The sequence below is a fragment of the Carettochelys insculpta genome, chromosome 7, assembly GCF_033958435.1.
Source record: "Carettochelys insculpta isolate YL-2023 chromosome 7, ASM3395843v1, whole genome shotgun sequence".
NCBI lineage: Eukaryota > Metazoa > Chordata > Testudines > Carettochelyidae > Carettochelys > Carettochelys insculpta.
In genome coordinates, this window is record NC_134143.1 from 33,454,254 (window position 1) to 33,568,826 (window position 114,573).

A 114,573-nucleotide genomic window follows, 5' to 3' on the forward strand; every position below is an offset into this window, starting at 1 on the left:
TGCGAGAATTCCATTTGTCTTTTCAACAGCATGGAAACAAGTCCAGTATTTCCGAATTGTCTAAGTATTGTAACCTGAATGAAAATGCTCAAAGAACTAAAAATTTGGGATTTTTCCAATTCACAGACAAACAGGGGAGGGGGAAAGGAAAGGTACATGATTCACGCCACCTGGCGCACATTCGGTTGGTGGTCGAAATGAGATTATGTTTCGTGTCCGACAGGCACGACGGAGACGCTGAAGGCGCAGTGCAAGAAAGTGTTGTGCAAGCTTCCCCCCCATCTGCTAATATACCTGATTTATAATGAATGTGTAAATCAACAGCACTTCCAGCTACCACCCGCACCGTCAACAGCGCGTGCTGCCAGTCAGAGAGAGCAGTGCAGAAACTGGAGACTGCCACGGAACATGGCGATTCAGACCAACTGTTCATTTCAGGTGAAAATTAAGTCACATCGGACTCCTAATATCTACAGATGAAAGGAGAATGGCTCCTTGCAAAAGACACCCCCATGGGCAGGATGTAACTTAAACCTATTTTACCTTTCCCTTCTCTCCCCAAAATCAGTGTCAGAGAACTGGCACATGAGTTCAGAGGAAAAATAGTTTACACACAGGCTGAATATGTTACACAATTAAACACAGTTAATTCAAAATGGAAGCATGCATTAGTACGGTCACAGACATGGTTGGTGACCAATACCGAAGCTGATAAAGGAAACCACCAGTTTCTTAAACCTTTGGAAACCCTGAACACTTGTGGCAAAGACTTAAAATGGCTTATTGGTCATTGTCTTGTAGCTCTTGGCATTGGAGAGGCTGACAAGTATTATCAGATGTGGACCTCCCATTCAGGCACAAAGAGGAGATGCTGCTTTCAGCATAGGCGATACAGAACATGAACCGGCATCATCAATAGCTGATGTGAGGCTATTTGTGAGCTTAACAGATGCTTTGGGTTCAATGTCACTCTCTAACCTAATTCTTGGAAACAACACCCCTTGCAGAAACCGTTTCCCATCCCATAATGCAAAACACCTCTTCTGCAATCAGTTCTGTTAACAGGGACTCTAGCACCTAAACAGAGCCCCAGTGAATTCAATAGGGTTTCACCCTCTGCTCTGTCACCTGTGCTGTGCAAATGGAGCCTGAGTTTCCACTAAAGGTGTAAAGGTCAAAATCAGGGAAAACTGTCACTCTCAGAGGCATAGGGTTCTTTTTACAGAAGAAGTCAGTACTCCACACCGAGCAATGTCTTCTTATGTAAGCTGTGACTCATCTTTCGAAATTCTGCATGCCTTCCTCAAACCAAAGATACAGGAGGGAGAAGAGAGGAAGGGGCAAGAAACTAATTTAAATCCAATCGAGTTCCAAGCAACACCGCATCTTTTGAGTTCTTGGTGTTGTTGCTCTGTTTTAAAAGAAATCACAGCATTTAAGTGCCCCCCCCCCCCCCAACTAAAAAAAAAAACAGCATTGAGAAGGACCAAACCACAGCTAAGAATGGGAAAACTGGTCATGCCAGCTGGGACAGTAGTTCATTGTATTAGGTTTATCAACCGGAAATGACGTGTCAGAATACTGTTTTAACTTGATGGTGTCATTTTAAATATCCAACAAATGAATTCAGATTTTGATTGTTCAACAAGGATGACACCAGGGTGGAAGTTAGGTTAGGCTCTATTCCACACTGCTGATATCAAAAATGCTAAGGGGCTAGGAGGACAGAAACGCAGATTTTAATCAAAATCTAAATTCAAAGCAAAACTGAAAGGGAGGCTGTGGGAGTATGATTATATGGACTAGCTTCTTACATTAAGGTTACGGAACATTGCACTGAGCAAAATAGGGCAGAACTCTTTGTCCAAACTGACCAACAAAGTGAAGTAGTATATGTTGAGTGCACTATTTTAAATGTGTTCACCATTTTTCATATCCAGAGGGGACAGGGAAAGACAAAGTAGAAGACAGCAGAGACTTGTCACTGCACAAAATGCTGGTGCTTTTAATCTCCGCTTTCATTACATCCTTCTGTCCCTCATATGCTAATGAATTTATCCTAACACCACCTGTATTGTGGGAAAGTGCTATAATCTATACTTTATTGATGGGAAACTAAAGCCCAGAGACTATATCAACTCCCAGCACTGCCCTGCCTCTCCCAAAAGAGATCCCAGGAATATTCTGGCAGTGCGAGAAACAAACCCCAGATTTTCCTCCCATGCCTCATCCAACAGACCATCTTTTTCTCTTTGGATACTTGTTTCTTCATGTAGGCATTTCAAACAAACAGAAACTTCCCACACACTCCAAGTTCATGAAAGTGAGAAGGGTTTCTCCAGCCAGCAGCAAAGAGTACTGTTGCATAATGGAAGCCCTTGCTGCACTGTACATTTAGGGATACATTTTCAGTGTTGTGACAGGGTTTTAGCTGCACAAATCTTTTGACATGTCACATAGCTGACCCCTGTGCAGTGCTTTGAATAGGTGTGAAGTTATCAACAGAACAAAATGTATCACTGTGATGAGAAAAGTGATTAATAAGGTTTTGTCATTGCTTATTTTTTCTGCTTCTCCCAAATCAACCCTGCTTAGTTCACTGATAAACCCAAGTTTTTACTATCAGAGCAAATCAGGATTCTGTTGTATTGCAACAACAAAACTGCCTGCTGAAATCCAGAAAATACTGAGAGTGGTGATGCATGCAGCAGAATGACGGAGAAAAAAAGTCAGTGTTTCCTACGTGAAGTGGGACTTGTAGTGCACTTTGGAAATATCTGAACTGAACAAACTGGATCTGGGAAACAGAAGTACAAATGGGCTTTCATACCAAACACAGGCAGAATACTGCCAGAGGACAAAAAGAAGACAGAGTTGTAGTTTTAGTCATTTTTCTGACCATCCAGTTTGAGGAGCTCCTGTATTTCCCACCTGCACTACAGACAAGAGTCTATTCCTGAGAGATCAAACATTACAAAGGGATTTGTTCCTGCATTACTCACATTTCAAAGGGAAGAGGGGAAAAAACCCAAGAGTTTTTCAGGAAACGTTCCTTCCCCAAAGAAGTAAAGTGCCCCTTTTGTATACCAAAAGAAAAAACAAGGATCTTTTCCAATTTATAACTGAGCTGTGTAAATATCCGACTCACATACAGATACAGTCTCACAGCTCACGTGGCAATTGGAAACAAGTCTGGCTGCAGTTTGAGCAATGCCCTCAGCAACTCAATTAAACTCATCAAGAACTTCAAGTATCAGAGGGGTAGCTGTGTTAGTCTGTATCCGCAAAAACAACTCACAATGAGAACAACAATGAGAAGTCCTGTAGCACCTTACAGACTAACAGAGTTATTGGAGCATAAGCTTTCATGGCGAAGACCCACTTCCATCAGATACATCTGATGAAGTGGGTCTTCATCCACAAAACCTTATGTTCCAATAATTCTGTTAGTGTGCAACGTGCTACAGGACTTCTCATTGTTTTTTCAAGAACTTCAAGAGGCAAGGCCAGATGCACCACAGTTTTGCCAATATGCACACTAATCCAGCTAATCCCTTTGGCAACACAGGAGCAGCATGGGACAGCATGAAACAAAAATGTCCTATACAGGCAGGTGATCAATTTTACAAGTCAACAGTGAGCATAAAAGCAGTGAACATAAAAGCTGCCAACAAGGGGTCTTGGAAGAAAAGTAATGGAGCCAATGAATGAAAGGAGCACAATGGCCTCTCAATGGAAGGATGGTGCAAACTGAGAAAGAGGCTCACTGTTCCTCAGAGTGCTTGCTGACATTTGCTTTTTCTCTTCTGATGGGAGGTATTATTAAATGTTTAAAGTTTGAATTTTAAGCATATTCATTAAAATTGTTAGTGAGACAAACCACTGCTCCTAATCTGAGAGGTGAGGGATGTTCAAAATTAATCACTGCTGCAGTACCTTCGATATAGAACAGTCTACAGAGCAGACTAGAAAAGAAGTCAAGAGAAAAATAATGGCTGTGTCTACACTAGCCAAAAACTTCGAAATGGCCATGCAAATGGCCATTTTGAAGTTTACTAATGAAGCGCTGAAATACATATTCAGCGCCTCATTAGCATGCAGACAGCCGCGGCACTTCGAAATTGACATGGCTCGCCACTGTGCGGCTCATCCAGACGTGGCTCCTTTTTGAAAGGACCCCAGCTACTTCGAAGTCCCCTTATTCCTATGAGCAGATGGGAATTTATGACTCAGAGTACTCAGGAAATAAAGGGTTATGTTTCTGAGAGATGATTTGGGTGACATTCCTTTGGGATGGAAAAAGAGGAGGAATCTGAAGTATAACGAACAGACAGTTTCCTCTAAATACATATACCGTTAACAAGTGTATCCAACAAAAGTCTGGGGGTACAGGGGGGAAAACCAAGGAGGTGCAGGAGCAAAATGAATTAAGGTTATGCTTCTCTATAAGAGAAAACATGTTACTGTTGCAGGGCACACAGAGTCTTGGAGAGAAGTCACAACTGGGACTACAACCCAGTCTGCACCAGAGTTACTCAAGTGAGTGCTCTGCCCACTGAGGAAAAGGAACTCATACTGAGCAGAGACTCTTACCTTTCTCTCGCTATTTCTTGCAGCTTCTAAACATGTGAGTGATTGAATGTGTTTGAGACACCATATTATAACAAGTTATTTGCTATGCACACACAAGCCCTTTGTGAGCTGGGATCAAGGTGAAGGGAGGAGAGCAGGGAAAATGCCATCTCCACTGAGCATAAATCCACCAGTCCCTGGCCCCTTTGCAATAAATATCCAATTGGTGGAGGTACGTTTTGGCTATGTGTATGGTTTGACAGGTTGTCTCTAAAGTGCGAGATGCCAAGGTTCCACTTGGAGTGTTCCTCAGCTCTGTATAGTTTGACAAGGGCATCCACTCAACCACAGAGCAGGGAGATGGGGGTTAAAAGCACAGGGGGAGGGGTAAGGGTTGGGAAAGGTAGTCTTCTTATCCTTTGGCACTTGAAAGATGGGGAGTCTAATGGAGACTGTTGATAATGATGCCTCTTCCACTTTCAGTTACTGATCCTATTAGCAGAATCGGGTATGCACAGGTATCAGGAATTTCTGCCTCTCCATGGTTATGTACTGGGGTGATCAGATGTCCATCTCAAACTGAGCATCATCCCCTGGCAAAAGAAAAGAAGGAGAGTACTATTAGAGGGAGATCTCAGAAAGCCCTCAAGAACAAAGACAATCCCTTCATACCTGTAACCTCACTTCCTAATATATTTTCTGGTAAATATCATCATGGTAGATTTCAGACCCATAATTAACCTTGCAGAGCAGTAGGGGGCAAATCAGATAATCCATTTTGGAAGAACACACTCTTCTTGGGAGATGCTGCAATCACTGAGGGTGTGTATTAAGGAAAAGAATGGACAGCCCTGAACCAGTGATTGCTGAGACAAGTTGGCAGCCTTAAAAATCACCAAAATATCATCTTTTTTGGTCATTTTCATTTATTTGCAACAGGGTCCAATGACAAGCAGTAACAGCCTAGACCAGCATTTGGCAACCTGTGGCTCTGGAGCCGCATATGGCGGAGTCAGTTGCAGCTCCGGGCGCTGCTGTGGCTGAAATAACAGAACAAAATTTAATTGGTTTAAAAGCTGGGAGGGATCCAGCCACTAAACCAATTAAATTATATCCCATTATTTCAGATGCGGCACGGCAGGGAGCCTCCCACGCAGCAGGTGGGGGAAGTGCTCAGTCTGCAGGAGAGCTGGGGGGAGGGGTGGCTGAGTCTCCCCTGCTGGAGCTGCGCAGCCCAGCTGAGGAGGTGGTGGTGGCCCCAAAGAGGCAGTGCATGCAGCCAGAAGAGCTTGTTGGCTGAGACGGGTTAATCCTGGTGATGGGGGGAGCTGTGTTTGAGGGATGCAGGGTAGGTGGATTTGGGGGCTGGGGTGGGTAAAGCTTGGAAATGGAGGAAAAGTTTGTGGACCAACGGGGGTCATGCCTGGGAATTGTGGGTGGGGGGGAAGGGCATGGAGGGTTGATGCAAACATTGCTCTTTCCTGCTTAAGACCCTGTCCTCAGGGGCAGTATTTTCCTTGTTCTCATTTGCTCTCCAATCCAGGGGTGAAAGTAACAAACATTCTAAGTATCAGAAGGGTAGCTGAGTTAGTCTGTATCTTCAAAAACAAGAAGTCATGTGGCACCTTATAGACTGACAGATATTTTGGAGTATAAGCTTTCTGATGAAGTGGGTCTTTGCCCACAAAAGCTTATGCTCCAAAACACCTGTTGGTCTATAAGGCACCACAGGACTTCTTGTTGTTTTTAAACTTTCCAACTGGTACAAAACATTGTGTGGGCACTGTTCTTAAATAAGGGGTTACAAAAAGTGCAGTTTGACCTTATTTATTAAGGACTGTCTGATACTCACATGTATTGCAGCTCTTGAAGTATTGATTTTGTAACTGAATTTGAAAAAATGGCTCTTCTTGCTATTTTGGTTGCAGACCCTTAGCCTAGACTTTGATGCAAATGTCCTAGTTACTGCTAAGTAAGACATGTGAAGGGCTATATTAAATGGAAAAGACACTTTGTCTCCTTGAAATTACAAGCACTGAATCTTGCTACCCACATTGCATTAAAGAAGAAGGAAAAAAGACAAGGGGCCATTGGGTGGCTTTCATCCTATTGGGAGATACAATACTGCAGGAACTAACTACCTCTTTTATCACAGACCGGTACACGTAGGAATTCTGAATCCTGAAATGTGCTTTCTGCATTTTTAAAGCTTTCCTACCCTGGGAAGAATGACATGCCCACTGACACTGCCATCTACCCAAATGAGCTCTTCTCCCCCTCCTACCCCCAAATATTTTGAACCAAAAAACAAATCCTCAGGACCCCACCTGCCTCCCTCACATATTTATCCCAAAGAGGAAGAGTAACACAAACTTCACAAAGTTCACTAAAGACTTCACTACAGCTAACTTTTCCATGGAAGTTGCTTGCAAGTAATGGATGGCAATATAAAACCATGACAAGGCTCCCTCTAATCTTTTCCATACAAGTGTGGAAAAAATATTTTGGTGTGTGAATGTGCGTCATAAGTAGAAACAAAAAACCCAGCTGTGGGTATTCTGCTAATCATCTGGACAGCATGTGAAACTCTGAGTGGCCGCACAAGTCCACTGCTTACAGGGAACACTTTTTATAAATACATAAACACCTTCTAATCATCTTATTTCATATTACAGATTCAGGGTGCAAAAGTTCATGGGAGGAGGGGAGCAGAAAAATGAAGCAATGTATTAAGTTAAATATTTCTGAAACTAGTCTCTTTTGCTCTCCTCCGTACTTAAAATAAGAATTAAAGAACTATTATGGAAAAAATAAAATCACTCTGAGAAAGGAAACCAATATATTAAATTTCAGGTTGCACATCTCTATAATGAGCCCATCATGGTGGTATCTGAGCACAAGACCTGCTAATGCAACAAATGAGGGAGCTATAAATAAGTAAACCATAGTACCGAATGTTATGGTCACCCACTCTCTCTTACCCATTGCAGGCTTCCTGTCATTATTGTTCAGATTGTTTACTTCCACTTTGGAATCCTCAACCCCGGTACATGGACTGGTGACTCCTGGAATATTTGGCAGATGGCATGGTGGGGTCTGAGCCATGGGGGAATTACGGCGATCTAACAAAAATTTACGGTCGTATATGATTCGGGTACCTAGCATGTAGTCAGACAAAAGGAGAAAAATCAACATGTAAGAATACATACAGAACATGTTGATAATGTCATATCAATGTGAGCAAGTTTCAGAGGAAAAAGGCACCAGGAGTCTCATCCCTAAGCTGGTAAAAGAAAAGAAGCATTTGGGCTTGAAAGATATGTTGACTCCAATTACAGCAAGCAAACAACTGCCTTTTACCTCAGTTCAAAAAGGCCTGTTTTCCCCGCTCCTCCAGTCCTAAGAAACAAAGAGGCACAGATTAAATGTACATCACTGGACAATATAGGAAAGAAGACCTCAAACACCCTACATGCCAAGGCTCTCAAACCCAAGCTATGTCCAGCACTGGAAAATGAACATTTGAACCAACTCATGGTGCCCTCAAACTGAGACTTCACTTGAAATCAATCCTATTTCAAGAGGACTCTCCCCATCTACACATTTCCATCTCTCCCTGTTACCTAAGAGAGTAACAAAAGGAAGGGATCAGTGGGCAGCTTCAATTCAAAACTGTTCAATATTCTCTCAAATTGTACAACAAAACATCAACATTTCCTATGTCCCAAAGCATCTTATAAATACCAAATAGGCTTAAACAGACTTGTTCCAGTTTAGCATTATAGATACTACAAAGTCCAAATCCAGATTCATTGATCATCTTTGACTTTTACAAATTTTTGTTGTTTTAATACAGCATTTGCAAAAGGTGCCTATCGACAGCTCTGAACACTGGACACATAGTATAGGATGATATGGGTAGGATAGCGCAAGCTTATTCTCCCAAGTACTTCCAAGTCAACCTGGTGGGACTTCTTGGTGGTGAGGGAAAAGGATGGTTGTATCAAGTCTACACTGAGATACTAGTTGTCACCCTGACTGGCCTCTATATACGTGTACGCCGGTCATGGTGGAAGTTTTTGTGATCTTGTCTTTTGCCCACTGTTACTATTGCCTGTGCTAACCCCATTTAGAAAGGACTGAGTGAGCAAAATGGAATGGGGAGTGGTGCTGTCTGTCAAAAATTACATTATGCGCTTTCAAGTCACTGATAATTATCTTGGGGGCTCAATGGATCAATGCTCTAAAATGGAAAGCATAAAATAGGTTACTGGCTGGTGTTTGCTACAGACCAACAATTCACACTAAGGAACAGGAGGACCACTTCCTTACTCACCTTAGTACAATGGGCAGGAACAGAACCTGTGATCACAGAGTACTTCAATATGAGGGACATGCTGGAAGTACTAGAACATTCTTGGAATTTCTAAATATTACAGATGGCAAACTCCTAATTCAAAAAATGTTGCAGCTAAGTGTGTGAATTCTGTATTAGACCTCGTCCTAACAGACTAAGAGGTAAAGGCAGAAACCACAAAACAAAAAAGTTCCGAAGTATCTAAACTAGCTTAGGTACACATAATCGTGACTTGATCACATTTATAATGGGCAAGCAGAATAAGGTCCAAAGTAGTAATATGGTATATAATCTATATAAATATTTTGCAATAAAACTGGCACACACAAACCTTAAAGTGTTTTACTATGGCTAAATGAATGCCTCTACATCTGGGGAAAAAGGAAGAAGGCCATACTTACAGAACAGAACTCTGTCCTGGGAAGAAGTGACTGAAAAAGATTTGGGAGTCGTGGGAGGTAGCTCCCAGAGTGATACTGTGGCCAAAAGAATTAATGCAGTCCCTGAGATACATAAACACAGGAATCTCAAGTAGGAATAGAGAAGTTACTTTACCTCTGTATTTGGACATAGTGCAGCCAATGCTGGCACAGTACGTCCAGTTCTGGGGCTCATAATTCAAGAATGATGTTTATAAAATGGAGAGGGTTCAGAGAAGAACCGTGAGAAAACAGGCTTTATAGTGACAGGTTCAAGGAGCTCGATCAATTTAGCTTTACAAAGAGAAGGTTCAGGGACCACTTGGTAACAGTTTACATGTATCTTGATGGGGCACAAATACTTAATAATGGGCTCTTCAATCCAGCAGAGGATGGTGTGACACTATCCAAAGGCTGGAAGCTGAAGCTAGATAAATTCTGAAGTTAAATAACCACTGGAACAGTGTATCAAATCTCATGGTTGATTCCCTGACAATTTTTAAACTGAAGATTGGATATTCCTCTAAAAGATCTTCTCAAAGAATAATTTTGATGCAGATCTAATGGCCTATGCTACACAGTAAGTCAGACCAGGTGATCAAATTGTCCCTACTAGCCTTATGATCTATTCAGAGGATTACCAAGGTATAGTATTATAGGTAAAGAAAGAAAGCAATAGGTTTTGGAGATGGTGCGTCCTTGTGCATTAGGGTAAATGGGTGTGTGTGTCAAGGGGGGTAAGGCTGGAAGCTAGGAAAGCAGCTACAGTAGGGAAAGCTTGCTTTTTGTAAGAGTGTTGTACATAAAGGTAGATGAAAAGGAGAATGATGGCAGATCTATACTAATGCAGAGATCAATGTGCCACAGTCGATCTTTTGGAATTCGTTTGCTGTGTGCGCTAAGACGCAGCAAAATCAACCTCTTTGGGCTCGGCCATCAACCCCCGTATGCATAGAGTAAGGGATGTCAGCACAAGCCTGAAGACCCTTGGACTACCCTAGGGCAGAAAGTCGATTCTGACATGTTGATTCTAGCTATACTAATGGCTTTGGCTAATCAACTTTGTTCCCTAGTGTAGATCTAGCCTTGAGGGACTGAATAAGATTAACAAGAAATGAGGGGGATAAACCCAAGGGTTTGGAAGTGAAGAGTATGAAGGACACCTCATTACTATTAGTAGTATATATAGTACCTAGGAGCCCAAGTCATGGGCAGTTGCAGGTGCTGTACAAATACAGAAAAAGTATCGGGGTAGCTGTGTTAGCCTGTGTCTGCAAAAACAACGAGAAGTCCTTTGGCGCCTTATAGACTAACAGATTATTTGGACCATAAGCTTTCATGGGCAAAGACCCGCTTCATAAAATGCATGTAAAATACACAACAAAAAATTATTCCTTTCCTCATAGTTCAGCACTGGATCCCAGGATTGAGGGTAGGAGCAGAGAGGATGAAAGAAGAGTTTGTAATAAACGTTGTCAATTTTTTCTTTGGAAAAAATTAAAATCTCAGGCTGAAAAAGGAGGTATAGTAGGTGGAGTGAATTTGAAGAGAATCAGGAGCAAAGAGGTCACAAGGGCCGTGGGTAGGGGAGCATATCAGGAAAGAAGAAAAGCTGACAATAAGGGAAAACTGACGCCAGGGGTTTCTCCAGAGGCATCACGCAGAATGGTGACAGGAAAAAAAGTAGGGGAGGTCAATGCTGGAGACTGACAAATTGGACTGAGCACCAAGGAAAGGGAACAAAGACTCTGGTACAAAGGAAGAGGCTTTGAAAATGTAGAGCATGGAGTTAAAGTAAAGTAGCATCTGTGAGGGAGAGGGAACAGCAGAGGAAAGAGAGGAGGTGGGAACAACTGCAATGAACGTTGATGACAGAAGTTAAAGGAAAAGAGGGAGTGGTCACATATAGAACAGACATCTTTGGCTGCTCTAGTATAAGGCATAAGCATAAGCAAACACATACTGAACAGCTGATTTGTACAGGGCATACAGCAGCACTGCCCAAAATTTCAATAATTAACTGGGACCTTAATTAACTGGGAATAGTTAACTGGGAATTTAATATTAATTCAACAATTAACTGCCCAAAATTTCAATAATTACAGGGGCATCAGCACTGGGGAAATCTGTACAAACATCTCACATGAGGATGAACAACCACTTCTGGGAGCCCAGACAGGAAGCCAACCCCCCGCCCCCCATCACATTGGGTAGATACTTCTTGCCCTTCTACCCCTAAGTATCAAACACTATTCAAGCACTTCAGGATTCGGTTATTTAAGCAGGCTTCATGAGTTTTATTGACCTAACCAAAGCATTCAGTCAATCAATCATAGCACCCTGTGGACCATCCTCTCAAAGATCAGTGCCCCAAAAAATTCCTTAGCATCTTGAGGCTGCTTTATGACAACATGACTACTATAGTATTGATTAACCCTGGATCCCAAAGTAACCCCTCTAAGGTCAAAACGGGAGTCAAACAAGGTTGTGTCACTGTCCCATCACTGTTCTGCATCTTCATTGCCATGACCCTTCACCTCATTGATGGCAAGCTGCCAGATGGTGTGAAGACTGTCTACAGCAGGGATGAGCAGACTTTTTTATGTGGGGCCCCTCTTTTTGTCCCGGCAATTGGCAGGGGCCCCCCAATCTGTCTTATGTAATCCAAACTGATGGAAATTTTGGTGATGTTCATATTTAAAAAAAAAAAAAAACCCTTTCAGTATGTGTAAGAATATATGTAGAATGTAAACACTTTATCAATCCATATATAAATGTGCATATGCATAAACACAGTAACATAACTCAACATGTTTGTGGATGAGCCTGAGACCCAGCAGCCATCATGCTCTGTGGCCCCCTTTATGAAATTTCATACACCCCCACTGCATGGACCCACTCCCCACTTTGTGCACCCCTTGTCTATGAATGAACAGGAAGCTCTTCAATCTCAGCAGACTGAAGGCTAAAACCAAGACCTCAAGCTCCTCGATCCTAGAGCAACACATGGATGACAACGTGGTTGCTGCTCTTTCTCCCAAAACACTTCAGACCATCTTAAGTGCCTTCATCAAAGCATAGCAGAATCTCAGACTCACACTAAAAGTCAAAAAGACCAAGGTGCTCCGCTCCACAACCCCTCACTGACAGGACAATCTCAAGTCAATGGAGAAGTGCTAAAAAATGTGGAGCATTTCCCGTAAGTCATCTTTCTGCCAAAGTCAGCATTGACATAGAAATACAGCATAGTCTGAGCTGTGCAAGTTCTGCTTCTGCCTGTCTGAGACAAAGGGTCTTTGAAAACAGGGGCATCTCTACCAAGACAAAGCTCCTTGTATACCACCTCACAGTGGTATTCCAATGCTACTGTACGCATGTGAAACCTGGACAACATACAAGTGTCAACTGAACAATATATTTCATGCTGCCTCAAGAGAATCCTAAATATCTCTTGGTGCAGGGACACTAGCATCCTGGAAGAGTCCAACAGGACCAGCATTGAAGCCATTGTCATTCACCAACAACTTCATTGGACTGGTAATGTGGTCCAAATGTCTGATCAGCAATTTACAAAACAGATTCTGTTTTCCAAGTTGAAGGAAGAACAGTGGAGCCTCGAGGGGAGAGGGGCGGGGACAGAAAGCAATATAAGGATGTGGTGAAGGCACATATTAAAAAGTGCAGCAATGGGATTGACACTTGGGAGAACCTTGCCCAGGACCATCCTCTGTGGAGAACAGTGATCTGTGAGGGGGTGGTACAACCTGAGAGATCCTGCTGCAGTGCAGAGGACAGGTGGAGAAGAAAAGAGTGGCGAAAACTGCCCCACGCCCCTCCAACAGCTACCAATACCTGCTCCGTCTGTGATAAGAGCAGTGGCTCAAGAATCAGGCTGGTCAACCATCAGTGGACACTAGAGTGACCATCCACCCCGTATTGGCCAGGATAGTCCCATATTTGGGACACCAAAAAGGCATCCTGACTTATTTTTTATAAGGGCCTAATTGTCCCATATTTGGGCCATCACCCCACCCACCTTATCCACCAGCAGCTGCATAGACGCAGCTGCTGGTGGGAGTCACTTCCTGGAGCCTCAGGGAAGTGTGGGCAGCTGCTGCTTCCCTGGGGCTCGGGGAGCACCGGCAGCTGCTGTCTCCTTCCCGGCTCCCCAGGGCTTGGATGAGCTGTCCCTGCCTCCCATATCTTCCTGTCCTCTAATTGAAACAGGGAGATATAGGAGGGTGACATGAAGACGTCCTACTTGTTATCAAGTGACCGCCAAGAGACGGATCAAAGTAGGCTTCCTGTGCTGGAAAGATCCTAGATCCAATAGAAGGGCTTCACTGTAGCACAAGAGTGGGCAAAGTATGGTACACTGGCCGGATTTGGCACATGAAGCCACCGGATCTAGCCTTCAGGAGCACTGGGAGCCTGCCTGTTACGCCCACGGCTCAGGGAAGCCAGCTGTGATGGCTATGTTCTTCTGCGAGAGCTGCGAGCCTGGGGAGACAGGCTTTGCACATTGCCCCCTGCTCCAACAGAATCTAGGAGCTTCCATTGGCTGATCTCTGGCCAATGGGAGCTGCCTGTTTGCGTGGCAGGCAACACACAAAGTATGCCTCTCCTAGGCTCATAGTGTTCAGACGCACATGGTGCCTTGCAGCTGATGCTCTGAGCAGCATGGAGAAAACAGGGAGCCTTGTTAGGGAACCAGGTGGGCTGCTGGCTGGGAGTCACCCACATACCTCACAGTCAGAGCCTGCCTCTGGGACCCTAACCCGCCCCCCCACACACACACCATATCCCACATAACCCAAACACTCTTCCCTCCCAAAACACATACCCTATGTAACCCACACCTTCTGCCACCCTCCTGTACCCCTAACTCCTCCCACATCCCTCCTCCAGGTCACAGCCCCCTCCCAAATCTTGCACCCCAATTCTCTACCGCTTGTCACAATTCGAATCCCTGGACCCCCTCCTGCACTTCTGCTCCAGGTCACAATCCCCTCCTAGTTTGTACACCCTATTCTCCTGCACCCACGCCCCACTCCTAGACCTTGCAGCCAGTCCTGCATGGCAGTTCTCCTCTATTAACATCAATGAAAAGTGCGGCCCTTGACCACTTCCCAAATTCTTGGAGGGCCCCTCCCCTTAAAAATTATTGTCCACCCCGGTTGTAGAAGTAAGAGTTTCAGATGTTTACAGATTGTATGCTGTGAATGCCTATTTAAGGGGGCAGAACACTCATTTCAGAACAGAAATTACATTACCAGGATTCAAGATTTAAAATGCAAGGATTTTATTTCAAGATCAGAACTGCAGAAAGCTAGAGAAAATTATTAACGTGAAGCAAAGGTCCCAACTGAAAAGTCTCATGTCCCACTTTTAGTCTATCCATTGTGTCTATAATCAAATCTTCTCCATTTTCAAGATTTTTTTTCCTACTGCCAGTCGTGGAAGAGCACCGTGGCATACAAAAAAGCCAACCCTGTTTCTACAACATCCTTCCAAACATAGGTTGGAGAGTCAGAGCAGAGCTAGACAGCCTGCTGGGGGAGGGAAAGGCGAAAAAGAAGGCACTTCCGCAGCTTTATTCCAGTGCTGACAGGAATAAACTTGACTTTGACAATACACTGAGCTGATGACTCAAAAGACACATGAGAAGCATGAACACAGAACCATTTTGTAGTCACTTTTCTGACGGATAAACAGTACAGAACACACATAAAAGCAAACGAAGAAAGGGCATTCAATATTACATGCACCACGTGGTGATTCGGAGCAGCACCTTGCAGCTTTGAGTGAATCAAGTCTGTTCCTTGGAAAAGTAAATGTTTACATGGATCAACTACCAAACACCATTGCTAGTTTAAAGCTCACTGGAGCTGTATTATTGTGAATTACTCTTGGAGATCTTCCAAGCAATGGTCCTCACAGCCACTCCACAACTCAGACATTTCACTCCAGGTCAGTTGTTTTGCAATAAGGTATTTTGTATGCCATACAAAGCTGTTACATTTGTATTGCAGAGCAATACCCAAACCCTACAGATTCCCCCTTTTCTTTTAAATACTCTCTGAACAAGTATGCTTTGTGCGTAGATGTCTGTGCAGAATCTAGGAGAACCGATGGCTAGAGGTCCTGAGGAGGGCTTCTGGAAGATTTTTAACACTTCATGCAGCACTGATAGATTACCAGCCAAAATATTTTTCAGGAATTTTGCTACTCGAATTCAGGGGGCATTGAGAGTCTATGAAATATATTCCTGCCTCAGTTAAAGAAGAAAACGAAAAGCCCCAGTGCATTAGCAGTTGTTATACTCTGGGTGTTGAGAGATTACTCCAGCAATAACCAGAAATAAAAAGCACACTTAGCAGCAAAGGAGCCTCATGAAGTCATGGCTCCAGGCAAGGGAGAAACATGAAACAACTGCCACTGTTTAACAGAATGATTAAAAGATAGTCAAGGGCACTCTTCCTGAAACAAACAGGGAAGTTTGTGGGAACCTCCACATCTGTTTTCTGTCCTGGTAATTTTTAAGAGGACCCTTCCCATGAGGACCGCTAGGGTGACCATACCTCCCTGTCCCAAATACAGGACACGGAGATATGGGGAGAAGGGGCAGCTCCTCCAAGCCCCAGGGAGCTGGGAAGGAAGCTGCAGCCCCCAGCCCTCCCCTGCAGCCCTGGGGAAGCTGCAGCTGCCAGCCTCCCTGGGAGCCCCAGGGAAGTTGCAGCCCCCGTGCTCCCTGAGGCCTGGGGAAGCGGCAGCTGTCCACACTCCCCCTGCTTCCCAGAGGCTCAGGTAAGTGACTTCCACCAGCGGAAAAGGTTGGGGGGGGAGGCATAGACGGGACAAGTCCCTTTTAAAAAAATAAGTCAGGACACCTCTTTGATGTCCCAAATATGGAACCATCCCACCCAATACAGGACAGATGGTCACCGCGAAGACTGCACATGTAAAGGCACCTCAGAAGGCAGAAGAATTAAGGACTGGATCAACTCAGTGTTTCCAGAAGCCATTTGCAGAAGAAGGGTTATTAAAGACGGGATCCCTCTTTCATATAACAATTTCTGTCCAAGTGGGAAAACATCCAATGTCCATGACAGACGATGAGGTACAGCTGGAGCTTTCAAACTAAGTATTAACACGAAATCAAAAGGTCCTGCAGCTTTCTTCAGAAAACAGAAGGGACTCTGTGTAAATGGGACCATCTATTCTAGCTCTAGCCTCTGCATCCTCATTCAGAATTCTGTGCTGTCTGCCTCTAGCTTCTACTGGCTGTTGTTGCTCCCCAAGTGGCCAATAAATCAATTTTATAAAGTTCTTGTCTTCACTACAGGGCTTATTAGTTTAATTTTAAGGGCCCCTAATGCCGACTTTTGTAAACCTCCCTTTCACAAGGGGTAATACCAAAATCAAATTTGCAAGGGTGACCTTGGGCCAGTGAAGATGCAGCATTATTCAAAGTGATTTTATTGGCCTCCAGAAGTATCCCATAATGCCCCCAATGCGTTCATTCTGGTCATCACTTTCACCTCCACTGCTCTCCAGGAGAGCAGGAAGCAGGTAACAGGAATCAGCCTGAGAATTTTGAATTCATTTCCTTTCTGGCTAGCAGACCTCAGGAGCACACCTGGCCATGAGTTCACAGGGTCACAAAAGAGCCCCAGCATGAAACAGTACAGGACCTCATTGCTGAGTGCTGTGGGGAGATAATCTGTCCTGATGCAGCTAAGAACCAGCAAAAGAAATGCAAACATTAATGCCCAGATTTCACAGGGCATGCTGCAGATAGAGTACACCAGGGACGCTCGGCAGTTCTGTGTTAAAATCAAGGAGCTCAAGCAGGCATACCAAAGGATAAAAGAAGCCAATGGAAAGTCTAGGTCATCTCCTCAAATGTGCCGCTTTTATGAGCAGCTGCATGGGGAATGACCCAACCACTTCACCCAAAGACTGGATTCCTCCATAAACATTGCTATGCAGTCCTCTGGCAGCAGCAAGGAGGAGGAAACGGCAGATGAGGAGGTGGTGGTTTGCAGGCCACTGGAGAAGTAGATCTTGGAAACAGCCTGGAGTTTTTTTTTTTAAAACTGTGGAGCTACACCCATCGTCCCAGGAGGTTTTGGGTGCAAACCATGATGCTAGAGAGGGCACTTCCAGGGAGTGTGCTTTTTTATACTGCTACAAGTATAGGGCAATCAGGGTGGGGTGGATCTGTGCCCAGTTCCCCAAGAATAGTTTGTTAATGTTTCTGGAGGTGGAGTGCTGATCCTGTTTGGACATCTCAATAAATGTCTCAGACAGGTTCTCTGATTTTTCTTTCAAGATTTTTGGGAGTCCTGACTTATTCCTATTCCCACTATAAGACACCTTGCCACGCCAAACCACCACGAAGTAATCTGGAATCATGGCACCACACAGCATTCTTGCAAATTTCCCAGCCTTGTGCCCACAGAGGATGAGCATATGTTCCTTATCACTTTTTCTTCTGAGGAGGCGGCTGATGTCTCTTTTTGCAACCTGGAACAAGCATGGGAAGTATCTTAAGTCACTGCATGTTAGCATAAGCTACTCTGCTATACATGGCTGGGGAATGGGGTAGGGGGGAAGCAAAGCAGGGGTTTGGGTCTTATTTACAAAAGTTTTTCCTTTGTGCATGTCCCTTTAAAATTATCACACTGATCCTGAGTGTGTTTAAAATCCCTGTGACATCATGGCTAACGCTGAGAAATATTCTTCCTGTATGTCTGCACCTTTTAAATCACTGTGAATATTACAGGCTCCCATCCAGTATCCCTGCTCCAAGGAGGGTGGGCAATCTGGACCTTGCCCAATACTCAGGGGCATGCCCCACACAGAGCTGGAGTGCTTTTACACAATTTTTTCTCTGATACACAGCATTCAAAGTTTTATCCTCCAGCCCTGTGCCTTTTAAATCATGGCCAGGCTTTTGTGCTCACACTCCACCACCCCCTACCCCACGAGCCTGAAGAGTACTGCAGAGCAGTTAATGGATCGCAGGCAATACCTGCTACTTCCTTTACCAACCAGCATCTTACCACATCTGCAAGGTAAAAGTCAGCTGTAGAAGACATTAAATCCTTCTAGGGCATTTTAAGGCTGAGAATGAATCAGAGTCCAAAAGTGCCCTTGGAGAGGACAAATGTTCTTACAGTGAAACAGGCATCCATTTATCGTGTGCCTCTGTGCATTGCTGCAACTAAAGATAAAAATGTTGCTAATAAAAATGCACCTAATATTTGTACTTGAATGTCTTTTAGGTACTGTCAGTGGGAGCAGGAGTGTCAGGAAGGCTGAAGTGAGAATTTGGCAGATGTGGCTGAGAAAAGAGACAAGACAAGACCTCATAGCTGAACACCTAGACAAGACACATACATATCCCTCTCTCATGAAATTGGTGTTTCCAAAATAAAAGCTATTTAAGTCAGAAAAACACAATATTGTTTAACAGTTAACATGGTTTGGAGTTAGGTGGGGTGGGATGCAGTTGGAGGTGGTTTCATAAAGGGCAAACACACATTACGGGGGTGGGAGGAAACACTACTTAACAGAAGTTTCATATAGTTGTCTGCTCATTCATAAAGATGTTTCTCAAAGCATCCCAAATTTGCATTGCACCTATCTGTGCTTTCCTGATTGTTCTTGTTTGTGGCAACTCATAATTACTGGCCAGGAGAGCTGCCTCTGCCCTCCACGCTGGAATGAAATTTTCCCCCTTTGCCTCACAAAAGTTACGAAACACACAACAAGCCCCCACAACCACAGCAATGTTGCCTTCACTGAGATCTAAATGGGTCAGAAGGCACCTGAACTATGGTTTTAAAATGGCACATACAATCATTATTCTGGACTTGCTCAGCCTACAGTTGAAAAGCTCCTTACTGCAGTCAAGGGTACCTATGTATGGCTTCATGAGTCAAGGGAGAAAGAGGTAAGCAGGGTTACCAAGAATCTCTATGGGCATTTCCACATCCCCAATGGTAATTTGCTAGTCTGGGAAGAAAGTCCCATTCTGGAGCTTTCTAAACAGACCAGAATTTCTAAAGATGCACACACCATGCATCTTTCCTGATCATCCCCCACTGATGTTGGTGAAACGACCTTTGTGGTCCAGCAATACCTGCAACACCATGGACAAGTACCCTTTGCAGCTTATGTACTCTGAGGCCAGGTGGTAGTACTCAGATGGGGATGTGTGTTCCATCTATCACCCCACTACAGTTAGGGAACTCCATGGCAGCAAAACCATCCCTTATGTCCTGCACATTCCCCAGAGTCACTGTCTTTCACAGTAGAAGCCTATTGATTGCCTTGGCTACCTGGATCAAAACAGCCCCCACTGTAGATTTGCTCTCTCCAGACTGATTTCCCACTGATCTGCAGCTGTCTGGTGTTGCAAACTTCCACAGAGTAATTGGGACACACTTCTGAACTGTCAATGGAGGTCTCATTCTAATGTCACATTCCTCCAAGGTGTGGGACAGCAATTTACAAAATTCCACGAAATTGGCCTTACACATGCAGAAGTTTTGCAGCCACTGCTGATCATCCTGTGCCTGCAAAACAACGTGGTCCCTCCAGTATGAGCTGGTTTCACAGCTTCAGAACCTGCGCTCCACTGTGTACAATGCCTCCAGTGCTGCCACCAGCTCTGCATTCCTCCTCTCCCGCGCTTGATATGTGGAAGTGTCCCTCTCCTCAAGGTCATCATCCTCCAGGCTGTTTAGGCTCATGAGATACTGCAGCACAGTGCATGATCACAAAACACTCTGCAACAGCTTGAAGCATCTCCAGATCCATGCTAGCCTTGTAACGCCACATGGCAGGGTGTGTAAAAGTGGCATGAAAATTCCTTTGGCAGTTTGTTTTCAGTGGGAGAGGGGAGTGAGGGCAATGCACTCTGGGATGATGACATCAGACATCCACAACCACTTGCATCAGTTTTTCCCCATAAAACTCTGGCACAGAAACCCAGAATGTAATGGGGCAGGAGGAACTGTGAGATGGGTACCCACAATGCACTGCTCATGCAGTCAAACTTAGCAAATTTAATGGGGACACACTACGTTGACTTTGTGAACAAGTGTGGACATTCCCTGTCGACTTTATAAAATCTAGTGTTGTAAAGTCAACTTTAAAAAAACTGACTTTATTTCCTATTGTACACATAACCTAGGCTTCTTTTGTTGTACTTTCCCATCCCCTACAGTTATCCTCAATCACCCTCACAAATACTATCCTCCAGTACTGGTTGCACCTCCTAAAACTGGCACTCTGTGGTCTCCCAACATCCCTGGTCCAGAAGGGCCAGGGATGTTCCTGGACCAGAGAGCCTGAACAGAACGACAAGTTGGATCCCACATCCTCTGGCAGCACTGGGAAGCCAGAGTCCCCACAGCAGCATGGGCTGGAGTCTGGCCAGTCCAGCAGCAGATAGGTGAGCAGCCCAGTGTGTGGGTGTGGGGGAGGGAGGTGTGGCAGCTTGGGAGCCCATGTAGGGAACCTCCACTGCTCTGGCAAATTCTCTTGTTCAGGACCTGTCAGGTCCCGACCACACCAGTGCAACCTGTGCTTTGCTCCGGAGGGCCCTGCAATAGCTCTTAATTTCCTAGGATCTGCAACAAAATCATGCCCATGTTGCTTAAGAAAAAGATACCGTTAATACAAAAAGTTTTCAGTTTAAAGAATAAAAATTTAACAGCAGCCCTACAGCCCTAAGAGTCTCCCCATTTGAGTTTTAAAATCATGCTTTTGTTTTAATAATAAAGAAAGAAAGAAAGAAAGAAAGAAAGAAAGGTTTGCACAATGAGGACAGCGCAAGGGGAAAACAAATAGACTAGACAGAAAGTGCTGTCAGAATGGAAAACTAAAAATTTACATTTTCTTCAGTCCCTAATTTCAGATCTAGTGATGTTAGGCATTTCTAGCAACAATAATAAAAACAATTCAGATAAAAATGGATATACATAGACAGTGACTATTTTGGGAGCACTTTTCTGCACGTCAACAATTCTAAAAAGCGGGGAACTGAGAGTTGTTCGGGTCTATGCCTGATTCTGCCACTTCTCTCTTACAAATCTGGGTAAGTCACTTAGCCTCAAAAATAAAACAAAGGCCCAATCTGTAAAACTAGAGATAAATAATTGAATAGTGCACCCCATCTTTGTAATGTACTTTCACATCCTTGGATGAAAGGTGTCTTAAGCCCAGCGTGATGGCACTGTCCTCAGCATATTTCTGACATCACAAAAACCAAGCACATAATTTGTGCTTGAGCAGACACTGTCAATGGTAACATCAGAAGAGTGATATCAGATACAAAATAGATCTGGATAACTGGCAGAGCCATTTGTGGAGTTACATATGTGCAGAGCACAATGGTGTTATAGCAGAGAGAATATTAAGGTATCTTTGCAGAGTGAGCTGGAAGAAGTTTGCAGAGTGTCCGCTTGTAGAATAATGGCCACAACCTAATATCACTCGGGAAATGAATGGAACATTTAAGAGCACTCAGATGCAGCTACAAGTGATCATAAAACACTCCACTGAAAACAAAGGGCCAAAGGAATTTTCGTGCCACTTTTACACAGCCTGCCACACGGCATTATACGGCTGGCATAGATCCAGAGACACTTAAGCTGGTGCGGAGTATTTTATGATCATAACCTTTATATTCAAATATAGTAAAACCCCAATTATCCAACAAAATTGAGACTGACTGATGGCCAGGTAATTGAAAATGTTAGATAATGGGAGGGAGGGGAGCACTTGGCTGCCCTGGCCTCTTCTGTAGGGTGGGCTCCCCACTCCCTGGGGCAGGCTGCTGACTGACGTGGAGCCAGCTCTCTGGGTGGGCTGCCGGCCCAGGGCATCAATCAAAATAAAGACAAAGAGTACACTCAATGGAAGGAGGAAAGGAGGCAAGGAATATCTGAACTACGTGAAAAGTAACTTATTTGTACTGTTCTGCACCCATAGATTTGACCCTGTAGTTTTAATGAAACACAAAATATTAACTAATACTATAAAAATGATATTCGGCACATAACTCAAACTTAGTATTATTTCCTCTTTTTGTTTCTCACTGTGCACTAACAACTCTGAACTGCCACACCTACCACAGAATCAAAGTCATCATTCTATGTGGCTTCCTGCAAGAACCATATGAGGGAGAAGAAATTTTCTACCTGTTTTTTTAATTCAAATATTTTATGATAAAGGAGTTCATTTCTGAGATCCAGCTCTTTCCCTCTTACCAAGGTTCCCTCTGATTTTTTCCACCCCTGGACAGAATAAATTTTGTTACGTGCAGCGACACATTAATGGATGAATACTGCTAATAGAAACACATGTCCACTGTAGATGGCTGTGGGCACTCTTCTTATCAGCTGCATGGCACTTGCATCTCTAAGTGCTCAGCTTACAGGAAACACTGTGCCTCACCGTGATTTAATTAAATATTCCTCTCCTCCTACTCTCTATTTTAAATCTTCTTCCCATTTCTTCTGTGCGTGTCTTCTCATATTTATCTAACTATGCCTCTTTCTTTTTGTGTGATTCTGGGATCCCCCCCATGAACACATTCTAAAAGTTACTTCTTCCCTGTATTTGGCAGGCAAAATCTATGTCTACAGACTAGACACAGAAGTCGACAGCGGATTCGCAATTTTAGCTATGCCAATTGTGTGGCTAAAATTGACTTATCAGCGGTCGACTTCCATGTCTGTTTACAAGGCTGAAGGTCAATGGGAGCATTTCTCCTCTTGACCTTCCTTACTCCTCACCTCACAAGGAGTTCTGGGGTTGACCTTCTGCAACACTGTGGATGTAGGCTAAAAAGGAAAAACTTATCTCCCTGTATAAGCCCATCAAGGCAAAGCACAAACAAAAACAAAGTGAAATTAACAATTCTAGTCAACTATACTCTACTGTCCTGCTAGGGCAGAAGTAGGCAACCAAAATAGCAAGAACCACCTCTTTTTTATTCCCCCAATTCAGTTAAAAAAAAACACATCGGTTATTCAAGAGCCTTAATACATGTGAATACAAGACGGTCCTTAATAAATAAGGTCAAACTGTACTTTTTTTAACCCCTATTTTAAGAACAGTGCACACATAATGATTTTTAATGTGATACATGTTTAATGCAGGACACTCACAAACTTTTTACATAATTCTATTTCCTCACACTTTACATGTGTGTTTGTACCACTGTCTTCCTGACGTTCACCCCCTGAACCTTCTCTCGCTCTGGAGGGTGCTCAGGGGAGTTATCCAATGTTTTGAGATCACATATAGTTTGTTATTTAGAAATGAGTTGTTCATTTTTGGGTTTTAGACGTTCACTGTTTATTGAAAATAGTCCGGGGGGGGGGGGGGGGTTGTTTTTTTATTTATTTTTATTTTGCTGCAATAGGTTGGGAGCCACAAAGAAGTCCTTAAAGAGCCACACGTTGCAGACCACTGTGCTAGGGAAGTGCAGTGCAGGATAAGGAGTGTTATGTGGAGGGCAACAAAGACTTGCTAAGCTCTCCTCTCCATCCCAAATTCTACAACATCCAAACACTTTTTGTGCCTCTTATTCTTGTTTATAATATTCTGCAGCAGGAACAGCTAACAGATTCCATTTGGTTATATTCTGGTGTTTCTGCGCAGCAAAGGTAGAGCTGTGAAGCTCCCATGGAGTATTCTCAGCCCAGAATAACCCATAATCTTTAAAGGATTGTATCATGCAGATGGTGTCATTCTACAATTTCAAATCAGCTAGGTATTTCACAATCCACACTAAATTTTGAATATTTATGTTACACTCATTTACTAATATTTTGTTCCTCTTATCCATCTCCTTTATCATATTCTGCACACGCTTCTGACATAGTTCATTTACAGAAAATCTTCAATAGCAAGCTACCTCCTGCCTTCATAAAAATATCACAACAGAAGCAAGACCCCACTTGATAGCTAAATAGCAAGAAAGATTTTAAAAATACCTAATATGGAGTATCTATAATGAAGTAACTGGCTCTGTGGACATGGGGAAGGCGGTAGATGTGATATATCCTGAACTTTAGCAAAGCTTTTGATAGTCTCTCACAGTATTCTTGCAAGCAAGTTACAAAACTACGCATTGCATAAATGGACTGTAAGGTGGACAGAAAGCTGATTATATCGTCGGGCTCAATGTCTGCTTGGCGGTCAATATCAAGCAGAGTCCCCCAAGAGTTGGTTCTGGGGCTGGTTTTGATCAACATCTTCTTCATTGAGGACCTGGACAAGGGGATGGATTGTACTCTCAGCAAGTTCATGGATGCCACTAAGCTGGGGGAGAGGTAGATAGGCTGGAGGGTAGGAATAGGGTCCAGAGTAACTTTGACAAATTGGAGGATTGGGCCAAAAGAAATCTGATGAAGTTTAACAAGGACAAGTGTAGAATCCTGCACTTATGACATATGAATCCCAAACACCTCAACAGGCCGGGGACAGACTGGCTAAGCAGCAGTTCTGCAGAAAAGGACCTGGGCATTACAGTGGATGAGAAGCTGCACATGAGTCCATAATGTGCTCTTGAAGCCAAGAAGGCAAATGACATTCTGGGCTGCATTAGTAGGAGCACTTCCAACAGATCTAGGTAAGGGATTATTCCCCTTTATTCAACACTAGTAAGGACATACCCAGAATACTGCATCCAGTTCTAGGGCCCCCATAACAAAAAGGTTGTGGACACATTGGAAACTCCAGCTGAGGGCAACAAAAATTATTAGAGGGCTGGAGCACCTGACTTATGAGAAGCAGTTGAGGGATTTAGGCTTATTTAGTCTACAGAAGAGAAGAGTGAAGGAGGGATTTGATAGCAGCCTTCAACCACCTTACAAAAGGGATGGAGAGAGGCTCTTTTCAGTGGTGAGAGATGACAGAATGAGGAGCAATGGTTTCAAGCTGCAGTAGAAAAGGTCTAGGTTGGATATTAGGAAAAACTATTACACCAAGAGGGTGATGAAGCATTGGAATATGTTACCTAGAGAGGCAATGGAATCTCCATCCCTAGAGGTTTTTAAGAGCCAGTCTGACAAAGCCCTGACTGGGCTCATTTAGTTGGAACTGGTCCTGCTTTGAGCATGGGATTGGACTTGATGACCTTCTGAGGTGTCTTCCAACCCTATAATTCTATGGAGGAAGAAAAAGTGCAATGATGGAAGTCCATTACATAGGACGATGTAGCAATATTATGGTCTGTGAAAGGCACACACCACTAGAATTGTATTTGCTACTTTCTAGCAGCCACAAAAAATTCACCCTAGTGTTTACATTTTTACAGCCATCTGCAAAGTGAGCAAGTGATGAAGTCAAGACATAGCAGAAAATAGGCCTGCTTCTTCAGCAGATATCAATAACAGAGATACAAACCTGCCCACACCAAGCAGAGAAAAGTTATGGACACAAGACAAATAGTGTAGAGCAAGACTTAGATGATGGGGAATTCACATAAATGATCATTTATTAATTATGGGCCATATAAATTAATCATTTTATATGCATAATTTGTAACAGAAGGGCAAACAACATTCATCTTAACAGGAACAGAAGCAAGCTTGAACATAAAAAATAAGAGGTCTGGATTTTGGGGAAAACTGTATCCCAAAAAAAGCAGCAGTTTGCAACCCCAAATATTATTTTAATCCTTGTTTACCATAAGGAAAATTAGGATGGATTAAATTGGAACTAATAATTTCTTTCCCTATATTTTACTGCTGACCTACGCAAGGAATTGGGACACTATTTTTAAAGTGCCTCTGAAAACTACAGTGAAATGGCTGCTTGACTATTTAAAAGAACAAAACAGCTTTTGCCAGGGAAGTATCTGTGAGTGCATTCCCAAGAGCTCCCCCTTAGGGAATGGAGTCAATATTTAGATTGGGGATCCTGCCTGTATGCATGTCAGCCTCTATGATGCATGCAACATTCAAGATATGTAACATACTGAGACTTAGTTAATTGACTTTAATTTGGAGCAGTGTGAGGAATTATTTCAGGGGGCAGCCTTGTCTCTGGGGAGATGACAAGGCTAAGCTTTAACATTTCAACACAAAATAGGACCTCTGGGGCTCCCGCTTAGCCCTCTTATTTAATAAAATCAACAAGAGCAGCAGACAGATTATCATTAGGGTCACACAGATCTTGTTTTCCAAGAACAGGCCTCAACCGAGGTTGCTGCACAGCCTACATCCGTGTCCGCCTGCAAAGTTAGCGCTTCCTGAAACGGAGCCCTCCCTCCTCCTCGCTTGCCGACGCATTTCTTTCCCCGGAGCTGAACGCACCCCAAGCCCTCCGATAACTGCCGGAAGCGGCTTTCGCCCTGGGGGCGGCCGAGTTCACGTTTCTCTCCCCGCTGCAAAGGGGGGGGTCGCCCTCCCCTCCCCCCATTGTGCAACAGTCAGGGGCTCGCCCTCGACTTTCAGGCCTTGTTTACAAATAACCCGCTACCCGCCCCACACCCAAGAGAACGAAGGAGTTTGGGCTCCAGCGCACCCGGGTCCAGCGTCTTCCGCCCCGGCAGGGAACCCCAACATCCCCCCAACAAAACGGAGGGGAAAGGGGGCTGCTTCGTGCTGGAGGCTCCTCATCCCGCTCCCCAGTGCATTTATCTCTCTCTGTTCTTCCCCAATGGCCCGGCGCCTGCGCGGCCCCCGCCTGCACTCCTGCGCGTGGAGAGGGATCGCTCCACGCGCGGCCCTGCCCCTACCGCCCGGCGGGGGGGTCGCGAGCCCGTGTGCTCCAGGAACCTGGGGCGGGGGGGGGGAGCGCTCACACCTGCCATCACCAACCCTCGCGCTCGCCCACACGTTTCTCTCCCGCTGCTCCTAGGGCAGCACTCACTGCACACCCCCCACCACTTCCTGCGCTCCCCGCCCCGCTCCAACGGCCTGCTGGGGAACGCCACTTGCACGCCCCGTGCTGTCGCGGGGGGCCGGGCCGGGCCGGGCCGGGCCGGGCCTGTAGGCGGCGGGGTGCTCTTACCGCCAGGCGTAGTGGAAAAGAGGGTCCCGCCGGGCGTGGTGCAATAGTCATGAGGTAGCTGCGCGGCGTCGCTGATGGGCACCGTCCTGGTGGGGATAGCCCGGCTCTGGCTGTGCTGGTGACCGCTGGAGGAGGACATCGCCCCGCGCTTTTGTCCCGGCTGCTGGGGGAGGTAGGTGGCGGGGGAGGCACGGGGCAGAGCCGCTGAAGGAGGAGGTGATGGGGGCGGCGCTGGATTCGTGGCGGGGGGCAGCAGCCGTCTCTTCTCCGCCTCCACCACCACCACCTTCTCCCTCGGCCTCCGCCAGCAGCAGGAAACCCGGGGGCTGACGGCCGAGCAGGGAGAGGGAGGCGGGGACGGGCGGGGAGGAGCAAGCCGGAGGGCGGGAACGGCGGCCGCGGGGGAGCTGGTGCTACGCGAGCTGCTGAGGCGCGCCGCTCTTCGGGCCCCCTCCCCCCCGCGCTTCTCGGGCAGCCAGGCCGCGAACGAGGCCTAGGCCCCCGCTGGGCTCTCTAGGCCGAGCAAGTCCAAGGGCCGCCCACAGAGCTGCACACGTGTCTGTGGAGCGCGCCCACCCGCGTGGGGCGCACGTGTCGGGGAGCAGCCCTGGCTGGCGGAGCTGGCTTGGGTTGTGTTACCCGTAGGTTATAAAAGGTGGCGGAAAAGCCCTCTGCGGGCGGGCGGAGGTGCGCCCCATCTGCAGTTCCCACATGGGGAAGAAGAGTGAGCGACAAACGGTGCGGGGAGAACAAGGGGTGCAAAAACAAGACCAAGCCCATCTCATAGGTACCCTGTATAGCAACGCTCCTCTGCCCGCTTTGGTAACAGGGGACTAAATAATAAGGAAAAAGAAAAGGCAAGTAGCTCCTAAACGGTAGTTACTCAGGTGATCCAGGTAACAAGTGTCTGCTTATCGTGGTTACAGCAGATAATGGTTCCCAAATCCGTACAGTATATGATTGAAACCTAGCACTCTGAAGATACGGCATAAATGGCTATTTGGTGTTTTAGTTTTTACCAAAATCAGGAGTACTGTTTTGAAAGCTGACTTGGATTATTTTTTATCCGTGCGTTGTATTTTCTCTGTGCTCTTTCTTAGTTCTTTTTTCTTATTTTGATTTTAAGCATTTCCTCTTTCTAAATATTTGTCCACAAAACAGAATGGTTACAAAATAGTGCAAGCACAAACTGCCATTCTTGCAATATTATGTTGTTTATTATCAATTGTATCAGGGTAATTGGGGTAGTTTTATTATTACCATACTTGTATGCAGGTTTGTTTAGTAAAATGCCTAAGGACAAGTTTATTGAAAGACTTACTAAATATGCAGTGTAGTTTGATAGCAGTCTTTATTAGTTTTTAGTCGGAACAACTAAGCTCTGGTAATGGATGCCTCGGGAAATAAGAAATAAAGGTTTCATCTCTGGACCATGAGTTGAAGCATAGGCAGCATTTCTAATGATGATGCAAGTAATTAGTGATGGCAATTTGATGAGCTGTGTGAAATGATCATGTGGTCTCTATCTATTTCACAGTGGACTGGAGTCCACATCATAAACCTTTAAATGAATATATAGCTGCCACTTATTAGCACCTTTACTGATAGTGTTAGGAGAGGTGTTAATGATGATGTCAAGGCATGGAGACTGACCTGCTTTTACATTTAAAGCCCAGTTTACAATATGGACATTTTGCCACCTCTGAACACATTTGTCAACACTTACCGTAACTGAGTGGGAGATTAACACAATTCCAGGATTAGTTCACAGGTCACTGAATGCAACTTTTTCCTAAATTGTGTTCAGCTGGCATGGCTAGTGCCAGCAGTTTCATCATGTGAACCAATAGTTCTCAAACTTTTTGGCCTGAGATCCACTCAGTACAAGCCTTTCTGTGGACAACCAACCACCTGTGGTAACGCAATGCAGTCACGTATCCCTAAATACCTTAAACGCTAAATTATTCATATTAGGCTACTGACCACAAAAATGTAAATATGCAGCTATGCCATAAGGGTGTGTATATTTATGTTTTATAATGTAAGAGGGTGGGAGGTGCAGGAGCAAGTTAGGGGTATGGGAGTACAGGGTCTCTGCGGGAGGGGAGTGAGTGGGGGCAATGGGGGTCTGGGTATGAAGGGATGGGGGTCACTTACCTGGCTCTGTGGCCTAAGCTGCTCCCATTGGCCATGAAAGATTCAGTGAGCAGTTTCCTGCACTGCTGTTCCACCAGCCAGGGTTGCCACTTCATCTGCCTGCCAGCCAGATCTTGCTTGTGAGGTTCAGAGTTCCCTCTCGCCCTGCCCCTCCCCACCACAGTGGGAAGCCAACACTGGTGCTTCCCCCTCCTGAGGGTGAGGGGGGTCTGGAGGGCATGGGGCTAGAGTGTGAGTGTGGGCTCCCCACGGCAGCAAGGGCGGGGAGCCCTGAGTCCATGAGGCTGTAGAGGTGCAGATGATAGTTAAAACATTTTTGGAGGACGGTTTGGAAGCTTGCAACATCACTGCCTATGCAGAATTTTCCTGTGGAATATCAGTCTCTTTCCACAAGCAATAAATTCACTCTTCTAAAAAAGGAGGAAAAGAAGACACCATGGTTCATTAGGTTGAACATGTATGTTTACAGTTGTGTTTTCCAAGGTTTATTTTACTTAGGGGCTGGATATATCCTGCCTTTGGTGTATTCCTAGTTACTGCTAGCTAACGATTGGCAGGCACTGTCAAGATAAATGGGTTTCCTTCTTCACACTCTTGTCATGCGTCCCAGGGGTATTCAGTTGTAAGGCACCTTGCTATTACCTTCCCTTAGCGTAAAGAAGCTTTGTCTGTGCCTACTGTGGATTAGTTCCCTGACACCACCAGCCTCTGGAACCACAAGCACTGCTTTTCAGGCCTCCCTGGGCCCCCCCTTTCTCTTTATAGTGCTATAATGTGGGGCTTTGGGCTCTAGAGTAGGGCTGAGGATGAGCAGTTTGGGCTGCAGGAAGGAGTTCAGGGATGGAGGGGACGAAGGTGTGGCAGGGGTTTGGTGCTTGGGTTTGCCTGAGCAACTCCCTGCTGAGGCTAGTGGTGAGGGGCTCCCCTCCACTGGCCATGGCAGCTTTGGGGATTTGGAAGAGAGATCTCTCCCCACTACACCTGAGTCCATGTGCAGGGAGTAATGGGAGGCCACATAGCCATGCAGCTTAGTGGGGAGCTTAGCTTAGCTCATCAGCTAATATGTTCAAACAGTGAGATCCTACATTGTGAATTCTACAGTGATTTGTTATGCCCCATATAAAGGTCTGTTTCCCAAAACAGAGAGGCAATGAGAGGTAGAGATCTGTGAACCCAATAACGAGTCATTTTCATCAGCTACCCTCTCAGAGGTTACACGTAGCACTGCCAGATCTCAAGTCCAGAATCCTCCAAACCCCAGTTACAAGGGGGTGTCCCTAAGAGTGCAGGAAACAGATCTGTGAAGCCCAATTACTGTGTAAGTTTTCCACTTAACCTGCAAAAGAAATGAGATATTTGCAGAGGTAATTGTCAGGGGTCTCTCATCCTTACTTACAGGACAGTGTCCCTAAGGAAGCAGGCAATTAGACTTACAGGGCAGTCTCAAACCATACATTTCCAAAGGGTGAGAAGCCAGTCTGTTACCTCAGCAGGGACCTGTAAATCCCTCTTACAGAGTGGTCTCCCTAGCCAGGCAGGCAACTAGAAGCAGAGATCTATGTATCCCAATTAGAGGGCAGCTAATCTGTCCAGGAGTGAGATATAGGTCAAAATTCTCTTATCTGGCACTCTCAGACCTGACTAGGTGCCAAATGAGAGAATTTGCCAGACTACAGGAGCTCAATATTGTCTAGCAGCATTACCAACACTTCCACTGCTTACTGGGCTCTTAGAAGATATTTAGGGATATGTTACATCTAAACAACAACACAGAACACTGAGAGCCAGTCATGCAAGCAACTAGAGGTATAGGTCTGTGAACCCTAGATACAGGACAGTCTCACTAGCTAACCTGACCTAGGTTTGATATCCCCCAATGTCACCTCTCCAGAGACCACTATACCACAGTTTCTGGATCGTCTCCCTAACCAGTCATTTGTTCATAAAAGATTTGTGAAATCCCGGTTATGGGGCAATCTCAGGAGTTATTGCTGTGCAATCAATGAGATCCCCAAATACATATGAAGAAATGTCTGAAAGCCACATCTCCCCAGTACCCGAGTGCAGTCAGATCTGTGCGCCATCAATATATGTTTTCTCTCCATCTGCCTTTTCACTGGAGTGGCATACCTGACTTACTTCTTTTTACCCTTTACCTCCCAGTCAGGGATGCTTCCCCACTCTGACATGCCCAAGTGCAGAAAGTGGGGGGGCCCGCAAAAACCTTAAAAATGGCTTGGTAATCACTGCTACCACCAAGTGATACAGCCTGTCCTCCCTTAAAACCCAGGAAGACTCACTTGGATATCTCCATGTGAGGTACCCCACAAGCATCCCCTTTTTCCTTAGGAGATCGCTTGGAATCAAAGAGCTGCAATCCAATAGCTCACTTTACTTCAGGTGGGCATTCGCACAGAGTCTCTAGGACATAGACATCAAAATAATTGCATTAAAAAAGTAATTTATTCACAAAATGAGAGATGGAAAAATAACAAGAAAGTAAACACTCATACTTTAATTACATCTAGCAACTAAGTAACTAAAGATAATTAATATTAGAGCACAGAGAATTACTTTTCTGGGATTAAGTTTAGATGTTGCAGAATACAGGGGAAAGAATCGACCAGTAACCAGAGAAACTCCACTCCAAGTTCAAACTAAAAATAACCTGATGTCATCTAACTAAATATTTCCTTTCTACTTACATATCCATGTTCTGATTAGGATGTGGCCAGGAGATTTACTGGATTCATTCAAGCTGCTTAGAATCAATCATTTTTTGTCTGTCCTCTCTGCTTTAGCAGCATAGACAAAGACACCTCTGGCTGCAGTCGTTCTCAGTTCAGAAGAACTTCTCTTCCTCCCATTGGCTTTCGTGAGCATCCCCCCCAGAGAGAGCCCTCTTAGGGTTAACTCTTTCCCTGCATTTATTCATGACATTCCCATTTATAGGGCATTCTATAACCATGGTGATCCCTCTGCACTTCAGTTAGAGTAGGTCTACAGACTAATTGGGAAGTCAATACATTCCCACATATGCTATGTGTAGAGCAGGGCCATCCCTAGCAGGGGTCTGATGCAGCCTCCCCAGTATCCCAAGCATGGGGCACAGGGCGCCTCTCTGCCCCACTCCACACATGCCGTTTCCTCCTGCTCCCATTGTACCCGTTGCCCTGTCTTTGGGCAAGATAACATTGGGTATTACTTGGGAAGTGGACTTGGCACAGGGCAGCAGCAGGTGACCAACCATCAGACCCATTCTTTGCATTCCTTTGGGACTTTGGAAGCCCTCTTCCTGTTTGCCTGGGGACACATGGAGTGCTCTCAGCTCATCTCTCCAGGGGTCCAGGCCTGCTCCATGCACCAGGAGATCCTCTACTAGGAGCCATGCCCAGGCACTGGATTTCATCCAGCATTTGCAGAGAGGAGGCTGTCCGGTCCCAGCTGTGCACCAGCCATAGGAATGATATATAGGCAGACCTTGAGATGGATGACTGAAAGGGCCGTGACTGGGACGTGCTGCAGTGAAGGGTCAAAGAGTACGAGATGTGAAATACCTACAATATGTTGTGGAAGGCAAAATGTCTCTCTGGTGCTGCTGCACCCATGATCTGTTGACTCTATAAAGAGCTGGATGAAATACTTGAGAGGTGACAAGTATCTGCTCTGAAAACCCCCATGGATACTTCAGGAGCCATCCTAGAGTGGACTATGCTGGGCACAGGCAATCCTGGAATGAGGGTGCCAAGGGGAAGGGGAGACTCAGAGGGTGGCCCAGCATGCACAAATGCATTCAGTTAGGAACTGTTTTCTACCGTGGAGGAGGCCAGCCAGTCGCAGCAGTCGGAGGTTGGGGATATACAAAGAGCGGAGGATGTGCCTTACGTTAAGTGGCTTCGATTTCTGGAAGTGCTGAAGTGAGTCGTTGGGTGCGGGAGGGCTGCAGAAAGCAGGCTTGGGTCTGTGTGGTACTAATACTGACAGGACTAGTCAGATGCAGAACAGGGGGTTCGTGGACTCTCTCAGTTCATGGTAATCAGCTTCACACATCCCAGTGGACTTACTGTAGTCTGGGCAGGTGTATCTTGGGAGAGCCAGCGCTGTAGGAGAGCCCTGTAATGACTAATGTCCACACATTTTCCACAGGCTGTGGTAATCCTGAAAGATAATTTGCTGCCGGGGTGAGAAGGGAAGCAAGGGAGGGTCTTCTGCACAACTGCAGCTTCCATATTGGCCTTTACGTGGCTTGCCTGTGTGCAGCAATGATCCTGGCCCCTTATGGCGTGGTGGTGTAGGAATGTTACCCTTAACGGGACAGTGAACATCTGCCACAGAACCTGCAGGGATGAATAGCCCACTGTCTCAGTGACACTTTTGATGGGATCTGTGAGATTAGCAGCCTCCACCCTTCCCCAAGCTGTCTAAGGTAATCTAAACTGATGGCAATTTTGGTTATGTTCATTTAAAAAAAAACAAACAAAAAACTTTCCTCATGCGTAAGAGAATAAGTACGTAGAATTTAAAACCTTTATTAATCCATATGTAAAGATGAATACACGTACGTAAAGACAGTAACATTTCAACATTTTTAGTGAGGTGGATGAGCCCAAGGCCAGCAGCCGATCGTGCTGTGCGCCCCCTTATGAAATTTCATGCCCCCTACTTTACTCACCCCTGTGCTAGTTGTGTTATTTCCTTGTCCCTCAGGTGGTGGTGATGCCTTGGTAAAAGATAGGAGGAATGAATTGGGGCATTTCTAGGCTCTGACTTTTTTTTTCTTTCTCCCCATGGGTACTCTGGTTCTACTTTACCCAGAAGCCCCACCTTATCTCACTGCTTTCCCCAGGGCCCTACCCTCAGCAACATCTCTAGGGGGCGTGGGGCCCAAGACAACGCATGCTGCCAACCCAGGCCCCGCCCCACCTCTTCCTGCCTCAGTCCACCCTACCCAGGCCTGTCCCCACTCCTGTTCTCCACAAGCCCTGACCCTGCTCTTCCCTGTCTCTTTCCATCTGTGTTCTGCTTACTCCTACCTCCTTGCACCTCTTCCCCAAGTCCTGTCCTTATTCCACTGCACCCCTTTCCCCAAATCTCCTGTCCCGAGCAAGGCAGCCTAGGGGATTACTGTGGGGAGCAGGGAAGACAGGCACAGGCAGCAAGGGTTGGCCCCTTCCCCCACCCCAACACTTACTGAAGGTATGTCTACACAGCAAAGTTATTTTGAAATAACTTTCCTAGCGTCTATGCAATGCAGCGGCTATTTGGAAATAATTTTGATATAGCAGTTGTCTTATTTCGAAATAGGTAAACCTCATTGCATGAGGAATAGCTCCTATTTCGAAATCCCAAACACCTCCTTGGGATTTGTATTTATTCAGAGAAGTATACTGAAGATAAAATGAAGTCTCAAGCTGGAGTCTGACGACAAACATTATGTTTTCTCTTTTTCAACCTTCATAATTGGTGCCTTTCTGTCTTTGGCAGGCTATTGCCAAGCCCTGCATATCTAGAGGTTCAGTTCTCACTCCCAGCATTCTCTGCTGGAACCTGCTTACTCCTATCAGTTTCCCATCCCTAAAGATACTCCCCCATCCCCCACCCTTGCTATGACCACTGCTGCCCTTTAAAAAAATTTCCTGAGGGGTGGAGGGTGTATCCTGTAATCAGCACTGGCTTGGGCCCTAGGTCACGCGCGCAGGCGCAAGCCGTTTGTTACAAGAGCAGTAGTATTGTGATTAGTGGTGATTTCTTCAGAGCTTATCCAGCCACACACTGGAAAATCCAGTGTATTGTGAAGATGGGATTGCATCATCGTATTCTGGTTACTGCTACATGAAGAGAGATGCAGGGACTTACAGACCAGTCATCTTAATTTCTGTACCAGGAAGGATAATGGTGCAATAATTAAGGAATCCATTTGTGAACATCTAGAAGATGATAACGTTATAAGTAACAGTAACAAGCCTGGTGGATAAGAGGGAAATGGTATGTGTGGTAAATTTAGACTTTACGCATACGATACAGTCTCACATGGCCTTCTCAGCTAGGGAGATACAACCTATAAGATGGTTGCATAACTGGTTGGATGCCTGTTCCCATAGATCAGATATCAATCATGCCATCATGCTGGATGGGGCATAATGAGTGGGGTTCAGTTTTGGGACCAGTTCTGCTTAATATCTTCATCAGTCATTTAAATAATGGCATACAGAGTACACTTGTAAAGTCTGCAGATGACACCAAGTTGGGAGGGATTGCAAGTGATTTGGAGCACAGGGCTATAATTCCAAATGATCTGGACAAACTGGAGAAATGTTCGGAGGTAAATAGGATGACATTCAACAAGGACAAATATAAAATGTTTCACTTAGGAAGAAACAATTAGTTTTACACATACAAAATGGGAAATGACACTCTAGGAATGAGTTCTGCAGAAAGGGATCTACGGGGTCATAATGGATCAGAACCTAAATGTGAGTCAACAGTGTAACACTGTTGCAAAAAATGCAAACATCAGTCTGGGATGTGTTAGCAATTACAAACCAGTAAGTCTAATATCAGTGCCAGCAAATTAGTTGAAACTATAGTAAAGAATAACATTGTCAGATATGTAGATGAACATAATCTGTTGGAGAAAAGTCAGTGTGGTTTCTGTAAAGTGAAATCATGCCTTACTAATCTACTGGAGTCCTTTGAGGGGGTCAATAAGCTTGACAAAGTCCTGGCTGGGAGGATTTAGTTGGGGATGATCCTGCTTGAGGCAGGGGGCTGGGCTAGATGACCTCCTAAGGTCCCTTCCAGTCCTAGGATTCTATGATTCTATGTGGAATGGGGATCCAGTGGATGTGGTGTACTCTGATTTCCAGAAAGCCTTTGATAAGGTACCTCACCAAAGGTTCTTAAGTAAGTTGTCATGGTATAAAAGAGAGGGTCTTCTCATGGATTGAAAACTGGTTAAAAGGCAGGAAACAAAGGATGGGAAGAAGTTGTAAGTTTTCACAATGGAAAGAGGTAACTATTGGTGCCCCCCAAGGGACTGTACTGAGACCAATCCTGTTCAACCTGTTCATAAATGATCTGGAAAAAGGGGTAAACAGTGAGGTAGCAAAATTTGCTGATGATACTAAACTGCTCAAGATAATTAAGAACAAAGCAGATTGTGAAGAGCTTCAAAAAGATCTCATGAAACTGAGCAAATGGGCAACAAAATGGCAAATGAATTTTAATGTTGATAAATGTAAAGTAATGCACATTGGAAAAAATAATTCCATCTATACATACAAAATGATGGGGACTGATTGATCTGTAACCACTCAAAAGAGAGATCTTGGAGTCATTGTGAATAGTTCTCTGAAAACATCCACTCAACGTGCAGCATCAGTCAAAAATGCAAACAACGTTAGTAATCATTAAAAAGTGGATAGTGAATAAGACAGAGAATAAGACAGAGAATATCTTATTGCCTCTATAAAAATCTGTGCTACGCCCACATCTTGAATACTGCGTACAGATGTGGTCGCCTTATCTCAAAAAAGATATAGTGGCATTTTAAAAGCTTCAGAAAAGGGCCACAGAAAATGATTAGGGGTTTGGAAAGTGTGCCATATGAAGAAAGATTAAAAAGACTGGGATTTTTCATCTTAGAAAAAAGGAGACTAAGGGAAGATATGAAAGAGCTATATATGACTGGTGTAGAGAAAGTGAATAAGGAAAAGTTACTTAGAGAAGAACTGGGGGGGTCACCAAATGAAATGAATGGGCAGAAGGTTAAAAACTAACAAAAGGAAGTTTTGCACACAGCACATAGTAGACCTGTGAAACTCCTTGCCAGAAGAGGTTGTGCAGGCCAGGACTTTAACAGAGTTCAAAAAAGAACTAGATAAATTTATGAAGGTTAGGTCCATCGATGGGCATTAGCTGGGATTGGTAGGACTGGTGTCCCTACCCTCTATTTGTCAGAGGTTGGAAATGGATGTCAGTAGAGGGATCACTTTCACGATTACCTATTTTGTTTACTCCCTCTGGGTTGTCTGGCATTATCTTCTGCCAGAAGACAGGATCCTGGACTATAGATAGACCTTTGGTCTGACCCGGTGTGGCCGTTCTTATGTTCTGCAGCCTCACAGCACCTCCTTCCTCACTCCAGAGCCATCATTTCAGTATTTCCATCTCAGCCGAACTCACTCTGCTCTTCCACCTCAGTGCTTCACTCTCAGCCTGAGCTCTGTTCCACTTGTCCCACCACAAGACCTCCCTCTCACCAGGAGCCACCTGAATTCGGCTTTTGCTAATTTTAACAGGTATTTCTTTGACAGGTCCGTTCAAGTAGCAGGAACATGCTACTCTCTTATCTGATGCTTTATTTCTACAAAGCTTCCTGCCACATATCTCTATTGCAATCCACTTTCATTTTATAATGAAAATAAATACTCATATTCATTTGAATAAGGAGCTAGATTTGACTGCCTCTGAGGTCTTGTGTCACCCCCAGACTGACCCAATCATGCAAATGTTACATGTTCTAAAGTAGATGTGACATTCCTTTTTCTAACCCAAAAGTTTTATTTTTCCATAATGTGCTGCCACATGTGATACATCCCAACACGCCTATTTTACTAATAGCACCTGAGTGAGGAAATGGATTTTGAGTGGCAATACATGGCAAAATACCTCCTGGGACACCGCAAGTGGCACACCCTGACTTCTACACTTGGAGCTGAGGATGTCATTTCTGGACTAAGTAAACATAGATGCATCAGCTCACATTGAGCTAGCCCCCTAAGCAGTGTATTTCACCTCATGCAGCATGAATGGGAGCGAGCAGCAACAGCCTGGGCTAGCGTTGCCGAAATACAAGCCCACCTGAACCCCCGGCCATATAGTCATGTGCCCCCTGTGGCAGCCTAATGTGTAGAAACAAAGCTAGTTTCAGCTCAGGAAGTGGAATATTTTGTCTCAAAACAATCTAATGATTTCACAGGGATGTGTCACTGAGGGTGACCTGGGAGTTGTGTTTTTGATATATAACCGCATTCTTATTCCAACAATTAATAATAAATAATTCCTAATATAAACAGGTGCAACATTCAAACTTGTTTATTTTGCTGAAATTTCTTTTTTAAAAAAACTTACACAAATGAATTCCTTAAGACACAAGGAACTGGGGACCGTAACTAATGAACCAACTTCACCCTTGTATCTGACCTGCTGCAGAGCTCCGATGTTTATTGGCTCTGGATCTTTACTGGTGCTGCTCTCTGTCAGGTCCTTCTGGTCGGATTTCCACCTCCACCCCTTTTCCCTGCAGTTTGGCCAAAAGGGCAGCTGTTGCTGTTCTTCATAATGGTTGGAGGAAGGCAGACAGACAGAGCTGAGAGTTCAAACTGAGCAGCAGCAGTAGCTGTGTGGGGCTGACGCCAGCACTAGGTAAGAGATGGTTTTCCTCTTCTTTCACCTCCCACAGATGAAAAGATTAGAAAACCTTCCCACTCTTGCATCCCCACAGTGGGGCCTGGCTACTGCCGAACTCCCTGATTTAGTGGGTTGCAAAATGCACGTGCAGCCTGAGAAAGCTTGCACTTCTCATAGTGCAGACTGCTAACTTGCAATAGTCTCTCCTGACAGCTGGCTTAGTGGCTGCAGGGGCTGCATCCACCAGGTTCAGGAAGCAGTGAGACTTCTGCAGCTGAAAATGAATGGAAGCTACAGTAATCCATGAAGTCAACTTCCAGCTTTATGTAGTTGGAATGCTCTACTGAAATGCAAAGGCTCTGATGACAAGAGAAGAGATGGCCTTCTCTCTCTCCCAGCCCCAAAGTGGATGATGTCTGGAAATGACTTCTTATGCTGTACATTGTGGTGTTGAAAGTTGAATAGGCAAGTGTGTGGAGGGTGAAATGCCACCAATGTGTAGCTTTCGGGGTATCCCCTGCCTCATCATAGAAGGGTGGCATGGAAAGTAATTCTACAATGTATGCAGCAGGTGTGGTGTTAATCGTCCTTAGCTTACTTTTTCATTTCTGGGGAATACCTACGTGCTGAATCAGTGCAGACTGTGATAACGTGGTTGTAATATTACTTGCATTTGCTTAGGTAATATTGCAGCAAAACTTAGTATCAGATTTGCATGTAAAGATATCTCGGTTCAGCAGCCTTGGGTTTCTGCCACCAGTCCAGTATTTTTGTTTTACTACTCAGTCATCTAAATATAGGACCACTGCTGGGTTGCTGTGTTGGGAGGGCATAGGCATACTCATTAGTAAAGGTGCCAACAAAAACACCCAAGGGAGATACGAGATGGAGATGTGCTGCTTGAGCAGCTGCCAACTAAGGTTCTCGGCTACTGCTTTCTTGCATGAAATCTTGGTAGATGCATCCTCTAACCTGTTTGTGCTTTACTCCTTCAGTCTGGATGTTGTTCTTGCAGTTGTTTTTGGGACAAAATTCTTTGTAGTTTATCTCCCAGTTTTCTGTCTGTTAAATCATCCCAACAGGAGTGCCAGAGGTCCCATTTGAAAACAAAATAGATGAGTAGATTTTAAGGTTAGGAGGGACCATTATAATAATCTTGTCTGACATTGTAGCACAGGTTATAGAATTCCACCCAGTAATGTCTGACCAGGCCCCCGTGACTGCTGAGTATTATGGTCTCACAAAAAGGGCAGTCCATTTCATCACTGAGCATTACTGTTACTGTGGTAGTTATGGGCTCTGCATGGTGAGACATTCAACAAATAACCTCAGGAGTCATTATGATAGCTTCCCAGGGGGTCATTTTTGCACACTTCCAGGTGGCCTAAGTTTAGAGGTGGTTGGTCACAGGAGATCTAGTTAGAGGTGACTTGTCAGGTAGAAGGCAGACTTATCTTTCTGCTCAGTAAGCTAACTCTAGGAAAGAGGTGATGGAGATCAGTGTGTCCAACAACTGAAATTCCCCAGAGAAGGCCTGGTTTTAGAGGCCTGCTATCTTAACTGCTGGAAAGTCTAGGTTATGAAAAGCACAAGTCTTTGTAAGGGCTAGTGAACTATTCTTCTGGATGTACCTAGGTTTACATTGGCATGTGTTTCTTTGCTTCCTTTTTCCCGGGTTTATTTGCATATTTTTTCTGGCCCTCAGTTTATCTATGTAAATAATGAATGAGCCATTACCTGTTCAGTGTCTTCCTTGTAAGAATTTAAAATGAGATTGTATATTGTCATTTTGTCTATCTTTGAGCTGTGCTGTGTTGAAGAAATGCTATTGGGAATCAAGAAGAGACATTCCACTCTGGTAAGATAACAAAAGTGGATCTTGATGATAACAAATAATAAAGAAAATCCTCCAGAATTTAAGAAAAATATCACAGGGTTTTTCTCCATGTTCTTATTGTACACTTCTCTCATTTGCACATCAGGGATAATCTACTCTTGCAGTTAAATGTAAAGAAGATTTGTAGGGTCCTGGAATTCCTTCTGATTTAACATATAGTCAGGTATTTCAATATCCTGAATAATTCAGATCTTCGTATGGAGATGAATTTGTAAGGGATGGGTGTTTTGTGTTTTAGGGGTGTTTTTGAGGTGTGAATGTTTTTAATTTATGTATTTGCTTTTGGTGAAAAAGGTTTAACAAAAGCCAATCAGTAATATGAAGAATCAACAAATGTCTAATTTTTGATAGTCACAGCTGACAATTTTCATTTGAGAATATATTTCAAAAAGCAATAAGGAACATGTTCAATTTTGTACTCTTTTGGACAGTACAACAATTTTGAAAGTAGTAAGAGTAATTAAGGGAGATTTAAAATTGAAGTTCCTGGAGTCTGTTCATTAATTAAATCCAAAATACAGAGGCCTTACATAAAATTTAGAGGTTAAAACTCAGGTGACACATTTGACAAGTCTTTTTCACATTTAAAAAAACCACCTGAATCAGTGGAAGATAGATAAAAAGAAAAAAGGTGCTTATTTACATAAAATTCACAATTGTCTAAGTTAGAATCATAGCAATTTTAAATTGGTTCATACTGTTAAGATATGGAGATGGTATAGTTATGATTGGGGAAGCACTTTTGCTGTTTGTTTCTGCATTTAGGTTCTTATAACTTTTCATATCATTTGGGTAAAATTTCTAGGGCTTGTTCTTAACTCGAGTTTTGTGTTTTTGGGTGGGCTGGGGGATAAGTTTGGTAAAATTATTTTAGAAACCACAAAAATAATTAAATTAGTTAATGGTTACGTACTAAAAGGGATCTGTGTGCTTCTTTATGATGTACAAAACGGGCCTGAAAGCTTTTTAAAAAAAATCCCTTCTGTCTTAATATGTGGATGGCTATAAAACAGATCTCTGAGTTTACCTGAGAAGAGGGAAGGATGCTGAACAGAACAGATTAGACCAGCTTCTCCCTGTGTCTTTTGTAGTTACTTAACACTGGTGGAAAGTACATGAAAAGAATTGCGGTAGCATTTCACTCTTAGTTTGTTGTACCATAACCAACTACTGTATCTGAAATGCAGGGCAGTGGAGTGAGTATCTGGCTCACTGTAAAAACTATTTATTCATTGCAGAGTGGAGTATAAATGGAGGGAGAAAAGAAGGATGGACCATAATTTGAGTGCTATCCTAGAGCTTGGGAGACCTAGGTGTGAGGGAATTCCTTCCTCTGCAATATGTAATATGCAGTATGTCCTTCTGTGTAATAGAAACATTTCCACTGGGACCTTGGGAGAGTTGCTTAATTTGTCTGTGCCACAGTCCCCTGTAGGAAAAATGGGAATGAGTAGTTATGACATTAAATACAGCAGATTCGGCTTACCAGCAATTCTCATATTAACAATATCTAATCAATTACATTTTGCCAGGAATAAATCACGTTCTACTGACTGATATTTATAATTATCTCTTTTGATGATATGCTAGCAAACTGCACCTCACTGTTTTTATTTCCTTATTCACAGTTTTCCCCGCGGAAGTGCTCCCCTGTGGGACGGCGTGTGGCACGTGCATGGAGAAAAAAATGGGGGAAGCGGTAGCCAGAGTTGCCAGAAAGGTGAATGAAACAGTGGAGAATGGAGCAGACTCACTTGGTGAGTTAATCAGTCGGCTTTGTTCACGGTGTGAGTTGGTCCAATACAGAGTGGCCCTTGGACAGGACACGCTATCTGTGGCATTTGGACTCCGTCATTTAGAATGGTGCTACCAATAATGCTGGAGAATGGATTTATTTTCCTACCAATTTGTTCCTTTTATATTTTGGAAAATGTTAATTTCTCCACCTCCCCCATCCATATTTCTAAAGAAAGTAGAGGCCAACGTGGCTTCATAACTTTAGCTTGGTGTACACATGTTGACATGGTTAATGTCAGCAGGGGTATGCAAGGTTGAGAAAATAGTGTTAATAATTAACAGTTTGATGCTGACAGCCACTTAATTTTAATAATAAAAAAATTATATTTATTTTGATGGAATTGTGAATTTAAGTGTGCCAGCCACTGGTTAGCTTTCTGGCAGCTATGTGCCACCTATTTGGAGTAGAGACTGCAGCCCTCTGTGTCTCCAGCTTGGTGTGCTGACTACAAGGTCCTTTGTGGAGGATGGCAATAATGTTCTCTTGACAATGAAAGATCTATTTGTAAACAGAGAGCTACATTCTTCTTTATTCTCATTCATGTTTTACACTGCCTTGGTGGTATGACAGGCCTGCAAAGGAAGTGGAAGCAACCCCTACATATTCTGTCACAGGAGGGGTTTCCCCATCTAGCCTAGAGTCAGCACAATCTTCCTATGCTGGACCTCATTGCATCACAAGATCTGGTGCTGTGGTGAGGGAGAGGGGATGCATGGCTGGACCGCATTGCCCACTGGCTGTTCTGTGCTGGTGGATGGCTCCATAAGCAGTCATTGTAGAACAACATCAGTTAGGCCAATACCTGTGATTGCTCTAGTGTTTTCCAGGGACTGCTCTAGTCTCCAGTCATCTCCGCAGTCTATAAGGTTGAGAGGTAACACACAGCTGTCTTTGTTCCAACCCTTTTCTGTACCATGTTGAGCTCAGCTGTTTGCTGCTCAAAATAAGGATCACAGTGTTTTTACTGCACATGGTCCTTCACCTCTGTCCATAGGAAAAGTTACAGTCAATACAGAAACCAGTGCTGCTTCCAGTTTTGTTGACCGTATCATCTTCTAGTGTGTCACAGTTGCATTCTTTACTCAGATGATAGAACCCAACACTATGGATGATGAGACTTTTAGATCTGGGAAATTGTACGATCCCAAATCCATTAAAAAAGCAAATTTTACACAATATCCTCCTCATAGTTAACTGTCAGCACTCCTTAGTGAAATCAGTGAGGCTCATATAGTTGCCTTACCCAATTTATCAAGTAAATCATCTGTCATAGAATCATAGAATCCTAGGGCTGGAAGGGACCTCAGGAGGTCATCGAGTCCAGGCCCTGCCTAAAGCAGGATCAGCCCTAACTAAATCATCGCAGCCAGGACTTTGTCAAACCAGGACATAAAAACTTCTCGGGATGGAGAATCCACCACCTCTCTAGGTAACACATTCTAGTTCTTCACCACCTTCCTGGTTAAATAGTTTTTCCTAGTATCCAACCTACACCTCCCCCTCTGTAACTTGAGACCATTGCTCCTTGTTCTGCCATCCATCACTACTGAGAACAGCTTCTCTCCATCCTCTTTAGAGCCCCCCTTCAGGAAGCTGAAGGCTGCTATCAAATTGCCTCTCACTCTTCTCTTCTGCAAACTGAATAAAATCCCTCAGCCCAAATCCCTCAGCCTCTCCTCATGGGTCATGTGCTTCAGCCCCTTAATCATTTTTGTTGCCCTCCATTGGCCCCTCTCCAGTGCATCCACATCTTTTCTATACTGAGGGGCTCAGAACTGGATCAGTACTCCAGATGTGGCCTTACCAGTGCTGAATAGACCGCTGTCCTCCATATTCAATACATATCAGTCATTAGTTTATGGTTTTCCACCCAAAAAGCAGAAATGTCCTCAGAACTATTGCTTCACAGTATGCTATCCCATTCCATTCTACTCTGCCCACACACACCCCTCAGCTGTCCCTCTTCAGGAACCCTTCTCACAAGCAAGTCCTCCTCGCGGAAGTTCAGTTGCTCCTCAGCCTGGATTGGTGGAGGGGGTGCCCTCTCGGTGCAGGGTCAGGGGTTTCTACTCTTGTTACTTTCTGGTCACCAAGGCAAATGGAGAGCTGCAAGCCATCCTAGACCTCAGGGAGTTCAGCAAAGTTGTGGTATCTCACAAGTTCTGCGTGATATCTCTGGGCACCATTATTCCTTCTCAGGGTCTGGGGGATTGGCATACTGCTCTCGACCTACATGACACTTACTTCCACATTTCCATCCATCCATCCTCCTCAGGTTCACAATGTGTCAGCTGCACCTGCAATTCATGGCACTTCCCTTCAGGCTCTACATGGCTCCCCAGGGTGTTTACCAAATGTATGGTGGTGGTGGCTGCCTTTCTCCTCCATCATGGGTTCAGGTGTTCCTGTACCTGGACAACTGGCTCCTCCAGGGGCAATCCTTAGATCAGGTGCAGTCACAGGAGGCTTTCACCAGATGGTCTCTTGACAAGCTGGGCTTGGTGCTCAAACCATCCAAGTCCTCGGTGACATCCACTCAGCACATAGAGTTCATTGGGGCAGCACTCTCAATGCCTCACGGATTAGGGTGTTTCTCCCGGATCAGTGCTACCAAGCTTTTACTCAGCTCGTGTGCTCCCTCTCAAGTCCTTGAGTTGATAGGGGCCTGCATAGACACCACCACAAGCGGGGTCGCTGTAGTGGCCACACGCTCAAGACCCTTCACAACCTCATACGGGTATGTTTGTCCCCAGTCGTCATGGTTCATGAATGCCTAAATCTCTTGGCGCACATGGCAGCCACTACATTCATCATGAAACTAGCTAGGCTCCACATAAGTTGTCTGTAATCTTGGGTGGCCATGTATTACGCCCTGTCCAGGGACCCACTGTCCAAATTGGTGGCTGTTCCACCTCGCCTCCTAGCAATGGTGGGAAGATCCGAGCAACACCTTAACTGGGTACCATTTCACCAGCTGCCCCCATCCCTTACCCTTACCATGAACTTGTCCCATATGGAATGGGATGCCCACTTGGCATTCCTTACTGTCTAGGGCAAATGATCTTTCACCAAATAAGCATTTCACATAAATATACTGGAGCTCAGGGTGGTTCGGTACACTTGCCAGCATTTCCTCCTGTACGTAGCCTACAGGGTAATCAACACCTTGACAGAGAACACCACCTGCATGTATCACATCAACTGGTAGGGTGGTTTCAGGTCTCCATTCCTATGTGCTGAGACCCTAAAACTTTGGACTTGGTGTCTTCAATACCATGTCACATCGGTCACCACGTGCTTTCCTGGAGTACTGAATGTGACTGTGGACACCCTCAGCCTCACATTCAGTGACCACCACAAGTGGGAGATTGATACTATGGCCCTCAATCATGTTTCACCTCTGGGGCCAGCCTTGCATAGAGCTATTTGTGATCTGGGTCAAGAGGAAGTGTCACCAATACTGCTCCAGAGCAGGTCTGGGAAAGCACTCTTTCATGGACACTTCCTCTATCCAGTGGGATGCACCCCTTCTCTATGCATTTCCCCCCATTCCCTTAATCCATGATCTCCTCATCAAGGTCAGACTGGACCGAGTCCACCTGGTTCTCATAGCACCGGCATGGTCGAGACAAACATGGTATACTTATCTTTGCAGGCTCTCTCTTGCAGATCCATATCCCTTTCCTCCCTGTCGCAGAACTTTAGTCACATCATTCACCCCAATCCGCTTAGGCTACACCTCCACCCATGGCTCCTTCATGGCTCCATGATGACAAAAATACATTCTGTGAGTGGGTAAAGTAAGTTCTAGTTAACCGCAGATGCGAATCCACTCAGAGGTCTTAACTCTACAAATGGATGAGATTCTCCGGGTGAATTGGTGCAGCTTGCCCTATGTCTCCTCATATCGTGCCCCTCCTTTTCCTACTCGACTGTTTGCTGCACCTGCAGGAGTCAGGTCTGGCACTGAGTACTGTCAAGGTACATGCTGCAGCTCTGGTGGCCTTTCCCCATGCAGAGTATGGTACGTTTTTTCCTCACTAATCCCATCACCAAAAGGTTCCTTACAGACCTCCAGAACACCTCCCATCTGTCTGTCCTCCAGTCCCCATGAGGCACCTCAGCCATGTGGTAAACAGTCTCATGAGACTGCCCTTTGAAGCCTGGGTAACTTGTCCCTGGCTATATCTGTCTGTGAAGGTCTCATTCCTCGTCACCATCAAGTCAGCCAGGAGGGTTGTGGAGTTTGCCATGCTAATGGCTGAACTTCCCTATACAGTGTTTACCAAGCATGGGGTAGCGCTCTGACCCCATCCCAAGTTCCTCTCTAAGGTTCCCTCCCTGGTCCATTGAATGAACCCATTTACTTACCCGCATTCTTCCTGAAGCCGCGCTCCGATCCTGCGCGTGCAGGGTGGCATACCCTGGACATTCGTCAGGCACTAGCCTTTTCCATTGGTTGCACGAGGCCTTGGTGTAAATCTTCTCAGCTTTTTCTTCCCTTCACAGAACATTCCAGGGGCTGACCAGTTTCTTTTCAAACCGGTCTCCAAGTGGATCTCCACCTGCACACACACCTGTTACGTTCCCCACCATAGAGTTTCCTGCCGGGTGCCGTTACTGCCTAGTCCACCAGAGCCTTGTCCTCTACTATCACCTTCCTCAAAAATGTGCTCCTTACAAACATTTGCAGGGCGGCCATGTGGTCTTTGAGCAACACTTTTGCACAGTGTTATCATCTTTCTTCTTTGATCACTTCTTCCATGCAAGTGGCACAGGCAGGTCTGGCGACTGATCATCATTGGGCTCCAAACTCACCTCTACAGAGTGACTATAGTTACCCAGAGTGGAGCTCCCATGGAGACACTGCTCAAAGAAGAGGAGGAGGAAATTATTTACCTTGTGCAGTAATGATGGGTCTTCTTTGAGCGACTGTTCATTCATATGCATTCCATTGTAGCTGTGCACTCTCGTGCATGCCTGGGTGTTGGAAACCTTTTCCCCTAGCCAGTAGCTGTCGGGTAATAGTGGCGTCCCCTGTAAGCACCGCCCACCCCCCTCCACCCCACTCAGTTTCCTCTTGCCACAGAAAAAGGCATGACAGGTTAAAAGGTCTGGAAGCTCAAGCTTGATAAATTCAGAGTAGAAACAAGCAGTAAATTTTTATCATTGAGTAACTCATCATTGGAGTATTTTACCAAGGAACGTGGTTCATTCTCTGTCACTTGATAAGGAATTGGTCACTTTAAATCAAAATTGGACAGCCTTCTAATAATATACTGTAGTTTAGCCAAAAATTATGGTCTTAATGCAGGAATTGCAGGGTAAAATTCTATCACACTCGGATTGTTCCTTTCTAATCTTAAAATGTATGACTCTGTAGGAAGACTTTAAAATATTTGGGTATCAGCTGTATTAAATGTCAGAACCCTATTATCCTTGACAACCTTTTAACCAGTTATATAGCAAAACACCCTCAAGACCCGCCCTGCAAATATTTGCTGCAATGCCTGATTTTCTCCACCCACAGTGAGATCTTTTTCTCCAAAATTGTAGTTACTGCAATTAAATAGATTTTTAACAAGAAAACAAGAGTCAACCCTCTCCCTTCTCATATACTCAGCTTTCACTTTCTTCTTGTGATGTCACAATTTTACTACTGCTCCAATCATTAAAAACTGTTCCAGACAATACAAAATTTGACTTCCTGCTTTAGTGAACAATGCAAGGAAGAATCCCTTTTTCTACCGCTCTAAAACAACCGAGCAAAGAGTTCAAATCCTTTTTGTTTTGCTTTGCAGGTTACTGTTAATCCCAAATTTATCTTTACAAATGAATTCCCATGTAGAGAGATTGCAGGAAAAGAACCACGGTGTAGGCAGTGATATGGCATTTGTCAATGGATTTCTTTCTTTGAGGTCCTGTAACAGGCAGAAAGGTGAATAACTACTTCTTGTGAATACTTACCCGTTAGAATAATTTAAAACAAACGTAAAAACAAGTCAGAAATGCTGGTGTCTGTTAAACATGTAACTGACTGGATTTAGTTGAAGTAAAAATCCAGTAGGTGGTGCAGTTTCACTTCTGAACAAAGGCTAAAACTAGGTTATTTGTTAAATTCACCTCAGTCTCATGATTTTCCCCATATGCACGTGCAATGACAGTAGAAAAATGAATGAAGAGGTCTTCTGACTGGATTCCAATTCAGGGTTTTCACCTCTCATGCTCTCCCAGATCTTGCCTCTTAGAGTTGAAGACTTGCTGCTAGTTCTCCATTTTTTCTTTAGTTCTGTCATGTTTCCCTTATATTATTACTTCATATAGCTTAATGTTGTTCTAATACAGTAACAGAGAGGAAGCCGTGCTAGTCTATACACTATCAAAACAAAAAGCAGTCAAGTAGCACTTTAAAGACTAGCAAAATAGTTTATTAGGTGAGCTTTTGTGGGAAAGACCCACTTCTTCAGACCATAGCCAGACCACAACAGACTCACTATTTAAGGCACAGAGAACCAAAAACAGTAAGCAAGGGGGACAAATCAGAAAAAGATAATCAAGGTGAGCAAATCAGAGAGTGGAGCGGTGTGGGGGGAGGTCAAGAATTAGATTAAGCCAAGTATGCAGATGAGCCCCTATAGTGACTCAGAACGTTCCCATCCCGGTTTAAACCACATGTTAATGTGCTGAATTTGAATATAAAAGCCAGCTCAGCTGTTTCTCTTTGAAGAATGGCGCGAAAGTCCTTTTTCAGTAACACACATACCTTTAGGTCATTAACAGACTGCCCCATTCCATTAAAATGTTGACTAACTGGTTTGTGGATCTGGAGTGTTTTGATGTCTGTTTTGTGCCCATTAACCCTTTGTCTAAGGGAGTTAGAAGTCTGTCCAATATACAAAGCATCTGGGCATTGTTGGCACATGATGGCATATATGATGTTAGTAGAGGAGCATGAGAAAGTGCCCGTGATTCTGTGAGTAACCTGGTTAGGTCCAGTGGTGGTATTTCCAGAGAAGATATGTGGACAAAGCTGGCAGCAGGCTTTGTTGCAAGGAAGATGTGTTTGTTGCAAGGAAATGTGTGTTACTGAAAAAGAACTTTTGCACTGTTCTTCAAATAGAAACAGCCAAGCTGGCTTTTATATTCAAATTTGGCACACTAACGTGGTTTAAACCGGGACGGGAAATTTCTGAGTCACTATCGGGGCTTGTCTGCATACTTGGCTTAATCTTGACCTTCCCCCGCACCCGTCCACTCTCTGATTTGCTCACCTTGATTATCTTTTTCTGATTTGTCCTCTTTGCTTGCTGTTTTTGGTTCTCTGTGCCTTAAATAGTGAGTCTGTTGTGATCTGGCTATGGTCTGAAGAAGTGGGTCTGTCCCATGAAAGCTCACCTAAAAAACTATTTTGCTAGTCTTTAAAGTGCTACTTGACTGCTTTTTGTTTTGTTCTAATATAGTTTGCCTTAGAAGTAAGATTAATATCAATATTGATATTTCATCTTGAAAACAAAAAATAATTACAAGATAGGAACGGAGTGGCTAGTGAATACTTCTGACTGAAGGGAACCCAGTCTGGGCCAAATTCAGCACTATAGTGTTAAACAGTGCAGTGGTAAAATCTTCAGAATCCTGTCCAGACAGCTTCTTACACCTGGGAAACTGCTGCAATGATGAATGGCAGCTGCAGTGTGCACTGATATAGATATGAGCCTGATCCAAAGTAGCTGCTGAAGTCCAGGTAAAGACTTCCATTGCTTTCAGTGCCTTTGAATCAGGCCCTATAATTGAGCAGGTGTATGTTGACAAGTATCAGAGGGGTAGCTGTGTTAGCCTGTATCTGCAAAAACAAGTCCTGTGGCACCTTATAGATTAACAGATTTTTTGCTTTTGTGGGGCCACGAAAGCTTATGCTTCAGAAAAATCTGTTAGTCTATAAGGTGCACAGGACTTCTCATTGTTTTTGCAGATGCATGTTGTATTTTGTGACAGATCTTGTTTATAATGAGATTATTAGAGAATTTTAAACTTTGCTCTCCTGTGGAAAAAGCCTTACACGATTTTAATAGAGAGTCAACAGTAGGGTTTTGCAGGAAATTACTGTAGGCTATAATGTTCTATTAAATTCTGCAGAATCTGTCAAAAGGGAGCTTTCCCCATGCACCCTTACTGTCTGCCCAGAGCCTGTCAATGGCAGCATTTCCTGGTGGACAGTCTTTTGCCTGGTGGCTCTGACCAAGAGCTCCAGGTCAGTTACCACTTAAGCCCCACCGCCACCCTCTTTTTTTAATCTTACAGGGCAGAAGACTTTCCATGTCTCTGCAAATGATTTATACCCTGAATAGTCAGTGGACTTTTAAATAAATAAGGAAAAGTTAGAAAACTCAAGAGAAAACTAAATTTAAATTAAAATTAACCTGTAGAAAATACCTTTAGTCTGAACAATACAGCCAAATAAATTACACTCTCACAATTATAGATTTAAGATAAATTTAGAGTGTAAATGAGGACTCACATTTCTTCAAAACGTCCAATTATATCCCCACTTCCACTCCTATAATCCATTATTTGTCCTAGTGTTCTACATCAGTGGAACTCTGTTTTGACTCATTAAACAGTATGTGGTCCCATCCTTTGTCTCTTCATACATTCTTTACAAGCTCTTACAATATAGTTTATGAATTAGCTTTCCTCTGCATACATCATTATTAAATAGTCTATTTGCACGCTGTCCTGCTGTGTAGGAACATTGGGAGTGTGTGCATCACTACAGTACCTGAGCAGGTAACAAATATTAGGAAGTGTGTGCTCACTGCACTCCTGAGACACTGAGACAAAGAAATACTAAGATTTATGGAAGGTAAATTGTGACAGAGTTGGAAATTGAACCCCTGTCTCCTCAAGTTCCAGCACCCTGCTGTAATCACAAAGCTATTTTCCCTCCTTGGTATCTGTCTTCCCTCGGTTTTCAACTAGGAAGATATCCTCTTTTTAGTGCCAGTCATAGATAATTACATTTTTCTACAATTCCCTATTTCTAATTAATACTAACCTATATTGAGTTTAATTTCTTCATGAACTGTCCTTTTTTGTCACAGGTTGTTCAACAGAAGTGTCAGATGAAAGATACCCATATTATAAAAATATTCTGGACCTGTCATATACAATAATTTACTCAGATCACAATTTAATGCAGTATTGATCTTCTTGTCCTTAAGCACATTGAAGAGGATGATCGGTAGAGAAAATAGGTGCTTGAGAGCTTTTGGACACTCAGATTATTTGTGTGAAACTTTGTGCATTTTATAGCAAAATTACACTGAGATCATATGAAGTATGGTAACTCATCCAAATAATTGTAGACAAGAATATCTCACATTCTGGAGTCAAGATCCCAAAAGATACAAAGAATGTTTAGGAAGTAGGATGGTAAAACTATTTGACTCACTAAGAGTGGATAGGAATTAGAGTCAAAGGTTGGATCAGACTTCTGCTGATGTCAATCAATCAATCTCACTCCCTCTCTCTCTCTGTTGACTTTAATAGGAACTGGATCAGCACCAAAGCAAGTTTTCTATGATGTACTGATGCTTTTCTAGCTTCTAACAGCTCATCTTACGTGAGCCAGGAAGCAAAGTGAAATAAACAAGGATTATTCACACAGAATGGGTAACATTCATCCCTCTATAGCACAAACCGTGTGCATCACTGATGTCCCACTCTAATTCCACAGAAGAACTATTCTGAGGACATAAATGTGCACAGATCTTCTGCATAGGAATGAATTCCACCCAAGTTAAATTCGAGCGCATTGTTTACACTGCTGTTAGGCAAGAGAACCCCAGCTCAGTTGAGGTGGCTAACCAAACTAAGCACTTGAAAGGGAAATTGACATCCTTCTTGATTTCCATGTGCACGTTTGCCCACCAAGGAGTAAACTCCCCCAGCTCAGCCCTTTGGTGTTACAACCTCCTACATACTGGTGTACAGGCCTGAGGGATATATGTGCATGAAGATCTTATTGTAGAAGGTGGCACAATCTTCATCACATGGAACCTAACAAAACAGTGAAATGGCTCAAAATGGGTTAATGGTGAAGCCTGGAATTGCTTAAAATGGCATAAAATATGAGGAGAGGCAGAAAGAGGATCTGAGCACAAATAGGAGAAATACCAGAGAGAAAAGAGATTCCTTTTTAAAGGAGAAGAACAGGTTGTCATAGAAACAAGTACAGTAAACTCTTCCATATCCAACAGCCTTGGGACTGTGAGGTTGCCGGATATTCAAATATTACGGATAACCGAGAGGATCCCTTTGCCATCTCAGGTCTGCCCTGTAGCAGAGCTCCTCACCCCAAAGTCCTCAGCAGCCCAGACCCTGGAGCATCATCTCCACCATCACAGTCCACTCCATGCTCCCAGCAGCTCAGGCCCTGGTGTGTGCTGCCTCCCTGTGCTCTGGCCACCTGCACTGCAAAAAGGGGGCGGGGGCCGTGGTCCATGGGGCTGATTCCCAGTGCTCCAGCCACCCATCTCCGCTGGGGTTAAGCAGCTCCCATTGGCAGACCCCAGCCTGTGCTGCCACACGGTGGAGATGGGCTGGTTCTCTGGCTCCAGCCACCCATCTGGCCACCCTCTCACAGGGGTTCGGCAGCGCCCAGCACCTCAGGCCCCAGGCTGAGGAGAGATTAATGAGACTGGGACTTTTTAGTTTGGAAAAAGACAATTAAGGGGGGGTACAATAGAGGTATATAAAATCATGACTGGTGGGGAGAAAATAGAAGAGGAATTATCTACTCCTTCTCATAACACAAGAAATAGGGGTCACCAAATGAAATTAATAGGCAGCAGGTTTAAAACAAAGACTAGGAAATATTCTTTCACATAACACACAGTTAACCTGTGGAACTCCTTACTGGAGAATGTTGTGAAGGCCAAGACTATAGTAAAGTTTAAAAAAGAACTAGATAAATTCATGGGGACAGGTCCATCAGTGGCCATTAGCCAGGGTGGGCATGGAGAGTATCCCTAGCCTCTGTTTGCAAGAGGCTGGAAATGGGCAACAGGGAGTTGAACACTTGCTGATTACCTGTTCTGTTCATTCCCTCTGGGGCACCTGGCATTGGCCACTGTCGGAAGACAGGATACTGGGCTTGATGGGCCTATGATTTGACCCAATATGGCTGTTCTTATGCTGTGCTGCAACACAGGTGGGGCAGGGCTGGTGCGCGGTGGGCAGCTGCTCTCCCTTGTCCCCCTCCCCACCTACAGTGGGTGGGGTGGGGGCAGAGCAGGGGCAGGATTTGTGGGAGGGGTGGAGTGAGTGCTGGGCCTGCATCTTGGGCAATGCAGGGGTGACCCTGTGAACTGTCCAGTAGAGTTCACCGCTCATAGAAGAACAATCTTTCAGTACTCTCCGAAGAGGAGTGAACCCTCAGCCTGTGTGCTAGAGAGCTCAAAATCCATATGCTCCTGGGTGTTAATCACCCCAGTGTGACCCAGTCCTTTAGAGGACAGTTAAGGGGCACATGGGAGTAAATTTATGGAGCCAAACACATAGCTCGTAACCAACACACTTCATGGAGTGTGGGGAGGTAATACTGTTTTAAGTGGAGGAAGAAGAATATTGTGTAGAGTAGTCCAAGGGGAAATAGGGAGAAGAAATGGAATTAAATTAAAATAAGGATGTTTTAGTCTGAACATCAGGAACAACATTTTGATGATGATGCCATTTAGTCTGTGGAATGATCTCTGAAGGAAAATGGTGGAAGACTCACTACCTAAGCAACTTATCTGTAGCCTGGGCACAGTGCTAGAGAATTTCATAGAATTGTAGAAATTAAGGGCTGGAAGGAAGCTTGAGAAGTCATCAAGTATAGCACCTCTGCATTGAGACAGGACCAAGAAAACCTTCCTGACCATCTTTTGCAGATGTTTATCCAAACTGTACCTAGAAACCTGAAGTAATGACACATTTAATTATCCAGACATCTGCTTCAAAGGTAACATGGTGTAAGGAGTGTGGAAGCAGAAACTTCTTCTTCGAGTGTCCCCGTGGGTGCTCCACCATAGGTGACGGCTTGGCCGGCGCCGCAGATCGGATCTTCCAAGCAGTTTCTGCCGGACCGCGCATGCGCCGGTACGCGCCGCTCCCTGGCGCGCTCCTGGCCATGTGCGCGATCCGGTCCCCGCCAGTTCCTCTCAACCGCCGTCGGCTGCAGACGGAATCCGACTAGGCTAAAGCCACATAGCGTATTCAACGACTTTATTTGTTTTTCTCTTTAAAGTTTTTCAGTTCTTAGGATACCATAAGTAACCGGTTGTTATTTTGCAAAAAAAAAAAAAAAAAAAAAAAAAAAAAAAAACAAACAAGCTACGGAGGGACAGCTCAAGCCAGTCCCAGTAACCAGCGCCGGAGGCCGGGAGCTAGGGCCATCAGCCCTCCTGCGGAGGCAGGCCATCGGACGGGGAAACAGCACAAAGAAGTGCTAAGTACCCACAAGCAAACTCAAAGACTCACCAACAATGTCCGCCTCAGGCTTTAAAAAATGTGAGTCCTGCCGAGAGGCGATGCCAGTGTCCGATGGGCACAGTCTATGCATAAGGTGCCTGGGGGAGTCCCATGTGGCACAAAAATGCGCCTTCTGTGCAAAGTTAACGACCAGAGCACGGAGAGACAGGGAGATGAGAATTAAACTGCTGCTTCTTGACAAGGCCCTCCAGCCAGACGTGCCGGAGCGGCCGCAGCAGGAGGGACCCTCCGGGGCCCTTAGAAGGAAAGCTGCCTCCCTCACTCCATCTGCGCAAAAACGGAGGAAAGTTTCTCCAACCCGATCCCTGCCGGCAGTAACAGTGAGCGGGACGGGAGGAGCGAGCAGCCCCCAGCCGCAGCAACAGCTGATCGGCGGCGGCACGGAGAGCCACGTGGAAGCGGCTCAGCCTCCGATGATCAGCCAGCCGCCCCGCACCGCAGGCAGGGCGGCGGCTAAGCAAGCGCCGGTACCAGCGGCACCGCAGACAGCGGCACCGATCCCCGGGGAACCGGCGGTGCAGGGAGCGCAGGCACGTAGCCTGCAGGCGCACAAGGACTCCGCACGTGTGGCACCGCCCTCGAGCGTGCCTAGCACGGTGCCGACGGGGCCGGGATCCCCCGCCCATCAGGGGGCGGAGTTACCTCCTCAAGGGAGGGGGAAGGCTGCACACAAGAGGAGGCATTGCAGCCCCTCTCCAGACAGGGCTGTGGAGCTCTTCTCTCACAGCCCTCCGCTCATGTTGCAGACTCCAACCAGAAGGCAGGGGCCCCCCCTAGCCTACCCGGAGCCCCCTTCTCCTTTCCTGCAATCAGCCTCCCCATGGCTGGCACCCCCCTCGCCCTTCCTGGGATTTGAATCGCTGGACTATTATGCAAAATCGCTCTCTCCAGTGTCTCCACAATCCCCCTCTCCCAGACACACAGGGTACGTGCAAAGGGAATGGTCAAGGTCACCTTCCCAGGAACAGTGCCTATACTACCATGGTCGTCCCTTCCACGCGGGGCATGGACACCATCGGCAATCTACCAGGGGGAGATCCCCACATATTACCTCGTACCCCCGAGGGCAATCGCGATCGGGGACGGAGACTCAAGCATCCCAGGGGGGGCTGGCCGTGGACCCACGAGATTTTCCCTCGCAAACCTCCAGCGAGAGGGCGCACCATCACCATCAAGAACCGGAAGGGTCCAAAGAAATGTACCCCAGCGGTTCCTCGTTTTCCTCCCCGGATGAGGCCACGGCCTTAGGGGACGTCCATCCCAAGGACGATCTCAAACAGTTTCAGGAGCTGTTTAAGAGGGTAGCTTTCACGCAAGGCATCCAGACAGCACAAGTGCAAGAGAAACATCATAAGCTCCTTAAAAATTTGAGCTCCCCGGCCTCCTCCAGAGTAGCAATCCCGCTTGATGAAGCGATCTTGGAGTCCGCCACTACCATATGGCAGACCCCGGCAACTATTCCGCCTGTCCAAAAGAGAGCGGATAAGAAATACTTCGTGCCGGCGAAGGGCATGGAGTTCTTGTTTAGCCACCCCCAGCCAAACTCCTTGGTGGTGGAGTCCTCGCAGCAAAGATTAAAAACATCTCAATTTAAAACAGGGGGAATGGACAGAGATGCCAAGAAGCTAGAGCTGTTCGGCAGAAAGGTCTACTCCTCCTCCACTTTAACCTTGCGAATGGCAAATTATGCAGCGCACTTGGCGAACCATAATTTCGACAACTATGCCAGATTAACTTCCCTCATGGACTCGCTTCCAGAGGACAAAAAGCCGGTCCTCAAGGCCATAGTGCAAGAGGGCTACGCGGCTGCGAGGATGGAAGTTCAGATTGCTTTGGACGTTGCGGACACGGCAGCACGTTCCACAGCAACTGCAGTGGTGATGCGACGGGAGTCCTGGCTCCAGACCTCGGGCATACCGAGAGATCTGCAGGCGAAGATAATCGACCTTCCCTTCGACTTGCAGAAGCTGTTTGCTGAATCAACTGACTCGGTCCTTCATTCCAGTAAAGACTCAAGAGCCACACTCAGGACCCTGGGGATTTACACCCCTCCATACTCAAAGAAAAGGTACTACCCACAGCAAAGGCGGTACCAATACCAGCAACAGCGCCCCCAGTATCACAGGGGTTACGAGCAAGGGCGGCATCAGCAGCACCAGCAGTACAGAACCCCCAGGCGACGCTCACAACAGGGCCGTACGTCCTCGGGGCGGGGCCAAAGGCCACAAGTTTGACATACAAATCCAGGGCTGCGCCATCACCACCATTGCACAAGATCATCCGAAACGACTTTTTCACCATCGCCTCCGACCATTCTACGACCAGTGGCAAAGGATCACCACAGACAAATGGGTGCTGGAGATCATAGCCACGGGGTACGCCATCCCCTTCCAGTCGCTCCCGCCGCCGCGACCCCCGCCCAAGCCCCACCCCCAGGAGGCCTCCCATGTAGCCAGGCTCAGGCAGGAGGTGGCCCACCTAGAGTTCATAGGGGCGGTGGAAAAGGTGCCGGAGCAACTGCAAGGGAAAGGGTTCTACTCTCGGTATTTCCTGACGGAGAAAAAAACAGGAGGCTGGAGGCCCATCTTAGACCTTCGTGGCCTCAACAGGTATCTGCGCAAGCAACGTTTTCGGATGATCACTATTGCCTCCATCCTTACAGCACTGGACGATGGAGACTGGTTCGCAGCCCTCGATCTACAAGACGCGTACTTCCACATAACCATTCATCCGGCTCACCGACGTTTTCTCCGGTTCATGGTGGGCAACGAACACTTCCAATACAAGGTCCTGCCGTTTGGCCTTTCCTCGGCCCCCAGAGTCTTCACCAAGACCTTGGCAGTGGTGTCAGCCTACCTGCACAGACAGGGGGTGTTTATTTTCCCGTATCTGGACGACTGCCTGCTCAAAGGGACCTCGAAAAGGGAGGTTCTCCGCATGATACGCGTCACAGCAAACACGTTCTCCGCACTTGGCCTGGTTATCAATATGGCAAAATCAAAGATAGACCCCTCACAGGACATAGAGTTCATAGGGGCTCGCATAAACTCAGTCTCGGCGAGAGTATACCTTCCAGAGGCTCGCTTTCGAGCCATCGGTTCCCTCGTGCAGGTCATCACCTTCAGCCCTACGGTGCCGGTCTTGACGTGCTTGCAGCTGCTGGGCCACATGGCAGCGGCTACGTTTGTGGTACAGAACGCCAGGTTGCACATGCGCGGCATGCAACATTGGCTGGCAAGTGTATACAAGCCGGCAGTACACACCGTTCACAGGGTGGTGTCGCCCCCACCTGGGGTGCGCGAATCCCTGCAATGGTGGGTAAACCCCGGGAACTTGCTAACAGGGGTACCCTTCCATCAGCCGCAAATATCGGTTTTCCTCACTACGGATGCCTCCCTCATAGGGTGGGGAGCGCACATGGGCGAAGAGGTGGCTCAAGGACTGTGGTCGCCCACGGAACAGTCTCTGCATATCAATGTTTTAGAGCTCAGAGCAGTGTTCAACGCCTGCAAACACTTTCGAGACCGTATACAAGGCAAAGTCGTCGGGATCAGTACAGACAATACCTCCACCATGTTTTACATAAACAGGCAAGGAGGAGCTCGATCCCGTACCTTATGCGCGGAAGCAATCCGCCTATGGAACTGGTGCATCGCCCACGATATAATCCTGAGAGCCTCCTACTTGCCGGGCACGCACAACGTGAAGGCAGACCAGTTGAGCAGACGTTTTGCGCTCACCCACGAGTGGCAGATCCGTCCCGATCTACTACGGCCTATTTTCCACGCATGGGGGTTTCCCCAAATAGATCTGTTTGCCACTCAGCACAACAAACAGTGCCCACGATTCTCCTCCAGAGCAGGGCTGGGCCGGGGGTCCCTGGGGGACGCGTTCGCGATCCCGTGGGGAGGCCCCCTGCTTTACGCGTTTCCCCCCGCAGTGCTGATCCACAAGGTTCTGCAAAAAGCCAGGAGAGACAAGGCTCGGATGATCCTGATAGTCCCAACATGGGATCGCCAACCATGGTTCCCCCTACTCCTGCGCCTGTCGGACCGCCCACCGATGCCTCTTCCGGTGGCGCCGGACCTGCTCACGCAAGCCCAGGGGTCCATAGTGCATCCGCACCCCCAAAGCCTGCGACTGCAAGCGTGGCTAATCCATGGCTCAGCTCCCTAGAGAGCACATGCACAGTGGAAGTACAGCAAGTCCTAGAAAGTAGCAGGAGGACTTCCACTAGGAAAACCTACAAACAAAAATGGACTCGCTTCATGGCTTGGTGTTCTACCAAGCAGCTGGCCCCCCTTTCGGTGCCTATACCTACAATTCTAGAGTATTTACTGGACCTCAAGAGAGCAGGACTCTCGCTATCCTCGTTAAAGGTCCACCTGGCCGCCATCTCGGCGTTCAGACATGAGGAGGGAGGGCACACGGTGTTCGCCCACCCTATGGTTACCAGGTTCCTCAAAGGGTTGGTAAACCTATACCCCCCTCGGAAACCGATTCCACCTTCGTGGAGCTTGGACCTGGTGCTTACCACACTCATGGGACCACCGTTCGAGCCCTTGGCCACGGTTCCCCTTCGCCTCCTTACAGTAAAGACGACCTTTCTTCTTGCAATTACGTCAGCCCGTCGGGTGAGCGAGCTTGCGGCAGTCATGGCAACGCCACCCTGCACTGTCTTTTCCAAGGAGGCGGTAACCATACGGCTGCATCCAGCCTTTGTTCCCAAAGTTTCTTCCGAGTTTCACATCAATGAACCTATTGTTCTACCCTCGTTCTATCCAAAGCCTCATAACTCCAGCGAAGAGGCGCGCCTACACCTCCTGGATGTGAGGAGGGCGCTAGCCTTCTACGTAGACAGGACCAAGTCCTTCCGAAAATCGGATAGACTCCTGGTCTCCCTCGCTCCCAAATCTAAAGGAGAAGGTCTCTCATCGCAGAGAATCTCAAAGCACATTGTATCCTGCATAAAAATGTGCTACGAGCTCAGAAAGACTCCTTTGTCGGCCACTCCCAGGGCTCATTCCACCAGGGCGGTGGCAGCATCAACAGCCTTTTTCAAGGGCGTTGCATTGAAAGACATTTGCAGAGCGGCGACCTGGTCATCCTACGACACGTTCGCCAAACATTACGCCCTTCACAGGGTATTCCAAGAGGATACCCGTCTCTCTGCAGCGGTCCTCTCGGGGACCAGCTGCACATAATCCGATTACCCACCACCTATCTGGGTTACTGCTGGGTAGTCACCTATGGTGGAGCACCCACGGGGACACTCGAAGAAGAAAGAGAAGTTACTCACCGTAGTAACGGTGGTTCTTCGAGATGTGTCCCCGTGGGTGCTCCACTTCCCGCCCATCCTCCCCGCTTCGGATCTCTGTTAGTGTTTTGCAGGGGCAACCGAGGCGGTTGGTCGAGGAACTGGCGGGGACCGGATCGCGCACATGGCCAGGAGCGCGCCAGGGAGCGGCGCGTACCGGCGCATGCGCGGTCCGGCAGAAACTGCTTGGAAGATCCGATCTGCGGCGCCGGCCAAGCCGTCACCTATGGTGGAGCACCCACGGGGACACATCTCGAAGAACCACCGTTACTACGGTGAGTAACTTCTCTTTAAGGAATGTGGTCTTTACAGATCACTTATATAGAAGCGGGAGAGTTTCAGGGTGTGTCTATGTAAATAAATAGTTACTTTGTTTGCAAGACCTTTTGGATAGCAGATGAAAGCAGTGATGTTTTGCCTATTGTAAACAACTTGTTGTAAAGTCACAATTTATGTTATTGCCCAGTGTAGGAATTGTGGAATATCACCAATGCTTGAAATTATTGTGGGGATACAGGGCAGTCATCAGTGTTTACGATGTGGATCACACAGAACTCCCCTCAGCTGAGCACTGTGGAGGAAAAGAGGGGAGGGGAGTACTGGTTAAGTCAGGTGGGAGCCAGCTGGCCTTGCAGCCATAAGTCTGGTTTGACTAGTACCTCCCCCACTGTTCAAAGACAGAACAAAAGCCCAGACCAATGCTGGAGTCTGTAATTATTCCGTGAGGATCCACCCTGTTGGATACTGAAATTCTTGTGGCTAGGCCCAGAGTTGAAGCTGCCAAGAGCTGCAACCACTGAGAGCTAAAGCCACAGTGAGCTAATATCACAAGGTTTTGCCTCGAGCCAAACCCACAAAGCAGTGGGCAAGCAGCTGGCAGGGGCAGCCAGTGGAGAGCAGCTGGCAAGGAGCGGACAGTGGGAGAGGCAGGTGGCTGGCAGGGGATTCTGCCCCGGTGTGGCAAGAATCTCCATGATGAATAGTTGTGAACTCAGGGTTGGTATGGACCAGACTGCTCTGTGAGTGGAGAGTTGAGGCGGAGGTACACTCTGTAAGTGAGGGTGTGTGGATAAAGAGCTCTAAGCAAAGGGACTTGGCTCAGCAGACTTTGGGGAAGTGCCTTGCTTAATGGGGTTTTCCTTTCCTTTGTTTAGGAATACTGCATGTGTCGCTGTGTAAATTTATGTTCGGCTGTTACTGAACAAGCTTTTTCTGTCTTGGACTCCGTGCATGTGAGAGGGGAAGAACTGCCTTTACAGGCACCCAGCAGGTTGGGTGAGATTGACCCAGGTTACCGGTGGGAGCTCGAGCCGTTTGGTTGCATTATTGACAGAATCCCCTAGAAACTGAACCTGGTCCTTCAGGTGGTCACCTGCCATTAATAGAAGAGTTAACACAGTTACAGTGGCAAAACACAAAATTTCCAATAAGCTGTTGGAATGTATAGAGGAAAACTTTTTGCGACAGAAAACAGAGGGAGTAACCAGCAGTGCAGTCTTAGAGTTCATTCCGACCAACAGAATGGTATTGAATCTGAAGATTAAAGGCGATTTGGATTAAAGGGATTATAGATTTTGATTCTAAGAGAAGAAAAGTGATAGCAGCTAAACAGGTACAATGGACTTTAAAAAAGAAGACTTTAACAAACTCAGGGAAGTGACAGGTAAACTCCCCATGGGAAGAAAATCTAAGGGATAAGGGAGTTCAGATGAGCTGGGTGTTCTCAGAGAGACTATTTTAAAGGCACAATTCAAACTATCTTGAAACAAAGGAAAGGTAAGAAGAATAGTAAGATTAGGTCTACACAGGGCAATTATTTCAAAACAACAAATGTTATTTTGAAATAGTATGAACATAGTCTAAACGATGCACTCACTATTTCAAAATAAATTTGAAATAGCTGGTGTGGTATTTCGATTCTGGTAAAACTCATTCTTTCAGGAATAGCGCTTATTTTGAAATGGCTATTATTTTGAAATCTCTATTTCTTCAAGGGCTATTTCACAAGAAATAGCCTCCAGTCCCTCCCCAGCATGGTTGAGTGGCCAAAACCAGGAAGATTCCATGGACTCCCAGCAGAGTGGTGCAATACGACAGTACCAATAAGAAATTTAAGCTACCTTTACACCCATTACCAACTGAAAAAGAACGTTATAAGAATTCAAGCTTTCCGAAACCAGCTGTGCTTCTTGCTTACTATGCTTTGTTCTGCTAAATATGCCTGTGTACAAAAGCCGATTGAGCATTGTAGATGTACGTAATGCAAATTAATACAGTGGAGATATTGCATATCAGGGCTTGAGGGAGAGAAATCTAATGAACAGGAGCATATTGGACAGGCAGATGTTGATTGCTTGCCTTCTGAACTGGGCAATTTGTTCATATGAAAAAAATCCCTTGGCTCCCCTAATACTAAAGCCAAGTTTCAGTTCCTCTAAGGCTCTCTAGTCGCTTCTAATCAGCCAAAATCGTATTAAGTGCTTTTTGATCAATGAAATTGCATGGTGCTGCTTTTGTTTCTGTAGCTGTTGTAGGGCCATCACCACACTACATTAAGGAGGTGTGATCCATTTATTCCCTCATGTTCCCCAGTGAGTAGCTCGAGATGGAAGAGCAACAGATACTATGCTTGACCTTCATTAAAAGGCCAAGGAGAAATTAATTATCCCTGCACAGAGTGGCAGAAGAGGCATGTTCCACTGTGTATGAGGAGTAATCCAAAACTACAACAACAGACAGCAAAGACCAGTGGCTGGCCCCGTCGGTTTTAACAGCAGCGTTATACATAATCTCTTCTTCTTTACACTTCTGCCAATGGTACCAATGGGAGGCTAATGCTGTGCTCTGGAGCCGCAACATTACCTCTTCCTGCAGTTCGTGTAAAGTGGTTGGTGTTGGTTAGGAAGGCGTCTGGACAGGGTGGCTGAGGAGTCTCTTAATTCATTACATGCTCATTTCACCCTGTCCTGATGGGGTTCCCATAGACACCCTAGGTGAAAAATAATACAACAAAAAAAATCTGCTCTGCTCTGAGGTGAATGCCCTCTCTTCTTGTGGTGCAGCCATCCTTGCTGGCACCTCCCTGTGCCAGTAGTGGGGAATCTTGCCCCGTATAAAAGGGGATTGGGCTTCTATCTGTGAGCAGCAGCCACTTTGCTTGCTCCTTTCTGCCTGGCCGCAGGGAAGTTACTAAGTGGCGCCTTTAGGCTGCAGAGTTTCCAATAAGAGTGTTACTTAGACAGATCGGTCACAAGTACTTTGCACCAGAAGCTTATGGTACAGCTTGTGTGTGTACCTGTTCCATCTCACCACTCTAGACCAATGTCATGACTGCCCTGCAGTCCCTTTCTGCTGGGGCCATGGAGTCACAAAGGAGCTGCATGTGCTCCCTATGCACAGCCTTGGTGCAAGAAGTCCACTGCAGGAGCCAGAGAGCTGGCTCTGTGACCACCCTGGGAGGTGGGTCTATTCACCAGTTAGGGGGGCGTGAAACATGACACTATTAACTTTTGCTTTGTGGATGTAATTTCTCCACCACATTGATTTTTTTCATGGCAAGGAGAATGACATTTCATCTGAGCGCTTTTCCCTCACCCAAAGCTCTAGCTTGTGTTCCTATTGCAATGAATTTTGAGCAAGGGTTGTTTTAGTGGGGGTGCTGAGAGCAACTGAACCAAGATGTTTTCCTGTTGTAATGGAAACCACTTTATGGCACGAGAGTACCTCCTGCACCTTTAGTTTCAGCACCTATGATCTCAAACTCCTCTCCATTAGGAATGTCCCCTGTTATATTTATATTGATACCGCACCAGTAATGCTAGGAGCTTGACAATTTGTTGGTCTGTTTTTATCCTGTTCTCTAATTCTTATGGCTAGGATAAACTATGTGAACATGGTAGTAACTTAAAGCATTCTGTGCACGCTGCCCTGCTCTTCATGTTTTTCCTTTTTTCTTTGTTTCACTACAGATTTGGCTGACTGCAAACTGATGATGTTCCCAGTTGGCATTTACAAAGTCATGAGGAATGTCACTGAAGGGATACATCTCATCAGTCTAGCGAATAATGAACTCAAGTCTGTGACCAGCAAATTCATCACCACTTTCAGCCAGATGAGAGGTAGGAGTGAGTCTCTGCAGTAACCACAAAAAAGGAGAGACAGGATAAGCCTGTTTCGTGCAAGAAGCCAACACAATGACTTTGACACAGGTATCATTCATAGGCTGGGTCTACACTTCGAAGGAGACATGTTAACCAGGGCTATGGGAGATTACTAATGAAGTGCTGTGGTGAATGCACACCACTTCATCAGGCTCATTCTCCCCCATGGCAACTTCGAAGCATCAAACTTCAAAGTGCGGGCCTGCGTGTAGCCACGGGCACTTTGAAGTGCCCACACTACTTCAAAGTGGCTTTACTTCCCAAGCATGCTGGCACTTCAAAGTTTGACACTTCGAAGTTGCTGCAGGGGAGAATTTGCCTAAGAAAGTGCTGCATGTTCACCACAGCACTCTATTAGTAATCTTCCATCACCCTGACAAGCTCATACTGCATTACAGTCACCATGTAGTAAGTTGGGACCTGGTCTTTCACAAAAGAAGCCATCCCTAACGTAAGATATAGTATTAAGGGCTGACTCCCTTAAACAAGCATTACAGTCATAAATCTTATTGATTTAAATGGTGTAATTCCGAATTTACGCTTCCATTTATATTTACACTTCTCTAAATTAGATTAGAATCTGGTTTTGTATCTTGACCACGTGCTTATGCATAAGAATGCAGATAATGTACAGTATTCCTTGTAAGCTGAGCGCTTGGGTAGCTGTCCAGGAGAGAGTTAGGTGCTGTCTAGCTGATTAGCGGAGTGCCCACAGCCACACACAGTGGGCAGCGTGTGTTTCTGTTTGTGGTGCCCATCCACACATGCCTGGATGCACGTAACAACATTTATTCCATCCATGGATGGAAGAAAATTTAAAGGGAACACTGATGCTATGTATCAGTAGTGAAGGGAATTGACAGTGTCCTGTGGTGTCTCAGGACTCAAATAGTAACGCGGGGTGGGAGGATCAATGTTGCAGGTGAAGACTGAGGTCTGTTGGCAGAGCGATGTGGAAAGTTTGTATGTTGCCAACCTTCACGTACCAGACTTTGGTCAGGCAGCTCAAATCCAATTAATCTTTCTGAGGCAACAAGTTACCTACATCTATAAAGATATATATTTTAGAGTGCGTTTCTCTGTTCTTCTGTGAGTCCATTTGTTCAAGAACTCCTCCTAAACCAAAATAAGCCAGCAATCATGTAGCACTTTAAAGACTAACAAAGTAATTTATTAGGTGATGAGCTTTCATGGGACAGCCCCACTTCTTCAGACCCACATATTCCTTGGGAGACACCATCACTGGACCTAACCATGGTGGTTACATGATCAGCTGCTCATATTCCTGTACATCCACTGGTGTCATATATGCCATCTTGTGGCAGCAATGCCCCCCTGCTATGTGTGTTGGACAGGCTGGACAACCACTTCTCTAAAGAATGAATGGACGCAAATCAGATATTAGGAATCTGAATACACATAAACCTGTCAGTGAGTGTTTCAATGGTGCAGGCCATAGTATTAAAGACCTGAAAATCCGCATCATAAAACAGAGAGATTACAAAGGCAGACATCTGAACTGTAGTTTATTCTCAAATTTGACACTTTGTGGCTTGGTCTTAATGGAAATAACAATGGCCTTATGCATTACAAAGGCAGCTTCCCCATCTTTGATATTTGTAGTGACCACAGGCAAATCACTTAACTTAATAGACACTTGCAGCAAATAATTTTCTTCCCCTTTTTCCCCACCCTTCACCCTCGTTTCCTTCTGTCCTGTGCAGCTGATTCATCAGTTTTCATTTCATTTTTTTTCCTATCTGTTATATTTTCATTGTGCCAGTTTACTTTCATCTGAATTTCCAGATCTGAACAAGTGGGTCTGTCCCACAAAAGCTCATCACCTAATAAATTATTTTGTTAGTCCTTAACATGCTACGTGACTATTTTTTTTGTCTTGTGAAGATACAGACTAACACCTCTCTGTGACTAGCCTCCTAATCCATGAGAGCTAGGACCGCTGAGTTTGGTATTCAGCTTCGTCTTACCCTAGCTTAAAGTCAGGGTTTGGTTGCGTCTGAACATGGAAAGGGAGGTGGGAGGTGTGAGTGAGGAGCACAGAGAGGAAATACTAAGAGTGGCTACTGTGGACAGCTGGAGCACCAAGGCAGTGACCGGAAGGGCTGGGGCTCCGCCATCTTGCCTGCCACAAAGACCTGGTAAGTAACTCCTCTGTCCCAAATCCACAGCTGCCCCTACCATGCAGAGCCTGCAGGTCATCGTGCAGGGGGACAGCAGGAGAGGCAGACCGAACCCAGAGCCTGTGCCCTGTAAAGAGCCTGCAGGCCATGGGGGTCTACTGGACTGGGGGCAGCCCCCTGAGCCTGGCCGCTCTGACAGTCTGCAGACTGTCAAGTGCTGAGTTGGAGGGGGGACAGCCCTAGAGCTTGGCCCCACACAGATGGGCTGGGGGAGGGGGGGGCTAGCTGGGGGGCCGGCAGTCCCCCAGGGCCTGGCCTGGCCCTCTCAGACAGCCTGCAGACCATGGCAGCAGAGCAGCTCTCAGAGCCTGGCAGCCCACACAGCCTGCAGCTCAGCAGTGGGCAGTACTAATGTAGTATAAATCATAGCAACAGTTCTCTTGAGCATTGGTCCCTGTCCCCTCCCCCTCCCCAACTTATGCCAGCTTCCAAGAGCCTCAGGCATCCAGGAATCACCAAGGTATAGGGCCTTTACCCCATGTCATGCACAGCATTGCAGGGCAGCAAATGACAACTGGGGGAACTGAGAAAGAACACTTTAAACAACTGAAAAAGCTTAAAGAAACCATATGGATGTATGATGTTCCTTGTACCCAATCCATACTGGCTTCAGTCTATTCAACTTAACGTAGCTTTTCTGTATGGCAAATGGAGGAACTTGAGTAATGAGATTGGAGGCAAACTGAGTTCTTGAGGAACTGAGTGAAGGAGATACCAAGGAAACCCCAACACAGAGAGACCAATAATCTTGTTCTGTATGTCAGTGTGTGTGTATATGTTCTTCTGTTGGAATGGTTGCGTGTTCTTATGGAGCTGTTGTCCCGGTTCTGTGGCAAGGTTGCATATATGACAACGAAAGTTTCCGTCATCTTCTGTATTTGGGCCTTCTGCTCTGTTTGAAAGTCTTCTCCCATTGATATGGCTCTGGAAAGCGTGGTCAGTGGTATTTGAGGGCCTAATTCAGGTTGATAGGGTGTTATGAAGCGCCCTTCCTGGTCTTCCCAGGCTTTCTAAACGTTTAGTGTTTTATATTTGCATTTCCTCTTTCTTCCCAGGTTGTCAGATTTTGTAGTTAGTCAATCTCACTTTACCTACCACCTCCAATGGCTTTGAATTTTGAAATTGAACATGGCACCAACAACAGTATCTGGTCACTGGTCTTCATGATACCCCTTCTCCTTTGTCACTAAGATTTTGCAGTAGCAGCAACAATGGTGGATTTGGTTGTGGGTTTTTTCAGGTATTCATGGTGTTACTCTGTCTCTCCCCTACCCCTGTTCATGCCCAAACTGCAGAACTCAACCTGGAAGGGAATTATCTGCATTGCCTGCCAGAAGAGATGAGAACCCTGTTACATTTGAAGGTCATCAACTTGTCCAGGAACAAATTTCGACACTTCCCTGAGCAGCTGACTGCCCTGAAGGCTCTTGAAACTATCAACCTTGAAGAGAATGAGATTAAAGGTAACAGAAATTAACAGCAGTGTGTGAGAATTAAAAAGTCTGCATGTTAGATAACAGTAGACTAGCTAACATATCATGTACAGCATTTTGTTTTGCAGTACTTCTCCTCATGTTTTCTATTGAAGGAGTTTTAATCAGAGCAGGATTTTGTTTTTTTTGAATAATTATCTGATACCTACTCCAGCAGTTTATGTGTCATCAAATCACAGGTCTCATTTGTTTCATCATACTCATCTTCAAAGCCACTGGTTGCCACCTATGGAGTACTATGAGCCAAATACAAAGTAAAAGCGCATACATCTATTCAAATTAAAAATGGAGCAGCATGTATTATGTTTGAGCTAGTTCAGGGCACTGACTCGATACTTAAGTAACAGGAGCAGATGGAAGCTTAACAGCAACAATCTGATTTACTGGTAGAGGACTTTGTGATACATGGCAAGTATATCACTACAATTCACAGTGACTCTTTTTAAAGCTGGACAGTTCAACTGAATGGAATGATATCTTCTTCTTCGAGCAGTGTCCCTGTGGGTGCTCTGCTCCGGGTGTCAGTGCGTCCCTGCACCAGCGCTCGGAGACTCTTCTATAACCATGGTTTCCTAAGCCACACATGCACAGTAGCACCTCCCTGTGCTATCTGGCACTCCCACAGCGCGGGCCCCTCTGTTCCTTCTCTACTGTCAGCAGCAGCCGATGGAGCTTCTCTCTGAAAAGCAAAAAAGAGTTAGATTAGTTAGTTATCATTCAGCCCCTATTGTTGTTAGCTATTAATCCAAATTGTATTACCCCTTTAAAAAAAGTTACATTTAGAGTTAGTGTTAGAGCAGTTTTTCTTACTGTATCATCGCCATGCCAGGATCCTCGGGCTTCAAGTGATGTGCAACATGCAGGAAAGCCATGCCTGCCTCTGACAGCCATGCATCATGTATTAAGTGCTTGGGGTAGGGTTATCAGGCTCAAACCTGCACCCACTGCTCCAGCCTTACTGCAAGAGCTAGGCAGGATAGGGCCAACAGGCTAACAGTCTACTTATATGCAAAATCCCTCCAGCCATTGACCCCGGAGCATCCAAGTGCCACTAAACTGGCATCAGAAACCAGAGATACAGACTTGGTTCGTCCCTCTACCTTGTCTGGCACCCGACTGCTAAAGCAGGCATTACTTTGGAACGTTCCTGGCCTCCAGCACCATCTTCACCGGCCTGCCAGTCAAGAAGACCACTGCTATGCCCCCAGTACCATCCAAGCCAGCACCGTTAAAACAGGCGCTTTCAGAGCAGAGCTGACAACACTTGGCATCTCTGATGCCATCGACACCACTGGCCTCATCTGCATCTACACCTGGGCATAAGCAATCACTGAAAACAAAGACCCCATCCAGAGGCAAAATAAAAGCCGTGACTCCAGCTCCCCACAGTGCTTGCAAACAGCACTGGACTCAACACTATAAAAGTCCATGGCTGAGGCACCACCCCACTCTTGCGTGGCACCAGGAAAGCCATTGAAGCAGCACTGGGACACTACTTCTTCCAGTCTGCGGTACACATGGCACTGAAGAAGTCCCCGGTGTACGTACCACCTAAATCGCTCACAGCACCAACCGTGGCATTGCACTTGCCGTGCCAGAGGTCCCCAGCACTGTCTCTGTCCCTGTGTTCATGCACCACTATCCATACCTCCAGGAACCTGCTCCACACTAGTCCCCTTGGGAGTCGAGGCCACACTGGTTCCATCCTCCATTGGCCCCCTCAACAGTGTCCAGGGACCATACTTTCTCACCTCAGCCTTTGTCGTCGGTGACATACATCCCATTGCAATGGTCTGAGGCGGAGGATTCCATGTCCAAGGGTGAGGAAAGGTCTCTGCTCCATCACTCCTCTTCATCCCCTCATGACATGGTCATCTTGGTGTCACCTCCCTGGCAGATGACTCCCAGACCTATCAAGAGCTTTTTAAATAGGTGGCACTGGCTCAGGAGAAGGATCTGCAAGAGGTGCAGGACAAACAATACAGACTCCTCCACACCCTTCAGCCACCTACGTCTTCAAGAATCTCTCTGCCAATGGATGAGGCCATTATGGACTTCACAGGATTTATCTGGCAGATGCTGGCGTCCATGGCCCCCCACGAGCAAGAGAATGGACAAGTACTTTGTTGCCACCAAGGACACAGACTTGTTCACCCACCCACAGCCCAGCTCTCTCATGGTTGATGTGGTCTGCACAACCATCATTCTGCTCCACCCTTCCAGACAAGTCCAGTAAGAAATGGGACATCATGGGACATAAGGTTTACTCGTTGGGGTCCCTCATGCTTTGGCTGGCCAGCCAATTATGTGCCCATACTGGCTGATTATGATCACTCAAATTATTCAAAGCTCCAGGACTTGGTCCCTTCCCTGCCAGAGCAGCAGCATCCAGTTCTCCTGAATGTCATCCAGGAGGGGCACGTTATGGCCCATACAATGCTTCAGTCCACAATAGACATGGTGGACACGGTGGCTACAGTCATGGTCTCTGCAGTGGTTATGAGATGTACTTCATGTCTCCAACTCTCAGGGGGTCCCCAAAGACCTTCAGCAGAAGGTGGAGGACCTGTTTGATAAACAATGCTTATTCATAGAAAAAACAGATGAGGTCCTCTATTCCATGGAGGACTCTCGAACGACACCGCATGCACTGGGGACCTCCTACCACAGACCACGAGCAATTCTGGCAGCAGTGAGAGCCGTGCGTCAGCTGACAAAGGCACAGGCCCCAGTGGCCAAGTGTCACCACCACCAGTATCAACAGTCCACCACGTCCCACCCTCAGCAGCCTAAGCAACGGTTTTGAGGGTTTGGTTGGAAGCCCAAGAGATCTTCTCATTGTGGCCATGCCATAACTGGTTGCTAACAGTTCCACCACCGCCTCCAGCCCTTCTTCCACCAATGGGCCACCATTACATTGGACAAGTGGGTCCCAGAGCAAGTTACCTGGGGGTATTCTATCCCATTCACTTCTACTCCTGATACCTGTTCTGTCCCTTTACAGGGACCCTTCTCTACTCGATCAAGAGGCACAGCACCTCCTGTGCCTGTGTGCTATTGAACTGATTCTGACAGAGTTTCAGGGCGGGGGTTCTACTTGACATACTTCCTAACTCAGAAAAAGAACAGAGGGTGGAGGCCCGTTCTCAGTCTCAGGAGGCTCAACCAATACATCCTTTACTGATGTTTCAAATGGTAACCCTTGTGACCATTATCGCAGTACTGGAAAAAGAAGACTGGCTTTTGGAATAAGGCAAGTGTAATGCAAGTTGTCATAGGCCTGGAACAAGAAGGAAGTATTTAATTTAAGTGTCTTTGCCATGAGCTTTGAACGTGAGAGCTATATTCATATTCTTTCACACTTCTCTATTTGGAATCTTGAACTGGATCCCTTCCTAGTTTTCTCACGCATACAGAATTTATTACCGTAACAAAATAAAATACTCACTATAATGCAAAATTTCAGTTCTTTTTCACTATTAAGGAAGGGGAGTATCTCAAGAAGTCCTTTTGAACAAGATTATCTGAAAAGTTGTCTAAAATCATGCTACAACAAGGCAGAGCATGGATCCTTCCTTAAAATATATTTTCTCAGACCCATTGTAAAGTGTCTTTGATCTTGAATGTGATTCCTGGTCACTATGGTAATGCAAATAATAAACTCCATAATTTTATGAATGCAATGAAGTATTCCCAGATATTCTCTGTAAGTGTGGGTAAACCCAGGCGGCTGCACAGCATTTTAAATTGTGACAACTATATGTTTGTTTAAAACATAACAGAAACTTAAAGCTTGCAATATATAGAATGCACCCAAACTGTAAAGCATTTCCAGAATGGTAAGAACAGAGATTCCCTACTCAGACAACAGTTTTCTCCTGTTCTGAATGCTAATGAGTTTCACTATGAGCAGAGGAGGGGAGTGCATTTGAAAGAGACAGTCCCCCTCAGAGACCACCAGCATGGCTTTTGGTTTTAACCAACAATGTCCATGTTATTGGTGAGCAGCAAAGCAGTTTGAAATCCCAAATTGTGTTTGAAGTTTGCAGTATCCCATAACTCTTTTCTCAGACTTTCTAGAAATAATCCACTTCTGGGCTGAAACTAGACATGCACAGTTCAGCCTAAAGGAAATATTTTTCAACACCTGATGAATGTATGAAAACAAAATTTTGTAATAAAGTCACGTTCAGAGCCTTCAATGATAGCTTTATCTCCACTCAGCTCGTTCTGCCACATTGGCATCCGTGTAAAATGAGGCCACTAATTGTACTGCCAGCTTCCAAGTCCCATATCCTTAAGGATCAATTTATATACATTTTGTGCTGTTAAAAGCCCTCTTCTTGTGAATAAATAACGTACATGGAAATTGGGGCAGTGCAAGGGATTTAAAACATTTCCCTCCTTGGCTTCAGCTACTCAGAGAAGTCAGCTGCTGCCGTCACTCACTGTCTCTTACTGGATTCATCTAATTTCACAGATTGATTGCTCCTGAAGATATAAGTAATAATGATGTTAATTCCAAAGGACCTGATCAGCATATGTGCATGTCTCTCGTAATCCAGATGGTTTATTTTGTGTGTGCTTTTCTTGTTCCAGATGTCCCTTTTGAGAAACTTTCTTCAATGGAGTCGCTGCAGTGTGTAAACCTGAAGTCAAATCCCCTGAATGAGGAGGTTCGGGTGATTGTCAGGCCACTGATAAAGTTTGACCTCCTAGTGTCTCCGAATGGAGAAAATGCTGCTTCACAAGCCTGAAACCCTGAGTCGCATGATGTGGACTTGCAGTGGCAAGCTTCATTGCTCCTGCATGTGTTAGGTTTTGTAGACATGAGGAGTGGGATGGTGGATTGTGGGTTTTTTTCACAATCACTATTTCATGGATAGAGAGTGGATCTGCTTATGGTGATATTTTTTTCAGCTACTAAAGCAGCATGCAGAAATACAGCCAGGCCCTAGTGAATTGCTATCTGAAAAAGGAACACATCTGTGAAAAGATGAAACTTCCAGGTCAAGAGAAGGGAAAATGCAATGCAGAAGTGAATCAGGTAAGAGACACAGTCTCTAGAGTATATTTTCTAAGCTCCAAACGAAACTGGAAATTTAGTCTCACAGTAGAGACTTCTGCAGTGAGTCTCTGGCAAGGAAGAGAGCTGCTAGAAGAATAAAACTTTGCTTCAGCAGATATCAGTATAATAGCCAACTACATTGGTTCCCATCCTGGGGCCTACAGACCCCTGGGGGTCTGTGAGGGTATTGCAGGGGGTCTGTGACAAGAAAATAAAAGATACATACCTATCTCATAGAACTGGAAGGGACCTTGAAAGGTCATTGAGTCCAGTACCCTGCCTCCTCTGCAGGACCTACTGCCATCCCTGACAGATTTTTTTTTAATCTATTTGCCCCAGATCCCTAAATAGCCTTCGCAAGGATTGAACTCACAACCCTGGGTTCACAAGGCCAATGCTCAAACCAGCAAGCTAAAAGTGATTATAGAAAATAAGTGTCAAATAAATTAAAAAGTTACGAGCAAGAATTTTTAAATTAAATATTTTCCAATAAGGTTGTTACTTGGTGTCTGAAAATCTATGTTATGGTTTCCTTTTTCATTTAAGGAAGTGTACATTGTGGCTAAAATTGGCTTTGATGCGGGGGTCCGTGACTGGTTTTGCGAGAGATTGGGGTCCACAAATAGTTTGGGAGGTGATTGGGGTCTGCACTAGAGAAAAGGTTGGGAACCACTGACCAACTCCATTCCTCTATCAGTCAGCCCCCTGGTATTCAGGTTGAAACAGTGCGGAGCAGAGAAGTGCTGGGGGAAGGCTCTGTCCTGTGAATAATGGGGAAGCACTAGTTTACAGAGCCTTTCTGGTTCAGGATTAAATGACAATAGTCTGCAGATGAAGTTTTCTTTTTAACTAGTTTGATTTTGATGGCTTATTAGGATCTGAGGCAACAGTTATGAGTAGTGTGTTAACTGTGCACCTCTATGAGCATCAAAACAAGACAGTAAAACTTGCCTTATTATAGAGGTTCTCTTGGGAAACCGAGGTAGACAACTCACTTTCATCTCTGGCTCCTCTTTCAGCATTTGAGTCACAAAGCATAATGATCATTCCTCTCCTCCCTTTTGACGAAAATTAGTTGATCCTATTGGAGTGACCATTTCCATGTCACTCCAATAGGAACACCACACAGCTTCACTTTGAAATAAAGGAAGTGGCTGGTTTTGTAATAGTGGCCAATTAATTGAAGCAGTAAGATGGATTCCTAAAGCTCTACTCGCAAAAAGTCATTTTCATTTAACCAGCATGTGAAATGTCAATTGCCAGAGTAAATGTGCTCTGTGCTATTCCCCTTGTATGCTTATCTACAGCTACAGAGGCAGCGATGGAGTTCATAGGCAGTGAGTGAGCTCCAGAGGGAGCTTGAGAGGCAGGGAGTAGATTCAGAGGAAGCGGGGAAGACTGAGAGGCAGCAATACTATCTCAGAGGCAGTGAGGGATCTGCAGAGGTAGCCGTGCAGCTTCAGACTCAGCAGCAAAGCTTCAGAAGTGGTTGGGGAGCTTTAGCGGAAGAGAGGGAGCTTCCAGGAGAGCTTGGGAGGCAGCAAGGGAGCTTAAAAGGGAGCGAGGGACCTCCAGAGGCAGTGAGAACCTCAGAAAAGGTTAATGAGCTTCAGAGGAAGTAAGGGAGCTTCAGAGGCCAAGAGGAAGCTTCCTAAAACCGAGGGAGCTTAGGGGCAGCTAGAGGGCTGAAGAGATAGAGAGACAGCATCAGAGGAAGCAAGGGAACTTTAGAACTAGGTAGGGAGCTTCTTGGGCAGCTAGGGTGCTTCAGCGGGAGCATCAGAGGCAGAGGGGACTTCAGAGAAAGCAGGGGAGTTTTAGGGGCAGTGAGAGCTTCAAAAGCAGTGAGGGAGCTTGAGAGGGAGCAAGGGAGATTCAGAGGCATCAACAGAGTTTTAGGGGGAACTTCAGAGACAGTGAGGGGCTTTCGAGTAAGCTGGGCGGCTTGATAGGCAGCGGGAAAGGTTGAGAGGCAGCACTGCTGCTGCAGAGATATCAAGAGAGCTTCAGAAGTGGTGAGGGAGCATCAGTCAGAGAGTCAAAATCCAAGGGGCTTCAGAGGCAGCAAGGACTTTCAGAGGCACCCAGGGAATTTCAGGGGCAGCAAGGGAACCTCAGCAGCAGCGAGGGGGGTTCAGAGGCATCAAGACAGGCTCAGAAGCAGTCAGCAAGCTCCAAAGGGAGCACCGCTGCTGTAGAGACAATGAGAGAGCTTCAGAGGGCGTTAGGGATCTTCAGAGGCAGAGAGGGAGCTGCTGGGGGGAGATCGGGAGGAGTGAGGAAGATTTAGTGACAGCAAGGGAGCTCCAGAGCAAGCTCCAGCCCCAGCGAGGCAGCTTTAGAGTTCCTGAGTTAGCTTCACAGGCAATCAAGTTAGAAGGAACTAACTTCACAAACAGGCAGGCAGCTGGAGAGAGAACTGACATGGCTTCTAAGCTAACTGGAGGATTACCTTGAAATCTAGCGAAGGAACTAATTTCACACAGAGGCAGACAGGTAGCGAGAGAACTGACATCATAGGCCCAAAAAAGCCAAGAGCAGAACACCACTGGTCATCAGCTGCAGCCCCCAACTAAACCACTGCAACGAATTATTAAAGACCTACAACCTACCCTTAATCAGGATGCCACACTCCAGAAGGCCATAGGTGAACGGGCTATAGGAGAACAGGCCTGTTCTCTCCTACAGACAACCTCCCAACCTTATGAGGATTCTCACCAACAGCCACAGTCTATACTGCAGGAACACCAGTCCTGGGACTTTTTCTTGCAACAAAGCCCGCTGACAGCTTTGTCCACATATCTATTCTGGAGATACCATCACTGGACTTAACCAGATTATTCACAGAATCACAGGCACATTCTCATGTTCCTCAGCTAACATCATATATGTCATCATGTGCCAACAATGCCCAGATGCTTTGTATATTGGACAGACTTCAAACTCTCTTAGACAAAGAATTAATGGGCACAAAACAGACATAAAAACACTCCTGATCCACAAACCTGTTAGCTGGCATTTTAATGGAGTGGGCCATTCTGTTAATGACTTAAGAGTTTGCGTATTACTGAAGAGGAATTTTCACAACACTCTTCAAAGAGAGGCTGCTGAACTCTCTCTTATATTCAAATTCAACACAATAACGTGGTTTGAACGAAGGTTGGAATTTTCTGGATCACTAAGGGGCTCATTTGCATACTTGAATTAATCTAATTCTTGGCTCCCCTCCGTCTGCCCCTCTACTCTCTGATTTACTCATCTTGATAATTTTTTTTCTGATTTGTCCGCCTTGATTACTGTTTTTGGTTCTCTGTGCCTTAAATATGGAGTCTGTTCTGGTATGACTATGGTCTGAAGAAGTGGGTCTGTCCCACCAAAGCTCACCTAATAAATTATTTTGTTAGTCTTTAAAGTGCTACTTGAGTGCTTTTTTGTTTTGATAGTATATAGACTAGCGTGGCTTTCTCTCTGTTACACTTCTAAGCTAGTGAGAGAACTAGCTGCAAATCTAGGGAAGGAACAAACTTCATCTGTAGGCAGACAGGTAGAGAAATAACAGCTTCTAAACTAGCAAAAGAACTAGCTTCAAATCTAGATAAGGAACTAACATCCAATATAGGCAGTCAGGAAGCAAAAGAACTAACAGCTTCTAAGCTAATGAGAAAACTAGCTTTAAATCTAGAGAAGAAACAAACTCCAAACATAGGCAGAACATTAGCAGTAGAACATACTCCTTAGGTAAAGCGAAAACTAGCTTCAAATCTAGAGATGGACCAACTTCAAACATAGGCAGACGGCTAACATGAGAAATTACATAGATTCTAAGATAAAGAAAGCACTAGCTTCAAATCTAGAGAAGGAACTAACTTCACAAATAGGCAGATAACTAGCTAGAGATCTGATACAGCTTCTAAGCTAGCTAGAGAACTAGCTTCAAATCTAGAGACAGAACTAACTGCAAACATAGGGATTCAACACATGAGAGAAGCTTCTACAGAATCATGGAATTCTAGGGCTGGTAGGAAGCTCAGGAGGTCATCTAGTCCAGCCCTCTGCCTAAAGTAGGATCAACCTCAACTAAATCATCCCAGCCATAACTATGTCAAACTGGGACCTAAAAACCTCTGGGGATGGAGATTCCACCACCTGTCTCAGTAATGAATTCCAGTACTTCACCACCCTTCTATTGAAATAGTTTTTCCTAATATCTACATTACATCTCTCCCTCTGTAATTTGAGAGCATTGCTTCTCCTTCTGCCATCTGTCACCATTGAGAACAGTCTCTCTCCATCCTTTTTAAAGCCCCCTTTCGGCAGTTGAAGGCTGCTATCAACTCTCCTCTCACTCTTCTCTTCTGCAAACTAAATAAGCCCAAATCTGCTCATAGGTCATGTGCTTCAGCCCCTTAATCATTTTTGCTGCCCTCAGCTGAACCCACTTTAATGCATCCACATCCTTTCTGTACTGGGGGACCCAGAACTGGGTGCAATACTTGAGATGTGGCTTCACCAGTGCCAAATAGAGGGGAATAATAACTCCTCTAGATCTGCTGGAAATGCTCTTCCTAATGCACCCCAATATGCCACCAGCCTTCTTGGCTACAAGGGCACGCTGGTGACTCAGATCTAGCCTCTCCTCCTCTGTAATCACCAGGTCCTTTTCTGCTGCACTGCTACTTAACCAGTCGGTCCTCACCCTGTAACAGTGCTTGGGATTCTTCCGTCCCAAGTTCAGGACTCTGCACTTATCCTTGTTGAACCTCATCACATTTTTTGGCCCAATCCTCCAATTTGTCTAAGTCACTCTGGACCCTCTCCCTACCCTCCAATGTATCTATCTGACCCCCTCGCTTAGTGTCATCTGCAAATCTGCTGAGGGTGCAATCCATCCCCTCATCCAGGTGATTAATAAAGATGTTGAATAATACTGGCCCTAGAACCGATCCTTGGAGTACTCCACTTGAAACTGACCACCAACCAGACACTGAGCCACTGACCACTACCCATTGGGCCCATCCATTAACCCAGTTTTGTGTCCATCTCACAGTCCATGTGTCCAATCCATATTTCCTTTAACTCCTTAAAGTCAAGGTATATAACATCCATTGACTTCCCCATGTCCACAGAGCCAGTTACCTCATCATAGAAGCTAATCAGATTGGTCAGATGCTAAAGCAAGAGCTAGTTTGAAATCTAGAGAAGGAACTAGCAGTAAAAAAAAAAAAAAAGTTTTATCTCATGGCTAAAAACTGTATGTTTAGCAAAATAATATGGAGAAGAGGACAGTTTTTAAATGTTTAAAAGTCAGGAAAGGAGGAGGGTTGAGAGGATGGATTTGGGGTTGGTTTTGCTTTACTCTGTTTAAGGGTATTTTGCTTTAAAAAGAGGTAGGAACAATAGAAAGGTGTGAGGGAAGAAAAAGCATTCTTATCTCTGGTCATAAGTGTAATCGATTGTTTTACATAAGCTAGTTTTTCTGTTAAGGTAGCCTCTCTTCTGTGATTTGGATAAAGTGGATATGTCTAAAACTTTCTTCACGGATTACAAGTAATAGGTTTTTAAAGCAGTTTTCCTTTAGGCAAATCTTTAAACATCAACTAAGGGCTCGTCTTCACTTGCAGGGTTTTTTCAGGAGAAAAAAGAAACTTTTTTTCCAGAAAAATAAAAATGCATTGTTCACACTGCCATGCACAAAAAGTCTAAGTAAGAGGGCTTGTCCCTCGAAACAATAACTCCAGCTCTGTGAACAACTTTCATCTACCTCCCTCTCCCCTTTTCAGAGTCAAAAATGAATGCATGTGAACAAAGCACATTATTGGCCTACATGAATGCTCTTTTTGCAGTGCTGTGGCTGTGAGTGGCTATAAATGAGAGTGCTCCATTTTGCAATGCAATAGCTGAATGAATGCCATTTTCAACTTTACTTATTTTGACCTTGGGATGTTGAAAAAAATATCATCAAAAATATACAGTGTAAACGTGGCCTAGCACTTTTTTAAAAAAAAAGGTCAGTGAATTTCTACACAAGCTTGTGTAATGTAGTCTTTGTCTTTTCATTCATTTAAAGAGAGAGACTTTTTTATAAACAGGCCAATGTTCAGTAGCACACCTCTCAGGAGATTATGATTAGTTCAGAAAAATGCAGTTCAAGAGTGTGTCTAAAGTCGTGGTTTTCAATCGGTGTGCCGTGAGAGCCGTCCAAGTATGCTGTGAAATGTCATCAATTTCCCCTCACTGTGCCTTTTTGCAGAGCCACCATTAGGAGAAATGATGACCTCGCAGGAGTCCATGTGCACTGTGAGGCAGCTGAAATTCTGCTGCTTGGCCCAAACGGGCTGGCAGGGAGCCTGCCCCTCCCTGCCCCACTGTGGCAAAAGAGGAGGGAGGGAGGGAGGTGAGAGTCTGTTGGTGTTGGGAGGTCATGTAAATGCTTCGTCCCAGCTCTAACAGGCTGGCGGGAAGGGGAGCCTGTTCTCCACCCACCCTCCCCAAAAATAATCAAGTAACCACTGAAATTTTCAGCAGTTACTCAGTTACTCAACATCCCATTTGATCCTTGTTTAGCTTGTTGTAGGCACTACTGTATTGCAAGGCTCTCTAGGAAAACCACCACCAGAATAAATGTAAGTAAATGTGATGTTTGTGAGCAATCGGTTCAGCTCAAAAAATGGGTGTGCTATGGAACCGTCTCATTGCAGTGTGCTGTGTTACTGAAAAGGGTGGGAACCACTGCTTTAAATGATTCTAAATGGGAGGTAAATGACACGCATGCGCAGTCCTAATGCTCACCATGAAAAACTGAAAAAATGGCCACTATTCCCAAGTGTACATGACCAAAAATGTAGCAAAAAGGACATGAAGGACATGAAGCAAAAAGGGGGCATGAAAACCCATCAGAATTAAGGTATAGGGTCCTTTAATGCTTATGCCTAATGCCAAGAACTGAAAAACCTAAAACCAAAGAGGTGACTTCTGCTCCTTTGTTCAATTTGCAGTATGAAATCACACTATTACTCCCTCCTCTCTTCCCCCTCCCCATGCCCCTACTTTAAGGGGAAAAAATCACTTACAATTGTAACTGTTGTTCTTCGAAATGTCTGTTCAACTTGGGTGTGCATGTGTGTGCATGGCTGCTGGAAAGCTTTTCCCTAGCAACTACCATTCAGGTTGGCTGGGAAGCTCCCTGGAGTGGTGCCTTTATGGAGGCGTATCTGTGACCCTGCTGACCTGGTACCCCTCAGTTCCTCTGACAGTGGGGCAGGAGGGTGGGTTTCCAATACATATGAGCAACAAATCTCAAACAACAACAGTTACAACACTGAGTAACCGTTTTTTCTTCAAGTGCTTGCTCATATCTTTGTGAGTTAGGTGATTCCCAAGCCAAACCCAGGAGGAGGGGTCAGAATCAATGCATCCCATCTAGATTACTGCACAATAGCATAGTGAGATGTGAAGGTATGTACACAGGACTACATCGCAGCACGGCAGATTTCCAGGACAGTGGAAGAGCCCTGAGCTTGCATAGAGACCACTGTGACAGGCAGCAGGGAAACTTTGGCCAGGTTGTAACATGTCCATATACAGGATGTGATCCAGGAGGAGATGCGTGGCCATGAAATAGAGTCCCTTCATGCACTCAGCAATGAGCACAAAGAGTTGCAAACGTCCTGGCTAGTATGGAAACTGGAGACCACTTTTGGCAGGGAAGCTGGGTGAGGGCTGAGTTGGACCTTGTCCTTGTGGAACACCATGTATAGAGAGAGCCACCAGGAAAGCCACTTTCCGGGAGAGGTAGAGGAGGGAACAGTTGGCCACAGGTTTGAAGGGAGGGCCCATAAACACCCGAGACGACAAATTAAGGGACCAGCTGACAAAGTGGTGAGTGAAATCGGTCCATACTCTTACCCCACTATAGTGCACAAAAATAGAGTGCCCACCCTCCCCGAGGTGGAAGGCTGAGATGGCCATCAGGTGAACCTTTAGGGAGGAAGAAGCAAGGCCTTTTTGCTTCTGGGGAAAAAGGTAGTTGAGCACCTGTGGTACAGAGGTAGACACAAGAGCAAGGTCATGCTGACTGCATAAGCAGGAGAAGCCACTTGACCAGGTATGACCATCACATAGCCAGTTTGTAGTTCCTAAGGAGGACCAACTGCACTGGCCTGGGGACAGCCAACGGAGGCACTGATGTTCAAAGAGGTCGTGACCACCACGAAATGGCCCTCAGAACACTGGGCTACCTTGCTGGCCTGTTACGTTATGGGGCCTGCTCAGCCAGCATACCACAACATGGATGTCCAGGAAGCACTGGACTAGATGCAGGTGATGATGTGCCCGGTGAGGGAACCTCAAGAGCCTCAAAGCGGGAGGTGGAGCAACCTGGGGAACTTCACTCATGATTCAAGCGTGTTTGGAAGTGGGTTATTTATCCTGGTCTATTTCTAGCACAAGACTTCAATTCCTCAGCAATCCTTATTGGAGCCAAAAGGCCACCTGTGCCACTCAGACAAGCAACTGAGCCAGCACACAAAGAACTCCAGCTCTCCCTTTGCATTCAAACAACAATCCCCAGACAGCACCTTATTGTGCTCTAGGGCCTTGTGTGCAAATTGGTTGGAAACAGGTTCTTTCCCATTCTCCTGAATTCCTGCATTAGGGAGATGGTGCTGTACCTATGAATTTTCATTGTAGCATTATGTCAGAGTCTTCACTGTCTAGTGTTCCTTGTCTCCATGGTAACTAGAGGCAGAGCAAATCTTTTTTTCTGAGCTTAGGCTTATCACTACTCTTCAGGAAGAACTCACCATAATAGCTTCCAAAGCCTGAAGAAATTACTAGCAACACAAGTTTAGAAGTATGATTCAGCTCAAACTATCTGCAGCACAGCCTTTCACAAAGAGTAAAGATTTCCTGGAGGAAACTTCAAACTACTTAACAAGTGGAAAATACCCAGCCCCCACCCTGCAATATCTGTTAGTCTATAAGGTGCCACAGGACTTCTTGTTAAAACAAAAAGCAGTCAAGTAGCACTTTAAAGACTAGCAAAATAGTTTATTAGGTGAGCTTTCGTGGGACAGACCCACTTCTTCAGACCATAGCCGGACCAGAACAGACTCAATATTTAAGACACAGAGAACCAAAAACAGTAAGCAAGGAGGACAAATCAGAAAAAGATAATCAAGGTGAGCAAATCAGAGAGTGGAGGGGTGGGGGGGAAGGTCAAGAATTAGACTGAGCCAAGTATGCAGATGAGCCCCTATAGTGACTCAGAAAGTTCCCATCACGATTTAAACCACGTGTTAATGTGCCAAATTTGAATATAAAAGCCAGCTCAGCTGCTTCTCTTTCCAGAATGGTGCGATAATTCCTCTTCAGTAACACACATACCTTGAGGTCATTGACAGAATGCCCCATTCCATTAAAATGTTGACTAACTGGTTTGTGGATCTGGAGTATTTTGAGGTCTGTTTTGTGCCCGTTGACCCTTTGTCTAAGGGAGTTAGAAGTCTGTCCAATATACAAAGCATCTGGGCATTGTTGGCACATGATGGCATATATGATGTTAGTAGAGGAGCATTAGAAAGTGCCTGTGATTCTGTGAGTAACCTGGTTAGGTCCAGTGGTGATACTTCCAGAGAAGATATGTGGACAAAGCTGGCAGCAGGCTTTGTTGCAGGGAAAGGTTCCAGGACTGGTGTTCCTGGGGTAGAGACTGTGGCTGTTAGTGAGGCTGTTAGTGTGGCTGTTAGTTTCTCATGCTCCTCTACTAACATCGTATATGCCATCATGTGTCAACAATGCCCAGATGCTTTGTATATTGGACAGACTTCTAACTCCCTTAGACAAAGGGTCAATGGGCACAAAACAGACATCCTGAGGTCCCTTTGAGCCCTAGGATTCTATGATTCCAAGTCACTACCATGTTCACACAGTTTATGCTAGACATAAGAATTAGAGAAGAGGTAAGAAGAGTGACGATTTGTCAAGGTCCTAACATTATTGGTGCAATATCAGTACACATTTAACAGGACATTTCTTACTGAGAGGAGTTTGAACTCATGGGTGCTGGAGCCAGAAGTGTAGGGGGTGCTGTCACATCTTGTTGCATAAAGTGGTTTCTCTTATAGGCCGGGTTTACAGTTTGGTTCAATTGCTCTTGGCACCTCCACTGAAAAGTACACACACACACAAGCTGTACCATAAGCTTCTGGTACAAAGTATTTGTGGCTGGTCTGTCCAGGGTAATGGGTTATCATTCTTCTTGAAAACTCTGCAGCCTACAATGCAGAGGGTCAATCTTCCGAGGTTCCATTTTGCACGCCTAGTATGCACTAAATCGAACTATCAGGGGTCAACAGTCAACACATGTACTTCTCAATATTATGAGGAGTAAAGGAAGTAAGTCTATTATAGATAAGTTGATTCTAGCTACACAATTCCCATAGCTAAAATTGCATATCTACAATTGACTTTAAGGACTTGTGTAGACCTGGCCTCAGTAACTTCCCTGTGGCCAGGCAGAAAGGAGCAAGAGGAGTGGCTACTGCTCAGAGATAGCAACCTAACTCCTGTACATGTAGGGGCAAGATTCCCTGCTTCTGGCACAGGGAGGTGCTAGCAAGTCTGGCTGCATCACAGGAGAGGAGAGCATTCACCATGGGGCAAACCAGATTATTTTTGGCCCTAGGGTATCTATGGGGTAGAGGCTGCAATGAATTAGAGACTCCTCAGCCATCCTGTCCAGACTCCTTCCTGACCAACACTACCCACTTTACGTGAACTGCAGAAAGAGGTAATGTTGCTGCTCCAGAGCACAGCATTAGCCTCCCATTGGTACCACTGGCAGAAACGTAAAGAAGAGTAACAGAGAGGAAGCCGTGCTAGTCTATAGACTATCAAAACAAAAAAGCAGTCAAGTAGGACTTTAAAGACTAGCAAAATAATTTATTTGGTGAGCTTTCGTGGGACGGACCGACTTCTTCAGACTATGGCTATGACCTGAAGAAGTGGGTCTGTCCCACAAAAGCTCACCAAATAAATTATTTTGCTAGTCTTTAAAGTGCAGCTTGACTGCTTTTTTGTAAAGAAGAAGAGATTATAATGCTGCTGTTAAAACTGACGGCTAGCCACTAGTCTGTGCTGTCAGTCTGTTATTGTAGTTTTGGATTGCTCCTCACAGACAGTGGAACATGCCTCTCCCACTACTCTTTACAGGAATAAATAATTTCTCCTTGGCCTTTTAATGAAGGTCAAGCATAGTGTCTGTTGCTCTTCCATCTCGAGCTACTCACTGGGGAACATGAGGGAATAAATGGATCACACCTTCTTAATGTAGTGTGGTGATGGCCCTACAACACCTGCAGAAACAGATGAAGCAAAAAGCATTTAATGTGATTTTTGGCTCATTAGAAGTGACTACAGGGCCTTAGTGGAATTGCGAGTTGGTTTTGGTTTTAGGGGAGTAGAGGAATTTATTTTGCATGCCAACAAACTGCCCAGTTCAGAAGGCAAGCAATCAACAGCTGTCTGTCCAGTCTGCTGCTGTTCATTAGATTTCTCTCCCTGCCTCCCTCAAGCCCTTACTTGCAATATCTCCACTGTATTATTTTGCATTACAGACATATGCAGTAGTCAGTCTACTTTTGTACATGGGCACAGTTAGAACAAAGAATATTAGGCAAGAAGCCCAGCTGGTTTTGATAACCTTGAATTCTTGTAATTTCTTCAGTTGGGATCGGATGTGAACGTAACTTAAATTTCTTATTGGCACTGTCGTCTCACACCAAGCGGGGGCAGCTCCGGGCAGGAGGTTGGGGAGGTGCTGCGGTAGTACCCGGAGGAAATTTCAGTGTAGGGTGGAGCGTGTGGAGCTCAGGGCAGTGGGACTGTGGAGGTGCAGGAATCAGGGCAAGGGGCTGAGCAGAGGGCTGGGGTGTGTGGGGGTGGTTTCAAGGGGAGGGGCAAGGGTGCCGTTTTGGCAGGGCATAGGGGCTGCAGCCACACATACTGGATCACTGCTGCTCTCCATCCCCTTCCCCAACCCTCAGGGACCAAGTGGAAAGTGCAAAGCTTGTGCAAAGTACTCCTCTGCACCTCCCCTCAGGAGTCAGGAGTGAGGGAAGACAGTTAAGCTGTGCGCATTCCCCTTGTTCCCTGGTAGTCAGGATAGGGAAGAGGAAGAGCAGCTAAGTTCCAGTACACACAGCTACAGCCACCCTACCCTCTCTAAAGGATGCCCTAGGGGAAGGGTGTCCAGGGTCTGGGGCCACCCCAGATGAGAGGGGGGACACACCCCCAGCCAGCCCCTTTCTCTGCCTGGCTACCTGCTATTTAGCAAGGCAGCCTGCAGGAGAGCCCCAGGAGCCTGACTGGGAGCAGCTGCAGCCAAGTGCCCCAGCCACTGTCGTCTTCTTGCTGGAGCCCCACACTGGGATGCACCAGTGCCAGGGCTGATCCCTACTCTGACACTCTGAGTGCAGAAGGTGGAGGCCCTCAAGAGACCTTAAAATACTTTGCCTCTATAGATTTCTGCTTAAAAGCTTTCCAAGGTCTCTGGCACATAGGTAAGAGCTCATCCCCGCTCCTCCTCCCTCCATGCAGCTCCCTGCAGTGGCTCCCCAGCTGGGGCTGGTGGCAGCTCCACACCTCTGAACTGCTGGGACTCCCCACCCAGAGTTGGCAGTGGCTCCGCACCCTGGGATGCCAGGGCTCCCTGCCCGGGGCCAGTGGTGACTTTCTGCCTGGGACCAGCAGCAGCTCTGTGCCCCAGCTGCACCAGTTCTCTGCCCAGGAACAGTGGTGGCTTCTCTGACCAGAGCAGCAGCAGCTCTGGCCACTGGTGTTCCCTACCTGGGGCTGCCAGCAGCTCTGCACCCCCAAACAATAAAGCTCTGCATCTTTTAGTTATTAATGAAGTTGTTGTAAGTAGGACTATTAGCGACTTTAAAAAGTATCACCGGCGCTCGGACTGTACATAGAGGTCAAAAGGTCAAATTTCAGCACTCCGCCTTGGAAAGGTTGCTGACCCCTGCCAGGGGAATTGTGGGAGTACACCAAAAGTGGACAAACTACTGTTCCTGGGACCCATCCTGCCTATCAGCCATTTGAATCCGGCCCACTTGAAATCCCACTGGGAAGTGGGATCTGGGGCTTGCCCAGCTCCTACAAGCAGCAGCATATCTTTGCTTCCAGCTCCTAGGCATAGGGACAGGCGGAGAGAACCACAGCCAACAGGCTTTGCACCTGTGGATGGGGAAGTGCAAAGAGGTGCTTGTCCTTGCCCACACATAGGAGCTGTGGGCAGGGAACATTGGCTGCTTCTGGGAGCTGCTTGAGGTAAGTGCTGCCTGGAGCCTACACCCTGGACATCACCCTGGCCGAGTCCCCTGCCCAAGCCCTGATCCCCCTCCTGCCCTTGGTCTCAGCCCAGAGCACCCTCCTGCACCCCAAACATCTCATCTACAGCCCCGCCCCAGAGCCTGCACCACCCAGCCAGAGCCCTCACATCCCCACACCCCAACCCCCTGCCCCGGCCCAGATCTTCCACCCATCCTCTGCAGCCCTCACTCCCATCCTAGATCCCCACCCCCCTGTACCTCAAACTCTTATCAACAGCCCCACCCCAGCCAGAGACCTCACACCCCTGCAACTTAACCTTGCCCCAACCCAGATCTTCTTCATGCCGTCTGAACCCCTTAGTCTGAGCCTGCAGCCCCCTCCTGCACAGAGGGAGAGAGAGCAGGGTGGGTGATAGTGGGTGGTCCAAGCAGGGGGAACCAGCATGACCTGCACCAAGGCTTCAGCGATCTCCACCAGGGCCTGCCTCTGAGCCAACTTCCCCCAGAAGTGCTCCCAGAAGAGCTGCAGGTCCTCCTCCACCCAGTGGCCTGTGAGGTGGTGCATGGGCTGGAACTCCACTGGGTGCTGGTGTTTGTAGTCCTTCATCTGGTGATGGCACCTGAGGTGGCCCAAGACTCTCATCTGTGGCTCCATCCCACAGCCTGCACCCCCAGCTGAAGCTCTCTCTCTCCCCAAACACTCCATCTCCATGCCTCAGCTTAGAGTCCCCTTCTGCACCCTAATCACTCATCTCTAGCCCCTTCCTAGGGACCGCACCCTTCGTCAGAGCCCTCACCATCATGGCCTGCCATATAATCTCCATACCTTGATGTGTCCCTCAGGCCAAGAAGTTTGCTCACCCTTAGTGTGTATATCCACACATACATAGGGAATAGTACTGCAACTTATCCTGGAATTTAACAACCATTTTAATTTGAAAGTTTGTCCTAATGTCTCATCTAAATCTTCCTTTCTGCACAGTATGACTTTTACTTCTCATCCTACCTTCAGTGGACGTGGAAAAGAACTGATCACCTCCACTTTATAGCATCTCTTAACATATTTGAAGTCTATTATCAGGTCCCCTTTCCATCTTCTTTACTTAATATTAACAAGACCAGATTCTTTTTAAACTTTTCCTCAGGTCTAGTTTTCTAAAACTTTTAATCATTTTGTTTTTCTCCCCTGGATTTGCTCCAATTTGTTTGGGTCTTTCCTAAAGTGTAGTGCCCAGAGCTGGAAATAGTACACTGGCTGAGTCCTCACCATTGCCAGGTAGAGGAGACAGTTACCTCCCAAGTCTTACATTGGATACTCCTACTGATAACCCCCAGAACAGTGTTAGCTTTTTTCCGGACTGTGTCATATTGTTGGTCCATATTCAATCTGTGATCCGTTATAACACCCAGATCCTTTCAGCTGAACTACCAACGAACCAGTAATTGCCTTTTTTGTAGTTGTACATTTTTTTCTTCCTAAGTGAAGTGCTTTGCACTAATATTTATTTAATTTAATTTTGCTGATTTTGGACTAATTCTCCAATTTGCCAAAGTCATTTTGAATTGTAATCCTATCTCCAAAGTGCTTGCAACCTCCTATTCTCCAAAGCCATTGTCATCTGCCAATTTTATAACCATCTTCTCCACTACATCATCAAAAACATTAATGAAAATATTGAATGCTCCTGGACCCAGGACTGACCCCTTCAGGACCTCACCAGATTCGTCTGCCAATTAGACAGCAGACCATTGATGACTACTATGAGATAAGGTCTTTCAAAACAGTTGTGCAACCATCTTATACCAATTACATCTATGGCATATTTCTTTAATTTGCTTATGAGAATTTCATGTGATATTGTGTCAAAAGCCTTCGTGAGTAAAGGTATACCGCATTTTCTGCTCCCCCTGCATCCATTTAGCCAGCAGCTTTGTCAAAGAAGGAAATTATGGTAGTTTGGCATGATCTGATCTTGACTAATTCATGCTGTCTTTTCCTTATAACTGTGTTATTCTCTAAGTTCTTATGACTTAATTGTTTAATAATTGTTCCACTATCTTTTCAGGTATTGAAGTTACAATTCCTTGGGTCCTCTTTGTTCCCCTTCTTAAAGGAAGTTGCTTTGGCTTGGTCTACAGTACAAAATTAAGTTAGCATAAGGCAGCTTACATCAACCTAATTGTGTCAGCGTACACACTACAGTCTTGCTCTCACCAAAGTAACTCCACCTCCACAGGAGACTCAGGTCTTATGTCAGTGTAATTAGGATGACGCAGTACCTGTGTAGACACTGTTTTCACTTACCAGCTGTTGGCCGTCATTTTTGTCAATGTCACAGCTCCAGCATGAAGCCAGGAAATTAATGGGAAATCTTATTCCTCTGGTGCTCCTCACTCCCAGACTGTGCCCAGAGCAAAGTAAGATCTGTCCCTTGGTCCTAGCTCACCCTAACTAGCTGCTGTTCAAGGTCCTGCTCCCAGATGGACTGTGGCTTAGTTCTTAGTTCCATGGCAGCCACACTGAGACTTCTGGCTCTCTCCCAGTATCCATACATACTCTGAGCACAGACTTTTCTGTGGGGACAGCCAGGCTCCCCATGGGGAGCTGAGACTCTGGTCTCTCAGCCACTCTCACTGTCTTTCTTAAATCAGTGGACATGCCCTGGTGAGGACACACACCACTGACAGAAAAAAGGTAGTGTGGACATGTAGCAGTGGAGTAAATTTCTAGCATAGACTTGTCCTGTGTTTGCCCTTCTTAACACCTGTTGCATAATAGTTTTGAGATTGTTTAAACAAATTCCTCAAGTAACTTAGGGTGAATTTAATTAGGCCTTGCTGGTGTGAATGCATTTAACTTAGTTTAATAGCCCTTTGTCTGTTCTTTCCCTATTTTGGCCTGTCCCCCTTCACCCTTGTTACTATTGGGCATGTTGAGTATCTGGTCACCATTATCTTTTTTAGTGAAGAGAAACTAAACACCTGATCCTTCTTGATGTTATCAGTTTTTAGTTTTTCTTCCACCATGAAGCAGAGGGCCTGCACTCTTCTTTGCCTGTCTCTTGCTCCTAGTGTATTTAAAGAACTTCGTGTTGTCTTTTATGTCCCTTGTGAAGTGTAATTCATTTTGTGCCTTTGCCATTCAGATTTTGTCTCTACAAGTTTATGTTATTCCTTTGTACTCCTCATTAGCAATTTGTCCATGTACCACTTTTTGTAGGATTCTTTTTGATTTTCAGGTCACTAAAGACCTTCAAAACTTTTCTGTTAGTCTATAAGGTACCACAGGACCCTTCATTGCTGTTACAGATCCAGACTAACGCGGCTACCCCTCCGATACATAAAGAGCTTCAGTTAGAGCAAAATTGCCCTCCTGCTGTTCTTCCTATCTTTTCTTTGCTTCAGGATAATTAGAATTGTGCCTTTAATATTGTCCTTTTGAGAACAGCCAGCTGTTCTGAACTCCTTTATACCTTAGATTTTCTCCCCCTGGGGAACTTATCTGTCACTTCTTTAAGTTTGTTAAAGTCTCCTTTTTTAAAGTCCACTGTCCCTATTTAGCTGTTCTCACTTTCCTTTTCTTAGAATCAAAATCTATAATTTTACAATCACTTTAATCCAAATTGCCTTTAATCTTCAGATTCGCTACCATTCTGTTGGTCAGAATGAACTCTGAGACTGCACTGCTGGTGACTTCCTCTGTTTTCTGTAGCAAAAAGTTTTCTTCTGTACATTCCGATAATTTCTTGAAAATGTTGTGTTTTGCCACCTTACCTTTGCAGCAGATGTCTGGGTAATTTACCATTTGCTTCAGGTTTCTAAGAACACTTTGGAAAAACATCTGCAAAAGATGGTCAGGAAGGTTTTCTTGGTCCTGTCTCAGTGCAGGGGTGCTAGACATGATGACTTCTCAAGCTTCCTTCCAGCCCTTCATTTGTATGATTCTGTGATATTTTCTAGCACTCTGTCCAGGATACTGGTAAGTGAGTCTTCCACCATTATCTTGGGAGATTATTCCACATAGATGTTGTTTTTAAATCACCCGTGATTTAATTTAATTCCATTTCTTCTCCTTATGTCCCCTTGAACAATATTCTTTCCCCTCAGCTTTAAACAGTGGCACCTCACTGCCCTCCCTGAGTTGTGTTAATTGCAAGCTATCTGTTGGGCTCCTTAAATTTATTCTTATGCTCCCCTTAGCTGTCCTCCAAAGGACTGGGCCACACTGGGATGATTACCACTCAAGAGCATATGTATGTTGAGCTTCCCTAGCACACAGGCTGAGGATTCAATCCTCTAAGGAGAGTGTAGCAAGCTCTCTCTTCCATGACCAGCCAACTCTATTGGACAGTGCACAGGGCCGTCCCAAGGGGGGTGCAAGGCCTGAGGCGACCCCTCCATTGCCCCAGGTGCAAGGCCTGGGAAAATGCCCCCAGGTGCAGGCCCAGCACCAGGCCCTCACTCCACCTCTCCCCCAAACCCTGCCCCTGCTCCGCCCCCACTCCACCCACTTACTCCCTCACCGATCAGTGCAGCCCAGGGGATTACAGAGGTTTGGTGCCACAGTGGCAACAGGCATCCTCTCCCCCTGCTCACACTCACTACGCAGGCAGCGGGCAGCAGGAATAGGGAACCACAGAGCACTGAGGCGGAGAGCTCTGCCTCCTGCTGCTGCTGAGAAGCCACACGTACCAGGGCTGGGAGAAGGCAGTACAGCATGGAAGAGCACAGCAGGCTGGCACTGCTCCAGCTCCCACTGCCTCCATGGTGAGTGGAGGGTGGGGAGGAGCAACGCCTGCTGCCATCCCTCACAAGGCCCCCATAATCTCCTGGGTCCTCCCACCCATGGGACGTCTGGGGTGGCGCCTCTTGGGCCCCCAAAAGCATGAGTCCAGGGTGGCCGCCCTGATTTGTCCTATGCATGGCATGGCTCTACCAGTGCAAAGGGAGGGGAAGGGGCACAGCTAAAGCCCCATCTCCTTCCTGTCTCATTTGGTGTGGCTGTGAATTAATCTGCAGCCCATGAATTATTCAGTGGAGCAGTGCTACCTGCTCTGTCTTGCTTCAAGCTAGACAATGCCTCAGTTTCTCCTCACTCAGCTTGAATCTCCTTACGTGCCTGTCTGGTCAGTTGCTACAGTGAGTTCACCGTCCAAATAAGTTGCAAAGAAAAAGTCCATCCTTCTGTGGCATCCAAGTCCAAAACAGTCTTCCATGCATGTTCTAAAGCTAGCCACAGCCCCTCCTCCCTGAAGGTCAATCTCTAAGACTTCCCCTATAGCTCCAGACCTGCTTTTGACCATCCTCCATGCTTTACTTTTTCCCCTCAGTCTCTCATGGACATCTTTGAGTCTCTCTGCTTCTCTACTGGCCACTAATGCTTCCTCTTTGGAGCCTTCTTTTTTCCTCTTCTGGCTCTCCAGGCTTACTTCATCTCCAGCCCAGATGACCTAATTAAGTCACATAACCTACCTGCCTGCCATGTGACTTCTCTTTTTCCACAGCTTGTTAGGTGAGCTAAATGTGTCCCAGGAAAAGTTGGGCCCATTTCTCCTTAGAAAGCCAGTCACTCTGTGCCATTGAATAACAAATGCTCTACTAGATCCCAAATTATTATATCCACTGCATTCTCCAGCAAACTCCAGGTGCAGTGCAGCCTCAAAATTACTCTTTTAGTCATACTATAGACACCGTGATATAGACACCAAATCATATCTAGGCTGGAGAGTGGAAAATGAAATGATTGTGAAATGGAAATTAAATGATTACTATGGATGAAGTACTTGCCTCTCTGACAGTTGTTTCCTCTCCTTTAATAATACAGCTCTTTTCTCTTGTATTTCTTCTATTTGTGCTCAGATCCTATTTCTGCTTTTTCTCATATGTTATACCATTTAAAGCAATTCCAGGCCTCTCCATTTTCCCATTTTGAGATATTTCACCTTTTTTGTGAAGTTCTGTGTGATGAAGGTTTAATTTATGATTATGATTCAGATTTAATGCATCCAGGGGGTACTGAGGGAATTGGCAAATGTCATTGCAGAGCCTTTGACTATTCTCTTTGAAAACTGGTGGAGATTGAAAGAGGTTCTGAATTATTGGAAAAAGGCAGAGTGCCCATACTTAAAAAAAGGAAAGAAGGACAATCATGAGAACTATAGACCGGTCATCCTTACTTCAGTCCTTGGAAAAATCATGGAGGGGATCCTCAAGGAATCCATTTTGAAGCACTTGGAAGAGGGGAAAGTGATCAAGTGTAGTAAACATGGATTCACCAAGGACAAGTCACGCCTGACCAATCTGATTAGCTTCTATGATGAGGTAACTAGCTCTGTGGACATGGGGAAGTCAATGGATGTGATATGCCTTGACTTTAACAAAGCTTTTGATAGTTTCCCACTATTTTCTTGCCCATAAGTTAAGGAAGTATGGATTGGATAAATAGACTGTAAGGTAGATAGAAAGCTGGCTAGATGATTGGGCCCAACAGGTAATGATCAATGGTTCAGTGTCTGGTTGGCAGTCAGTTTCAAGTGCAGTTTCTCAAGGATCAGTTTTATGGTCAATATAGTTCAACATCTTTATTAATGACCTGGAGGAGAGGATGGATTGCACCCTCAGCAAATTTGTGGAGGACACTAAGCTAGGGGAACAGGTAGATACACTGGAAGGTAGGGATCAGGTCCAGAGTGATCTAGACTAATTGGAGGATTGGGCCAAAAGTAATTTGAGATTAAACAAGGACAGGTGCAGAGTCCTGAACTTGGGAAGGAAGAATCCCAAGCACTGTTAGAGGCTGGGGACAGACTGGTTAAATAGAGTACAGCAGAAAGGACCTGGGGATTACAATGGATGAGAGGCTGATATGAGTCAACGGTGTTTCCTTGTAGCCAAGAAGGTTAATGGCATATGGGGTGCATTAGGAAGATATTTCCAACAGATCTAGAGAGTAGTTATTCCCCTCTATTCGGCAATGGGAGCCACATCTGGAGTACTGTGTCCAGTTCTGGGCCCCCCCAGTATAGAAGGGATGTGGATGCATTGGAGAGGGTCCAGCAGAGAGCCACGACAATGATTAGTGGGCTGGAGCACATGACCCACTAGGAGATGCTGAGGGATTTGGGCTTATTTAGTTTGCAGAAGAGAAGAGTGAGGGGAATTTGATAGCAGCCTTCAAATTCCTGAAGGAGGGCTCTAAAGAGGATGAGGAGAGACTGTTGTCGATAGTGATGGATGGCAGAACAAGGAACAATGGTCTGAAGCTATGGCTGGGAGGTGTAGGTTGGATATTAGGAAAAGCTATTTCACCAGGAGGGTAGTGAAGCACTGAAATGCGTTACCTAGAGAGGTGGTGGAATCTCCATCCCTAGAGGTTTTAAAGTCCTGGCTGGGATGATTTAGTTAGGGTTAATCCTGCTTTGGGGAGGGGCTGGACTCAATGATCTCCTGAGGTCCCTTCCAGCCCTTAGGATTCTGTGATTTTATAAGATTGTTGCCCTTCTTCTATAATAGATCTTCATGCATGGATACTCCTCAGGACTGTACATCAGTATGTGGGGGGTTATAACATCAAATGGGTGAGCTGGGGGAGTTAACTCTGTGGTGGGCAAACATACAAAGGGAACCGAAGAAGGGTCTCAATTTCCCTTTCCCCTGCTTAGTTTGGTTAGCCACCTCACCTGAGCTGGGGTTCTCTCAACTAACACCAATGTAAACAATGCACCCAAATTTAACTTGGGTGAAATTCATTCCTATGCAGAAGGTCCGTGCACATTTATGTCCTCCAAACAGTTCTTCTGGAATTAGAGTGGGACTTCAGTGATGCACAGGCTTTGTGCTGTACAGGGATGAATGTTACCCTTTCTGTGTGAAAAATCCTTGTTTATTTCACTTTCCTTCCTGGCTCCCATAAGATGAGCTGTTGGGAGCTAGAAAAGCGTCAGTACATCATAGGAAACTTGCTTTGGTGCTGATCCAATTCCTATTAAAGTCAACAGAGAGAGGGATGCAGACAGACAGAAGGACAGATTGACATCACGAGAAGTCTGATCCAGCCTTTGACCCAAATTCTTATTCTCTCTTATTGAGTCAACTAGTTTTACCATCCTACTTCCTAAACATTCTTTGTATCTTTTGGGATCTTGACTCCAGAATGTGAGATATTCTTGTCTACCATGATTTGCATGAGTTATCATACTTCATATGATCTCAGTGTAATTTTGCTGTAAAATGCACAAAGAGTTTCACACAAATAATCTGAGTGTCCAAAAGCTCTCAAGCACCTATTTTCTCTACCCATCATCCTCGTCCACGTGCTTAAGGACAAGAAGATCAATACTGCATTAAATTATGATCTCAGTCAATTATTGTATATGACAGGTCCAGAATATTTTCATAATATGTGTATCTTTCATCTGACACTTCTGTTGAACAACCCAACATTCCTGTGACAAAAAGGACAGTCCATGAAGAAATTAAACTCAATATAGGTTAGTATTAATTAGAAATAGGGAATTGTAGACAAATGTAATTATCTATGACTGACACTAAAAAGAGGATATCTTCCTAGTTGACAACCAAGGGAAGACAGATACCAAGGCGGGAAAATAGCTTTGTGATTACAGCAGGGTGCTGGAACTTGAGGAGACAGGGGTTCAATTTCCAACTCTGTCACGATTTACCTTCCATAAATCTTAGTATTTCTTTGTCTCAGTGTTACTTCCAGCCTCGCAGGAGTGCAGTGAGCACAAACTCATTAATATTTGTTACCTGCTCAGGTACTGTAGTGATGGACACACTCCCAAAGTTCCTACACAGCATGACAGCCTGCAAATAGATTATTTAATAAGGGTGTATGCAGAGGAAAGCTAATCCATAAACTATATTGTAAGAGCTTGTAAAGAATGTATGAAGAGACAAAGGATGGGACCACACACTGTTTAATGAGTCAAAACAGAGTTCCACTGATGTAGAATGCTAGGACAAATAATGGATATGGGGTGGAGGTGGGGATATAATTGGAGGATTTGGACAAATGTGAGTCCTCATTTACACTCTAGATTTATCTTAAGGTACACTCTCACAGTCACAGATTTATCTGGCTGTATTGTTTAGACTAAATGCTATTTTCTACAGGTTTAATTTAATTTTCTCTTGATTTTTCTAATTTTTCTTTCTTTTTTTAAAAGTCTACTTGCTGTTTTGGGTATAAATCACTGTTGTACATTTGCAGAGACATGGAAAAACTTCTGCCCTGTAAAAGCAAAAAAAAAAAAAAATGGAGTGGAGGGAGCTTAAGTGGTAACTGACCTGCAGGTCTTGGTCAGAGCCACAGGGCAACAGAGTGTCCACCAGGAAATACTGCCATTGACAGGCTCTGGGGAGTAGACAGTAAGGTGCAGTGGGAAAGCTCCCTTTGGACAGATTGTACAGAATTTATTAGAACATTATAGCCTAGAGTAATTTCTTGAAGAACCCTACAGTTGCCACTCTATTAAAATTGTGTAGCATTTTTTCCACAGGAGATCAAAGTTTAAAATTCTCTAATCATGTCGTTGTAAAGGTGTCTGCTGGTGGGCTGTGGTTCACCCCCTCCAGGTGAGGAAGGCTACAACACCTCCCAGGTATAAGGGTGAGTCCCAGAGGCAAAACGGGAGGAGGTTTGAGGAGAAATGAGGTAGCTGCAGTTGGCTTCAATTTCCCTGTCAGCAAGTGCTTTCAGATTGCGAGGGAAAAAAGTATAAATGTACAAAGTTAGTCCTGGAGCTGAGTCGGGAAAATGTTGTAGAGGTGACTAGCTGTTAAGCTGCAGCCACAGAGTAGACAAAGGAAGAAATTAAGTAAGATTAGCATTTGCTTTCCTTATTTTTTTCCTGCTTGATTGTTGTTAGGTAATATTTGAACAGTGAACCTTAGGGCTTGTCTACACTAAGCAGAAGATCGGCCTAGTCAGGGTTGATTTCCAGGAATTTGAGTTTGTGCATCTGGTACAGAAGCACAAAATCCATCTCTCTGGGCTCAGCAGTCGACCCCTATATGCGTGGAGTAAGGGAGGTCAACACAAGAGTATAGAGAGTAGGTCTTCACCAGCGAAATAAGTTGATTCCAATGCCTCAATTCTAGCTACGCAAATGCCATAGCTAGGATTGCATATCTGAAATAGAATTATTCCAAAATAAACTACATCATCTATTTAAAGAACTCCCTGCCTCTGCTCAAGACAAAATTCACTCAGACACAGCCTCTGAGCCCCAACCTGGATTATTCTATTTACTGCCTAAAATCCACAAACCTGGCAACCCAGGATTCCCCATCATTTCAAGTATTGTCATCCTTACTACTGGACCGTCCAGCTATGTAGACTCCCTCCTCAAACCCTATGCCACCATCACTCCTAGCTATCTCTGAGATACCCCTGGCTTCCTGAGGAAATTACAAAACATTGGAAACCTTCCTGACAATTCCATCCTTGCCACCAGGGATGTAGAGGCCCTATACACCAATATTCCACATGAAGATGGACTACAAGCTATCAGGAATACCGTCCCTAATGTTACCACAGTGAATCCGGTGGCTGACCTATGTAACTTTGTTCTGACCCACAATTATTTGCAATTTGTGGACAACTCATGCCTCCAGATTAGCACACTGCTACAGGCACCCACATGGCCCCACAGCATGCTAACATTTTCATGGCTAACTTAGACCGATTCCTTAGCTCTTATCCTCTGTTACCCCTCCTCTACTTACACTACGTCAATGACATATTTATCATTTGGACCCATGGTAAGAGACTCTGAAAGAATTCCACAGAGATTTTAACAACCTGCATCCTACCATCAATCTCAGCCTTGACTATTCCACATGAGAAATACATTTCCTGGATACCACAGTACAAAACACTGATGGCCACATCCACACCACCCTCTGCCGGAAACCCACAGATTGCTACACTTACCTACATGCCTCCAGCTTCCATCCAGCTCACACCACATGATCCATCGTTTATGGACATGCCCTTATGTACAATCACATCTGCTCTGATACTACTAGCAGAGACCGAAAACTACAAGACCTCTACAAGGATTTATAAAACTGCATTACCAACCGAGAGAAGTGAAAAAACAAATTGACAGGGCCAGACAAATACCCAGAAACCAGCTACTTCAAGATAGGCCCAAGAAGATCAACAACAGAACACCACTTGTCATCACCTATAGCCCCCAACTCAAACCACTGCAGTGCATCATTAAAAATCTACAACCTATTCTGGATCAGGAATGTAGTGAGGATGGCTAGAAAAGGGGTTAGAAAACTGGGTGCACTCAAGTCTTCAGTAGGAACATGAAATACTCACTAGGGGAAATAATCTATGGTCTAATTTCTTTCTGCAGCATCAGAAGTTCTAAAGATGGCCCCAGGTCCAGAGGTGCCTTAAATTCAAAACTTTTAAGTGGGTAGAAAACAAACTCTATAAAAATGCTTTGATCAGGTCAATGAAATTCATATGTAAGGCTTGGTTTTGTTCATGACATTTTTCTTGCAGTTTCTGAGCAGTGAAGATTATGTCAGTTGCTCCTCAGAATGGTCAGAAGCCACACTGGGATTCTGGGAGAATTTCTTTTGAGAGTGGCAGGAGTCATCTTGCAAAGATTCAAGCTAAGATTTTCCCTGCTGTTGCCAGGAGGGAGATACCACAACAGTTTCCACAGTTCAACTTGACTCTCTTATTGAATAGACTGGCGATCAGTGTGTCTCTGAAATCTTGCAGCATCTGCTCCCTATCCCAGATCTTGAGAATCAGGAAGTGGAGTTGTTTGTGGATCTCTGGCCCACCTTCTTGGAAGACTTCAGAAGAGATTCCATCTAGTCCAGTTGCCGTATTGCACTTCATCCCTTTGATGGCAGCTTGGATCTCACTTAGGGTAGGAAGTGTTGCAAAATCATCTCTAGGTGGTTGCTGAAGGATTCGGTCAAGGGATTCTAGGACAACGGTGGAGGGGTGGATCAAGAGCTCACTTGAGTGCTCCCTCCAGCAAAAGCAATGGTATCATTGTCTTTCAAGAGCTGGGTACAATCCCTTGATCTCAAGGGATTTATTCCATGGTTTCTAAGTCCATAAACAGCTTTGGTAGCACTGAGGAAGCCTCTCGTATCATTGATATATGCAAAGTGCTGGAGCTTACACACCTTCTCAGTCCACCATGGATTTTTCAGTCCTTGTTTTACATTGGACTTCTGCCTTGGCTTGGCATGCACTTCTCTCTTCATTGTACAGTTGATGTCACTTTGCCAGGCCCTAAAGCCTTTCCTTTTTGCCTCAATCAGGGCATTCAATTTCCACATTGTCCTCATCAAACCAGTCCTGATGCTTTCTGGACTGGTAGCCAGTGGTTTCCCCACAAGCTTCCAATGATGGAGTTTTTCTATTGACACTAGTGTTCTTCCACATCTTCGGGGTGTGCTGTTGGCAGCTTCCTTTGGAGTGGTGTTGCAAGGGGAATGGTTGCAACTGCTTTTGGGCACTAAGGAGAAGGGATTACCTTACAAGAGCGTAAAGGGTTTATTGATTGTATAAATGCTGAGAGAGGAAAAAGGGAACTCACTCGCACTTTCAAGCAGATTTACAGTTCAAGGCAGTATATCAGCACAAACAATAAGTGGTTCATGCTATTTTCCCATGTATAGAGAGCAGGAGTGGACGCTCCCTGACCCAGAAGTGAGAGAACCTCTCCCTGCATCTTGGTGGGCTAAATTTAGCCCTGCTCCCTTACCTGACTGGAAAGCAGGGGTCAGGGCTGCCAGTATAAAACCCCAGCCTAGAGCTCAGTGCGGGTCCAGGCACCAGAGAAGCCAGACAGAGTTTCAAAGCTCCCAGGCTGGGAGGAGGATTCCTCACTGCAGGAGGCTGAGGACTGGCCCAGACCACTGGGACCCCTGCCAGACAGCTCCAAGGAGAAACTACCTGTTGTGCCTGAGGCCCTGCACCCCTCCAGACCTGGAGGAGCCTGACCAGCACTCCATCAGGAGGCTGAGGATTGGCCCAGACCACTGGGACCCCTGCCAGAAGACCAGAGGAGGAACTACTTGCCATGGCATCCTGCTGGTCCCAGAGAAGCCCAACCAGCAGTTGACAAGGTATGAGGAGAGGGGAAGATATGGAGGTGGCCCAGGGATAACAGGGGTCAGCATGTGATGATGTGGAGCCCCGCTGACCCTGGCAGCAGACTGCTTCCCTGGGATGGGGGCAGTGGAGTGGGTGGGACTGAAAACCCCCTTCCCTGCCACTCCTAACCTGTGTTTGGCAGTTTTCCCCCCACCCCCGTTCCTGGCCCAGGTGTATGCCTGGGTTGCCTGGCCCTCTCTCTGCTTGAGAAGGCCAGGGCTTATATACTAATGACTGTTGGTTGGTGGCCCTGCCGTACACCAGGGCCAGGGCTTGCTTTATATTGACTGTTACTGTTTGTTGCCCTCCCTGCACCAGGGCCTGGGCCTACTTTATACTACCATGAAGGAAAAAGGAGTCCAGGAAATCTGGCAGTATTTTAAGGAAGCCCTATTGAAGGCGCAGAAAGAAACTGTCCTGATGCACAGCAAGAGAAGTAAATATGGTAGAAGACCAGACTGGCTTAATGGGGAAATCCTTGGAAAACTTAGGCACAAAAAGGGAGCTTACAAAAAGTGGAAACTGGGACAGATGTCTAGGGAGGGGTATAAACATATAGCTCGAGAATGGAGGGTAGGGACAGGGTCCAGACTGACTTAGACAAATTGGAAGACTGGGCTGCAAGAAATCTGAGGTTCAATAAGGACCTGTGCAGAGTCCTGCACTTGGGCTGGAAGAATCCCGAGCATTGTTACAGGCTGGGGTCCGACTGGCTCAGTAGTAGTTTTGCAGAAAAGGACCTGGGAGTTGTAGTGGATGAAAAGCTGCACATGAGTCAACAGTGTTCCGTTGTAGCCAAGAAAGCTAAAGGCATATTAGGTTGCATCAAGGGGAGCATTGCCAGTAGATCCAGAGAATTGTTTATTCTTCTTTATTTGGCTTTGGTGAGGCTGCATCTGGAGTACTGTGTCCAGTTCTGGTTCCCCAGTTATAGGAAGGATGTGGATACACTGGAGAGGGTCCAGCGGAGGGCAACCAAAATAATTAGAGGGCTGGAGCATATGACTTATGAAGAGAGGTTGAGGGAATTGGGACTGTTTAGTCTGCAGAAGAGAAGACTGACGGGGGACTTAATAACAGCCTTCAACTTACTGAAGGGAAGCTGCAAAGAGTCTGGAGAGAGGCGGTTCACAGTGGTCACAGATGGCAGAACACAGAACAATGGTCTCAAGCTGTGGTTGGAAAGGTCAAGGTTGAACACTAGGAAAAACTTTTTCACTAGGAGGGTGGTGAAGCATTGGAATGGTCTACCCAGGGAAGTAGTGGAGTCTGCGTCCCTGGAGGTGTTTAAGTCTCGCCTCGACAAAGCCCTGGCTGGGCTGATCTGATGAGTTTGGTCCTGCTTAGAGCAGGGGGCTGGACTCGATGGCTTTTTTCAGGTCTCTTCCAGCTCTATTGTTCTATGATTCTATGAAGCCCTGACTGGAAGGTTTTAGTTGGGGTAGGCCCTGCTCCGACTAGAAGGTTGCCCTATATGACCTCCTGAGGTTTCTTCCAACCTTCATCAAATCTGAGTTTCTGACTCTGATGTAAAAAAAACAACAAAAGAGTTTTTCTTCACAGTCTGTTTGCCAGAGGATGTTATAACAAGGTTCAAAAAAGAACTAGATATGTTAATGGCGAAGAGGTCCCTCAACGGCTATTAGCCAATGTTGGCAGAAATCCAACACCATGTTCTGTATGTCCTTCACCTCTATTTGCTAGAAGCTGGGAAAGGGTGATGAGATGAATCACTCAATGTCTGTTGTATTTATTCTGTCTGAAGCACCAGGCATTTGCTACTTTCAGAAGATAGGGTACTGGACTAGATGGACTTTTGATCAGTGCCAGTATTGCTATTCTGATGTTCTTGCATAGAACCCAGATGTATCTGCCCCTGTTGTGTCCATTAGATCCCATTCCCCTCCCAGAGCTGAGATAGAACCCGTTAGTTCCAATAGACTCTCTGTCTCCACAGAGTTAGTAACAAAGTAAGAATATATTACAATTTTAAACCTAACAATTTCACTTAAGTGACATGACACAAGATGTTGTAGTCAGATGACGACACCACTGGTGTGGTGCTCAGGTATCTGTTCTGCTCCCTTCAGTGTTGATCACAATTTGGCTGTGTGCATGTGCTCTCTGTGAATGCTAGGCATGCTCTGTGCCGGTAGCCAACACCACAGACTTCTGAGAGCCCCCAGTAACCACAAACCAGTTAAGATGCAATGGCACTGGAACCAAGTTTACCGTCAAATGACATATGGTCTCTAGCACCCTGGGCATCTAGATCAGACGTCAACAGTTTCCACTAGTACATACCTACACCCTGGAAATGGATTCAGTTAGTGGCCAGGAGTTTCCGCTATCCCCTTGGCTGGCCTAAGACAGCCCTTCTGAGAGACACTTTTATACACATACAAATAAGTTACACATCAAGATGCCACCCTTAAATGTTTTAGGATGACACCCCCAATGAACCACCATATACAAGGTATCTTGGTACAATCAAAACGTCACTGTCCATCAGTCTGTCATCCCGACACTGCTGAACCTGGATTGGTGTGTCCCTGTTATCTACGGGGAATGTACTGGTACCAAGCTGTTTCTGCTGCAAGATGTTCTGTTTCCATCCTTGTGGAATGATTATGCGCATGGCCTGTGCCGAGTACCTCCTAGGTCTGTGTTTTTCTGCAGCATCAGCAGCCCTGTCCTTGCCAAATTCCTGTGAGCAGGACCTGCCTTTTGCTCACAGCTTCACTTTGCTTTATGTTAGCAAAGCATTGACTGTTGTTCAAGCCTTAGGCCTCACATGAGGCTTCCATTGCCAGGCCATATTATTTCATTCCCCCACTTTGTATGGAGAGGGTGTTTACCCATCGTCCTGAGAAAGCACAATGAATAGACTGAAGGTGACCCAGGGGGCTAAACACTGTCATATGGCCACCTTAATTCCCAGTCCACACACTCGTGCCCCATCTCTCTTGAAGTTGGCACATTCCCTTGTACGACTGATGGACAGATTTTTATTTGATAGTTCTGATTAGTCCCTGATAGTGGGCCTGAGAATGTTAGGCCCAGGACCATAACTGATATGTGGGGACAGATGTGTTTGGTGGCATGAGATGGCCTTGGCCATTGTGTGTTTATTTGAGAGCAAGGGCTTTAGTCCTGAGTATAAATACTTATAATTGATTATATGGAACTTGGATAAATCATTGGGACAGGTGAATAGGTAGTATTGTTGGGATAGTGCTATGGGAATGGGGATATGAGCTTTATCTATATAACATATGAACATGAACATGAACAAACGTGAGTACTTATGATTACCTATTAACCATTTGGGTCAGGCCTCATTTGTTCCTCCAAAGTGGACAATGTTCACTCAGTGGCAGGATTCATGTCCCAGGTTTTACACGTGCACATTCCCTAACATGATGATTTTCCACAATGGTGGAGTTAACAGCCAATCCATTCCTTTCCTGACCCTGTACTGCAATCTAGCGCCTTTAGCTTGCCAGTGCATATAACAGCACATTCCCAACAGGGCGCTACTGTGGTGGCTTGGATTCACATTAAGACAATACTTAGTGTCCTCACCACTTAATGTAAAGTGACATCGTCTGGGATAGCACACCATCATGTTTCCACCTCTTTGCACACTGTTTATTTCCTCTGTCTGCAGTTGTATCAGTTGGGCTATGAGTATTAGAGCCTCTTTTGTTCTGGCTACCAAATTATCTATGTCCAGCTGTAATTGTGCCACAGAGGGAAACAAAGCAGCCAAAAGATCTTGCAGGTGTCCAGGAGGAGTGAGCATTTCAGTAGCAGTGTTAACATTGCTTGTTGGCCAAAAGGCATTGGAACCAATTTGAACTGTGCTGGTAACAGACACACCAAATCCAATATCATTGGCAGGACATGTTCAGGTATGGAAAAATTCAAGTAATCCTGAGCATAGATGATGTCTTGTATCCATACCACCTTTTTAACCAATTCTTTATGTACCATGCAAACCCAGTATCTTTAGTATCAATTATAGCATAGGATTCACACAGCCACCATCCCTTATGCTTCATGCAGCAAGTCTAATTAACCTCTAGGCCAGTGTCAGTGACCAAATGCACAGAGGGGTAATGTTGTGTATATGTGTGTTATTCACCACAGTCCCCACACTGTTTGCATAGTACACTTTGATGGGCTCTTGCATCCCTCCAGTGATGGCCATCGTGAGGCACACATGTTTAGCAACCTCATGGTGTAACTTAGGGATTTTGTCAAAGTTAGCAAATTGTAAAAACACGGAACAGTGATTTATTCCCGCACATGTTTTATGATGGCTGTGTCATCTAGTATTCATGGCCAGTTCTGTAGCTGCATCTGTAATAGACTTTGCTTGATTAGTTCAATCACTCTGTTTCCCCTAAGCAACCACCAATGAAATGTCATTATTTTCTATGCTGTTCATAATGGATAAAATGGTAGACTTTAGATGACTAAACCCTTGAGCAATTGTATGAATGTTGTCAATGGTGACTGCCTGTTGGTCGAATAGTAGGCTGCTAATGCCCACTCCTGTTTTCATGCTTTCCTTATACCAGTAACAATGCTGTATCTTTAAATTGAAATTTTCAGTATCTGCTGAATTCCAGATGGACATGCCAAGACCAGAGCCACCCAATGCTTCTTCTGTTGGACATCTTTTTTCCTCTGTTTCCCTGCTCCTGTGGGGGATTTTGAAACCCTTTCTAGAATTGAAGTTGTGTGTCAACTTCAGAATCAAACCAAGTCTTATATTGTTGGGGGCATTGTCTTGGCATCCTCATGATGGTAAAATCCAGCTTTAGGACACACATACCCATCCAGTATTCTCTATCATAAACTCCACAGTAGGGTGTGGGAAGATTCTTGAGGTCGGCCATGCATGTAAAGTTGGGCATTCCTTTGGTAGGATAGGGTCAGTGAGTGGAAGGGTGGAGAGAGGTGGAGTTGGAATCCGTATTGGACAGGCCTGTGCACATACTTGTACATAGTGAATACATTTGCTAATACTTGGGATCATGACCCAAATTCATGTGTATGTACCTATATCCTTTAGCTGCATATTATATATGTGAATGAATGCACTCAATTTATCCTGTGGATTAACAAACTCCACCCTATTTGTCCAATTCCCATATGTTTTTGTTACCCCCTACAGATAGTTAGTTACTGGGTCTACTGCTCTATGCCAATCTAAGACCACTGTAGTAATCTCATGTGTGTTTCTGAGCCTTACATCTTAGAATTCATTTTCCTCCCACAACTACAGCTACATGATTTTCTACTATCCTGTTCTGGGACACCAAAACCTGTTCCATATGAGGAGGTTCCCACTTTTGATCCTTATTTTGCATGTTCCTGATCAATATTGGTGTTTGCTGTGCTGATGGAACCAAAATCAGAGAGCACCTTGAGAGCAATAGTCTGGTCACAATTAAGAGAACCATCCCAAACCCCAACAGCATGCATACTGTCCTTGTGCCTCTTTGCTAAGATTCAATTGTTTGTCAGTCTGTCATCATTTTGTCTCAGCCATTTGGACGGGAGCTTGGTGTGCCTGGTTTCCCTCTGCTGTGGTCCATACCTAAGCCACCTCAATGTTCAGTTGTGAGGCCCTAGAGACATGTCCCATCTTTTGTACTCCTTGTGTTTGACACACCAACTTTAGGGCTGTTCTGGTGGGGTAGTCCGCCTAGCTGCTGTATGCCCTAGTGGTGGCATTTGCTGATACCTTTGTCCAGCGATGTCTGACCACTGCATGTGTTTCACTGATTAGCACAGTCTCTTCGTCCCTCTACAATGTGGATTACCATCATTAGGCTCAACAGCAACAGAGAGAGAGCTGTGTTAGTCTATATACTATCGAAACGAAAAAACAGTCCAGTAGCACTTTAAAGACTAACAAAATGATTTATTAGGTGGTGGGCTTTTGTGGGATAGACCCACATCTTAGATCACCTAAAATAAATCACCTAATAAATCATTTTGTTAGTCTTTAAAGTGCTACTGGACTGGTTTTTTTTTCTGTTTTGATAGGCTCAACAGGTTCCATATCCCTATTTGGCATCATAACCTGTGGAGATATAAAGGGACAACACCTCTCTCTCTCATATGACTACAGATGTCGGAACATGTTTTTATTAGAGCTCAGTGGGTCTAATATTTGTCTCTCTTTAATGCAGAAATTAGATCGGATGCAGGGCTTCTGTCTGCTAACTGATAAATTATCTCCCAGAAAACTTTATATTTCAAGTATCTAAATAACCCATAAACATCATGGTTAAAGTCCCACATCCCCCAATTCTGAAATGATGCCTCTGCCTGGATAGCCTCCCATTCATATAGAAGCATCTTAAAGCAATGGGATTGCTACAGCCTAGGAAAAATTGTATCTATCCAGAGCAGGGAGGGGAGCTAGGCCAATGCAAATTTCTTAGCTGAAAGAAAGAAAAAAAGAAAAGCAGTTACATGTTAGAACTTTTTTGAAACGCACGTGTGCGTGCACTCACACACAGGTGTTTATTATTTTGATTTGATTACATTGGTGTGCCTCTTTATTTGTGCATGAGTGAAGCGTGACAGGCTCAGAAACTCCCCTGAAATGCTTGTGTGTGTTATTTGCCTCAACTGTTCCATGTCCCCGGAGGGTTAAACCATAAACCAGAATACCCATGAAGATGGAGTTCTAGGAGGTTGTCCTGAGTGAACTTTGAGAGGGATCAGTACCAGTTTTTAGGCTTTGAACAGCTGGAACTCAGAGTATGTCTATACTTACCCAGAGTTTAATGTACCACAGTCGATCTTTCAGAGGTCAGTTTTTTGCCATGTATGTGAAGATGCAGCAAAATTGAGCTCTCTGGGCTCAACCATTGACCCTGGTACTCCGCACTATCACATGGCGTAAGGGACGTTGCCACAAACATGAAGAGCCCCAGTCTATACGAGGGCAGAAAGTCAATTCTGATACTTCAATTCTAGCTGTGCTAATGGCATAGATAGAATTGCATATCTGGGATCAACTTTGTTCCCTCGTGTAGATCAGGCCTCAGGGTCCAATTCCCTAGAATTGCTGCCAGAGAGAATCTGTGCTTTGGGATCACACACGAGGAGCCAAAGTCTTTGTGTAGGAGCTCAAAAGCACAAGGATCCAACACATGAGTCCAAATGCAGTTGCTTGTGAGCATCCAGAATTCACGTGTGTTCAGCCAGGAGGATGACAGCTGGTACAGCTTACGTCACTGGAAGAGCTGGGGCAAGCTCTGCCAGCAAAAACGGGTATAACTATACCGGGAGAGCTAGATCTGCTGGTATAGGCATGTGTTTGCTCTCTTAGACAGAGGTGTTCTGGCCAGCACTCAGGTAAGCAGGGTCTTGTTGAGCTCTTGTTTGGAGGGCAATGTTTGCTGCCTTTGCCTGTGCGGTCTCTTATCTCACAGCGTTGGTTTCACTGTTACACAGCTCTTTGGGATCCCTTTTTAAGTACAGAAGGGTCTCAACCTAAGGTTTGTGAATTCAAGTATTTGATTGCAGCCACTTCCCCGGGGCTCCAGGGCACAGCCACCACTTCTCAGTGCTCAGGGGAGAGAGCACCAGCAGCTGCTGCTTCCCCAGGGCTCCGGGCAGGAAGCGCTGGCAGCTGTGGCTTCCCCAGGCAAGGAGCCCCAGCAGCCACAGCTTCCCCAGGGTCCCAGGGAGGAGCTCTGGCAACTGCGGCTTCCCTAGGGCTCCAAACCCCACTATTGGCGAAATTCAGCATTCGCAAGGGTTCTCAACACAGAACCCTCACAAATGTTGAGACCCTACTGTATGAAAAGCACTGCATGAAACCAAGTTCTGCTCCACTGTGCAGTCATAACACAGGGCATTCATCATAAGCACAGCCGCGCATGTGGGAAGAGAAGGAGCAAAAGTCACCATACAATGGACCAGTCAGGCAGAGGATGTGAGAGAGGTATCATTCACTTCCTTTTTCCTGTTTCATTTAAGCAGCATGAAAGGGAGAGACAGTCCCATTTCAAAAGCAGTTCAGGTTTGCAATGGCAGTGGCACATGAGAGTTGCAAGGTGTAATAGGGCTGTCAGGACTTTGGGTTTGATCATAGTCTGGATTGTTACATCAGCTTAAAGGTTTTCATTGTCTTTTATTAGCATCTCAAGTGAGCCATATCAGTTCTGCAGCCACAGCAGGGCTCAGAAATGACAAGAAGTGAGGAGTGCCAGTTTCTGTGCACTAGAGCCATGTGCTCTCCCACACTGTCCACTCTAGTTTATTATACTACCATCAGCCCTTAGTGTGGTGTCTGAAACCAAGTTAACCGCCTCTCACTTAAAACATTGCCTCTGGAGGAGACAGGAATGTAACAGGAAGTTTCATGTAACTCATGAAGAGTTTCACTGACAAAGCAGGTTGGTAAGCATAGAAGTGAGGGTCTTATGGTTGAGGCACAAGAATGCGAGACTAGAAGTCAGGAAATTAGGGTTCCCTTCCCAGATCTGCTACATCCCTCCAGCGTGACCTTGTGCAAGTCCCTCAATGTCACTTTACTTGCTTCCTTATTTGACTAGTGGAGGTAATGTCTCCACTGCAAGGGTGTTGTGAATCTACACTGACTCTGGTTAAAGCACTTTGTGATTATTCAGGGAGTGGTGTGGAAGGAAGAAATTATGTACCTGCAAAGTAGTAGTGTAGTTACTTTATTCCAGCTAAACACTTAAGTAAAAAGATCCCATTTTAATAAGCTGATGAATGTTATGCCCACTGATTTGGACTGTGGTTGTGATCTAACCAGCTGACCATCTCTAGGCATAGCCTCAATCCTCTGATGGTGATTGTGGAGTGAACTGACAACTCTAAATAATTCTCTTCTAGTCACGTTCAAAAAGTTTGGCTGATAGTTGAGCTTCTCTTAGCATCAGCTTCTTCAGAGGAAACCAGAGACCTTAACTTATCAGAGTTTGTCACAGCTACTGATGTAACTTAATATGATGGGTTCTTTCCCTGGCAAATGAATGTTATATGAAAGCTGGCCTGTTGGTACCTCCAAGGAAATGATCTGGCTGGGCTGTCTCTCTGTGTTGGGAGTCAGTTATTTGATCTACTGCATTTGTTTTAAATGGTGGTTTTAAAAATTTTCCAGATCACAACAGCTGACAGAAGACATGCAGCATTTGGAAATGTAAAAATAAGATAACTGGAGATACACATCTCTTAGAACTGGAAGGGACCTTGGGAGGTCATCTAGTCCAGTCCCCTGCCCACTTGGCAGGACCAAGCACTACCCTGATGGCTATTTGCCCCAATTCCTAAATGGCCTCCTCAAAGATTGAGTTTACAACCCCAGGTTTAGCAGGCCAGTGCTCAAACCACTGAGCTATCCCTCCCCCTGAAAGAGTAAGAGTAAGAATAAGAATAAGAATGACACCATCCTCCTGTCACTGCTCCGCAAAGCCCATGTGAGTGAAGGGAAGTAAAAAGCCATTGAGTGGCAGTGAATGTAAATGACCTTTGTTTAAAAAGTAAAATAATTTAGAAAAGTCAGAAAATGATTATTTGTGGTAGCAGTTCAAGGCCCCAGCTGAGATCAGGTTCCTATTGGGGGTCATTATACCTAAACAAAGTAAAATAGAGCTCCTGGCTCTGAAGAGCTTACACTCTGAAAAGACAAAAGTATAACTGGAGGCCAGAGAAAGTGACTTGCTCGAGGCCAGACAGGGAGGCTATGTCAGAGCCAGGAATTAACCTCACATGCCTGGAAGTGCCTTAACTTCAAGACAATCATTCCTGTGGGTATTAAGCCACTCAAAATGGTACAGTATGTGGATATTCCATACCCCATAAGTAGCTGCTCACATGAATGCAGCTCTTTTTCTACACCACAAGCAATATTGCTTCTCTCTTATATAATTCTGTATTCTCCGTGTTTGCAGTGAACAGTAATTATCAGGCATGCAGAAAGAAATGTTGTTGACATCCAGTGCTGGCTTCTCACTTTGTGTGGGATTGTGATGAAATAAATAATTGCATCGTGTTCATTAAATTATTGTTTGTAAGCTTGGCTTCTCACAAAGAGAATATTGGCAGGGTACCACCAGTCTGGTTAGAAAAGAGCTGATAGTTAAAAAGAAGTGTGTTATCTGAAGACTGGAGCATCCTCTTGCAGTCTGGCTGTGACAAGATTGGATCCAAACAATGCTACACATTTTAATGAGAAAGATAGGTGGACACAGGAAAAGTGGGGGAAACAGTGGTGACAGCCAGCCATTTTTCTTACCTACAGTTACGGGCATGAGAGCCTAGACTTATAAAACTGTCTGTCATGTAATGTTCTGTATTGTATCTTTCCCTTTGCTCATGTGTGACTTTTTTCCACTTTCCCCTTCCCCTCATCTGTTCTGTTGTCCTCTGTTTTGTCCCTTTCCCCACAGCAAACTCTCTTCACTTTTTATTTCCTGTGTCTCTCCTGTTTTCCCTCACCTATGTATTTTGCCTATCTGCTACTTGCACTGTCTTTTCATCTTTTTCATAGTCATCAGTTTCTTATCCTGTCTACAGGTGGAGTGCCAGAGCAGTGTAGCTATAGTATAGCAGTATAGCTATTGCGGAATAGCACGGCTTTGCAGTTTATATGCGGCGTAAGTCCCTACAGGTGGAGTGCCAGAGCAGTGTAGCTATAGTATAGCAGTATAGCTATTGCGGAATAGCACGGCTTTGCAGTTTATAGTTCACCCTGCATAATTGGAGCACAGGTCCAGGGTGCCCCTCAGGGCTGAAGCCCCAGGTCCTGATACCATCAATGAGGCTGAAGCTTCAAAATGCCCTGTGGGATTGAAACCATGCATCCTGGCACATGCTTTGGGGGCTGAAGCCCCAAGCCCCAGCAATTTCTCTGAGGCCAAAGCCCCAGGCTCTGGGGAATAATAAGAATTTAAGCCCATGGTGGCCAACACACTAGTTGCTAGCCACCTGTGGCTATTTGGCCAGTTGAGTGTGGCTAGTGGGCTTGAACAATAAATATATTTTCAGAATAATGTGGGCAGTTCATTATAACAGTTGCCACTGTAGTGGTTGCTGCTTCAGAACTAGCTGGGCAGCATGGCTCCTAGTCCAAGGGAAAAGAATGCAAATATTAGAAGTGCCGTCAGTTTATACATGACTCCAATGTCCCAGTGCTAGCTCTGGATTAAAAACAAGCTTTGGCTAAGCATCAGGAATTGGGATTCAAAGCTGCATGTTGTATGGAATTTTGCATCTCAGGCCCTTCTAGAAATAGCCTAATACTTGGTAGGTACAGAACTCTTACCATGACTTGGATCCATCTCTTAAAAAGGGTCTTACTCTGAGCCTCTTTTGGTGACATGCTGACCTGTCCTGCTGAAACTGGGATAGTGTGAAATCTGCTGTATTCTGTTCTGCTGTGGAGAAGCATTTCAATGGCAAACATACATTTTATTTCCCAACCCTCAGTGCCCCAATTTTCACAAGACATTTTGAAAGAGTTTTCCTGCATTTCAAGAAGAGGAGTTCATGCTGTGGCACAGCCAATGTGAAGTTTAATATTCAGTGGGCCACTTTACAGTAAATCAGGGAGGGTGCATAAATGGTACATCCCACCTGAGCAGCTTGGCGTGTTTTGGTAGGGTTCCCAGCTGAGCTACTGATGGACCCTTCCTCCACCAACAGGGCCTTAGGTTGGGGCCTGGTGGAGTAGGGCATGTCTGGACCCCCTGCTGGGGTTGTTGTCCCACCCCTACCAATTAATGACAACCTCCCAGTCTCAGGCCTGCAGCTATGGGCTGCTCTACATAGTTGCCAGCCTTTAGATTGTGCTGCCCAAGGGGGCCAGGAGTGATAGACTCAAGTCCCTGACAGGCAGCAGTAAGAGCAGTGCCCACGCCTCAGAGAACACCCCCTCTTGGGATGGGCTGTCCCACATCACCCATGGGGATTGCTCTTGCTAATACTGTGCTGCATCTTTTCCCCTCTGCCAAAGAATTCTTCAGAGTCCAGCCACTGTATTCTGTGTATTAGAATCTGCTATTCGGATAGCATACATGGGGAGAACTGGAGTGCAGCTGCATTGTAATGAGCCATGAGCCCAGCACTCTGGACTGGAAGTCGATCATGTCATTTGAAACCAACTCAGGACTGCATTAATTCCACTGCATCCACTACCTCTTTCTCCTATCCCCATCCCTGCCACATCTCCGGGTTCCCTGCTAGATAGAGAAGAGAATGTCACAGTGCCTTTGTTTTATTCATTTCAGAACTCTGAATGAGAGTGAATCCAAGTGTATGCCCATCTTAAAGTGATACTGATTTCTTTTAATGAACATAAAGGTTGGCTCCAGCAAACATGAGATAATCAAGAAAGAGACCAAGGTTAGATGGGAAAATTAATCTTGCCTGAAAACATCATGATCAATGGCAAGAAGAATTTTCCTTTACTGTCCTTCCAATTTGCCTTTGCTTGTCTGATATAAAGACCAATGATTTTCATAATCAGCTGCTGCAGGTTGCTCTAATTAAAAAAACTAAATCATCATCAGCAAGAAGTTATCCCAGGATGTACCTGTCCTCTATCAAACACTTGCCAAGAGTCTAACAGATCTTATGACTGACAATGAAAACTGAACCAAAAATAAAATCTTCATCCATAGTAATGCTTTGTATCAGTTGCTAATGGGTATTTATAATGTAAAGGAAATGCTGAAAAAAACAGAGCCCTCCTTGAGCCTGTTGAATGATTCAATCCCTGAAATTGAGATCCAAAGTTCTTGTCTTTATATGCACATTTATATAGAGATTACTGTAGAGCAAAGAGTGGTAGAGCACCAAACCTTAATCTGGACCTCTCCATGTTCAAATATAGACAAAACTGTTGCTAGTTTGCAGCCCTAGAAATTGAGCTCGGGTGCAGTATGGTCTGTTGTTCACGCTCCTGTCCTTGCATCAGGAGAAGGCATTCAACAGGGTAGACTATGGATACCTCCTGGGTGCGGTTTGTGAAGTTTCTTCAGGTACTGTTTGTTTCCTCAGAGCATTTGATTAAGTTCAACTGGACCCTGACTGCACCAGTCAGATTCAGATGGGGAGTACATCAGGGCTGTCCACTGTTGGGTTAACTGTACTGCTGCCATGCCCTGAGCCAGGGCAGGCTTCTTATTTTCTGTTTGTTGCTCAGCTCTGTTGAAAAGAGCCTGAACCCTATATTGATTGTCACCCACCCTGACCTAGGGCTGGCTTATGTACTGACTGCCGTGAGGTGTTATGGCCTTCCCCTGACCCAGAGGGGGTTGAACCCTAATACACAACTCTACAGGGGGCCATGCCAAGAATTTGGAAAGTGGTCAAGTTGCACTCTTCCATGATATTAATGGAGGAGGTGCCAGGTCTGGAATAGAGCAGGGGACTGAGGCATAGGGATGGAGGGTCTGGGGAACCAGAGACAGGCTCTGGCCAGGAGACTCTGGGTGGCTCCTGGCCAACCACCTTCTGAGGCAAGCTCTATGCCTGCTGTAGCCACAGACTGCTCAGATCTGCTGCTTGCTTTACGTAGCTCTCTGCTCCAGACACCGGAGGGGTGGGGGAGGCGTCACACACTTCCCCCGCCCCCCGGGCCAGCAAAAAACTCTCAGCTCTGATTGGCTGGAAACTGTAAACAGGACAATGGGACCAGAGATTTTACAAGGGGACAGGAGCAGTGTGCAAAGCCTGCCCTTTTCTGTCTCCCAGTATCTGGAGCAGAGCTACAGGGAGCAGGAGGCCACTTCAAGTAGGTCACATGCGGTGGCTTGGAGGGCTGCATCTCACCCACCCCTGCTGTAAAGAGAAAAATATATGAGGCCTGAGTCTCATGCACAGTAAGTCTCCTTATGACGTTCAGATACTTTCAGTGTAAAAGGACTGAAAATGAGGATAAGCCATCGTCCATTTCAGCAGAGTCCCTGCTGAAGAAAAGCACAGGCGTGAAATAGCAAGAGTGCTGTAAATCAGGAGACCCCAAATGGAGCACGGCCTGTAAAGATCAGGTTTGGAGACTCATTGGCAGAGTTGTGTAGGGATAACATGCACAGAAACTGCCTGCAATGTCTCTTGTGCCCCACATGATCTTTGTGCTTCATAAATAATGTACCTACAAAATGCTAACTGTGAATTAAACAAAGTATTTAATGATGGACCCTGGACTGAGTAACATGGACTAAGTACAGCTGTTCCCTCCTTCCCTTTGCATTTTCTTCTCCTTTTCAGGATCTCTATGCCTGTGGCTTCTTGACAACCTGTTTGCAGAAATAATGAAAACAGTGAAATGAAATAATTCATGTGCCATTTACCACGAGTTTTAAAGAGGCTTGGAAGGGTGACTGTTCTTCTGTCTGATATTCAGTAAGAGCAAAGCTGATTAGGTTTGGGTTGTTAGGGAAATTAAGCTTTGGTTCTTGCACACTCAGTTAGCCTTGCAATGTCTTTACCTTGTTTTCCCCCAATTAAAATATAAGGCTTTTCATGTGGAAATTCATCTTTTTATTTTACATGCATCATTAAATAAAAGAATCTGAAGGCTTTCTGCGAAATGTTCCTACAACGAACGAGTCTGCCTTGAGTCTTTAAAACAGAGTCTCAGC

The 114,573-nt window shown here is 45.5% G+C and overlaps 2 protein-coding genes across 4 annotated transcripts; one reads left to right on the forward strand and one right to left on the reverse strand.

The window, feature by feature from the left end:
* Positions 1-3,419: 3,419 nt before the first annotated feature.
* Positions 3,420-27,888, reverse strand: EIF4EBP2 (eukaryotic translation initiation factor 4E binding protein 2). The gene is made up of 3 exons (XM_075000281.1): positions 27,394-27,888; positions 7,554-7,730; positions 3,420-5,165 (listed from the first exon to the last, which is right to left on the reverse strand). Exons 1-3 carry the CDS (start codon positions 27,530-27,532, stop codon positions 5,134-5,136), a joined length of 348 nt encoding a protein of 115 aa, XP_074856382.1. The 5' UTR covers positions 27,533-27,888; the 3' UTR covers positions 3,420-5,133.
* LRRC20 (leucine rich repeat containing 20) lies at positions 27,429-77,188 on the forward strand. Of its 3 annotated transcripts, none has more exons than XM_075000279.1 (5): positions 27,429-27,565; positions 42,487-42,615; positions 64,473-64,622; positions 68,161-68,328; positions 72,958-77,188. In XM_075000279.1, the coding sequence occupies exons 2-5, from the start codon at positions 42,534-42,536 to the stop codon at positions 73,113-73,115; spliced, it is 558 nt and encodes a 185-aa protein (XP_074856380.1). In that variant the 5' UTR covers positions 27,429-27,565; positions 42,487-42,533; the 3' UTR covers positions 73,116-77,188. The 3 variants fall into 3 exon arrangements, with proteins under 3 accessions (XP_074856380.1, XP_074856381.1, XP_074856379.1); XM_075000280.1 differs by lacking the exon at positions 27,429-27,565 and adding an exon at positions 28,101-28,250; XM_075000278.1 differs by lacking the exon at positions 27,429-27,565 and adding an exon at positions 38,854-38,976.
* Positions 77,189-114,573: the final 37,385 nt, after the last annotated feature.

Coding starts and splice junctions, on each gene's coding strand:
- EIF4EBP2 (XM_075000281.1), bottom strand. CDS start 27,532: ATGTCCTCCTCCAGCGGTCACCAGCACAGCCAGAGCCGGGCTATCCCC. Junction 7,731..27,393: donor CTTTTCCACTACGCCTGGCG/GTAAGAGCACCC, acceptor ACTACATGCTAG/GTACCCGAATCATATACGAC. Junction 5,166..7,553: donor TGACAGGAAGCCTGCAATGG/GTAAGAGAGAGT, acceptor TTCTTTTGCCAG/GGGATGATGCTCAGTTTGAG.
- LRRC20 (XM_075000279.1), top strand. CDS start 42,534: ATGGAGAAAAAAATGGGGGAAGCGGTAGCCAGAGTTGCCAGAAAGGTG. Junction 64,623..68,160: donor CACTTTCAGCCAGATGAGAG/GTAGGAGTGAGT, acceptor CCCAAACTGCAG/AACTCAACCTGGAAGGGAAT. Junction 68,329..72,957: donor TGAAGAGAATGAGATTAAAG/GTAACAGAAATT, acceptor TTCTTGTTCCAG/ATGTCCCTTTTGAGAAACTT.